This window comes from Pseudochaenichthys georgianus, chromosome 8, assembly GCF_902827115.2.
Source record: "Pseudochaenichthys georgianus chromosome 8, fPseGeo1.2, whole genome shotgun sequence".
NCBI lineage: Eukaryota > Metazoa > Chordata > Actinopteri > Perciformes > Channichthyidae > Pseudochaenichthys > Pseudochaenichthys georgianus.
Window position 1 is genome coordinate 20,496,884 of NC_047510.2, and position 121,896 is coordinate 20,618,779.

The following is a 121,896-nucleotide window of genomic DNA, read 5'->3' on the forward strand; positions in this document are numbered from 1 at the left end:
AGTTATTTAATCAGATAGTATACAAACAGTCAAATAACAAATCAGGGTAAAATGTGATTGCGTTTTGTGAGCCCCAAAAGTATTCACACAGCTAATTTAACCAACTTTTGCAAACTCCATAGAACAGTACAAATCATTAATTTCAAAAGGGTTTATTAAGAAGAATACTGACAAATGCAAACTGTTTGTTTGTACAAAGCAAATTAATCACAGCACAGGACACACTTGCAACACAAGGTAGGCTATACATTTCAAGAATAGTAGATACAAAAGCACCATTTTTTTAAACTACATAACAAAAAACATTTTTATATTTGGTATATCAAGTAAAATGATAATTCAGAAAAACTTCATAAGTTTAATTCTTAGTGTTATTTTTATTTATTTATGAGGAGTTTCTCATTTCCTTCAAGAACAGATATTCTAAGTAAGGCACGTGGTTCAAAGCATTTGACACTCAAAGACAAAACATTTGAAAAGCTTGATACTCTGGCGGTTTAAGCGACATCTCTTTGGCACAGCTGCATGATTTGTGAGAGACAAAAAAACTATCACATAAATGAGCATGACAATGTTAACTTGACAACACTATGTACAAAATGTATGTAAAAATGTTATAAATATGTCTAAAAACCACAGACACTATGTACATATTTGTACTGAAGGCAGGATTACTCTTCTTTGTTATCACACATGATGGATTTGTGGAAGTCAGGTGCCAGGATGCAACAAAAGTCAATATGTCTCCAACACATTTACAAACACGTTTTAAAGATAATCTGTCACCCCGGGAAACACGTGTAGTGACACTCAGCTTGTGGTAAGATTCACGATGAAAACAGATACTTTTCAACATGTGAAGGGAATGTAGTGGATACTGAAATACAGCAAAAAATAGATCCCCAGCCGTGTTGTCTAGATTTTTTGTTTGAAATGATTAGTGACACATCCACTTTTGTTGTAATGGTTGGATGTCAGTCTATGGTCTGTGGGCAGTAGGCACAGTGCGATGTTTCTTGTAAGGGGTATCCTAACAACCCCTCCTCCTTTCTCCTCTGCTCTCCTCATTCTTTCTTCCTCAGGACGATATAAATGAGACCGCTGATGAGAGTGAGAGGGAAAGACACCCAGGCCAGCACATAGGCGTAGCCAAATTTTACAGATCCATCATCTGGTCTCATCACGGTGTAGATGATCGCCGCACACATCACGAACACACCTAGGACAAATGAAGAAAGAGGTGAGGAGGATCTGAAAGCTGATGATCTCATGACTCCACCAGCATCTGCTCAGGGTGTGACCCGTCGGTGATGAAGTCATACTCACTTGCCAAGATCTGGAAGATGGCGGTGAAGAAGAAGCGTCCGCCCTTGACCAATTTGAACAGCTGAAACAGGAACGCAATGAGGGAGAAGAAGCAGAATAGCAGGGACAGGATCATGAGGGCTTGCACTGCCTGGAGCCAGTCTGGAAACAGATGAAGAGCATGGGTTGAGAAACACATTCAATTCTGCAATGAAGGCACAATACAAAATGTAGTTTGTTTTTTCCAGAAAGCTGACAAACCTTCACTGATGGCTGGCTTGCAGTGGTAGCCTCCATTAGAGTTTCTGCAGGTGTACCACAGATCTGTGGTTCCATCCCCACCTACAGACCAGGTCTGGTAAACACAACAACACAGAGACATTTGAACACACTGCAGCATCCACAGCACAGCCTAGAACTATTATAAACGGGACCAAAAAATGATCATTACATTGAAATGGTTGTCTAACCTACTCACATCATGAGCCTGTTCTATTCTGCTTGTTTTTTTTACAATTTAAAATTATTTGATAAACAGGAATACTTACACTTGCTGCCGTCGACACGATGAGAAGAATGAGAATAATGAGGTGCATAACAAGCACTCCGAGCAGGATGAGCAGCATGATTCAAGTAGATCTAGAGGGATACAGTACACAAAATAAATCAATCAACATGGGTTTACAATCCCTCCAAAAAAAGGCGTGCAGGTCAAACTCATCTCGACGTCAGGTGGCGCTGTTCCCTCACTTCTGCACTAACCGCAATGTTTACCTCAATGTGAAAGTATCACCTTACACTCAAACGTAGAAAGAACAGAAGGGGAGAACTTTAATTCCTTCCTGATGGCAATAACACAGTCAATGCTGAGTTTAAAGTGAGGCTGAAGTAATGCAACTAAATCGATTCTCAAGTTGATAACAAGATGTTGAACTTTTTATCCATTTTAGAGTTCCAAATGATTTAATTAAAAGTCATTTTGTTAAGGACTGCGCGTTTGCAAACTAAGTTAAAGACCTCCACTTTGGAACTGTGTGAAGAAAGGTCGATATGAGTGAGAAAGGGTTGATTCACGACTAATCAATGCATGCTGCTGGAAAACAAACGCAACCCATCTGCAGGAGAAACATTCCAGCGTAGTGGCGCCATGCGTGCGCCTCAACGTTAGGTGTAAGTATCTAACTTTAAAACATGGTGAATAACAAAAGAGTTAGTCGGGTAAAGCCGCAACATATGAGACATATATTGCATTTTCGTGCTGTGTAAGTACATCCAAAGTCGATTTAAAGTCCAGGGGTGACGTCTTGTTAAATGGTAAAAAATAAAAAGTCAATGAAAAAAGTTAAAACAAAAGGAACTCCGGCCCATTACTCCAACTTACAAGTGGCTAGGCAAAGCAAGAAGCTTGTTTCCGTGGAAAAGGGAGTGCTGAAGTGAAGAGTTGGGGAAAGTCTCAGCGAGGTTCTGCGTCTCTCGACTTCTTTTTCTGTAGCTACTATTCCAGATGTGGCTCACACACCCCAGTCAGTCTCTTTCTCCGCCTGAGAAACACCGCCCTGCAGGCCCTGCACGTCACCAGAGGCCCGTCCTTTTTTTCCTTTCCGTAGTAGCCTATCCCTTGGATTGCCCTTAAATCCACAGGATTGTTTGTAGAATCCTGTGCTATTATAGTGCAAAGCCCTGAAAAATGTAAGCAAGACTCCCTCTGCATGTAAGCCCTAAAGCATACATTATTTCACTCCTAGTAATGACATAATAAATAAAACACAATGATGGCATGTTGTGTTTTATGATTCACGTGTTAATTCTATTAGTATTATATTTGATTGTAAAGATGTGATGTTTCTCTATGTAAGGCCTTATCCTGCCTGATACTTCTCTATTAATTTTCTTTCCTTTTCTTTACCGGACATACGATGTTGGCGACCTAAATAACTACCAGCACAGTTAGGATGACTCCTGATGACCTTGTTCCAGATGGTTGGAGGTGGCTGGACAGCCCTCTGACCCCCCCCCCCCCCCCCCCCCCCTCACCCAGACTGGCTGAACTCCAACAGTGCACACAGAGCTTCGTAAACCACATGTCCAACAGTGTACTGTCCAGATGGTGTGTATGTGTGTGTGTGTGTGTGTGTGTGTGTGTGTGTGTGTGTGTGTGTGTGTGTGTGTGTGTGTGTGTGTGTGTGTGTGTGTGTGTGTGTGTGTGTGTGTGTGTGTGTGTGTGTGTGTGTGTGTGTGTGTGTGTGTGAACAGACCAGCTCTCTAGAGGCCCTGCGGTATGCCCAGAATGCCTCTGTGTGTGAAGCAGGCCTCCTGTTTACTCCTGCGCCTGCAGAGAGAAGGGAGAGTCTGTCCAGTGCCAAGGGGAGCTAACACGGTTCAATGTTTCGGTCATGCTAAATTGATGGAACTGCTTGGATCTCCACGCGCACATGATTCAAAGATGAGTGACAGAGATGACCTCGCCACAGCCCGACGTGCATCCATCATTACACTGTGGTCTCAGGCCATTTCCTTACAAGTCACAAAGATGTTAGCCGAACCAGAATGCAACTGACAAGAGTGACACACATTTCTGTTTTGAAAGCAGCCCATTCCAAACGTGATTGTAATCAGCTGCTGCAGTCGGAGAGCACAGCCCGTGCCGCTCTCTCCCTTCTCTCTTTTATTTTGGCACATCAGGTGGATTCCTGTGGTTTGTGTTAGTAAACACTCAAGGGGAGTAACTGTAGGCTGCTGCCCAGTCTCTCTGTGGGATGCTGGGTGAGGCAGTGATGTGAGCCCTGGCAGAGGTGAAGGGGACAGAGAGAGAGAGATATTTGACTATCTGCCGACCACTCAGCTGGAGGGGATTCTGTTATGAAGATGTAATTGGTGCAGTGGTCAGGTGGAAGGCAGCTCCAGCACCAGCAGCAGGGTGAGGAGTCAAACCTGGCTGCCCAGCTGGAGCAGGTGTGAGCGGAGACTATAATTGTCCATCACTCGTCTCTATTCAGAGGATTTCCACACTGTGTCTGCATTGTTTTCTGCATTGTTACACACAAAGTGGGCATTAACATGTTAAAGCTACTCTTTGTTTTTGATACGAGTTCTCATAATACAGCATCTGTGATACATTCCTCTGTTAATGAAGCTTCACTGCAGTGAGCAACAACGTGCCCCACCCTTTCTGTGCTGCAGATATTTGATACAACAAGCTGTGGGATCATACTATAATGAAGCAGTTGAATATTATATTGTTTTATTAAAAGTCGTGCACATATTCCCAATTAAATGAATCCTCCATACGGCTATTGTTTGAAGTGTTGTGGTAATTATTTCACCGTGAAAACCGTTTCCCAGTTTCTGTCAGAATATCAAAATATGGTTTTTCTTTACTCTGCATATGCCAATCCCTTTGACTGATTTCTTGGTGCCTCAGTGATTGATCAACCATAACACTGAGGAGTTATGATCTTTCTCACTGAAAGCACTGGAAGCCATCCAAAACCATTGACCCGTCCCCCTGTTCTTCTTTTGAAAGTGTGGGATTACAAAGCAAACAGGCAGAAGTAGCTCACCACCAGTTACTATAGTTACGGCCATTGTGGCGAAGCTGCAGTTGAAATTTAAAACCAACACACCCCGTTTCATTCAGGGATTCACCATGTGAGCTATATTTGAAAGGTAACTATTTAGAAAGTAAAAAGTGTGTCATTTTAAACCGGAGTATTTTACATTTCCCTAAAAGGCATCACAGGTTAGTGAGGAAGAGCTGCACTGCTTTTAAAAAGAACCTCAAGCAAAACAGCTGCCCCAAAACAAAACCACATAGTGATTTAACTGTTGTTGAGTAAAATACAAATTTAAATTCTATGAAACATTGGGTTGTGTATATTAGAAGACAATCTTTTTTTACTTAAAGTACAACAACCCCAAGGAGAGAAGGGATCCACAATGTTGTTGATTCTAGTTTGAACATAATCCTCTATTCTTACAATGATAATATGTTGTTTTGTTGGTGGCTTGATATGGCTGTTTCCTTATATGTGAATCTATAAAAACTTCTGGATTGGATTTCTGTGTTGAGGGCCACGATTCAAGGTGAGTATTAACTTTCGTTTTCTTTATGCCATCACTGGAAATGATCTCAGGTGTACGTTTGTTTATTCAAAACCACAGCAGCCCAGCCCCTCAGTGCTCATATCAAAAGTCAAGTCAAGACTTGTATTACAGTCGAGGTGTATTACAGGAATCATCCGCTGTTTTGTGAGAGACTGAGTCCGCCTCACTTTTAGCCCAGCCCTGGTATATAGCCCGGGCTGCAGGAGGGGCCACATTACCCGGCTTCTCCAGCTCCAATAGCAAACACAGGGCGGAGGCAAGAGTGAAACAATTAGGGATTAGGTTTGGACACAACCCTGTTTTGGCTGCTTGGAGGACGTCTTAGTGGGACAGCTGGACAGTCAATGTTACTTGTGGGAATATGAAGGAATGGTGAAACGCCTCAGTGCTCCTTCACCTTTGGAAGCCACTGCCAAAACAAGAGGAACCACTAAAGCTCTGAGGTCAGTCTGGTCAAATGTCATCAGGAATAGCTGAAAACGCCTCTCCGTAAAATATCTCATGGACATCTCTGAATCATCACAGCTGGAAAACGTTGGAATGTACAGCTGTTTACAGAACATCATGTATTTGTTGCAGCTTACAACTGCCCGAAATCGAAATACAGTATCAAACACATCACTAAGTTCCCTTTGCAACCATAGACAAGGACATTCCTCTTGACGCATTTGACTCTCCAGGATGTGTAGGTCTTTTTCCTTGTGCCTGTTCCTCAGGGCTGAACCGTCCCCCTCTGTCGCTCTTGGTGTTTGTGTTTCACCACTTAGTGACTATCAGATAACATCCCACAGACCACGCAGGAGAGGCGCCCTCCAGACACAGACCTGCGTTAAAAGATTGCACACTTAGCAAGGCCATGTCAAACTGTTCACACAGTGACACTGATACTAGATTGCATGTTTACACAGTCCATAAACATGAACAAAAATTGCCCTCAGAAAAAAGACAAGCTCACTGATTCTTCCACTGGAATCAGACCAGACCGCAGACTATAATATGCAATGTCTGCAGCTTATCTATGAGAGGCTGTACTATCAGAAATCTGTGCTGGGTGTGAAAGCAACATAATAGACCGGTCTGTGTGCAAGTGTGAAGCAGGATCACATTCGGAGCATCTGTGCCTTGCATGCCCCGTCTCACCTCTCCCATTTAAAACTCTGAAGCTCCAGAATGGACCGTGACTGAGCTGAAGATCTCCATTGGTTGAAAACTAAATCAGATTAAATAGGCCAAGATTTAGAGGGGAGAGGACTTTGTTTCTTTCACTTCAGAAATGTGCTTGTCCCTCCCAGTGAAGGAACAACAACCAAATAAATCAGAGACATACGGCATGACGATCTCCAGATTGTGGCACCCTAGTGATCTTAAACATGTGCTAATCATTAGCCCCTGGCTTCCTGTTGGAGTCGATGTCATCAACACATATATCCCAACAGGCAAAACCAGCATACAGACTGTTGTTTCGAATTGCAGCGATATAGGCCTCAGGGGTTTGGAATGAAGCTATAAAAGCTATGAAAGAATTAAATTTGAATCGCCTTTTTACACAGTTCTCCCTGCTCTGTTATCCACGGATGAATATCTCAGCTGCATCAGACACACTTCACTGATAGTTAATTCTAATTCCAATCAAATGTCTTTGAATTAACACTCCTGGTCATATGATTCATTTGGTGATCTGCAGCTAAAATCCCCTTCAACTGCCAGAGAAGAAAGTAGTTCTTGTCCTCTTGCTGTCAGTGGTTTGTTCATTCCTGCTGCTCTGCTATCTTTTCCAAGCAGTGTAGCTGTGCTCCTTTGACAGCTAACAGTGTCCAACAATTCCAACTGTATGTATAGAGAAAGGTGTGTGCCAGCAATAATTCTCTTTCCTAAAGTGTTGCCAGCACTTTGAAACTTGTGTAAATAGTGTATACATGGAGAATAAGAAGCTGAATCTGACAAATAAGTGCATTGTCTAAAGCAGTGGTTCTCAAAAAAATGTAAATAATGTACCCCCTTTGAAAAAAAAAATGCAGCCAAGTACCCCCTGATCAGCGCAAAAACAATTTGTTAGGGAAGAAATGCCTATATAAAGAGGTACAGTGCAGCGCTGCACCATCAGTGTCTGATTTATTAAAACAACAACCTTGTAACTGAGAAACACTTAAATGCTATATTTCAAATGTTTACAATCCATCACTAAATTCATGGCAAACCAATTTTAACATCATGCAATAACACTAAGACGACATTAGTTCCATTGAACTGATCTTTTTAATAAGTTGTACTTACATAGTGAGAAACATGGGCTTGTGCTTCACTGAGGATCTTTGTCATTCTGACAGGGAGGCAACTGCAGTTATTACACTTCGCATTTTGAAATATGTGTAACTCTGTTAATATAAAACCCACACTGCTCAAACTTCCTTACTTTTCCTAAAATTGGTATATTTGTATATTTCGGGGCGTGGGGAATGAAGAGAAAAAAATATATGAACATTTTATGAGCATGGGATTTTGACCCCTCATATAAACATATGCATAATGCTGCGCTTTACTTTGCGGCCACACGCCGTTGTCAAGCAACGCTTATTGTTTAGGTCCTTTGATAAGCAGGCAGTTAAATAAGTAGCTAGAACTAGCTAGATCTGATGGATTTGGACATAAACGCGAGTGAAGTATAACCGGACGCGAGAGAGAGATCGGAGAGCAGATCAGCTGCTGCTGACGGAGAACACGCAGCTCTGCATGATCACAGCTCCGCAGCTGTGACGGATCGTTGAGCCGAACAAAAATACACTAAGAGTTAGACCTAACACGCTTAGCTAGTTTATCTACTCTGGAACTAGCTAAACTAGTTATATATATATTTATTCTTTACTCTCGGGTCACTTATTACAGGTTCAGCGAGCTGCACGAGCCTGACGAGCTGTCAGGAGAGGGAGAGGAAAAGAGAGCACCCCGTTTATTTTTCCCATTTTATTATCCAGAATTTCTGTAAACTTTTGAAGAAGTTAATCTACTATTAGCAGTTTTTTTTAAATACACTACTTATGTTTTTTTTTCATTAACATAAAATAAATCTCACGTACCCCCTGCAGTGCCCCCAACGTACCCCTAGGGGTCCGCTTACCCCCATTTGAGAACCACTGGTCTAAAGCATGTATTTGTTGTAGCGTTGTCGAACTTATATTCAGAGCTGCTTCTAATGTCAAAGGTCACGATAGGCCAATGTAAACACCTAGCAATGATCTCATTTGCTCTGATGTAAGAGGACTAAAATGGGTGAGTGCAGCTCTGATATACTGGGGTCATTAGGAGGTTTTACACCTACTATTTTAAAGTCTGTATAAATCAGCGGAGTGGTGAGTCGGAAAGAGTATTAGCTGCAGGACAGATATAAAAATGCTAGCTGTTGTATCGTAAAAAAGAAAAGAGTCAAAGGAATAAACATGATAAGACAGTCGTAAAGCATGCAGCTGAACAAGCTTATGTTTTATCTCTACCTCGATCTATGAGTCACCTGCCTCCTGCGGACACATGAAACCAAACTTGATAGTGGAATCCATAATACCCATGGTGTTTTGATTTCCTGGCAGTGTGTTATGAACAAGATGACTGGTCAAACTTTGTTGCCATTGGGAAGTGGGGTGATAAAAATGAACAGCGATAAAGCCTGGCATGTAGCAGAGATTCTTTGTTATGTGTGGATTCTCAATGTCTCCAGGTTTTCAGAATCTGCACTCTTCATGTCTCTGCACCTACATTGCAGGAAGGCAATGACTGTAACGGCACTGGAGTGGCACTTTCTACCTTTGGTGTGTTGTGACATTCCTGTAGAAGAAACAGCAGGTTGACAATTTCGTTTTTCAGTTAGATGTTTAAGGAACTATTAAAGGCTTTTACAAGCTAAGTATGTCAGGCAAGATCAAATGTAGGAACAGTCAGAAATGGTCCAGAAAAATAATTGGATTTGAACAAATAGAAAACAGTTGGTTATTGCAAACAGTGATTAACCATCTCTGAGCACAGTAAGGAAAGTATTTTGCCACAGAAACTGATATCTCATAAAAGTTAAATTCCAGGAATTATACATGAGAGATTCTTTAATGAAACACTTTTCAATCATGAACAATGTTTCCAAAGTCTTCATAAAACAGATCTTGCCGATTAACACTTGAAACAAGACAAATGAAAAAGTGTCCTCCCTAAACGTGCACATTTGTCACATGTATGAAGGAGGGCACAGGAATAACAGCTTGATCTACGCAGACTATACTACTCCAGCAGGACTTAAGACATAGCGGATCCCACCCACTCATATCCCAGCCTAACCTCACTCCTTATCCAGAGCGATGAGACGTTGGGATGTATTGTTATGCTTTATGCATTCCAGATGAGACCTTAGCCTGTTCCCGTGAGTGTTTCAAAACATGTGTTCCGCTAAGTTTCTTTATGTAATGAATTTCACTCTTTCGTGACAAAGGAAAAGTTGGGTGTGGTCAAAAACAACAAGCAGACGGAAACAGACACAATATATATATATATATATATATATACATTTCTTAAAATTGTTGAGTTTTTTGTAGCATTTCATTCTATTTTTCTCTTGGTAAAACTAAATGTTTGGAGAAAAATACTTTAAAAAATATAAAAGTTGTTATCCAAGACCAACCTAAGGAATGTACATTACAGTACATCCTGTTGCTGGCCATATGGTGTGGGCCAGTGGTGAACTCAGAGAAGAAAATATAGCATGGCAGCTTGGATTGAACTCTCCACTTTTTCAGAGTTGTGGGGGATGGGATGGAAAGACTTAATTGAAAACAGCAGTTGTTTTTATATTTTCCATTAGAAAATTCCCGTTCAAAACAATTACCTGGGCTCCGTTTACAATGGGAATACAATTCGGATACATAATGGTTCAAATCTACTCCACTGCAGGATCTAAAGCCACTATTTTGGGCTTAATAACTAATGTTTAGTATAAATACTAGTACAAGTAGACAAACAAACGCAGGCATAAGTTGAAAATGCATGCTCATGGAAAACAGTGAAGCCACAAAAGTAAGCCCTCTCCTTGTTTCTCTCTTTTACACACACACAAACGACACACTCAATCACAATACAGCTGACAACCTAAAATGCCACTTTGGGGATGTGGGGGTTTTCCGTGGAGAATATTTAATTCTCTGAGGTCATGGTTGGGTTTGTAGATCTCCAGTCAGTAAGAACTACACACGTGGTTGTGGGAGGAGGGAGCAGGGCGCTGGCCAAGTCCTGAGAATCACCAGACTTAACTACAGTGCAACTGTTGCACAATGGATAACTGGATACTTTACAGAGAACTGGAAATTCTGTGGTTACGGTAAAACCTTTTCACCTCTCGCCATCGTATCCAAGGATCTGTGTGACTGAGATAGGATGGCTTTATGCCAACTCTTTCGGTTTCGTTATTGAATTTGACTTTCTGTGGTTCACCCACGTAGAAATTATTCTCGGTGCCACAGTCAAGCCCTGACAAATGACCAGCACCTTATTCCCAATGAAACTTGCTGGTGACCAGGAAATTCCAAATTCTATCAGCAGTACTTTCCATTGAGTAGCCTTTCCTCAGTGTGTGTCTGTGTGTGAACGTCCGTGTGTGTGTGTGTGTGTGTGTGTGTGTGTGTGTGTGTGTGTGTGCGCGTGCGTGCTTGAGTCACTGTCTGGCTGGCTATTTTCTTTAGTAAGAACGGAGGGACAGGCTGCAGACGACAGGCAGCTGGAGCAACCATAACACACCCACTCACACACACTCTCACACGTCACACACAGATTGCAGGCCACCCTGGTCACACCCAAGGCATTCCAAGCACGCGGTGGCCGGCACTCACACAGTGGTCTCTAAACATGCCTACAGCTCTGTGGGAAACTCGCTCTCACTATGCACGTCTGTGTGTGTATGGGCACACATGTGAAAGAGGGGGTCAGTGTTTGATAGTGTTCAAAATGGCAGCACTGTGCTGTTTTCCAGATGCAGTGCTGGGGTATACCATATGTTGCTGATGAAGGGCTCAGTTCACAATAAGAATAAGAATGAATAGATTGAGCAGGGACAGTGTGTTGAGTGTGTCTCCTCTCTCCTCCCATCCCAGGGGCCATCAGCACGGTGACCTCACCCTGCCTCCACCCCACACACTCCCCTTCCAACACTTCCTGACTGGCCCAAAGCAGCAGCACAGCTGGAGCATGCACCGGGAGAATTGAGAAGAAACAAAATCCTGATTTGCATGATTACTTATCCATTCCCTCTCTATTTGTTCCACCCAGCTCTGATTCACATTTTGTCCGACCTCACTCTTGCTTACCCAGTCAGTCAAATATCCACGTAATCACTCTTGCATTCCTCTACACTCACACACATTCACGCCCCCTCCCATAAAGCTTGAGGTTTTTGCTGTCAACATGACGTTTTTCAGGAGATTGTGGTGTGAATGAGGCAGTGCTTTGCTTGAAATGAATCTGCGACAACTTTCTATGACTCTTTCAGCATCACAGTGAGCTGCCACTCAAAGTAAACAGCTACAGATGGAAAGGGTGGAGGGGGCTTTAACCAGGCTTTACCTTGCTAGGTACACTGCCAAAAGGCAATTGCCTGATCCAGGAAAGCTAGGAGATGGCCTCATGCTCTTCCGAACTCAGAGCCAGACACGCCTAGACATCACATGCAAAGCATCACTTTGAGCGTTTCCTATTCAAAATAAACACTGCAGATAGATTTCGATTTCAAGCCTGAATCCACGCAGAAAGAAAAATGTCTCATGACAGATACGAGAATTTTAAGGTTGTTTAAGAGATAAAATAATTGTTCTGTGCTGTATTTGACACTGGTTATAATCAAGTATTTGAACATTTAGAATTAAAGCACACTTGCCTGCAGGACAGCGACTCTTTAAAAGATCACCAGTGCTGAACACTCCTATCTTCTACTTCTGTTATTCAGAATTGAGCAGCAACATGTAAAATGCTAATATGTGGCCTACTATTGCAGCTTGTATACAATGTCCATTCTGAATTTTCTTTCAGAACTCACTTTTTTATAAATCACTCTCACTCTTGTGTCAGTACATCATTGCTTGATTGTTTCACTGAAGCGAAATGTAAACCCAGCCTAATTCAATCTTTGAATAATCACAGAAAATAAAATAAACACAACTCAACCCAAGCCAACAGACATGCACACACAATACATCTGTTTATGGTCTGTGATTACAAAAGAGGGAGGAGGAGGAGGAGGAGGAGGAGGAGGAGGAGGAGGAGGAGGAGGAGGAGAGACAGAGCCTGGCCAGCAGGACGACGAAGAGCGCCAGCATCGGCCGGACGTTTCCCCCTCTCCTCTCCAGCTCAGTCCAGAGGGAGCCATGGCCAGAGGGAGGGGAGCATTAACTGAATGACGGAGTTGTTAAGCGGAGGACCAACACCCAGTACATTGTGTTTTAAAGTCATCTCTCCACAGCGTTGGGATTCCTTACCCTAGTGTTGTTTTCTATCTTCACACACACCCACACACCCTGATTTATGATGCTATTGAGATTTGAGGGCATATAATGTGCCTTTAAACTGCTGGAGTGCTTCCACCAGTGGAGGTTGCGTATGAAGTTGAAAACAGGAAGGTGATAGACTGTAATGGAAAGTCCGTCTGATTGGCTCTGCCAGAGCTGATATTAACGGGTGCACTATGAAATCACTGAGGTTAAGCTCATGTGAACAGGGGAGACTGTGTTTTATAAAACTAACAGAGGAATGCTCAGCGGCCTGAACACAGCCCCTCATCACACCCAACCAAGTATGAAGTCAGTGAAGGAGGAACAGTTTAAATACTTAATAGAGAAGTCAGAAGTATTTTGAGGTGATGTCATTGCTATCGGGTTGCATAACTTGGTGTCCTCTTTGTCACTTGCGTATAAGAGCAAGAAGCTTTCAACTCCCAATCTAATATCTGCCCACTAACACTTTCAATTAAAGTATTTTTTAACTATGTAAAATAACTTCAATGTGAAATTAGTTTAGTTTATGTACTTTCTACATGCAAGGCTAAAACATATTAAAAAATAACTTTGGATTGCAGAAGAAAAGAGATGCTAAATAGAGAAAGTAAGTTGGACAAAATTATCCACGTATTTCCTGTTTATCGTCAGGCAACAATCCGTTAGGTTGTCCTTCAGTTCTTTCTGCCTCTGCAGTGAATGAGTGGCACTGGTATCACTCATTATGTCACGGATAGACGGAGGATTAAGTTGTAGATGGACTGGAAGGTCAAAGTTTAAAGCGGGCCTATATGAACTGACCCTTTTTGATCCTCACTTCCTGGTCAGCTTCAGAGTATTTTGCTTCACAGTTGGCATGCCATGTCTGCTATTAAACAAGGAGGGCATTGTGTGGACATACAGCCTCTGTTGAGACAGCGCCAAATCTATGTTGGCAAGGATGTAGCCCCACTGTGTGATCAACATCTTAAACCTCTTTCAATCCTGGGTTCACTGGTACATTTCAGGGATGGACGGACACAAACTGTGTGACATTTTGAAATCCTTTAAAGGTCACCTATCATGCAACATCCACGAGCCAAACACTTTAGAGACATGTTTGTAGGCTATATATCTGAGACCTATAATATATTGATGAGAAACAGTATACTAAGGGACCTTTAACTCAAATGTTAAGGCGTTTGATGTTTGAAATTGTATTTAATCAACAATTGGATAAAAACGATGTGTGTGAAAGTATTGGTTTCACAGCGTATTATAGGTGTGGGTGTGTGGAGAAGTGTAACATGTGTGGGGGAATATAGAGTGCTCACCGTCCTTCAGTTTCAGCCAGCCGTGGACATGCCTTGGAAGGGAAGCGGCCCCTGGCAGACTTCAGGGAGTAGAGCGCAGCAGAGCCCCCAGCCCCATACGACGTGGTCATGGCTGAGTGCAGGCCAGGCCTCCTTGGGATCCACATGGCTGATGGAAGCGCTCTTCTTCTCAGCGGAGTGAGACCGGGTTAGCAGAGCACTGCACAGACGGAAGGGAAGAATGGAAAATGAAGGGATGAATCATTGTCTCTGCTTATGGTTAAAATGACTCCATGTTCAGATTTTAGTGCTACGTGCTCGATGCAGAATCAATGTGAAAGTTGATTTTGTAATCGCAGAGTACATTTTGAAATAAATCCTTTTAAGGAAAGAGGATGTTTGTTGGTTCATAGCAAAATGAACAAAACAACTTGAATGAAGACATGGTTTCAGCCTGCTGAGCTGAAGGCAGATTTAGCAATTGTGGTTCTAGGACAGAAATATTTAAACAAGTCGAGCCAAAGAGACTATGACACAATCTCTCTATTAAAAAAAGAACACTCAACAACTTAAGGGATATGAGATACAGGAGCTGTGTTTCCCTCAGATTAACTTCTCCATCTGAGTAAGCCATTCCCACTTTCTGACATACCTGCAACAATCTCTGTGTGGGGAAGACTGCCCTAATTTTAGGAGGATAGGCTAATTTTTTACAGTTCAGCACAGGCATCTGAAGCTCTTTAAGGAAAGGACACCGGAGACGTTTTGCATCCTTCCCGCTCCTCCTCCCACCATGTGTGTGTGGTCTCGTGCTGCCAGCCCTGCAGTTCCAGGGTTTAGAGGTCAAGAGGTCAACACTCGGTACTGGAATGTTTATGTTCGCCGCTCCTGTTAACACCAATAACCGTAGTGCTGCGTCCTGCACTGCTAGAGGAATACCTCTGCCTGTCTTTGACGAAACAAAAGGGAAAATCAAATGATAACATTTGTTTGGTTACTTGGCAGACTTAAGTTAAGGCAAATGTAGAGCATTTAAAAAAGGCAAATATGAATTACTCTGGCAATAAGTGCTGAGATTTAATCAATAAAAAGACAGCCAAGGAGAGAAGTCTTTACAGAGCAACTAGCAAAGATACACTATGGTCATCAATGTCAAACTTCTTTCCTTTTAACTATAATTTTAAATAAAAACATAAATGAAGGCACTGACAGGTCTTACTCCCTGCAAGATAAATTGTTTCCCATTCTTAAAAAGGTAACATGGCACAGTTCGGATTCTATACATCTTGTCATGGGCGGGTCTTCTCACTGGGGTACAGTTTGCTCTCCCAGATGTGTGCATACATTTGGTCAAAGATATGCGTATCAAAGCATGGGAAAGGATGTCTGGACGCCATCCAGTTTTTTTTCAATCTCACTTCCAACCACAAACACACAGTTGGGGCTATGGACCATGGCACTCGCTCTCCAGTTCTGTGTCAGCAAAACAACTGCTCACACGCACACACACAAACACACACTGCCCTCCTCTTCTTCTCATTGCAGAGCTCAACAGCAGAAACGCATGTTTGTTTATGACCCTTTAAAAAAAAAAGAGAGAGAGAAAAGCAAAATACTGCTGCAAACATTAAAGAAAAATGCTGGAACTGCTTGGGGAGTGGTCTGGATTTTTTGGGGGGAAGCGTGTGTGTGTGTGTGTGTGTGTGGGAGGGAGGGAGGGAGAGGAAAGGGCACAGAGCCAGGCAAAGGGCGGTGGGTGTATGAACAATTTTGTATTCTGTTCTTTTTCTCCCCCATCCCCCACTTTTTACTTCCCCTCTCTCCCTCCTTCATCCACACCCCCCCAACTACCCTTCCCCAATCCCCTATACCAGCAGGTTGTTTAATACTTTCCAGATTTCAGCATGCCGTCGGCCTCCTGGAGGAGCTGCAAGTCTGCTGATGGAATTTGGCGGAAAAGGTTGTGGGTCCAGGCAGGGGATTCTGACTAATAAACCTAAAGGCAATGAGCGCCTCCCATTGGCGGCTCGAGTTAGAAAATGTGATTTTCAAAGTGATTTGGAAACCAAAGGGAAATGACATTTGACAGCCTCTGAAGCAGATGAGAAACTACATCCAGCGTGTTTGAGAGGGAGAAACAGCTGCAAGGCAGGCTCCAGTTACAATGACTTTCTATAGGGGGAGGGGGGAGCTGAGCCTCCTGAACAAATCTGCTGTCTCCGGTATCAAGTTTAAATGTAGAGGGCAGTGTCAACAGTTGTGTTCACACCGTGCCTCTTGCCACAAATAATCAAATGTTTCAGTCTTAGTGATGAGTTTTTAATGTAGACACTGAAATGTGGGCATAGCACTGAAACATTTTTCAAATAAAATTCAAAAAATCTTTTTTTCTAATGATCTTTTGGAGTGCAAGATAATAGAAGATGAGAGAGGGAAGATTAATTTACAAATCCAGTCTAACAGCCATTTCAGTGACACACCCATCAGCAGATGTGAGTCTTGTACAACCACTAGGTGGCAGTAGATAACAAGATTTAGACAAAGTGAGTAACAGCCTGGATGTTGGATCATCAGCACAAGATGAATAATTCAGTTAAAGGGGTGATAAAAAAAACAAGAGTTTTCGAAACCAACAGAAAAGTGGTGACTAGTTAGAATTAAGTCTTTCCCTCTCAAAGACACAGGAAACAACTCTAAAAAGAATAATGACTTCATCCAGACAGAAAAGTAGGATCAATAGCCCCACTGGTTTGTATTGACCACAGCAATCAATATAAATGGCCTGTTTTTACCACAAGTGTAAGAATAATGTCTTTGTCTAGGCTCCTGGCAGATTGGACGATGGTGTAATGTGACTGTGAAAAACTGAAAGTGGAAGGAGATTAAAGATCCCCTGAAGTGGAGATGAAAGATTGAATTGAAAAAAAGAACACCAAAGAAGAATGAGGATGTGTTTGCAGCAATCAGTTTTAATGTGGAGGGATGGTGCAGGGGTGAGAGTTTGAACTGTCTGCAGCGTGTTAACAAAACAGAGCGCTTTGGTCTTTGACCTTACCGTGAGGGGTTTTACTAGCGTGTGAAAAACCAAAAGTAAAATCAAAAGTGACAGAACAGTTTTAAGTCTGGGATGATAAGTGGGATCTTACCTGACAGCCAGAATATCCCGTCCTCCAATCAGCATGGAGAGAAGGATCACTGTATATGAAAAATATTCTCCATTCTCAATTCACCTTTCCATTGTCTGCTTTGATGTAGCCATGCTCCATGAAGGTATCAGTCAGATGTGCTCTGAACTTAATTTCACACACACATTTACTCATGAGTCATCACAGCTTCTCAGCTTGTATAGCCGATACTTCAGAGACACTTCCAACTAGGCTTCAATTGCTTCCTTCCTTCCTCTGCTGGAGGAATCAACGAATAGTGGCAGGAAATGGCGAAGGCAGTCAAGGAATTCCTTTGTTAACGTTGCTGAATGAGTAGCACTTCAACTGTATTATGTTCTGATTCACGGAGACACATTGATTATAAAAGAAGTGGCAAGAAAAGAAAGACGTTCAGGATTTCTTTTATTGAAAAATATAGGTTATTTTCGACAACACAGAAGAAACAGGTAACAAACAAAGGAAGGCATAATACATATTACACAGAGGGCAACACAGACAACGCCCCATTCGCACAACCCTAGAAATGACCTGAATATATTATGTAGTGTTTGAGTGATTGGCAATATAAATATCCAGTTATACAAATTATTTATTTTACTCGTTCCCCTTCATGATTCGACACAACCAGGAACGCATCTTTATTTTTTCAATCTATGAGCTCTGCCTTCCACTTAAATGTCCACAGTGATTACCCACATAGAGAAGGAAAGACAGACACATTTGACAGGCTCTCCCAAAAGTGGGCTTCACAAGTAAAATTATGTTTGGCTAGAAAATTGGAATTTGGCACATCTGTCAGTTTCAGTTAAGGCAGTGAAATCAATCAGTGCAACTGAGCCTCGATACTTCTGGCCGTGGCTTTTAATGATGCAAGAGATACAGTCAAGCTGCAATGACTATGCAACTTGCATAAAAATAGAGTTTTGTTATGCCCTTGCATCTATTGCTAGCTGTGTCTTTCCTTTTCATCCACATATAAACGTAAATAACAAAGCACTTTTTCAAAGATAAAACAAACACCAAATACTAGTAGTGTCTGGTTAAATTGTGCCTGATGCACTGATTTTAAACAAACCTTAAATCCATCACCATTAGTGGAAACAGTAAGGCAGCCGCTGAACTAATCAAGATCATTTACACAATTCAGTTGAACCACTGTAGCTGCATGGACGCATGAAATCAAGGAAGGAAGTGGTTACCAAACTCTTTTCAGTTTCAACTTGAAAGGAAACATTAGTCAGAAGGAGGAAGCTAATTTGTGTCAGTTATCAGAAAACTATAAATTCATAATTATGATGTCTTCAGGATAGAATCTGCTCAGTGGACAGGGACAACAAAGTGTACAATCCCTCTTCACACCTTTGGCTTCCTGTAGTAACACAATTTTTTATAGTTAATACAGGCCAATGTATCTAAATTCATTTATAACCCTGCTTTTCTTTAATTACACAGAGGCTAAGCATGTGAATAAAAAACAGAAGATCATTTGGGGTCTGGGCTTTGTGGTCCAGCTTCACAGCAGCCTTTGAGCAGTGTCACAAGGACCCCGAGTTACATAAGGGAAAACAGCTCTGACAGATCTATGGCACTTTACTATCATATTTTCAGATGAAAGGGGCTCAAGGCAGGGCTTCACACTCCAGTGACAAACACAGCCCCCTTTATTGTGACAAGATCACCAGCAGTAATCCTGTGGTGAGAGAGTTCAGCTCAGGCCTCATGATGTCCCACAGTCAGTGAGAGAAAACACAACAACATGAAGAAGAAGAAGAGCGACAAACCACATTTGAAAAGCACATGAGAGGGAAGAGACAGAAGGCATGAGCTGAGCTGTAGTTATGGAAAGTGTTTTCCCCAAAAGTTTCTTTCCAACTCCTTTCACTCCCTGCTTACTTCTGGAATGTTCCATATTCAGAGTGGCTGTTCTTCCATGTCAGTTCCCTCAGTGTTCAAAAGGTAGAGACGGATTGACAGCGGAGGGTAAGGCACTCTGACAGGTGGGCTCTTTCAAAAGGAGCAGTCACTCTCTCCTTGCGGACCTACAAAGTAATAGTTCTCCCTCTTTTTCACAGTCCCATTCCCACAGTACCCTTCAGAATAAGTGTCTTATTTCTGTTCAAGTGCAAATCCACACCGTCAAAGGACTTGCTAGTTTCACATAAACCTCTTCCAGAGCCGTGTCCTTAATTTTTTTTCCAGTGGACTTCAGTCTCACAAGCGGATCTCATCGTCCTCATCCTCCATGAAAGATGAGAAGTTGCTCTCCTCCTCTGGCGGGGCACTGAAGGTGGCGCTGTCTGTATCTCCGGCGTACGTCTGGCTGTTTGGTTTCTCATCCAGGGCCGCAGAGCCAGAGCTGGACATGGAGCAGCTGTCCAGATGCTGCAAGTGTTTGGGGCGAGTTTCGGGGGTGTACTCGGGGGTGTAGGGACCTCCATGCTCGGGCCCTAGATCTACAGAGCTGGCTGGTTGCAGAGAGGCCTGCTGCTTCATTTCCTCTTCCTCCATCTCCTCCTCTGCTTCCCCATCCTTCTCTCCCACCGCGCTATCTTCCTCCTCACCGTGGATGCCGAGAGGCGGTGAGGCGCGGCCCTCGCTGCTCTTGCCTTCCTCGTAGCCTAGATCGTCATCCTCCTTCTCCATCACCCCGAGGATGTCCCCCAGCATGGAGGGTCCCAGGTCCAGATGGAAAGACATCACCGACTCTGCGTGCTTCATTCCACCGCTGTAGTGGTAGGGGCTCTCTGGTAGCTCAGTCAGCTCCCCGAAGCTTTTCTCTTCCAGCTCAAGAAAGTGAGAAGCTGCAGCTCCGCCCCTCTCGTCCCCGTAATGCTTTATAGGACTCGAGGACAAACTCTTTGCCACCAAACTGTCCCCTCTGTCCTCATCGTTGAGAAAGGGCAGAGACATGGCGTTCTTCACATAAGTGGGTGACCCTCCAGGAGTGTCCAGGATGTCCCTCTGCTGGTCGACCCTGTTTACAGATTGGGAGCGCTTGCTACTCCTGAAGGTGCGAGACAGGAGGCTGGGCCGGGGGGAGCGGGGCAGGGAACTGCTCTCAGGGGGGGGTTCTCCTGAGCGGGTGCTGAGGAACGAGGTGTCTCCGAACGCATCGCCACTGCGGCCCACATGCATGGTGTGGCGGAAGTCTCCCAGCGGGGCACTGATCATCTCCCGGGTCAGGTCCATGCGACGCTTGGTCTGGGAGGTGCCAGACACCAGCTGTTTGAGGATCGGCATGGTGACTGATTAGTTTTGTTTTTGGAGTCAGAAAAAACCTTCCAAGTCTTTGATATAGTCCTTATGAGAGACGTTGGGCTGATAGTTGACTCTCCTCAATTGCAGTCAGCGTGGGAACCTGAAAGATTAGAATATAATTAATTAAATGTGTTAATTGTATCAAAATAAACATGTCCTTAAATTCTAAACAAAAAAAAATACATTTGAAGTAAACACATCTGCCAAAATGTTATGCACAATTAAAAAAGGGGGACATGCTGTTCAGTAGCACCTCCATGACAAACATATTTACGAATATCAAGAAGAAACATATTAAAAAAATATATATGGGTTACCTTACATGTATAATAATAAAAAATCATCAACATAACATTGTATAGAATATTCACACTAAGCGTTTTAATCCCATCAAGTAAATATAAACATTTCTAAGAATCTCATGTTCCACTAATTACAAGAGCTGAAGCTACCAATTATGCAAGTCCATAATGATAAGCAGCACTCTTCCAACATCTCTGTGAGGTGACCTCTGAAATGCACTCGGAACAAGACATCAGGAGCACCACAGGATTCGGCTTTGACTGCATTATAATTGAGAGCAAAACACCAACCACAGACCAAGATGGATCAGAGAAGGATAGCGGGGGGCTGCCAGGGATTTCTCTGGTGCGAAGCTCAACTTTGGCAATAAAAGTATGACTAAAAGCTAATCTTGCATTCACAGATAAAGTAAATTATACAATAAGAAATATACCCCTCACAATCGAATATGTTATTCAACATTCGCCATTGTTTGACAAAAGGAAGATGAAATTGTGATCAGAGACATGAGTCCCTAGCCATTTTCTTCTTCCAAGACAATGGTGTATAAGCCTATGAAGCTAGCTTACTGACAGCTGATAGAAACCGTGTCCCTGCATTATTGAAACATGCATCGGAGACAGAGAAGCCTCGCCGCAGGCTGACAGCAGTCTGCCGTTTCTGCAGGTGCTGCACTGGAGGACAGGAGCAGGAAGTCTAATTAGCTAAAAATCCCCAGCTCATAAAACACACATACAAAGAGCACTGTCATGGTGGTCTGCACAAATGAAGTGCAAGCCGTTTCTACTGACAGACATCGGACACAGATGCATATGATTTGTGAGTGGAAAGTCTCTATGGTTACCGCAAGCAGGCCTGAAGAAAGCGCTTACCTTGCTATCGGTTTGCCCACCCTGACGCAAGAATATCATGAAAAGTCAGCACCTTAACCTTGGCTTTGGATTTCTCACAGACAAGCTTTCAAAATATATTTAAGTCAAGAGTTGTTTTTGGTAGTAGAGCCGTTGGGAGATTTAGGATGTTTAATGTGACAGGCTTTTAAGTGCGCCGACCTCATTCTTCAGTCTCCACCCCCCACCCAACCCCTGTCTTTGCCAGCTGAGCGTACTCTTCTTCCTGTTAATGCCCTCACCTGCTTTGGTTTCCATGGAAACACCCTCCTGCAAGCAGAGTGTTTCCTGTCAGGGGCTGCGGAAGGCTTGAGGCTTCATGCAAGCGTGCAACACATGGCCTCCTTCTGTGTCAACCCAGAGCTTGTACAATACACCCTTTGAATGGGATGTCTGCTATGTTTTCACTTATTCATCCATGTTGTATATATATTTGTATAAGTGAAAATGGGAATTCATACAAATATATAAACGTTAGACTACATTGGGCAAGGAAATAAATGTATCTATAGTTAGAGAAACATATACATTTGCGATAACAGCGTTTTTGACTCGCCATGTGACAACTTTCCATGAACTCAAACGGTTGTGCCAAAACACACAAACAAGATGAAGAAACATGTTTATTATTGAAGCTGCGTTTACGGATTTGTTTTAGGGAAATAATTCACACCCAGCCAACAAACAACCTTTTTTTCTGGCAAGTTAGCTTCTGGGTGGCATACACGGGCAAGCAAAAACAACCAGCAGATGAAACGAAGGATGACGGTGAAAGCCCGACTCCCACTCCTCCACCTCACTCCCCTGGGCCAGGATCAGGCTGGAAAGCTTTAACAGTGCCCAGTGCAGGGACATGGGTGCAGACATGTGTTACAGACCACCAGACAGAATGTTCCTCAGCTAAATCCAAACCAGGCAAAGGCCTTTAGCAGCAGCAGCATTTATCCATAGCTTTGTGCATCTTTGTGAAAGTGTGTGTGCATGCACGTGTGAGCGTACATGTGAACAAGGGCCTGAGAAGGCAGCAGTTAGCGTGGGAACTACGGGGTCACAGCGGGAGGATTGACTTTATAAACAGACTTTCACAACACTGAAGGTCTGGCTGCAGCAGAAGACCCAGTGGAGACAGAGAATGTGGGACAGAAACAGACACATCTGCATCTTTTCACTTTGACAGCAAAACGTTTACACACCCCACACTGACCTACAGACCTTGAGCCCTTTGGATAACAAATGAATCTGAGCAGTCTTGGTGTGTGGATGTGGTATTTCTCAACTTCGGAGTCAAAAGCAGCAGTGCATGCATGTCTACACACTGTGATACACTTGAGCACACTGGGAACGATTCCAAACCATCGCCAATGCTGCCTCACTTCGCTCATCTTTTCACATCTGTTCAAGTAAATGATATTCCAACCCATTTCCCCCAAATGTATTTATGTCATGGGAAATGTAATGTTAGCGCTGTTTATAGATCACATAACTCAATTATCAATATAAATACCTAGCCAGGGTCTAAGGAGGGTTCTAAACTGCGCATATATATATATATATATATATATATATCATACAGTTATAGCTGGTACTTTGTGGGAAGATAAAATACAATCACCCACTTCTTCAGAGGGAAAAGCACAGATATAACGCAAGAAGGAGTTACGCAGAAATGGGTTCTTTTACGGAGCGGGGTGAAAAGAGGCAGCACTAAATCAGACGGCAACCTGGGTTTTGGATCTCAAGGGAAATGCTGCAGTCATTTATAAACACTTCAGAGAAATGCTACATCACAGGAAGTGAAAATACCAAGCTTAAGCCATGACACAAAATCACTTATACCGTCTACATGCATCAATTAAAGTTGTACAACTTAGCTAACAGCACACCTCGTCAGAAGATTGAATTGATATGCGAGACACCAGACTCCTGTTCAACCTGGATACTTTGTGTTTAAGACAAATGTTAGTTTCCTGTCAATTCTCTCACACCCTCACAAGAGATCACTCGCAGACATACACTCCAACACCACTAATGGACCGTTTCCCTAATTGAGTATTGATTCATCTTCTTTGTGTTTAACTTGTTCAGTGTGTATTCTACAGTCTGGGGAGGGGTGCTGCTCCAGCGATGGGGGCTTTGTGTCTGCCTCATTTAAAGTCACTGACCTGGATGGACAACCACATGACCCGAGGGTGAAAAGACATTGGGGGGTTGGAGTGGAGTCCACATGCACCCAAATCGGTTGAAGAGGATCCGTCTCACTAACTTCTTAAACTGCTCTGCTTGTAAAACACTGATGGCCTTAGCATTTGTAAATGCCCCATTTGTTCATTAAACTCTCGTTCATTTCCATATAAGAGCAACACAAGCAAGAGTTACTGTTCAGTAATCGGCGAGCACACATACGCACACACATGTTCCAGTAATTAAGTTGACAAATGGCCTGTAGAAGATCTCTGCCATGCAACTCAGTTAGTGCGGCTGAATGTCTCATTTAGAAAAGGAGCAGCCCAAGGACAAAGGAAATCACATTATCTCTGAATCAGACAGACCGGGAACAAGAGACATAAAGCTGATGCTGCCCTCCGAGGTAAATAAAGCAATGAGAGTAAACATTACAAATAAAGCTGTATTGCTTGCATAAAAGCCAGATTTAGCAGTTGCTTAAACGGTGCACTTTAGGGAATTCTAGATGGCATACCATTTGCTTGCTATGTTTTGATTCATATCAAGTCGTTGACCTATAGGCTATCTGAAAAGTGGCATCGTGCCCCGCCAACACATTTCCCTGGCTCTCTCCACCATGGACTTCCAACACAGCAAGCCAGCCAAGGGCTCCGTGGTCTAAAGAGCAAGGCAAGTCTAATTCAGAGCACCCTTAGCCTGCGAGTGTTGGCTTTGGGTTTTTTGTGGTCAAATATTTTATACCAATCTTAATCCAGTTTCAAAATAAATTGATAAAATAAAAATATTTACAAAATTTGAAAGCAAAAATATCAATTTTTTTCCAGTTTGTATGAGAGGATAATTAATTATAAAACTGAATATTTGGGGAATCTTTTTTTTTTATCCAACAAAATAAGACATTTGAAGCCACCACAGAAGGCTCTGGAAAGAAGTTAATTATTTAAAAAAAAAAACTCATAAATGAATTGACTCGATAACTGACAGAGACATAAATAATGAATTTAAGTTTTAGTTGCAGCCCTGGATAGAAATATAATCAAATAATGAAGGAGAGATTCATCCTTAATTATAAGAAGATTAAATAAACACCAATATATTACTTGCAGATCGAATGAAGAAGCCCATGGGTGTATTTCTCAAACACAGACGGCAAAAAGCTCACATCTCAGTGTTTTTGCCCTCCCTAATAATACCAGGCAAGCTAGTGTGAAGCGGTCTGACATGCTAATGGCACACATCACCCAGCAGGAGACTCTGCTTTGCACAACAGATCAAAGCACAACAGATTTTTAGAGCTTCCCTGCTAATAAAAGTGGCCCCTAGGATTTTTGAATTGGCATTCATATCAATGAGAACTACATCTGTTGCTATCCTTAGATCAGTGAGTAAAGCATTTGAGGTAAGCAACTTGAGCTAGAAGATCAAACTCATATATACTCAGCAGTGTTTAAAAATAGAATTCTGAATATGGCCGATAAATGTACAACTAAACAGTTTTATATTAGCCGTGTTGGATCTGAAGCTAAATGATTAATAGGTCAACTATACAATTCTGTCTTTAAGAGCAGGTCAGAAGAGTTAAGAAAGAAAGAAAGAAAGAAGAAAAGTGACGTATGATGACACTTTCAAAAGAGCCCACAACTGATGAAAGGGTTCCTGGCAATGATCAAATGTCTGCTAGCTGTCCTGAGAAACTGAAGAGGAGAGGACTCGTCTCTTTTACAGTTTCAGCTGACACAGCCTCCAGACAAAACACTCCATCTCTTTCTGTCCATCCTTGGCTTTGGTGAAACTGACAGCTTTTATTACAGACACAAAGAGCGGGTGACAGACAAGAATGCCATACTCAATATCAGTGCCTTGACGAATGTAAAGTGTTCTGTTGTGGTGTAAAGAAAACTGCTACACATAATTTTCCTAAATCTACAATGCCTTTTTCTACACAAACACTATCGTCCATTCCCTGTGTGCTATCGTCTCTGATCAGAACTAAAGTCCCAAACATGGGACTGAAATGGCAGCCAGCATGGCTTGACATCAACGTCATCTGTGTACTGGGCATGGCATCTGAATACAAGTGGAGGCTCCAATCCAGAAGTTAATATCTCAACATAATCAGAGAGAATGAGCAGAGAGGAAGTTGACAAGAAAATAAACACTTAATATTATTATTAGTTTAGAGGAGGTTATGTTTCAGTTTGGTTTTCTTAGTCTGTTTGTCAGTAGGATGAAAAAAGCATTTAATCTGAATCTGGGTTTATGCATTATATTTTGTTTATTGGACGGCCCAGCAGGCAGCGTTGTTGTCCACCAATGGAACATCAGTGGTTTGACCCCTTGACCCCTTGACATGAGAGTGCTTGAAGATGGTAATCTTTCCTGATAATGAGCAAGTGGCACCTAGTACAAATGTGTGTGAATAGGTGAATTCTGCCTTTAGTTGTAAAAGCGCTTTGTAGTGGTCGGATAGACTACAAAAGCGTTTCATGTAAATGTAGTGAATTTACTATTTATGGGAACGGCCTTGGCTGTATCTATGCTCTCTGAGTGCCCTTCTAGTTTTTAATGTATTTGGTAATAACACATGGCTAAAAACCTTCCTAGCTTTATTATTCTCACCCAGCTGAGCCTGTAAGGTTAACATCTTGTTCCAGGTCATTAGTAATTGCCCGCCGTCACTACAAAACACGTCGGAGCACTTTTAAAATGGGTATTCACAGAATTGCACCAATCTGACAAAATTACCACTAAGATAAGTGGCTTAACACCACTAACCTCGACACAGCAGCATGCTTTTCAAAAGTACAGATTAGACCGGTACAACACAGCTTAATATGATAGAAAAATGTGTTAGCATGGGGTACGTCCACAGGAAGGAAAGGGAGAAAATGAGGCGGCAAACCCTCCGATCTCTCCGGAAATCTACTCAGCCTGCCCTTCCTGGCCACTCATAGCGTAAACAAGGCCTCCATGTCCTCCATCATACAGTATTACTGACGGGCTAACCAAACAAACACAGCTCATATCTCCATTAACACACCATTGTAATAACCTTCAGTGCTGTGGGCGAGTGCTGGGAATGTGTATGCATCATATCATGGAGCGCCTCAACTTTATTGACTTGACGCTGAACACACCGGAACTTAACTCTACAGCAGATATTGAAGCCGAGTCACAGATGATGACAGATTCGACCTCAGGCCCAGGTGTCCCTATCGTCACCCAGGACAGACTGTCACCGACCAACCAGGTGTCTCTTAAGAGCTGCAGAGAAGTAGTGAGGTTACAATTTGAAACGCTCGAGTGGAAACCTGTGCTTCTCTATGGAAAGAATGCAGAGCATCTTGCTTTAAAGTGCTATAACTATAGGTGTCACACAACAGAAAAGCAACAAAATGCACATACTGAAAGTGCGCCAAAGAAGCTGCTAACAAAAAGTGGAGGGCTCTTAGGTGTTTGTTTTTTAAGTTCAAGTTTCCACTTGACTTTTGCATTGTGGCTGTCTCGGAGTGGATAATAAGTGTACTGTGAAGTGGATACCTCTCAAGGTTTAATATAAAATTATTGGATTAACACAAATCAAAAGCAGTTCAGGTAGTGACAATAATCATCATTACATTTTGTGCAGTGACATTGTCTACCGCTATGCCAATATAAACTACATCCAACAACAATGAAACAGGATGGCAGAGAAGAATAAACATTTCCTCCGGGTCACAGTACCAACTGCAGCCAAGCAAACAAAGCAAAGCATGCTGGAACAGACCAGAAAACAATGGCACTAAACAAAAGACACAGGAACAAACGCAGCATTCAGACACTGAAATATGAGACGCCCATAGAATTTGATGTTTGAATACTAGGTTATAAAAAGGTAGGTGGCCGCAAACTAATGAACTGTTGCTTTTTGTCACAAGTCACACCATAAATGATGTATTGCGAGACTGTACATTTTCAACAACTGGTACATTTCCCACTAAGGATTTTCTGTAACATTTGCAGGCAGGTAGTAACTAAGAGAAAAGACAACCACCCAACATGATACACATCCTTCAAAAGCAACCGTCATGCCCTCTATAATAATCCTGTGGTTTACTATCACCATCCTCAGAGGCATTCCAGGGAAGAAAAAAAACAGTTTATATTGGCATTTCCTGGAATGTGAAGGGGCTGGACAGGACACACACATTGCCACAAATGAGCACACAAACTACGACGACATGTTCAAACATGGGTGCTGGACCATACACTCAGTGGCCACAAATAACACACTGAAGTTGCACTTCAGACCCACCGCAAGAGGATTTTGAGACAGTGATTATCTCAAAAAACAAGTTAGTAAACTGAATCCTGAGCCGATTGTGTTCTGGGCTGTAAGCCAGCAAAAGCCGTCGACACTGTGCTGTGGCCAATACCAGAGTTGTTGGCACCGTGTCCAACACCACACAGAGGAAGGATAACTTTCACCTTCGGGCACTAAACACATGTCTCCTGCAGGCAATTAGACACTTTGTAATTTAAGGAACAGAGGAAAGTTGTTGGAGCAGAACCTGTGCAGGCTGGCTGAGAAATGTGTCGCCTGTTCTGAAAAGGCATTTCAAAAGCACTTGGATCTGGGTAAAGCTAAACCTGCTGCTAACCCTGCTGCTAACCCTGTGACACATCAATCTAGCTGAGGAGGTTGGGTTGTTGCTGTGTCATCAACCTGAATCCATCATCGTCCAGGCAGAAATATTTGACATCTCACGAAAGCCCTCTGCATGTTTGGGATTAGACGGTTCAGTCACATTAACCCGTGAAAACAAAGAAAGCCACCCAGATGGCCTCACAAGAAGAGACATTCAGATAACATTATCTACTCAAACAATTGCTGAGTGAGGAGCTCTTGTATGTCGGTCAAGGCCTACAGACCTGAGGCCTATCACCTTATTATCCAGTCAATGTGCTCAAAAGATGCCATCCTGAAAACCCTGCTAAGCAAAGTGAAAGGCCCTGCCAACTAAAACAGGCTTTGGGTTATGTGTGTAATGAACTGGACAAACAGGACAGGCGTGCACTGCCTGACATGCCAAAGTGTGCAGTGGGACATTTTGTTTTTAGTCACCTGATCAAGTAAACTAACAACAAACATGAAGGCCAAATAAACTCATTCTCAGTTTACAAAAAACATATGTTTACAAGTAGTGTCAGTATTGGGAAGAAGACACGTTTAATACACTTAATATGAACTGAAAAGCAAAGTGTCACCAAATATATTTATGGCCTAGTTTCGAGTATTTAGAGGCTCACTTCTGTCTATATGAGGCCTTTGAGAGCGTTCTAGCTTAGTGAATTGTGAAAAGCTAACGTAAGAAACCAATGCTTTAATTAGCATTCTCAGGTAAGCTAATTTTATGGACATATTAATGTTACTGTTGAGGGGGTTTCAGACACAAAGGCCACGGTAGACTCTACCCACAAATAACTGCTACATGGCTAGAAATAAGTCTTCTTAAGTGTCCATTTGACAGCCCTCTTGCATTTATCAGTCTAGCCATTCACTCACATTACAATAAAGCTGTGATTCGGGGTGGGTCAATGGCAGGAGAACAATAAGTAGCTGACCACAAAAGCATCAGCTGCCTCGCGCACCGTGCGCTCTACTGAACCGATAAATAAAGCAGCGCTGTTAAATACATATTTTAGCTGTATAAACAAATACAAAGGTGCATTTTATGTGGTTAGTGAAAGTACAAACATAAAAGCGCATGCACTTACCGAGCATCCCCATTCATAAAGCCGGGTGCTGCTTCACTTTCAGGCCCCCAGCAGGTTGACAAAGGGGTTCAGCAACCGAAAGCAAACGTAAACCGCTCGGATCAAACTGGAGAAATCCACGGAACTGATCGACAGAAAGATCTATTTATTTTTTATTTTTAGAAACGTTACTGATGCACTCACTGCATCCTCAGAAGCGATGCTGCTGCTGCTGCTCTGAAGCCAATAACTCAGCACAATGCCTGCATCCTGCCTCGGTAGTGTGTTTGAACACGCCCTCTTTACAGGCTCCTTAAAGACACAGGCTGCCAGCATGGGGCCACAAGACAGCCTGTCTAATTTCCTCCCCCCTTAAAGGTGGGGTCGGTGTCATGAACACTAATGGCACATTATTATTATTAAACAGAAACCTGAGAAATACATCAGAATTAACTGTAATACAACCAATCGTGCTTTTAAATGGGCTCATATATTTTAAAATGCTAGAAACCATTTATGTAGAATGTATTGGTCTCAACCCACCTTTGACATCAGTCCAGAACATATTAATATTGTCAAGACTGTATGTATAATGCAATTAGCAGTATAACCCATAACACTTTTTTCTTTGTGGTATTAGAAGTGGCATGGCTGATGATAAAAAGCTGTGTGAGAGGCCTAAACCTTTGTGAAAAACCTAGACATACTGTATCAAAGGAAGTTGAATAAAATAAAATCCTCTTGCATCCTAAAATAAAGGTTCTAGAAGGTGCATACAGGGAGACACCTAGCTAATTGTACATGATGAACAGCATACACAAGCTAACACGGCTAAAATGTGGGACACAGAATCACTCTTTGTGCTGAGAATGACGCAAAATTAGAGACACCCACAGTTAGTAAAGGCAAATGGAGTTGTTGTATATGGCGATTAAATACAGATCTCAGATTTGAATCACTTGTTATGCAAACTATTTAGACATTGACGATAGATGTTAAAAAGTGCTGATTTATTTCTCACATACTGCAATCACTGAAGGCTGTTTTGAGTGATTGACCCATTTGTTTGACCTATAGTGTATTCCAGGTTGATCAGCTGCTCTCCGTCAGTGACCGCTAATTTGTATTTTTGCAATGGTAATGACTGGGAAGCAGCCGAGGAACACCCCAAGGATGTGCATACTCACCCTGAGCTCAAGAGAAAGGAATGTGTGCATGGTTGATAATTATCTAAGGGCAAAAGTCACACTTCTCCCATACACAGTTAGAAGGACTATATATTTTTTCTTCTAGTTTTACATAACAGTTCATGCTGTTCCCGAAAATATCTGCATGTAGAGTGTCAATAACCCACATTCAAAAGTTATTTCCTGCCTTTGGCTAAGTTCCCAGTGTGGTCTGTCCCACCAGCTGATGGGAGAACCGGACTCTTTAGGATGAGAGACTGCAATGGCCTTTTGTCCATGACAAGCTGCATTCAACTATTAGTTGACATAGCCACGACATAAAATGAATCACTTTAACTACTTTTTTGGCTGACATCCACTCAAATGATCATTAAACATTTATTTTATTTAATATGTTTCCCCATAAGAGGGCTCTGTCACTCGATCTCCAAATCTGGTTATTGAATCTGGCAAGAAAGGTAATCAGAAAAAAACAAAAGCCTACTTTTACTGCACATACAGCTGGTCTATATATGTATATATACAGTATATTATACAGTATATATATATATATATATATTCCCCCCCCCCCCAAAGCCTTGATACTGCTGTTATGGGTGAACACATTCATTTAGCACATGATCATTTATTTCTTCAATGCAAGAAAGTTGGAAATAAACACAGCATGGAAGGAATCTGAACTTCTGCAGAGGAAAAATCAAGTCTGCATGCAGGTGTTGCTGCATGAGCAATACGGCTACAGTTTTCTTTTGTTGCAGCTTTGTGTATTGCACTGTACGCTTTGACAGCTCGGTTCAGGAGAGGGTGTTTGCAATGGAGTAACAGCCGTTGCCTCATCCATTGATACGTATGTGTCTGATGCTGATGTTTAGTCTTTCCGAAAGTCTTTTCAAAGTTGAGGGACTTTGGACATTCAGGGTAATCTTTAGCTGTCTGGCCTATTGATGTTTACGTTCCTCCCAGATTGTACATGCCCTTTTAACTTTCCAGGACTATCAGTTTGGCAATCATTTCCAAAGCCAGCAGTCTGTGGATGTGGTCTGGCTGTTGATGCCAGAGGATTAGACAAGGAGCTGCTTGATTGAACAATTTCTTTCTGCAGTGTAGGGGATCCATCGTCTATCTTTTTAGTTTTGTTATTTCACAGCAGAGAGTGTAAAATGCTGCAGCGTTAAGACTATAAAGCATATCAGAGAGCAAAGACCAAGTCCTTTAACCTTTTTGCATTGTAACCCCGCCCATGACATTTTGGGTGGCGGTGGCAATTTATTATGGACAAATACCATGGCAAAGGTCCAGAGACGGCTGGTTAGTTAAACATGAACATCACAATTCTGCCAGTGCCTTGAAGAGGGCAGTGGGGACACCTATTGTCAACCCATGCTCACAAAATGGATTACGATGCATGATCTCCATTTCATTTACTGTCCCGACTTTCGTGAAGAAGCCTATACTGACTGCATACTAAGCGATATGTGACTTGTGCATGTAATGCCATAATATCAGAGCACTTCTTAAACTTTTTAGAAGCTATGACATCCCATTTCTTTTCCCATCATACATCATGATTTTGTCCTCATTTTGAAAACAGCAGTCAGGCTGAGTTAGCTGTGTCGCAATTGTGCTCTGATTAACTCCAACAAGCGTCGTCAGAATGAGGACGCACTGTGTAAATCGCTCCCATGAGGAGATACTGAACTGAAATGTAAAAATGTAACAGATTTGTTGATGTGACGCCTTGTCTGTGCATCTTTGTGTATGAACAGAAGATTATTCTGTGTGCCTCTTCACAGTGAATTGAGTAGCATTGAGTGTGAATAATTACCATCATTTAAAGTTACAAAACAGAATTATTCAAACTGGTACAAAGCAATGTTATATTTAGTTTTTAAAACTGAGCTTTAGTTTTATTGAAGAAACAAGTTGGGCTATAAAAAATACACGAGTTCCTGATTTCTTGCTGGGGAATACGTCTGAGAAAACCTAAGATTTACATCATTGTGATGCCACTCAATAATACAGAAGTTAAGCAATTTGCATACATTTTCCATACACTTTTGCACATTTAACAATCTAGTAATGGGATTTATGTTGTCATTCTTTGGCTCTTTTTTTTCGGTGAGGGTAAATAAAAAAATTCCCAACGCTATCAAACTGTATCCTTGACTTGACTTTCTATTTTCCCTTAAAACCCTCTGGTTAGGGAACCCTCTCCCTTAAAACCCTCTGTTCCAGCGTCCTTTGCTTTGCTTAAGATCAATGTTTTCCAGCCTGAAATAAGGAGATTACCCAGGCGCACACTCCAACCCTCCCCCAGCTTTTCAGCATGCTTGCACCGGATCAGGTTCTTCTTCAAATTCTTCCCTGTAAATCGTGCTCTTATGCATCCTAATTATGTCTCTGTTGTGGCTGAGAGAATCAGGTCATTTCAGCTCTGTAGGATCATGTGTCATCTTTAATCACTTTGACTTCCAGACCATGCAAACAGCTCTTAAATAGTTGTCAGCAGCAATGTCAGAAGTCACCTGCCTTATTTACCAGTACATATTATTCTCTATAACATGGCATTACATTATCAAATATTCAGATGAGCCATAAAGAAAAAGCCGTTACAAAATAGAATAATTTATTTAGAACTATCATGAATAGGTCCATAATGTCCCTTCATGATGCATACAGTGATGTTCACATTGGATATTTGACAGATGGTGTTTTGGAGCGACTTTCTAACTTTATACACTAAGGGTCCACCTCCGGCACAGCAATGTCCCATTCAACTTTTGTAAACCACCATATTCAAAAGAGTTGTAGAAAACATCCCATCATAACATATGTATACAGTCAGCATAAAACACATTTTCAGTCATCATAGTAATGGCATATTACACTGTAACATGTTGAGGACACATTATTTCACACCAGGATCCTTTGTGATACATTTCATGTACAATAGTTGCTGTCAATTATTAAATAAAGTTTCTTAAATAAACCAATATATCCTAAAGCTGCCCTCTTCTCCAGCCTTATTAACAAATACATCATTTCAGCTTTTTTACTTTGAATGTTTACTGTCTGTAAGTTTCATGTTGTCTTATTTTTTGTCATTTTGTCAAGAAAACACGTTAAAACAAAATCAGTGTTTTCAGTTTGGTCACAGTTCCATATGTGTCAGTAATCTGATGGTTATTCTTGCACTTCTATACCAAAATGTTTCATGGTGATACAATCTTTTGAACCAACAAGATTTGTGCTTTTGGTCCTCAGACATATTCTTTGATAACTTAAAAACAATCTGATGCACATTAAGAATGTTGTCTTAGCTTGTATATCTAATGACAAGAGTACTGGAACACAATCAACACATTCCCCAGACTACTATAAAGGTGCCACGATGCTTTAATGTGATTCATAACATTGTCACTAGTGGTGTTCGGAAAATGTTTAGCTTGAAGCTGAATGATATAAATATCTGGTAAACAATATAAGACATGTACACATAATAAACACATAATGCAGTTCCAACAATGATCAGGCAGTGAGGGTCAGAGGGCCACAGTGACCGCTAGTGCTTCTCTCCAAAGTCAGAGTCCATTTCTCACTATCAGCTCATTCTTTGTCCAAACATGATAATACTCCATCAGAGTCGGTGTTTCCACTGACCAGTCTCAGCAAACAAAGTGATCCATATTCTATATGGTGCTAAGGTGGTTCTTTTTCTATAAAGCTCTCATATTAAACATTAATACAGTGTTTTTAAAACAAGGTTTTTACTTTTTTCAGAACCTCGGGTTCTGTTCTCCCTTGTTTACATGGTTGACCCTTCACATGAATGTACTTAAGCAAGGCATAAACACTTTCAAATGATTGTCTTTCATAAAATACATATCACATGGACTTACCAATCACACGCGCTACACACAATCATACACACACTCTTCACAGAGGAGAAAACGCTATTCAAGATGCCTGCAATGCGTAATATTGAGCAACAACTCTGCCAAATAGACAGAAAAAAGAGAGAAAAAGAGCAAAATACAAACAAACCAACAACAACAAAATCAAAGACTCGTCCTCAAGGTCTTGTTGTTATTGGAGTGAGAGCTGTGTGTCAAACAAAAGAGGAGAAGCCCGCGGTAGGTGGCTGAGCGGCACAGCCCAGGCTGCTGGGGGGCCGGTAGAGGGTGCTGTGCTGGCTGGGGGGGTCGGAGGACAGCAGGGAGGGGGTGGGAGTCCGGCTACCATTAGACCTGAACAGAGTGCCCTGGCCCTGGCACTGGGGCTGTGGGGAGGGGGCGCTCGGGGGGAGGAGAGGTGGCAGCGGGGGCACGGGGGGTGGATGCTGTCGTGACTCATGCTCGACGAGGGGCTCGGGCTGGGAGTAGCCGTATGCTGGCGGACGAGAGACGCCCTTCGGCTGTCGTCGCCATGAGTTGTAGTAGGTGGGGTCGCTGATGTAGTGGTTGACAAAAGAGTGGGTCTTCTGCCGGCTTTGATCCATCTCATATTCGCTGTCACTGCCCTGTGAGCCAATCAGAGAAAACAGTATAAGACTGAAATTATTAAACTGTTTGCTCCGTTTACTACAAACACAGCTACATTTATATGCTCTCAAATCAAAGCTAATTCTAATACAGCAGCCAAACTCTCAGACTGCACACTACTGGGCCATGACAGAGCACAATATATCTACTGAGAGACAACTGGAAATCTATCAATGCATGTGTAACCCTAATGATCACCCACACCCCTGAGGAGCACAGAAGTGATAAGCGTACACAAGAGTGTCCTGGAATTGGACAGAGACAATGTTTACAGTGTTGTTAGTTACAAACTGTTTGTGTGGGAGAATTCTGTCACTGTTGCAGCACACTGACCTTGCAGAGAACACAAATGGTTAAACAGAAAAAAGAGCAACTTAATCTCACAGCAAACTTGTCAGACTTGGTAAATGTGTGTGCCTGACAAGTGCCTGCCCATCTACTGCTCGAGTGAGATACTGCAGCTTAACAGATGTTAAAGCACCATTTATTTGCACAAGTGGCAGGTAAACAGCGGGAGGCTTTGTGCAGGAAAAGAATAACAGTAGTTTGTGTCTCCCAGGAGAGCAGTGTTTGTTCAAACCGGGGTGAACAATGTTTTGACTGTGCAGGTACCAGATAAATTGGCTAGGGAGACACAGGGGTGTGGGCCGACAGATGTTCACAATCTGCTGCTATCGGCTTCTCTGGCTTAGCATCATCACTTCTAACCCCCCCCCCCCCCTGTCCTTTCACTGGACCTCCCTATTTCAACACACACACAAACACACTGAGCTTTTCGGATCATCACATGATAAGCTGAGAGCCAGAAGCCCAGATTAATACAGCATTTCCTGTTAGGGAAATTAATTAGTTGTGACGAGATGTCAAGACACATGAGAATTGGGCTTGTACTTCCTTCCCATGGCAGAAATAAGTATTAAAAGGCAGATCCAAATATCTCAGCCATGACTAACGGAGGATATTTAATTTTCGAGGTTATCAACCTGAGGCTAATGTGTTGCTGATGATTTGCAGAAATTATGCCTAATAATTAGTCATCTAGCATCTAGAAAAACAGTGATTATATCAAAAAAGATTGGAGGTTATAACTGAGGCTGCGGCCACACGAGGACGAATTCGGTCGTTTACGTTACTGTTTAGTGTCATATAGACCGTTCGGCCACACGAGGACGACCGAATACGGCACTAAACGACTGAGGAAACGATAACGGGTCCCAAGGTGGATAGAAAGGCATACGCCACTCACTGGGGGGTCAAACGGCTCCGTCTGTACGCCCTATCCGAACATTTTCAGATCACTGATAGTGATTGCGCAATAGCCCCACCTCTTCTGGTCCCCTCCGCTTACCCCGCACCATTGCTGAAGTGTTTCGCCACCAACAACAACAATGGCGGATCGTAGAGTTGCTATCGTGCTCCGGACGATATTGACCATGCTACAGTTGTTTGTGCAACATCTACAGCAATAATGATGAGGCAATAGCCCCGCCTCTCCCCATCTCTGCTGCTCACCCCCGCGTCAAAGTAAACTGCACCCTGAATTCAGATTGTTTATCTTTCTCTCGATATGGACCTAAACGCGAGTGAAGTCTAATCTGACAGGACGGAGACACGCAGCTCTGCTCACCTGCAGCTCCTCCCGCTGCAGCAAAACACACACTTCAAGTCAGATCATCACCCTTAGCTATTTTAATCACCTCTCAAACTCCCTAAACTAGTTATAAATATGTTTATTTTTTACTGTCGGCCGGGTCACTCATTACTGGATCAGCTGCTGCATGAGACAGACACTGACGCTGTCCGAAGAGAGGGAGGAAAAAGAGAGGCTCCGTGTATTTTATTATTATAATATATAGAGTCGTTATTCATTTGTTTTAAAGCTCAATAAATAACAAAGAAGACCTTTGACCGGCACTTTTATAATTTTGTCCGGAAGATTTAAACTTTCATACACGTTGACTGACGAAAAACGCTGCCCGGTTCCCTCGGCCCCCACCGCGGAGAATAAACAGAAGGGCAACCATGACAACCATGCTTCTTCGCTGCTTTTGTGGAGGAAGTTACAGCGCCACGTACAGGCTCCGGCATATGTACTGCAGCTTCTCCAGCGGTTGGAGCTAAACGGAGCGGTCTCGTGTGGACAGACACTATCCGGATAACTGTTGCGTGTGGACGGAAGCTTGTTTGTGATTGCGTTTGCGTTAATCCTATGCGTTTAGCCGTTTTCGTCCTCGTGTGGCCGCAGCCTAAGATGGAACTTGAATGGGACAAAAGTAGCACATTAAATAAGAAAAGTACTTTTTTGAGTTTGGAAAGGTTATGACCCTGGAGGGTTTGGTCACTTCGATTTAAAATTCAAACAGTTGAATTTAACTTTGTCATTTAAAAACATTTCCTATTCCAGACAAGAAGTGGACATGGGCTGTAATCCAGGGTCACAGTGCTTACCTGAGAGTCAGATATCTCAGAGGGCTTCTCGGTCAGACTGCTGCTCTCTGCAGGGATCAGGTCATTGTACTTAGTGCTGACATCCTCATCTGAGTAGTGCAGGCTTCCAGGGCTGGGTCTTGGTGGAGACCTGGACCAATAGAAAGAATGAGACAGAGAGTATCTGTGAGAGACAGAAAGCACAACTGAGAGAGAGAACTGAAGACAAATGTCCCTATGGGAAAGTCAAATGGCTTAACTTAAAACACATGTCATTCATTTAACTGGGATGATTTATGTTAGTCTGCAAAATAGTTTTAAAGAAGCTTCACATCCCCTGGGGAATTCAGTGGGACCAACATGCAGACATTCAGCACAGACTCATTGATTATGAAAATGATATCTTGGTTCAGACCAACACAGAATGGGTTACTTCTGCATTCCTGAAAGCCACTGTTACACAACGCGGGGTGGATATTATAATTGGTTCTATTCTATTCCATTTCCTTCTGGTCGTGGCAAAGTGTCAGAGAGGCATTTGGGCTGAGTTCTGCATGACTTCAGCTCACCACAACCATCATGAGATGCACAAACAGGATCCTTTATGAAAACATATGAGCATCTTCATGAAAGGATTCTTTGTGGTGATTATAGCTGAATTGCTGTACAGTCAGAGATTAAGACCTCTTGCAGAAAAGCTGCATTGCCCTGAGTTTTTTTATGAGGGCAGGTCAAGTAAAGGACTCCTCCTGGTTTCTTTTATCTCCAGTCATTAAGTCCATAAAGTGAAGCAGTAAGAAACATCTGTGCAGGCAATTATTTTTCTTCTTCTGCTGTAATGATTGTTGCTGGTCTGCTGGGATTGAATTGAATGATCAGAGGGCAGACACTGGACCCCTACATCACTGAGCCACATCAGTGGGCTCAGTATATATCTCAGGCTAACACAGCATTAGGGAAAGAGATTGCTCAGTTGGTTTTCTGAAATAGACTGAAGAATTATATAAAGTAGGAATGGCATGAAAGTACACGTTTAAATGATCTGAAATGGAAAGCCGTGTGTGTGGGAGCAGAAAAGACACACTCACTCCACTGTGATGTCAAGTGTTATGTTCCACTGAGCTTCTATTCGTGAAAGGGTAATGAAAACAGCAGACAACCTTGACGACCTCTCAAAAAAAATTAAATATGTTCTGAGATATAAGCGGGAGCTAAATCACTGGGAATGCCAACAACAGGAAGCTTAGGAAGACACAACATGACAACGGCCATGAAAGGGTTGACACAACAGAGACATCTCCTCTGGGTTAAAGAGGATGACATGAGGGGGCGGACTGTGAACAAACAAAAAAAACATCTACTTGGGAGTCAGACGAGTGAGACATCCGGCCATGTGAGTGTAAGGGAGGGGCCATGGATCTTGCCAGTGATCACACTCCAAAATGCTGCAAGTGAGCTATGAATTATTTAGGAGCACTGTATTTCTACCATTGCCTTATCTGTCTAATTCATCCGTCTTTCCCTCATCCTTTCAAATATCCCGCAGGGAGCCCTCCCACTCTTCCTCCTCAGTCCACAGATCATTAGCAGAGAGTACGGTAGCATATTGGAGCTCTTCAAAAGAGATGTAGAAACTCAAGACTCTTTGATCCCCTTCTTGGGCTTGTTGGTCAAGTAAAAAAAAAAGCACAGATTCCCCTGCCTTTAGAGCGCCCCTTCTTGCACATTCCATCATAATGTGAGAAAACCAACATATTTTTCTTTTTTGGCTTTGACAGGAAGCAGACTCTGGACTCCCACATCCCCCAACCCAACACGTGACCATCCACCCAGTCACCAATTATGTGCTACACATTCCCTTTGCCTCAATGCAGCAGAGTTTGTGAAATTCCTCTTATCTAATATTTACCTAAACATTACCAAAGAGACAGCCTGCCAAAGTCCTGCTGTCGGATAGAAGGACATGTTCTCATACCAACGTGTTGTACTTTGTGTTGTGTTCTCACAGCACTGCAAGAGAAACTCTGGGCTGGGGGCCAGAAGAAAATGGACGGCTTTGACCCATAAGGACTCTTTGTCTAAAGCTGTGATGGACAGACAAAGAGCAATGCAGAAGCTCATGAATGCTAATTAGCTGTTATTGTGCTGTCCCCTTATAAATGTGTGCTTCACACAACCACTGAATGTCAACTAGGGGATCAGAAGCCGGCTCAGCAGCTGGGCTCCTTGAGGCGCGGTTTGTTCTTTCTAGACAGGCAGATTATCGTGAGGTAACTCACTATATAACCACAATATCGATTGCTGCCTGTATCACAAATAACACTTATGTAAGACTGCATTGGCAGACAAAACTCCGGCGAAACTTAGCTAACAACATGTGAAAGTTGTGGAACATTGCACGCAGGAAACGGATGCAACCGCTGAGCATCACGGTTCATTTCCAGTGACTGACCGTGTGTAGATGCCGTTCTTGCGGCAAAAGGAGTTCTTCACAGAGAGGCGTCTGTTGTTGAGCTCCAGGGTGGGGAAGCGCCCCTCGTCCAGACGCACCATCTCTCCGTGGGTCAGAGGCAGAGCGGTGCAGTTGGAGTGGTTGCCTGGACAGGGGTATGAGGACGACACTGTGTGGGTTGTGGAGTTAAATGAGTGATTTGTGATCTTCAGTCAAAAATACAATCATTCTTCAAGATTATTTAAGTACAAAATTAAGCCAACTAAACTATTGGTAATGCTTCAACTACTGCACATCGTTTTTACATTGTATTCAACACATCCTCCTCGTTAACATGCACAACACAATTGACTTGTGCCTTTTGACAGTCGGTCAACCCAGTGTCAAGTCATGGCCTCTATTAAAACAAACAGATGAGCTTCATGGCTGAGAAAATTGGGGAGGGGTTTAGGGGTTAAGAAGCCCTCTTTGTGTCCCGCACAAACGTGGTGCTTGTCTGAACTGGTCTCGCCAAGCCCCGTTTACTGACCCTGGTAACCCTGGCCACCATGCTAAATGCTGACTGAGCTTAAACGTCTCTGGTACGAGGCTTTAGGAAGGCTTGACCGGACCCTTCTCTTTCCCCCCCAAATGTCTCGCCTTCCCATCTCTCCCCTCATCATTACGAGCAGCTTCATGCAGCATGTGACCGATTATCCCCGGGTGCCCTCACTGTGATTTGCCAACCATAATGTGAAGTGTTAACAATAAGTCTACTACCTGTATAATTGATTAACCTTCCCAATGTGTTTTTGTGTTTCAACTCTGATAAACAGTTTATAGGAGCAGCAATGTCGCCTGGGGTAATTCAAAATCATGAAAATGGGCTCCTTGATGCAGTGTTGGGAGAGCCTAGTGCTGTAGTTATGTAATTACTCTCAGTCTGACTAATGACCTGAGCATTAGCCCGCTGCCAAGCCATTTATCTCAATATTGATCCTTGTGCAGTTAAACATGAACAATAATGTTTATTCACCTGCCTATGTCAGCTGTTTTACCGGTAACCTTTACTCCCATCTTTCCCCTGTCAGACAAACAATGTTAAGAAAACCTTGGTAATTCATCTAATTGTCTGAGCCTTCAGTCCCATTCTCTATAATAGACTATGGATGTGCAATCGTTAAAATGTAATTCTCAGCTGAGCTGTCTAAGGGTTAGACACATTCCAGTCAATAGCTTAGGTTAAAGAAGCAGGCAGAACAACAAAGACGTGAACAGCACATTTCCTACCTGAATCCGTTTTTTTCGTGTATTTTTTACTCTGGCCTCGGATGACGAGGATGAAAACAAGGAGGAGGATGAAGATGAGGCCCACCAGGGCGATCACCACCAAGAACCACCACTCCTCATAGAACGGAGACACTTTCTGGGCTGAATACAGAATACGAATGATTAATAAGTATACAATCAATAAGTGTTGTTATGTTAACACGTTTTGGGATTATTGTTCTGATTTAAATACCTGATATAGAGGGGGAGGGGGCACTGGGTGATCCGTAGCCATAGTCGTTGACTGCAATTACTCGAAAGTCATAGGTGACCCCTTCTCGCAGCATATCCAGGTTAAGAGTGTAGGATGTCACTTCCTTAGGGATGTCTTTGATAAGGATATCCCACAATCCTTCATCTAAAAGCAAGATAAGAAATGATATGAAAAAGGAACTGGAGTTGAGCTGTTGGAACAGCAGACCGTTTTTAATGTATGTGGCTCACCGGAGGGTCTGGCCTCAATGACGTAACGTGTGATTGGTGCATGGCCCTGATCCCCACTGGTCCAATGCAAGGTGAGGGCGGTGCCATACCGAGAAATAAAGGGTTCTCCTGGAGGGCCTGGGGCTCCTTGGGAAGACAAAAGTGGTGGATTGTTAGAAAAAATGGGATACATGAGAGAGAAGCAAGCGCTCAAAACATATTATGGGCAGATATGTCTCATTTAGAGAGTCCCACCTTCTCCAGGTCCAGTCGTGATGTTGGCCTCCACCTCCGGGCCATAAGTGAGTGTTTTGGCCCGGATGCGATAGTTATACGTGACGCCATCGGCAAGGTCTTTGATCTTCATCCACAAGGGAGCGCTGCCCTTCACATCTACTGTCACAATCTTACTGACACCTGGAGTGCGAGGAGAGGAGTCTGTACAGGAAACACTAAGACTCTAGATACTGCGTTCTACAAGCGACAAATAGCATAGCATTTTGCAAACAAACAAGACACATTCACAACTGTACACCGGACTCACAGACTATCAGAGACATGCATATATTTGCATGAATATCAGAAAAAGGTTTATTATCCAGCAGCTTTCTAGATATCCTGATAGGAAGAGACACCGGGACCTTTTTTATAATAGACCAATTGATATTCCCTGTCTTAACTACAATGTTCGGTTTGCTCTGGGTCCATTAGCGGATAGCCGATGGACCGCAGCGGCCTCAGCTCAGCATTCCACCTCTGCTCCCAATTACTTGACAATCTGGTCCAGGCAACCACACATAGCCAGCTGTTAGCCATGTTTCTTTCAGCGAGAGAGGAAGCTGTGCATAGTCTCACCAGATAATTCCAACTTATTTTATCACCCATGCCATATATATATATACTATATGTTACTGCAGGGCCTGCACTCACCTGCAACAGATTAGAGCATGAGTTTAAGCAGCGTGAGTTAAAACGAATATGGTAACTAGGCAAGAGGCGGTAAATCACAGTCTGAGAAAGCCAGCAGAGGGATGTCGAGACGGGCAGAGTTATTAGGCTACAGGCAGAGTTTCTCACCATCCACTGGAGTGCAGGGTTCATAAACCAGCCGGTAGCCTTCGATGATGCCGTTGGCCTGTTTGGGCTCTCCCCAGGACACGTTGACCGAAGTGGTGGTCAACTCACTGAAGTGGATGAAGCTGGGAACACTCGGTGCTTTTGATGTCGAAAGGGAGGTGATGACAGTTGGATCAATTCACAGTGCAGAGACAAAACACTGCATACACAGCTCTCAAACTGCTGAATATGCCACTTTAGAGAATATATTAATGATAATATTTGTACATTTTCAGTGTTAAAATGATGTGAATGGCGCATAAACTGTCATAGATAAATAAGAATTTGGAATCTTTATGTCATTGAATCTTGACAGTCCTCCTTAGTGGATGTCAAGACGCATTTTGTTCATTTTCAATAGGAGTTACTTTCCTGTTTGCTTCAAACTGTCATGCCATTTGGGTAAATTACACTCGCGACAAAAGTAGATGTTGGCAAGTACAACAGGGAAATTCAACAGCAGAAAAAAGTCTGCAGCAGGAATCTGATACAGAAAACAAATCCTGTCGTGCTAGCTGACAATACACTGAAATACTATGAGATCAAAAATGGGGGGGATTTTATTGTCCATTGTTCTTTGTCAGATCAAGAATAACATTATGTTTGGTGTCTGTAAAAACAGGTACTGTGGCAACCAGTTCAGATAAATCCAAGAAAAGAAATAAAGCGTATTGCTATTTTAGCAAATGAGTAACTAAAAGTCAACAAGAGTGCACAATCATTCTGCGACCTTGAAAGGGAGCTGTGAGAATTGTGCCTGCTGAACCAACCCACATCAAGCTAAGAGGCAGGACTTCGGCACAATTCTGCATATAATTCACAAAAGCTTGTGTTGGCTCACTTCCCAGTACCCTGTGGCGCAGGGAGCCAAAATTCCTGCGTGTGTTTTTAAAGTTCTCAGCACTTTGTACCCCTCGCCAATGTCACAGCCTTCAAGGGGGCGGGAAAGACAAGAGAAATGTATACTGTGAACCATTTTTGTGCTGAAACCGCAGAGCAGGGACTCTCACTGGCTGGTAAACACAGACGTCTTTGTGCAGTTGCTGCCAAAAAACTAATCTACATGTGTCCCCCGCACTCTGTATTCATTGCTCCTCCGCTGTCATTAGGCTTCCACCCTCGTGGCTTGTCCTGGATAAAGGGGCCAAGAAGAAGCTGATCTCTTATGCTATATCTCACAGGAACAAACTAAACTCTTAGTTTTGGGTGAGTGGGTCTTGCTTTCTGTAACCTTATTCCAGTTTGCAGTTATGTGTAACACAGTGACTCAAAAATAAAGCACTCATTATCTTTCCTTTTGTAGGCACACTTTGTGACTAAAGAAGAAAACCGACCTTGAGATTCTACTCCACACAATTACTTGAGCAGCATATACAATACGGTTAAACGCTGAGAAGGAGTATGATTGTGCAGACGACAGAGTTAGACAGGCAGTGGAAAGGCAGACGCTTTGAACGATATAAAGAGCAGTGATATGACACTTGGTGTTGGCATCAGGTCTTAGCTGCATGAAAAATTGCATTTGCTTTTTGAACAATCAATGTAATCTCCTCAACCACATCTGGATTTATTGCGGCTCACCTGCTTGCTGAGTGCGCCCTCTGGTGGGCAGGGATCGGGGCCCATCCCCTGCAGCATTGAAGGCTGCCACACTGATCATGTAGGTGGTGTAACCTGTCAGGTTTTTAAGCTTCACCCCGAGCTCCGGCAGGAACAGCGTACGCAGGCGCTCCGTCTCATTCTGAAGCTGAAACTCCCAGAAATAGATCTACAAACAAAAAGAAGAATTCAGAATTTTTCGGGGGAAAATATAAAAAATGAAACGGGCATGATGTAACTTTGGCTGATTTTGCAGTAACACAGGAGAAAAAGACAAGTTATCGATACCTTGTAACCCTGTATGTCCCCATTCTGAGTATCCAGAGGAGGAGGGTCCCATGTGACATCCAGCTGTGTGGCTGTTGAGGACTGGATCACCACATTTTGTGAAGGGGATGTTGGGACTAGAATGGAGCAAAGTGTAAAACATATTTATTTGATATGTTCTATGACTTGGTTCAAGAAATACAGATTAAAAGTTAATTAGCACACACGGTGAGAGATGAAACATACCGGCTTCTCCAACAAACACTTCTTGCGGTGAACTGCTGGGACCCTCCCCCACAGCGTTATACACACTGAGACGGATCTCGTAGCGCTTGTGTTTACTCAGATCTGAAAGAAAAACGAACCCATTGCAGCTTTTTAATGTAAGAGTTAACATAAAATAATAAAAAAAGAAGTTACTCTAGAGAGAGACACAGTCTTAGTGAAGCCTGTGGCAAGACAACATCTCAAATTCCCCCCAAAGGGGGGAGGGGGGGGGGTTGTACGGCAAAGTGTTGAAAAGATGGGGTTGTTGTGAGGACAAATGGAAAATATGTCATTAAATTAAAAGAAAGAAAACACACTGATATAATGAGAGGGCAGCTTGGAGAGGATCAGCAGCCGCCCCTTAGCGGATACAGCTGAGTGGGAGTACGGGAAAAAAGGCAGTGATGACACACAAGCAGATGGAGAATGATGGAAGAAATACATAAAGACTTACTATCCAGTTCATATTGGGTGAGCGAGGATTCACTTAAGTTCCTGATGCTGTAAGGAGCTAGAGTTTGGATAGAGGATGGGAGTTTTTGAGAAAAACTAGGGTAGATCACAGGATTGGGTAGCAATATTAGATGACTTATACTGTACGTCTAAACACACCACAGGCCTGAATGATAACATTAAATCAATACTTGGATGTAATATTGAGTGCATTTGAGACTCCAGGTGGCACAACTTTTAGTATTTAAGCAGCGGTAATTGATGGATAAGCAGGGAAAAAGTGAACTCACCAGCGAGATCAGCCCATTTGGCAGAAGGACTGTTAACAGTGCGGACAGTGAAGCTGCGTATCCGGTCATAGTGTAACTCCCGGAACCTGACTCTGAAGCCCAACAGGACTCCGTTTATATGATCCTCAGTAGGAGGCTGCAAAGAGAAGAGGTCTGCTTGCTTAGTAACCAAAACGTTCAAACATTGATCCATTCTCAAAACACAGTGCCAATTCAACTGCATACCTGCCAACGAACAAGTACGGACGTGGTGGTGTGAGGTGTAACAGACAGGATCGTTGGGGGTTTATCTGGGGCTACAAAAAAAATAAGGGTGGAAAAAAAAGAGAATTTTGTGTTAGCAAATCAACACAGCTGAGCAGAGTGATATATAATTCAAACAGTCTGCTGGAGAACAGCTTGAGAGTAAACACACGCAGTGTTGACGTAAAGCATTTTCTGTGAAAATCCAAAGTCAAAACACTGATGTAAAGTCATGTTCATTCAAATATAAAAGTGTTTTTGCACAACCGAACAGAAAGTCGAAAACTAATGAATGTGCTGCATGATCGGGCCAGTCTTCAGATCTTACCATCCTGTAGTGTAGTGATGGCCTCACTCTCCTGGCTGTATTCACTGTCTCCAATGTCATTGGTGGCTTTCACACGGAACTGGTATGAAGTGAAAGGCTTTAACCTTAAGAGAAAGAAAAAGAGTGGTATGGTGGTATGGTCCTGCTAAATTATGAACCATCCAGATCTCTCAAGTCTTCAGGGACTGCTCAGCTTTCTGTCCCAGAGTCAGAACTAAACATGGTAAAGCAGCGTTCAGTTATTATGCTCCAAACATCTGGAACAAACTCCCAGAAACCTGCAGGTCCGCTGCAACTCTGACTACTTTTAAATCCAGGCTGAAGACTTTTATTTTGTCGCTGCTTTTAATTGAACTATTCATATCTTAGACTGCACTGTAACTTTTATCCATGTATTTTTTCTTTTAATATTTATTTTATTAGCTTTTCTTTTTAATGACTGATTTTAAATGCCATTTTCTTAATGTCTTTCATTTTTTGTAAAGCACTTTGAATTGCCTTGTGTTGAAAAGTGCTATATAAATAAACTTTCCTTGCCTTGCCTTGCCTGTGTGTGCATCATGTACAGCATGTTCTGCCTTTCTTTATTCTGACTGAGAAATACAAATGGCTGATGCTGAGGGGGAATATAAGTGGACTAACCTGTCGACTATGTATGAGTTTGTCTCGTGGCTGACTGATGCAGAGTGGACAGTCCAGTTGCTGTCGGGCAGCTCTCTGTACTGAACTGTGTAGTAGCGAACCGGGGAAAGTCCGTCGCTGCCAGGTTCCCATGACAACAGTACTCTGCGAGCCTGCACTTCCTCTTGAGGCACTACGGGACGGCTTGTGGGTTGGGGTCGTGCTGAAGGGCACACACATTCATGATCACTTTAAAACTTAAAGGGATAGTGAGTTACTTATTCATAGTCAATTTCTAAAACTGTCTGACTGCCATCTACTGTAGTAATACACCGACTCTAGATAAGTTATTTATACTACCCAAAGTCAAAAAATCCTTAATATTTCGAGGCGATTCATTCAAATAGCTTTAGTATTTTTCACATACCTCTCTTCTCTGTTGTGACCACCAGAGCTTCAGCGGCCTCACCCCAACCCTTTCGTGTCTGAGCGGTGAGACGGTATACATAAACGGCTTCTGGTTTCAGTCCGGACGCTGTGTACTGCCGCGCGCTGGGGCTCAGCACGTCTACTGTGGCAGCGCTACTACTCGAAGAGTTTCTTCTGTATGTGATCTGATAGGCTGAAGGACGAAATCATATCAATATAAAGTCATGCAGGAAGGACAATTGAGCAAATAAAATAAATTGGCTGCACAGAAATGGAATAGCAGACAAGCAATATAGCTTCCCTCTAAGCTCATATGTGAAAGTCTGTGTGCTGCAGACTCACCCAGGATAATGCCGTTGGGCTGTGCAGGAGGCTGCCAGATGAGCCTGACTGAGGAGGTTCTGACTTCTGGGAAGAGAATGCCAACTGGAGGGCCAGGGACTATCACACGCAACATTACCCAAGTGACAAATCAGGCAAGAGTATTAGATGTGACAATTCTACTGATTAAATAAGTAAGTTAAAGGAAAATCATCAAGTCCTATCACATTTGTGATTTAGGCTACATTTAAATACAATATTCATTATGTGATTAGCAAATAATGAAATTATAAGCAGAGTGATACATTAGTCTTTTTGTTTTTGTCACCAACAAGATCAAATAGGCTGGTAGGGTGGTTGTGTTTACCATCATCCAGGGTCCGTTCTAAGATGGACGGCGAGCTGCTCCTTCCGTCTCCTATCCGTGTGAAGGCTAGCACCTGGATCTCAAACAGGACGTATTTTCCCAGGGTGCTCAGCTGGACACTGTGAGTGGTGTTGCCCTCCACCTCCCAGAAATTGGGAGCTGTGTCTGAGTCCTTCTCCTTATACACCACCTGAAATACACAGGGAGTTTCAGACAGTTAGAGGATTTATTCAGGTGATGAGGAACAGGAAGATATTTGTTTTACTCTAGTTCCAACTTAACTTTGCTAAATATTGATGCTCTGATTACATATTGGTCTGAAATATAATTCAGATGAATGTTGTTGACTGCTGACCTTGTACCCCAGAATGAGTCCATTACGGTCTGTCTCTGGGACTTCCCCCCACCGCACCAGGATGCTGCTGGAGGTGGTGGCGAAAGCCGACACGTTGGTGGGGCCACTGGAGGGTACTACAGTCAAAGGTAAAGGACTAAGCTTAGCACAGATCAAGCACATGTGCTCGTATGTGTGTGTCATGTGTAAGCATATATTTCCTTCCTCACCAGATTCCCGCGTCCTGCCGTGGACTGGGTGGCTCCAGGGCCCAGAGCCGATGCCATTGATGGCCTGAACTCTGACCTCGTACTCCATCCACTCCTCCAGGTCCTCGATAGTGAACTCCCTCTCCAGCCGGTCCATGATGACGTGGGAGAGAACTCCCCCTTTAGACCCGGCTTTAGAGTACTGGACCCGGTAGCCAACGAGATCTGGATTCCCATTGTACTCCCACTCCGGAAGAGGCTAGGAGGATTTTTTTTGTGTCTTTATTCCCACAGTTCAAGCAAGACCGTTGTAAATTAAATTATAACTGACTGCATAATGAATCAGTAAGTCGTGAGAGGCCGTACTTCACACTTATTTTACAACAGCTAAGAGCCGTTGTCAGGAATGATGAGAAGTAATATAGAAAGAGAAGCTAAACCCTCTTGGCACTTACTGCACTTAGTGGTTTAAAAAATATAGTAATACTGCATTGTCTTAAAAAAAAGCACATTCACTAAACCGGTTGAATCAATAATAATGTAATTCTAATATAGAGCTGGCAATAAAGGCCTTGAAGTGAATAGGTACAGGTTTGAGTATATCATTAATATTGAATTTATATGTGATTTCAGGGTGTTCATAATCCTTTTAAAAGTCACTCAGCCAGCAGGAGTGTAAAACTAGACCTTCTTGTTTGTTATGCAGTATGTGTTGACACATGCACATGATTTAGCAGAAACCAACCTAAATATGCACTGGGGCTATTTATATAAAAGTGATGGTGTTCTTGGAAATAACATGGTCTTCTTTTTAAACTTCTAATAACATGATGTGGCATACACACTTTAACACACACACACTCTATAATATGCTTGCAATCATTAAGTTCTGTCATTCTTTTGAAGTGTCATATCACACAGCTGACACCCATCTGCTGTTAAATCCAGGTGACATGCTCTCTTTCTAATCCTTCATGAGCTGCTGGAGCATTTTGCATCCGTCTCTCACTGCCTGGCGCTGCTCAGGCTCTGGCACAGTGATGATAATGGACAGATGTAGCGAAGAATACATTGGCCAAATGCTGACGCAGGAAGCAGCAATAGTCAAGGACACAGTGCGTGCAGCTTTCCAAAAACATTATTAGTGCCTTTAAGTGTATTCATCAGATCACAACCCAGAGAGTACAAGAATAAATTGATAGAGTACACAATAGTGAAAACGTGCCAAAATTAAATCGAGATTCTCAGACGAGAGATGCTTGTCAGGCAGATGATGTAAAGCCAACTGTCAAAGGGAAAGTCTTCACCTAATGTCAAACTTTTTAATATATAAGAAAAACATGTTTTGGAATTTAAATGGGAAAAATGAAATTTCCAAAATCTGATTTGACAAAGCTTATCTTATCAATGTTGTATCCAATTAATATCCCAAGGGCATTTTGTCCATTCAGCCCAACATGATTTCCCAGCAACGAGAGAACAAAATATGATAGACATTTTTCAAATAGCTTTTGTGCATGCAAAGGCATACATAATTGAGCGTAGTCTGAACAGAAACAGTCAAGAAATTCATATCTAAATCTAATAATAATCTTATATAACTCCAGTAACTTCATACAAAGTGCATCAGGCCCACTGAACAATGACTTGTTACAACTTACCACCCAGCGAAGCCACAGGCTGGTCTCACTGGCTGTCCGCAGGGTGACATTAGCGGGGGCGATGTCGGGGGCGGCCTGCAGGGTCTCAATCTTCCTGGAGGGCTGACTGGGAGGACTGACGCCCACAATGTTTACCTGACGCATTCGGAACCTGGGGTAAGAGAAACCAGCTGACGGTGAATAAATAATCTAAAGATTGGTGTTTTATCAAGATTTGCTGGTGATATTGAAAAAACGATTAGATTTATTATTTAAAACTGGATTAGATGGAACTTTAAAAATGCCCAAAAGGAAACTTGTGTGTGTGCTCACCTGTAGAACGTATAGGGGTTCAAGTCCAGAACTTCCAGTGATCTAGCATCGGGTTCATTAGTCAGCTGATGAACCACCAGCCACTCTTCATTCTCTCCTATTATGCCAATCTGTAATGCACAGAGAGAAGAGGGTGATATCAGCAGCATAACTCATTAAAATAATGCAATGGCATCGTATAACATGCGTGGCAACATGAAGACATCAAACTGAAATAACAGACCGCTGTCATTGTGTTAAAATAGATACAGTACGAATCTCACCTGGGCTTCAACATGCCAACGGGAGATGGACGTCTTGCCATCATAACCAGGTTTGAACTGTATGGTGACGGAGCGAGGGCCGATGTTTGAGATGGCTAGGTTAGTTGGAGGACCGGGCAACTCTGTGGAAGAATAAAGAGGAAACACAGATTAAACTACATTTCAGAGTTTTTAGCCATCGGTGAGTAAAAATCAGTTGCCTCACAGTTAACTGGTTGAAGCCCTTTAATTGGATACTTGAAGTATAGATGCAATGTCAGCTGAAAGTCAAATAGTTTGTTTAGTTATTTGTCACCTGGTGGTACACCGGAGGAAATAGTGGAGGCGGAGAGCTGGCCCTGGCCCTTGGCGGTCATGGCTGCTACCTGGATGGTGTAAGTGGTGAGGGCAGTGAGCCCTGTCACCTTGTACTCCTGAGTTAGGTTGGGTAGATAATGGGTCACTCGAGTATTAGTCCTGTTGAACTCCTCCCAGGAGATACGGTAGCCTGGAAAAAGAGGCCAATCCCAAACAGTGTTACACAGTGTTCACAGCTCTGTGACATAAATAGGAAGAAGCCGAGAAGACACGTTTACGTTACATAGTTATCTTTAATGGATACCTGTGAGAACTCCATTTTTCTCCTGAGGCTCCTTCCAGCTGACTTTTAGTGAGGTGTCCAAGATATCAGTGAAACTAAGGTGTCCCACAGCGCCAGGGGCTGTAAAAGAGATAAAAACAGACGGTAAATGAACCAAACAACAGCCTGACATGCAATTATCTGCAGATACTATATAATGTCCTGAATGGGAGAACTTACTGTCCTCATGGGTGCGTGTGCGCTGAGGTGGGCTGCGCGGGCCGTCTCCAGGGGTAGTGAAGCACAATACCGAGGTGTAGTATTCTGTGTACTTTTTCAGGCCAGAGATGTGACCAACATGAACACTGTCCTGGAAGTTGGGCCGGGCCGTCATCACACTGACCTCATTTGAACGAGTGAGTTCCCACGCCAAAAGCTGGAAATGATACGGGACAGGGTGTTAATATTGTGGCACACGACTGGTGGCATCAACATGTATGAACCAACTTATAAAGTAAAAAGTCGAATAAATAATGTTGACATATTTGAAGCCTGTGATTCATGAACATATAGAGCTTTCAAACTAGCTCTGACCACTAGAGTGCACCAGTTGACAGAAAGGGGCTGCTCACCTTGTATCCCTGGTTGATTCCATTGATAAACTGTGGGCTTGGGGCACTCCAGGTAAAACGCACCGTGGTGGAGTTGACAGCCTCGACTTGTACATTTCCTGGTGGTACGGTGGGCACTGATCCAGAGTATGAAAGAAAACAGAAAGACATAGAGGGGAGAAATAGATGGGGAAGAAGAGAGAATAGTGATGAGATAGTGAAGGAAAACAATAGGGAAGGAAACCACTTTTTCCAAGAGGAACTGTCAGACTAGCCTGTTTTTTTTATTTTGGCCCTGTTGGGGGAAGGTAGAACATGCCAATCAAACAGGGTGTGAGAGCACTTGCCTCAGGCCGCTTCCAGGGGAACCCTGCAGCAGTCTGAAGTGAGCAAGTGATTCTGATGTAAGCCTCAGCGAGTCACTTATTAATGAAGCTGATTGGCCAGTATTGCTCCTCATATCTCCATGCCATAATTTGATTCCCTTCATGTGTATTTAAATGCACATCGTGATCCGCTCTCGAGCTTTTAATGGAGCGAATGATGGAAACAGCCAATTAATGAGAGCAGAGCAAAACAACATAAGTGCCTTGTTCACTGTCGTTTTTCACTGACGTTGACTTGGATGATGAAATTATTATTTATATATTTCAAAGGATAGTTTTTTCTGACTAATACAGTACATTTTGAATGCCGATTCACCAGACTCTAATTGGGAACAGCTCATTTATTCTACTTTTACTCCGATTGATCAGTCATCACTCAGAGTATGCAGAAGTTTCCAAAGTTTTAACAATAATGTGTGCCAGGTAAAATCCATAATTACTAAAGCAATTGAAGTATGCTCTAATCCAAGGCCGAATTTACCATATACATTAGGGACACACACATCCCCCCCAATATTCAGATACACTCAAAATGTCCCCCCCCCCAATATATAGCCTAACTGATATAACAAAATTAAAATTAAATGTTTGGTCCCCTCCAATGTTGACTCCATGGTTACGGCCTTGCTCTAATCATCCAGCGAGAACGAAACTAGCATACATTGAAGCCATATTTGAACGCCCACAAACAAACAAACAAACAAATATTCCCAGCACATAACATAAATTAACTAGAGTAAACAATTAATACTCTACTACAGCAGCATGTATAGGGATGAACAAATAAACCGTAAGAAAAGACCAGAGAAAGCAACTCAAAAGCAACGATTTTGCAACACAATTATACTAACAACCTAGATAGACAGAATATGTTTGTGTGTGTTTTAATGAGGGTTGTGGGTTGAGACCATAGACTGTATGGTTGAGACCTGCTGCGTTCAAGTAATAACGAGAAATAATTTATGCTTCTGCTTTTCTGTCTTTCTGTTGCTCATTGCTTTGCCTCTGTAAGGTATGTTAGACTTGCTCATGACAAACAGCTATCGACATACATTAACCTGGAAACCAGTGTTACAGACACAGCATCACAAACAGCTGTTAAACTAATGAAATACAAATATCTGCCGATTCACTCTCTGTAAGTGGAGTGGAACAGATTTCCCAATTTTCTTACGAGTGCTCTTGAGAATATCTAGTGAGTCTGGGGTAGAGGCTCTCTCTCTCTATGGAGTGGATTTAACATGACAGGAATGCAGAGATATGTGATTGTGTTAAGCCTTTCAAAGCTTTATATACAAGTTAAAGGAATTTAAAATCAAACTGAGAGCCAGCTCAGCTCAACCAAACCAAAAGTGATATCCTCTTCCTTGTGTTTGTTTAAGTCTAGCAGCAGGAATTTGAACTTGAAGTGTAATCTATGAATTGACTTTTCAGGAAAGACAGTAAAGAGAGCATTATTCAATCTTCTTGTAATGAATGGATTAACCTTCCAACACGCTGATGCATTAACTATAGCCTACTTTGGCTATATTTCTCAAAAAGCCTCAGTTTTACATGCCAAAGATAATCTTGGATTTGGCTTGATACACGTTACAGTGACAAATGTGACTTTCATCCTCTAAATATCTTGAACAGGCAGGGGGAGGCGAGGAACATAAGGTGCTAAAATCATTGGGCGCGACGGAGATCTCTAGCAGTATGACACCGGGGAAAGTTCACAATGTGTGTTCTAATTATACTACTCAACATGAAGAATGAGAAAATAACTCAACCGAGGCAGCTTACTTTGGAACATCGAAAGGTATGTCACAATCCGGATCATCACCTGGTAATGTCTGTGCAGAATGAATTAAATGACGACATCTCCAGGTGTTCAAAATGTCTCCAGGTGTTCAAAATGAATGATTTCTTTTCACACCACTCCAAAAAAGGTGATGCAATACAAAATATCTACAAGATGAAAGGGTTCTGAAAATAAAGACTAAAGTAAAAGCTTGGCTTAAATAAAAAAGGCTCTTTTGAAGCAGAAGTGAACATGATACAAACCAATAAGCAGTGCTGAGGTAAGTCTGTACTGCTGATTGAGTCTGTACTGCTGATTGAGACCGATTGAGGATTAGTTAAAACTGCTGTACTCTCCTTGACAATGTGTGAGAATCACCTTTTCAAGGTAACCAAAGGTGGTTTTTAAAGTGTGCTGCGGAGAAAATATGGCCATACTGGTCTTAATTTGATCGTTAAATTCACATGATTGGATTAACCATCAGTCGGAAGTTGTATGTCGCAGGCTTAAAGGTGGGGTAGGTAAGTTTCAGAAACCGGCTCGAGATACACTTTTTGTTATATTCCATGGGATGCTCTTAACATCCCGATAGCAATGAATATCTTAAGTGCTTTGACAAAAAATCCATAAAAAAATGTCATCTGTGGAAGCCGTAATACTGTAAAAAGCACGATCCGGCTAAACGGATTGGATTGCCGCCCTGTCTGTCAGCCTTCCATCTCGTGCACGCACAAATGTATCTCGTGCCGTCATTGGGCGTTCATGTGTGTTGGAGGAGGTGCTCTGTAAGGAAGTCTGAAGGAAGGGGCGGATTCTTTTCGGCTGTGTACTTTCAAATTTTAGTGCACTCGAGCCGGTTTATGAAACTTACCTTCCCCACCTTTAACATTAGCCAAGGGACTAATATGATGAGGCTGCCAAATGACATTTGTAGGACTAAATAAAGCCTGTGGTACTTATAGCAAATAAGCTGCAGGATTTTTATTTTTAAATGTGTAACCTAATGCTTTCTGCCAGGCCTCCTTTTATGCAGTGTGGTATTATGTGGTGCCCTCACCCCCTTGCAGTGTCCATTCAGTGACTCTGTGGCTGTAGGTGCCTCGGCCTGCTCCGTTATAGGCCGCCACCTCAATCTCATAGTTGGTCCAGATGATGAGTTCCTCCAGGAGCAGACTGGTCTGGTCTGAGTTGGTGATGTTTTTCATTTGACAATCAACTGGAAGCCCCGACAAACAATACCTGGTAGCACAAGGAGTAATTGTTAGACACAGCGAGGAAGGAAAAACAGAAGTATAAATCTATTAGAAAGCAGTTTCTTGGAAAAAGAGCGGGAGGGAGAGTAATGGAGGAGAAGCCAGGCAGAAAAGTTTTAAAATCATTACAAAATGAGAGGTGACAACGAATGAATGGAAGGGAAGGTATTTAATTGGCACCAATTACTCTACTGCAGCGGTGAGCATGAATAAAGTGAAATGGAGAGGAAGAAAAGGAGCTGACATAACAGTTATTATCACATCTGAATGGCACTGGCCCTGACGGGCACCTATCTCTGGGAAGAAATAATGCAGGCTGTCATGGTCGTCTTACCTGATGATGTAGCCCTGGAGTGGCCCATTCTGATGGCTCTCCGGGGGGGGCTGCCATTGGATCATGATGGACTGATTGGTGCGACCACTTGCGATGACTGTCTGAGGGGGGGCGCTGGGAGGCTCTTCGGGAAGAGTTAGTCTGCAGCAGCAAAAAGTGAAATAGTAAAAGGGAGGTGAAAGAAGAGACAGAGTGAAACCAAGCATTCATTATCATGAGTTTCTGCATATTTCCATCCCATTTCATCATAGGCATCAAATCATAGCAAAGCCCGCTTACTGTATTTTTTTAGGAAAACCTTAAAGGAAAGTTGGGATGAGTATGTCTATGTCTTTGTCCAACACATTCTCTAGAATACTGTCTGCAGAGGGACATCTTGCTACTGCATGACAAGGATCAAAGAGGCCTTGGTGAAAATGGAGCAGCACAAGAGAGAGACAGTGCGAGTGAAAGAAAGATATAAAAGAACAAGAAAGAGAGACTCAGGCAGACTTTTCCCCTAAGCCAATTTAAGATGACATCTTGATTTCTCCCCAGTACACCGGAGAGCTGCTCTGGAGGAGAGGAAGCAGAGTGTTTAGGATCAAAGAGGTGTGCCCAAAAGACGCCTTAGAAAAGCCCTCCACCCTCACTGATGCTCAGTCTACCTCCTGTGGTGCACATTTGTCTGGGTACATTCACACAGGACCTCAGCTGTGTGAATGAGGAGAGTGGAGGGGAGTGATGGTTATGAGGGAGAATGTAGTGATTGCTATGAGGGAGAGGGTAGTGATGGTTATGAGTAATGCAGATATAAAATCAGCAAATTGGTTGTGTTCATGCGTACAAGGTCAGACAGCGGTTTGTTTAGGTGAACCATTATGAGGTAGGAATGTGCGTGGGGTGTGCCAGTATGATGATGAACGGTACACTCGAGATTGGAGTCTGTGGGAAGCTCTGCCTCTTTCAAGCCTCTCTGCATTTTACAATGCAGTACAGCACCGACAGTTAATAGGAGGCAGAGCGATGAAGCTGGCTCAGCGCTCCCATCAAGTCTCCACAAAGCGCAATTTCAGCCCATTCACAGTTTTATCTTGAAAAGACACGTCCCCAAGCTGGCTAATCTCTCACTCACTCCCACAGGAGAGAAGACAGAAAATAGTGCACTTACAGGAAATAACTGTTCTATTGAAACGCCACGACGAAGGACGAGAACAAGTTGTTCCAGAACGGTGAAAGTCGTCGAAGTTTTACTCTCGCCAGTGTTCACATTACACAGCAACATCTTTAATATTCAGTAGATGCAGCTAACCCACCGGTCAGTCTCCTTGCTGAACTGGCCTCTGCCCACGTCGTTGACGGCACACAGGCGGAACTGGTACGAGCGCGCCGGGATGAGACCCCCAACAGTGACCCCGGTGGACTCTGGTTCAATATTAGCCAGCAGCACCGTCCAAGGGGCATCTGCGGTGGAGAAAACACACAAATAAACAGAGTGGTAAATGACCTTGCTTGGGAACATTCTTGAGAAAAATCTATTCAGCAAATATAAATCATTGTTATTCTTAGCTATTGCACACCATTGTTTCATTTCCAGTAATAATAATTTATTTTGTATACACTTCCACTAAATATCAGATTGAAATTAAATGATCCGCAAACCAGATCCCCATCTGCATCCTTGGATTTATTTTCCTCTTAATGAGTTGCCATTTAAGGGTAAGCCTGAGCTTCAATGAGAAATAGCTGAACTATTTACTCTCTATGGGTGAGAGCATTCAGACTCCTTTGATGTTATCAAGAGAGAGGAAGACAAGAGCATTAGGCATCAACATGATTTGGTTCCCCTGATCATTGAGAAGGAAGAGAACAGGTGAGGCAATTGAGTTATTCTGATTGCTCAGGGTAAGAGGATGCGACTGCCAATCTTAGGGACACAATGAAAGCGTAATATATATCAAGAGGGGAAGCAAATAAGTGCTTCAAGGCAGAACAAACACACAATAATGGCTTTAATAAGACAAACAAGACATTGTTGCCTTATTGAAGAGAATCTGAGCCGCTGTCGTGGATATTTTAAACTTGTCAATACTGTAAAGATGTACAATGAGAGTAATCGATAATAAACTGGTGAAAGCAAGCAGCGTTGTCTTTTGGTTATTTATTTGAAGCTTCAAAGGTACATGTCTCACAGAGTATAGAGTAGTCTGCAGGAGTGCACACAGGGTATACTGTGTGTGTGTGTTTTATAGAGGACTGTTGCTGTGCAGGAAGCAAAAGAGATAAGACTTTCTCTAGAAACTATTATCTTGCAATGCTCTCATAGGGAGAGCCGCATCCTCCAGGTACGACCTTGGCGGGAAGCTACCGTGTGGTACAACAGGTCGAGTTGACCAAACAGTTTCTAAGCATAATATTATCATTTGGTTTGACCATATAAAGTAATATAAGACATTGCCACTACACCACTCACTGTTCTCTGAGACCTCCAGGATGTAGCGGATCAGAGGGCTGTTGCCATCGAAGGCCTGGGCCCATGTGAGGTTTATGGCCCTTTTCTCTGTCGTACTCAGAACTGCTATTGGATTTTCTGGAGCATGGGGCAGTTGCCTGTGTGTGTGTGTGTGTGTGTGTGTGTGTGTGTGTGTGTGTGTGTGTGTGTGTGTGTGTGTGTGTGTGTGTGTGTGTGTGTGTGTGTGTGTGTGTGTGTGTGTGTGTGTGTGTGTGTGTGTGTGTGTGTGTGTGTGTGTGTGTGTGTGTGTGTGTGTGTGTGAGGAGAGAGAGAGAGAGAGAGAGTGGGACGAAGTGATAAATATAAATTGAATCAGACAAGAGAGGCAGCAAATAACAGCATTAAACAGCCAAACTGAGAGCATTGCATTGTAAATATTAGAGGGTTTGATGGATTAGAGAGGAGAGCAGCGATAAACCACAACAGTGGGGGAAACATCCATCCATCATGTCCCGGAAGGGCGTAAATAAGCCGGAAAAAATACAGACGGCAAGATAAGACAGGGCAGACATAAGGCAAATATGCAGACCTGACTCTGAGGTGGGCATTGCGGGAGTCATTGCCCCCCACTGAGGTCACCCTGCAGGTGTATGTTCCGATGTCACCCGACCACGTTTGGGAGATGTGCAGGGTCCCGTCGGGATCCTGCCTCAGGCGTGGGGACGTGTTCACGTCAATCACCGAGCCGCTCTTCTCCCACACGTACCTGGAGGTACATTCATATACAGATATAGGAGTAGTACAGACACACACACTCGCACTCTGCGTGTGGTGACAGCAAATCTGTTTGCTTTGCGGAAGTTCATACAGCACAACACAGAAGGCGCTGACACCGATGAAAAGCCTTGTGAGGCTGATGGGAAAGGGATTTCAATCTTAAAGCCATTTTTCTCTGTCACACATACAGTACAAAAACTCTCCTCCATGCATTTTTTCTCTTGTCATAATCCCAACCGCACATATGCCTCCCAGGCCCATCTTTACACTTTACACTTTACACATGCACAACCCGGGAGCGCCTGTGATTAATTGCGACTGTTCGGGCTTTCCAGCTAATCTCCTCTGCGTTGCGTTTAATTAAAGGGCGCTGTCTGAAGTTATTACTCTGTTTACATATTCATCTGTTTACCCCGAGATCTGATCAATGCCTCGGGCCCACAGGTGACAAGCACTCTAATCACTAGGCTTTACAGACTTCATCTCACTCCCTCTGAGACAGATGCATGTGCACACACTATCATGATCAAGAATGTCGGAAGAGTTAGGAGAAGCGATGGTCTAATTCCTCAAAATCTTCCCATAGGAGGGCGTATAAGGGTGGATAAACACGACAAGATCTCTTGCTGATTTTTATAAACTAATTAAGTGCAACGTTAAACACGAGCTTGTTTTCAAAACTTGGGTTGCATTAAGTATTAGCTGCTAAAAAAAGGTTAGGGTTAAATGTGAGGACATGATTTAAAAAAAAAAAGACAATACATTTGACAATATTCCCATAAATATTTCAATGTGTGTTATCGTTACCTCACAGTGACACTGGGGTCATGGGTCACACCGCAGGTCATAACAGCCTTGGTCCCTTTGATGACACTCTGGTCTTGTGGTGGTTTATTGATGCGGGTTCGTGCTGCAAACACACACCAAGGTTGTTATTCAGAGACTATGTTTGAACAGCAGATTGAACAGAGCACTGGACTTGGACTCATCTTTCAGTCAATGTCTTTCTGTAACAGAGTGAATCAAACTATTACCATTGGGCCAAGTATTTTGCGAGGCTTTGTAAGGACTGATAAAACTCATTTAAGCTCAGAGTCATTTAGCTATACACTCATAATAGCTTGACAATGACCTCCAGCAACCAGGTACTTACTGCATCTAAGTAAACAAGCAATGGATTAAAAAATAAATGTGCTTCTTGAGATTTAGTTTGTAGTCAGAGTTTGCAGTATTTCACATCTGTGCCGGATATGATATGAAACGAGGACACAGGGTTGGCAGAAGATGCAAGCAACGAGAATGATGTGCAGAGAAAGAGAGTATCTTCTTACCCCAGACCAGTAGGTCAGATGAAGCCTCATCTATTCCCCTGGAGTTACTGGCCATGCAGGTGTAGGTCCCGGCGTCAGACAGGTGAGAGGGACTGATTAGCAGGCTGCCTGACTCCAGCAGGGTGAACCGAGGCAGCTGGACAGAGCCACTCGCCAAGACACGTTCACCTGCAGGGAAGGGAGGAAGTGATTGATGGTATGGGATAGAAGACAGGGAAAAAAATGGGGGAACAGGGAGAAAGAGAGATTAGGGTATTGGAGAAATGTCAGGGAAAGCAAACAGGAGGGAAAGCAGTGCAGCAAGTGTGAGGCAATAAAGCTTGTTTGGAGAAATTGCATATTTTGAATCCTTTCCATGGCTCTCATCTGCTTTGACAAGGCCAAACGCGGCATAATAAACCCCCCACCGCAACACCTCATGCTGTTAGCCCACGCACCTTTCTGCCATGTGATGGCTGGCCGTGGGGCTCCTGACGTTTCACAATGCAGAATGACTGACATGCTGTCAATCACGGCGCTGTCAGAGGGGCCAGCGGTGATGTTGGGCGCAATACCTGGGACGGGAGGGGTCAGCCACGCACAGACACACAAGCACACGGAGGAACACAATCAGGTGAGACAGGGGTGATAATGAGAGACATAAACAGCTTTCTCCCTAATAAAGCAGGCTCCAGCTGTGAGCTTAATAGACTTGACAAAAGAAGCGGCTGTCAGGTCTCATTCTCAGGGACAGCACTGAGAATCTGACAAGGCCCCTTCATCTCTCTGCTTCTGCCGCACATTCTCTGATTAAAAAATAGCCAATAATTGCCCGAGCATCCAAGGTAACAAATGTGTCAATGTGAAGAGATATATAGATAGATGGGTGCAGGAGGCAAGACAGAGAGAGGGGAGAAAAGAGGATTAGAGATGAGAACAGAGGAGCGGATTTAAGAATAAAAAAGAGAAGGAACAGAGAGGGGAGGATGAGCAGAATTAGGAAGCAGACGTGCAGATAGCTTTGAAATATGTTCAAGGGGACCTACTAGTAACAGCGAGGTAGGTGTTTGTCTGGATCTCTCCTGCGTGATTGCGGGCAAAGCACTGAAACATCCCAGTGTCGTCGGGCAGGAGGCCGTTGATCTGGAGACTGCCTCCCACCAAGACCCTGTACCTGGGGATCTTCACCGGGCTGATGGGCACTGCATCTTTATACCACACTATGTCTGGCTGCGGCGTGCCTGCAGAGGAAGGAAAGGATTATTTTCCTTCTTTGTCCCTGTGACCTCTTTCTGCTCTTTCTTCTGTTTTTGTTTCATACTTTCTTGCATCTTCACACATGCACTAGCACACAGATAAACACACAGCACTGACCTCGTGCCTGGCAGGGGATATCCACCACCTTCTCCATCTCTGCGCTGATGTGAGTTGGAGGCTCTTTCACAAACAGAGGATATTCTGTTTCAAAGAAGGACAAAAGCATAAAACATTGCTGCATTAAAGCCTCTAAAAAAACAACTCAACATTTGTCTGGCGTTTTATCTCGACCCTTCTCTGGTGAACAAGCATTTGCAACACTCTGGATAACATCAACTGAATGATTGAAGTTTAAAATGGCAAGAAAATTTTCTCTCAACATGGGGGTTATCATGGTGATGTAATATTTGGATAATTCAAGCTGCTCTGAGCAAGGTTAACATGTAAGCTGTTGGTTGTTTACCTAGAACGTGCAGGAAGGCCCCGGCAGTGACTGAGGCGACGCTGCTACTTCGGAGTGACGCCTCACATTCATAGAAGCCGCTATCACTGACTGCGGGCAAACTGATGACCAATCTACGGCCAAAATCTCGGATCCCTGTACTGACCAACACCCCGTCTTTCCTCCAAGTAATACTCATTTTGACGAGCGGTCTGTAGGATAAAAAGATGAAAAGGAGAGAAAGAGAGCAAGCGATATAAAAGCGTAGTTTGGGTTTTTACAGATTTATATTCTTTTTCAAGGTTACGGAGCACCGGGGGAGCAATGGGATACATCTGTCATTCTGATTAAGTCTTTGAATTGGAGATAATAGTCAGAATTCAGGAGTGAGATTGTGCGAGATACGGAAAACAGAGCGAAGCCTTGAATCAAAGGGAAGAATGGACAGCCTCAAAATGAGTGACGTACAAAATACTTTTCTATCATGTTCAAACATAAGGTTTCAAGATTCATTTGAATGACAAAATATTGGATGTGGAGGTGAGAAATGGCGTTTTGATAATGTGCATCTGTCTGTCTGTGTGTATATTTTCCTCAGTACTCATGTTTGTCTGTGTTAGCACTTACCTTGCGTTAGCGACACACTCCATGATAGCCTCGTTTCTCCCCATGGTTACACTGGTGTTCTTGGGGGCGATGATGATAGCGGGGGCGATGGGGTCTGCAGGTCCTCCCACATCTATCACACAGAAGAAGATAGAAAAATGTGAAAAATCTATAAACCATAAGCAGACGTCAGATATGCATGTGCATCTGCTTGACACGGCCAACTGAGCATGACTACATCCTTATAGAGAAAAATCTGTCACTACCACCAGCAAGTAGCCGGCATGCCACCGCCTAGCTATTAACACCCCTGTCTTTACTTTTAAATCCTCTTTCTAGAGCACACAGCATTTCCTGAGCACAGTGTTAGCCCAGGTGTTAGAAGCCATTATGTAGCAAAATTGAGACAAACACAAAAGGCGATTAAATGCAGCACCATCACTCACAGGTTTCACAGAGCCTCCAGCCAACCATCGATTCACTGCCCTCAATCAGTGATCTCTCTCTGAATCTGATCTCATTTTCCCCCACCTCCCCAGAGTACGGTATGGGGCCTGTGTGCTCGTATGTGTTTGAGTGATTGTGCGTTTACAGCGGATTTATGGTGTGTGTGTGTGTACAGTACTCTCGCATGTTTGTGTTCTTTCTCCAGGTTAATAGGCCCCCTAATCAAGTTTTTATTATCATTATTGCTATTTTGAGCAGCCTCATTGTAAATTATACCCTTTCAAGTCCCACTTCTGTGGAATCTCAGCGGTGTAATGACAACGCTTCCTGTACAAACACTGCCTGGATGTAGGCGCAGCCCTCCTGATGCTTATTGCTGTTTGGGTCTGCTCTCCTTTTGATTGCTTCACTCTTGTCTCCATCTGTAGCGTGTACAATCACGATTCCAGTTGCAGCGCATTTTTTCAAAGCCAGTTAAATAAAGTGAATAGGTTGCTGTGAAAATACAATTTACAATGTGAAATTAGATAGTTGGTTGGGCTCCCATATATTCTTAAGTGAAATGCCAACATCTGTTAAGCTGAGGGTTGAATGAAGTTCTTGGGTGCAAATGTAGACCAAAGATGCCAATTGTATTTAAAGTAGTTATATAAGCTAACTTTTAACCAACCTACAGCTTAAAAGCAAGCAGCTACTGTAGGAAGGAAAAGAAGACAAAGTTAAACGAAGCCGCTGTTGCCATTTTAGTGACATAAATACAACAAAAAAAAGGATGAAAGTTTACAAAACTAACAACATACATCCATTTTTTATTTTAAAAATAGGGTTTTGAAATTATAAATATGGACTGCGTGAGTGTGTGTTATTCAAAAGAAAATATTTTGAGGCGGATGATTAACCCATTGATTGAGGAGTAAATAGATCAATTGTTGCTACGCTGCAGACGAATGAAAGGATTTAGAATTATAGCATTTCATCACGGCGGTGCAAACATCATCTTGAGGGCATTATTGACGTTATCATTTATTTGCGAAGTGAAGACGAATAAATCCATGTAAAACAGCTTGTTGTCAAGTCATCAGAAGAGTCAGGAATTGACAACAAATTAAAAAGGATGCAATGATTGACCAAGTCCAAAGGATTTATGAGGAAAAATCACTTGGGTTAGAAGTTATTGGCTAAAATGTAAGATTACTAGCAGTTGGCTGATTTATGTCGTTTTTAATTATTCTTAATTAAAGGACAAGATTATGTGGAAAGTTTGATTGGTGTGGGTTTTATGGTCTCTGAGCTCCTGACATATAGTGCTGTAGTGGAGAAGAAATAGACGAGAGAGGAGAAGGAGAAGAAGGATCGACTGATGGGGAGAAAAAGGGAAACATTGTGTCAGCGCTAAAGTTCATTTTCTACCAAGAAGAGCAAGAGAAGAAGAATAAGGCACAAGTTGGCATTCCTTTTGGGGCGCCACTGTGAAATAATCCCCTTCAAATAGAGTGCTGACATTAGACTTTAATATCTATTAAATGTGTTACAGATGTGTGTAAATGTACAAATTAAACCAGTTTAATTAAGTTAAATACCATAATATTTGGCTGAGAATATGGTCCATGTTTGCCAATCACACAATGAAAGCTGGAAATCCATTAGACAAGTCAAATAACGCATTTTATTTTCCGGAAGACGTGATTGGTTCCTTGGCAGATACTAATGAATGTATTGCAGTTCATAAACTCTCAGTGCTGAGAATACCTCAAGTGTGTAATCTTCTAATTAAAAGGGAAAAGTAAACAACGTGGTGACCCGCATAGCAAGTTCCTGATACTAATGTCCACACATTGTCAACATATGTCTGTGTCCTAAGACAATCTTAAACACCAGTCGACCGTAGAGAATTTCACAGTCTAAAGAAGAAATATGAAAGCAAGAAAGCAAAGCAAAATGTCTGCCCACTTTGAGTGTTAGCCAGTGTCAGTTTGCTTTTTGCTATAAGACTCGTCTCTGTGTCATTGGTATGCTCCCTTTGGAACAACTCGCTCCCTCCGCTGCATATTAGTTTCCTTCACAAATGCAAAATGAACAAATGCAACAGTAAACACCTTATTGACTTTCAAATGCAAAATACGGTTGTGTGATCCGCAAGGTCAGATTCAGTGATATTCAGTGATATCTAGTCCCCACAGATTGCTGTGTCATGCGGATTGAGCACTGAATTACAAACACTGTATTAACAATATGATGAGCAGATGCTGAAGCGAGCGAGAAGCTGTTATTAAAAATATGCAGCTCCACATGGGAGCCGGTTAAATTCTCATTTGATAGTCAAAACCACATTAAATAACTCATTCAAATCACATGGGATCCTCTGAGATCTTTTATCAAATATTTGCGTGTGGTTTGAAATATTACCACAAATATCTTCATAGACTGCTCGGAAATACATTTTGGTGGCTTCTTAAATTGTCTAGTTGTAGTCAGCAAGTCATTTTGTCTAGTTAAAAGTAAGAAACAGTGGGTGGTAGAATATGAATAACTTTGTTCAGATGAAAGAAGGTGATCGTAGGTGGGAGGATGGAGAAGCATCAGGTTCAGCTAAACACTAATGATGTAACTATACACATGCAGGAGCATTGCCAAACTTATTTTGAAGTTGTGTGAGCATGTTTAAGTGACATCGACCTTCTCATCTGAGAGAAATGTGTGTGTGTGTGTGTTTAATCATTCCCCGTGTGCTCAGTGTCATCTTCATAAATCTGCTTTTTGTGGGGTATGATTAAACTGAAGGTCCACTTTATAGGTCTGTACACCGAGACAGTCAGAGAGGTGCTGCAGGAGCTCCACCTCACACACCTCGTGACTGTATTTCACTTCTCAAGACAGAGGTCGGAGGAGGACGACTGTCGAATGAGAGGACGACCATTGAAGGAAATGGGTATGATTATATCTGTTTTTCGCAAGGGAGGGAAGAAGAAGCGGCAGAAAGGACTGATATGATGGGCGGCCAGTAGAGAGCGCTACCTCAGTTTTGATTGTCTTTGACTGATCACCTGTTGTGTAGCTGCTCTGTTCAACAGAGGTGGGAAGTAGTGGAGTACAAATTCGTTACTGCACTGATTCCTCCAAAATTACCTACCCCACCTTTAAGTACATTTTTCTGGTTTTCAGTAGTTTACTCCACTACTTCTGATGAATTTTTACTTCTTACATTTTTAACACAAATACCTGAGACTTTCTACTTCTAACAGTTTCAAAACAGGTTCCTTACTTTAGTTTTAATCTGTGTTTGGTGGCGTGATCATTATTATTTAGAGTCAGTGCGTATTGATTTTAAGACGATCCGTGTATCCATCATTTCCTGGTCTTCTCTAAAGAAGAGGGACCAAGGAAAACGTTGTCATGTTGCCGTTGTTCAGCATGGAAACATTCATTAGCCAACAATGACATTATTGTTACATTAATATAAAGGGAGGTCAGTTACTCTTAAAACAGTTTATGGGTACTTTTTTAAGTACATTTCAAAGCCCATACTTCTTTACTTTTACTTGAGCAAAGAAGTTTAGTCTATACTTTTACCAGAGTATTTTTAAACATGAGTATCTGTACTTCTATTAGAGTAAAGGATGTGTGTACTTTTGCCATCTCTGCTGTTCAATAAACAGATGTTGAGCTGAAAAATAATAAGAACAAAACTTTTTGGTAACACTTTATATTAAAGTACACAAATTAACCATCAACCAGTTGTTAATCAACATGCATATTAGCAGTATATTGGCTCTTTATTAGTCATTATAAAACACTTATTAATGGCTTATTCTACATGATCTAATGACCCGCTAGTGCGGCGTGTTTTGTTGGGTGGGAGAAAGCATTTTTATGACGCACATGGATCTGTATGTGTACTCACTCTCCACTGTCAGCATGATGGGCTGACTGGTTTTGTTCTCCCCATTCTTGTCATTGACCGCCTGGGCGTAGTAGCGTCCCGCATCAGGGGCCACAGTGGACAGGATGACCAGCGTGTTGTCCAGGGTGATGGCACTGTATGAGTAAATGTTCATGCACACACCAGTTCAAGATACCTTTTATAGACATTGCATTGCCTTACATGTATTCCCATGAAACTCACTTAAACTCAGCTTCACAGTAATAAAGACACAAACGACTTAAGGTAGCATTGAAAGTAGTTCAATCAAAATGGGGTCACCAATCCAGCTCCCTATTAATCAATCATCCCCAGACAACGGGTGTGCGTTACAGATGTGTCCTACTCAAAACAACACACACACACACACACACACACACACACACACACACACACACACACACACACACACACACACACACACACACACACACACACACACACACACACACACACACACACACACACACACACACACACACACACACACACACACACACACACCCACACACACACACACACACACACACACACACACACACACACACACACACACACACACACACACACACACACACACACACACACACACACACACACACACACACACACACACACACACACACACACACACACACATTATGTCTGCAAAGAAGCATACAAAAACTTTTATGAGCACTTTGATTTTCAAGGTACTGTCGTGTCTTAAATGAATCGTTCTGGATCTTTCTCCTTATTTGAAACTCACAGCTTTCGGGTATAAATACAACAAGTAAAAGACAGTAAAACTAATTGAGGTGAGTCTTGAAAATAAATGTATATATCTCGATAGAATAATAAGTCTTTCATGAGCTTTGAATTTAGATGTCTACATATTTGAAGTCTAAAAGCCACAGTCAAAGCCAATCTGTGTGCAACCTACCCCAGTGTACAATGAGATGAATAATTGCAACAGACAGATGCAAAAAGGGTAAGCACATACAGTCAATGATCTAGCAATAAACACAGCTATATCTTGTCAATTATGTAAAGTTGATATAATGTGTGAGCATCATTTTGGCTTGCCTGATCAGAGGAGTGTATTCTAGGCTCAAGATTGACTTGACATTTGTGATAATTGTAAAAACTGCACACCAGCAATTAGCTTGAAAAAATACCGAGCTATTCATTTAAGATCCTTCTGGAGTATGGCTAAATGTTGGTTAGGCTGATAGGCTCAAATGTTTGAGAGGGGCCCATTAAATGAGAGCTGACGGTAAGCACACGGTCAGATTAGGCTCTTCGTATCCGTCAGCATCTGCCTGATCGCTGCAGGATAAACAGACACACTCCTGGACAATTAAGAGCTGTGACACTCACAGAGTCAATAGACACTTGCACCGACACACAAACAACAACACACACACACACACGCCTGTGAATATCAATGTGGCCTGACACAAAGCAGGCACACCAGCGGTAAATGCAAAGTGTCCTGTCAGTGGCTCTCATTGTCACAGAGCAAAGATTCACCACTTCACTTGTGATAAGAGTCAGCTGCATAGTTACGGGCTGTGGAATGGGCAGAATCATTAACAGAAGGGGTTGGGGTTTTTACTCTGTGCTTGTGCTAACTTTTTTGTTGGCCTCGCAGGCAGAGGTAACACGCCCCGATCCGTTCTTGAAGCAGGAGCATAAAACTCATGTCAGCTATGGCATGGTAGAGTTAAGCTGCTGGATAATGCATGAGAAGATAATTTTTTGAGAAGTTGTGGAGACATTTATTTCAGGTTTCATGCTTCACAATGTCTCTTCAGGGGAAATGTCTTATTTGAACAGGCAAGAATCCAGTGAGCAGAAATAAATGCTACTACACACAATGAGACTCGCAGCAAAGCCCGTACAGATATACAGTCTCCCACTGTGCACATTTAGCCTCACACATTTTCTTCCCACAAACATGCACACACAAATCCACCCAGGGGTGAGAGCTGTCAGTCAAACATATCATCAATTGTGGCCTTTTGTCCAATTTAGTCTAATTGGTTCCCCTGCTGCCTTCTCTATCTCTTCCCTTCAATCATTCCGCCTGCAAAGTCAATAGGGGCGATATAATAACCCACTTTATCATTGAGAGGTGATTCAATGATGAACACTGGGCCCGCGCCAACATTTGTTCATCAACTTCTCTGCTAAACTTCACTCATGGAGCTGGTGGTATTGGAGGAAATCTGTGAGCGGTATTGAACTTCTTGGAATTCTCTGAAGTGAAAGATGTTCTGCTTCAACAGCAGCTCACGTTCATCGACAACTATATATATATATATATATATTTATATATATTTATATATATGCTATTGCTCAGACACAAGCAGAGACAAAAAGAGACACACAAAAGAGTCAATTGCACACACTCAGATCAAACCAAACTAACCAAAGTAGACTTACATTCGGCTGCTGGAGGGAATCTTACGCCCATCTCTGAACCAGGTGATCTGTGGCCTGGGGAAGCTGTGTATTTGCGGTGAGTGGATGAGAGCACCCTCACCCTGAGATACAGTTTGAGACTTCTCCACTTCCACAAAACCACCGATATCTAGCAGGCATACAGAATGCAGTGTAAGAAGTGGAGAATTAATACAAGAAGAGAACATTTTAGAAATGAATCCAGCAGAAGGGAAAACAAAGATTGTCATAATTATCAAATGATGTACCTTTCTCAAAAAATAAGCTTCTTTACTCAGTGACTCATCCACATACTGTGCTTGACAACCCTTTAATAAAAACGGTGTCCTCCTCTTGCACTATTGGATGTATGGAAATAAACCAACACTTACAGGCAACCTGCACTTCAGTACTGCACTGCATTATAGCTCCCACTCGATTCCTCACAATGCAGCGGTAGTGGCCAGCATGCGACCGGTCAAGCGAGGGCATCAGGTACCTAATGGGTATACAAAACACAAAGATCCATTAGTCATCATCAGAATGACAGACAGCAGCATTTTTCATCTTTTCGCTTTTATCCCTCACACTCAAGATGCTAAATTAATCGAGATGTTTCATTGGGCACCTGAAACACAGCATACATTGCATTTAAGGTCCCACTTATATATATGAGACATAAATGTTTCTAAATTCAAGAATATAACAGAGCAGAGATGAAGTGTGATTCAGTGACAATGTGGAGAAGGACAGTAGGTCCAAGGGAAAAACATTCTTCTTCTTAAGGCCAGCTGTGGAGAAAAACAGCACAGAGAGTTTCTTTGTTGTAGGACTAAAGAAAAACATTGCTATTTCCATCAATGAGGTTGTGGTTTGTTTTTCTGGCTGTCAGTGGGATTATAGAAAAAAACGACAGGCCAGATTATTTATGAAACTAGGTAGACGGGTTTAGCGTGGTTCAAGGATACCTACCTTTTGAAACCGGATTCCATTCAAGGGGCATTGACATTTACATTTGTTAGCATTTCAGTATTTGTGCTGCATTCATTTGGTGTTGGAATAATCAGAACAATGATTTCCCTAAAATTCCAGGAAACAGCTTTCAACTTGTTTTTAAAAAGGCACTGAGCAATACAATACAACACCTTTTATTTTGTCATAAACAAACCAAAGTCTGAAAAACGTCTTCTCAAGTGGGAAAATGCAGCCATCCGAGGAGCACGTGAAGGCAGCATTTCCTTGGTGGAGGTTTTTTCTGAGAGCCATTTTAGTTATTCTGTATCTTCCGTGGGTTTAATCAAATCACACAAGCAACTCTCACCTGTTAGTCCTGTGCGGCCATAACACTGTCTGTCCCCTGATGTGCATTCATGTTAAATGGTGTGTGTGAAATGCCAGGTAGATAACCCCAGAACTGAGTCCCCTTTAATTGGTTTGCTACAGCCACTTAGGAGTGAGGAATCCACCCTTGCCATGTTCCCCCTGCACTGCAATTCAGGGAAGGGGTGGATAGGGGGGGGTCTAGTCTGATTAAATGGATTCCAGTTCTCCTCTTTGATCAGGGCTGGTGAAGAATAACAAGCAGAGGGCTGGCCTGCAAAGCAGACCCTGAGACTAAGCCACGTGAGAGCACAGCCAAATACTGAAGAAAGTCAGGGAAAGAAGAGGAGGTGGAGAAGAGGGGAGAAAGGATGTGAGAGAGGGAGAGAGACATATGGGGGTGGGAAAGTGTGTGGTAGTGGTGGGGTTTGGGGAGTGGTGTAGCCAGTGATAGCAATCAGACAATGCCACCTGAGAGAGTATGTCCATGTCTAGGGGGCTAGACAGACTGTGAGTAGAGCGTGAAGGAAACAAGTCTAGAATTAGAAAGAAACTGACTTTCACCTCGGACTGCAACTGTGACTTCTGAACATGCATGCAGGCTGCCACACTGGCACACAGGCATACCGTAAATTGGACAAATGGGAACACTGATGTATTCCCACATACAGTATACACACACATTTTCCACCAAGGCGTTTCCAGGGTTGGTTTGTAGCCAGTGCCCGGCTGCGAAACAGTTGATCGTGTTTTCACTGCAGAGACACCTGCTCTTGGCCCTGAAAACGGGTTCAACTTGGGCACCATTGGGCATATTTGCTTGGCCAGCACTGAGAACTGAGAGCCACAAAGAGCCTGCCACACATCAGAGGCTTCAGTGGAGCAACAACGCTTTCTGGGAACAGTAGAGAATTGTTGCAGAAGCAGTAGTGCGGAGATCCCAAAGTGGCTAGAACGCAAACACACACACAAATGCCGAGGAACATTAACCAGGCATGCGTGAGACGTATTATTTATTACAGACCATACTTTGCAAAAAGCCATGCCTGCTATCATTGTGGTACCAACAAAGCACTCATTCAAAGTATTTATGATGCATAATTAACATGCTGTATGTCTGCCCGGTTGTTGTTCCACGACTTGGAGTTTTATATAATGTGTGCTTGCATTCCTCCATTCAACATAACAGAAATAAAACAAGTACTTATTAGTATGTTGGCTCTTAATCTTATAATGATTTGTCAAAATGGCTTCAGTGGCTAGGCTAACATAATCCATGTAATGAGTAAGAGAGATACTCCACATACACAATTCTTACTATCTCCTATTTCTTTTTTCTGCAGTATGTTGCCAAACATGGTCAAATATATATTTATAGGGAAATATGCATCAGGGGAAGGTACTTTCTGTGGCCGCAGTTGGCCAATGCTACTGAACCCTACTGGCACACTATTGGCCACGTCACTCTGGAGAAGAGTATACAGTCGAGGAGGTTGCGCTTGCAATCCATCTGGCTTTTGGAACTTTAATAGCAACGTAATTTGCGTCTGTTGTTGTTGTTGTTGTTGCGAGGGATCTTCACGCTGCCACGTAAGCAGTGAGGTCATGATGTGACTCCTCTGTGGCTCTGGTCTGTGGAAAAGCGCGCTGGTTCTTAAATGGTTGTACCAACTGCAAACCAAACTAGCCCCAGCACTGAACTTGAACGAAACTCATTTCAGTGGAAAAGGGTAAGGGCCTTGTTAGCTCAGGCTATAGCTTTGTCTGGACACTTTGTGCTGTTAGTAGAATTCTTAAGCCATGTGTTTAGAGGCTGAAGTATAAGGGTAATACAAAAGTGCCCAGAAGAACTCCACGGTCAGTGAAGCAGCATCGTTCTGCTGACGGAGCAAAGTAGCCCACCCACACTGCACAATCTGATGAAGAATATGCATTGTTAGATTTCGTTGCAGCAATGATAGTTTCAACAAGCAGCAAGAGAGAAAAGAAGAGTTATCTGCTCGCATCATCTCTGCATGTTGAATACACTCTGAGATACAAATCGGAATAAATCTGACAATCCCCTGAACATAATGTCATGTCCCAGGGGAGACATGCAGCCAAATCAGTCTTGCATAAATCCATAGAAATGAGTCTTCAATATGAATGAAAATGAGCAATCAAGCTATTAGTTACAATAAAATGCCCACTAAAATGTCCCATGTAGTATGCTAATTATAGTATGCTAAATAAATGATAGAATCAGCTCGGGCAAGCAAGTTTGCATTCCTCACCTGTATTCCAAGGAGAAACGTGTGAGCTCAGTCCCATTGTAGATCCATTTGAATTCCAGGGGCCAGCTGCCCTCTGCCATGCAGGTAAGGACCAGACGGTTCCCCTCCAGATGAACCTGGGTCTGAGGAGGCTCCATCTTAAAATAAGGTGGGACATCATCTACTGAAAAAAAGAAATAGAAGAAGGGAAGGAGAAAAGTGAGAGTGAGGTACAAATAAATATTGTAAAAGGAAGGAAAGGAAGGGTAGTTTGTAAGAAAGGCAGCAATTCTGTGATTCAGAAACCCCGTGAGCAGAAACAACACAATTACAGCAATTCACAGGACATAAGGACTCAGAACAAGCTATTTGTATGTTTCTCCTGCACTGATTGGGAACTTGAAGGTCGACGGGAAAGCCTGCCAAAAAGCACATGACATACGTTTTTACAGTGAAAGCAGGCTACTCTTTTATTTCAAACTGAAATGCTTTGGCAAAGAGGTAGAAGAGCACTTTTGTACAGCAGAGGAAGTGTAAATTAACTCTTCCATACCTCTTGATCAGTAAAAGAGGATGGGGAGAAAGGCGGGGGATGGAGAGAGGAGGGGAGGGGGAAAATACAGAAAGCAGAAGGAGAGAAATACAGCCGAGATTGTACACGAAAAAAGAGTAAGTAAGCAGAAGGAAGAGCAAGTGCAAAACTAGGGGAGCAAAGGAGGTGGGGTGGTAGGGGCTGCTTTAGAAAACACAAAGTTTCCCAGCCCTAAACCCCCTTCTGTGACAGGATGAGTTATGCTCTGTGCTTCCCTTCATTTATCTTTATAGTTCTCTAATGCAGCCAGATTATACAGGCCCCATCCGCAGCACTGCACACAGCCAGGGCAGCCACAGAAAGCCTTTAAGGTGATACGCAAGGTCCAGTGCTGGGTTTGGAGACAAAGTGCTTTCATTTGAGCTGATGAAAAAGGCATGATCAGACCTATTGATCTGTCTGCCTTGCAAGCCACAGGCGACACTGAGCCGATTGTGCCAGTGTTGGTGGCGGGCTAATTAAAGTCTGTATTAATAGTTGCAGTAAGCTGCCAAGGCCTGAAGCACGCCTGGTCGTAGGTCTAGCACACTAGCTGACTCACTCTCTCGGCAGATTGCTGGAGCCTTATTTTCCATTTTCCTCCACATCCAGGTTAACGCTCCAAGATTTATGGCGGTGAATGCAAGGGACAGCGTGGTTGAACCAGGTGAATGTGAGGGCAGCCTCACCAAGCAGGAAAGGGGATGTAGAAAATTGAACCTGATTGAAAGTGTAAATAAAAGAATGACTGTGCACCTCTGTGTCTCATATAGGTGGCCATGCGCACACTAACAAACTCAGATAAGACACACATATACTGTACACACCAGCACACACAATACCCCTGGAGGCTGCAGCTTACTCCCCCTTCTATTACCCTCAAAGACACCACTCATAAAAGGAGGCAAGCAAACAGCAGCCACGTCAACGCGTTCTGCTTCCAAAACCAGTCCTTACCTTTTTCCAGTTTTGTAAAAACAATTTCCCACTACCGGAATAATCTGTTCTTCCTACCCTTGCATGGACTTTCCCTACACAAACACTGTCACACCTAACAGGCCCTTGAAACTGATCTGTCCGAGCCCAAATGTAGAAGCCATTCCTTTTGTTCCCCAGGCAGTAGGCCTACCCGCTGGAGAGGTGGCTTGACTGTAATTCCATCCACCAGTAAATGCATTCTCTCCACACACACACACACACACACACACACACACACACACACACACACACACACACACACACACACACACACACACACACACACACACACACACACACACACACACACACACACACACACACACACACACACAGACAAACACACACACACACACACACACACACACACACACACACACACACACACACACACACACACACACACACACACACACACACACACACACACACACACACACACACACACACACACACACACACACACACACACACACACACACACACACACACACACACACACACACACACACACCCACACACACACACCCACACACACACACACACACACACACACACACACACACACACACACACACACACACACACACACACACACACACACACACACACACACACACAGAGGCTTTGAGGAGTGGTGAGAAGATACAGAGATTGCTAAGAGGCAAAGAAAGACATTGTGGCTACATGCACTTAGCAATGCTTCTCCATCAACAAGCCTCCATTAGAGACCTGAACACGCCAAACCCAGAATCACACATTGATCGTCTGAGGCGAGAAATATGCGTAAAAAGTTACTGATGTAAAATTGGGCAAAGGGGTACTGAGTGCACAGTTATTACCGTTGTAGTTACCTGTTTTAATGCCTTTCATGTGTTTATATTGCCACTGGCTATCCGTAGCGCCTATTACCAATTTTACATTTCGACCGAAGTCTATATTTTCAGGTAGAACCTCAGAGAAAAGGTCACTATTTAAGATCAAATACTGTTCAGGTCCGACGTCCAACAAAGATCGCTCACCATGCAAACGCATCTGAAGTGATCTTTAGGATCTTTAAGACGCAGTGAAAAGTTAAATGACTGCTGACTGTTAACATTTCTTACTGCTGAAGGAAGATGGGAACAATTCCCTCGCACACTGGGCTCTTGCAACTAATGAGTTTCCGACAGAGAACCTCTCCACTGACCCTCATTCTCCTCTTCCTCTTCATCACTGTGCTTTTGATCTCTGCAGTGAACCACAGAGGTCAACAAAGGCTGATACTTGTTGGTGCCTGTGCTGGACAATCCATTTGTTTTAAGAGTGTGTTTTCTTATTTTTATTGTTTCTTACGTCAGCCACTGCAGATAAATACTTGTGCATGTCAACGTGGGAACTTCTGTGTTTTTCTTTGCTCGTGCAGATGAAAGTTTTCCCATGTAATAACAGTACAAAGCTCTCATTCACTAGAGATGGCTCACTGAGTGTGCAGCTGTCAATAATGTGTCCGTTGTTTTTACCTCCACTGTTGTATCATCATCGCTTAGCGGATCCATCATTTCTCTCAGGTGTCATCTAGTCTTACAGCAGTGTGGCTTCATGCAACAAAAGCATGCTGTACATACCAAATACATACAGCAGCACATGTCTCGTGGTTACAGAAACACAATCCAGTATAGACCAACATGTGAATGTACATTCAACGTAATGATTGGAGGACAATGGTCCATCAGAGAGAGGCTGCACTGTGTCAAGGTAAAGCTGACATCCTTTCTTGAAGGTGGAGGGGGTGGAGGGATACAAAAATAAAGAATTTGCCATGAAGAACTGTCGCTCCCTCCATTCCAGCAAAGAATGAAGGGTTGGTTTAGCAGGTGCAGTGCGTGCGAGCTGCAGGCTACCAGATGCAAAGCTAGAGGGCAGTCCTTCTGGCCCGTGAATCCCTGCAGCACTATGAACAAAGATAAAAGCCGACCAAAATGGCTCAGCAGATCTAGGGTAGACCAAAGACCTGGGAGGACCAGGAGGGCTTTAATGTGGCTGATGTGCAGAGCAGCTCCCCGACGGTTAAAATGCACCACCATTCACCCATTCACCAAAGATATGAACACACCTTATTCTAACCTGACAGCTGAGGTTGAATGGTGGCATGGCTCCGACAGGGTCCCCTGCTGCATACACATCATTGTAATGGCTGTGAGACAAAGACCACAGACACAGGGGCAGCTTTATAAACCAAGGCCTATTGTGCTCCCCATTGCGCCATGCTGGCATCCAATCACACAGACGGTGTTCGCATTCGTCTTTTGTCTTGTATTATTTCTGTTGCTTATTTTGTGGCTCACCTCCTTACCCCTGCTCCCCTCCAGCAGCAGGGAGCTCTTCTGCCCTCTGTGTAATCCTCAGGTACGTTTGTACTGTATGTAACCACATCCTGGCTGGCACTCTTGAGATGCGGGGATACAGTGGAACACCCTGCCTGTAGAAAACATTTAGAGGTCTACTGTCTAGTTATCCTCTCACTTCTTCTATATGATTCATTCACTCCACCTTGCTGTCTCTTTCTCTCCACCTCTCCCTTGACACACTCTTGTACATACATATGCACATACTTCCCTGCTACATGGACCATCTCCAGTCCTCTTCATGGTGCATCTTGTCATCCAGGAAAATGTATTGCTGTCATTTAGCCTCTCCAATCGGACTTTAACCTGCGAGATGGGTCATGGTTAGCCTCTCTGATGGGGGTGATGCTACAGTCATGGCGCTGACCTTGGCCTAGTAATGGCTTGGTGAAAGGGTGTGGGTTGCGGGGTTGGTGGAGGGGGGGTTAAAAGCATCTTAAAAGCTGATGAAACATTTCCTTTATGGTTACACCACACACACACACACACACACACACACACACACACACACACACACACACACACACACACACACACACACACCCACACACACACACACACACCCTCACACACACACACACACACACACACACACACACACACACACACACACACACACACACACACACACACACACACACACACACACACACACACACACACACACACACACTTGGGATGTGTGGCTTCACAGGTTGAGATGAGAATGTGTTGGTTCTTTTCACAATGAAATAAACCCACACACACATATTCACACCTCCACCCCCAGCAAAAACACCATCTCCATCCTGGAGGTCAGGCTGATCGGTCACTCTGCCACCAGCTGCTGTCACCGTGACAACTGGCACCCCACTAGTTTACACTCCAACACTTAGGTGAGTCAGAAAAAAGGCGGACAAGGAGGGGTGGAATTAAGAAAGGCAGCCAACGAGAAAAGACAGAGAGGAGGAAGAGAGACCGGGAAACAGATGGTGGGAGAAATGCACAGCGTAATGATAGGAGAGAGATTGAGGAGTTATGTAGAGGCTGGAGGAGGTGAGGGACTGAGAGGGGTAACAGAAGAAATGGAAAGAGAGAGGGGGTGTCCTCCAACGCTAGGCAGCAAGGTGAAGCGACCCATTACAGCCGAAGCCAAACAAGCAGGCCAGGCCTGAAAGACAGGGAGAGGAGATGGAGAGCCTCCATCTTACCCTACACTCATTTAGAGAAATGGCCCATGTATCAGCAGCTGCCAGTCCATCACAGCTCCATGTTCCTTCCCCCTTTGTATTTATAGCCCCTAGAACATGTTAGTGCCCCATCCTGTTGGACTATACTGTATACAATCTCTTTGTTGTAGCAATAGGTTTTTTGATGGCCCAAGTGACATGCCTTTATAAGCTCATAGAGTCATGCTCACTGCTCAGAGGACAGAGATGAAGCTAGAATATGGATTTTCTGATGTTAAGCTGTCTGAAATGTTTTTCTTTTTGATGATGCATCTGCTTTGATGTTGCAGAGAAAGTCCTCAGGTCGCCGCAGATGAAAAATAGCCCGCATCCCAGCTGTGTTTAGTGGATCGCCACGGGTTAATTGATGCGTAATTGATGTGATTAATTGAGGTGTAATGTACCGCAGTGACGTGTCTGGGATCCCACTCGCCGCGGGCCTGTGTGGGTGCGTGTGCGTCTATCTGATGCTTCAGCAACACAATTAGAAGCACTAGCATCCAGCCAACGAGTGGAGATTTAATTATGAGCGAAGACGGAGCGTGAGGCCAGTCAATAGGCAGCAGATTGAATTATCTGGACGGACACACACACACACACACACACACACACACACACACACACACACACACACACACACACACACACACACACACACACACACACACACACACACACACACACACACACACACACACACACACACACACACACACACACACACACACACACACACACACACACACACACACACACACACACACACACACACACACACACACACACACACACACACACACACACACACACACACACACACACACACACACACACACACACACACACACACACACACACACGGTTTGCCTCACTCCACCTCTCTGCTCTGCTCTGCATATCTCGATATCTATTTTTCTTTTTTGATTCCCTCCTCTCTTTTCCTATCTTAAGTTCTCTTCTCAACAATGTCAGTGTCCTCCCTTTGTGTTGTGGCAGTTTCTCTTTTGTGGTGGCCTTGATCTCTCCCAATACAGTCGTTGTCATACTCGCTCTCCTTGCCCTCTTCATCAGTTGTCATCTGTCTTACTTTCTCTCCATGTCCCTTCCTTCTGAGCTGTCTGTTGAGATGTCTCTACAGTTTTTTCACGTCTCTCTGCATCGCTCCTTGGTCTCCTAGTTCCTCCATCCGCTCGCCCTGCTCTCTCCCTCTCTTCAGCACTTTCTGAGTTACGAGCAGTGTATTGTACGGCATACCGAGGGACGTGTCTGTGATATCCAGGAGCCTAATTAGCAAGTCCAGCTCCTGGCAGAGAACACGGCATGCAGAGGAGCACAGGCACAAGGCCTGGCGTCAATTAATGAGCCCTCACACACCCACAGCTACGATTACACGCCCTCTGCAGCATCAAGTCTCCAGTCAGCTCTGCCTTGTCCGATGAACAGTGGGGAAACCACATATGAACAACTGTAGTTGGATGTAGCAAAGTTATGTCTTCAATCACCACGGGATAGTCGTAGCTTTGTCAAAGATAAAGCAGGGATTGTTGTCTGACTGTGACACTTACATACGATGTATGTGTTATGGCAGCGAGCTGTGAACATATTCTTGGAACCAGTAGATAAATGTATCAACTTGTAAGCAGGCGGTATGGCAATTCTTTACTTTCTGAGGAAAAGATATATGAAATGGTTATTTTTTTTAAGGAAGTTAGGTTCGGAGAGCTTTATGGGTATAACACAATGGGAAATGATTCAGGCTTGCAAGTCGTTTTAGCTCGTGTGTGACTGACATCACAGTAATATTTCCCCGGGGAAGCAGACGGTTTCTATGATTTGGAAGAAGAAGTAAGGTTTTTGTTCGCCATAACTCATCACATTCTCTATCCAACTTTCCTCTTTTTTCTTTTCACTAGGGAGAAGGGGGATGGTAGCGGGTGGGGGAGAAAATAAGTACACATTTTCACATGATCTCTGTGAGAGCTAATTGACATTGTTTGAAGAACAAGAGAAAGTAACACAAAACAGATAAACGACAGTAAGTGGAAGAAACGGTGAATACAATGAACAACGAGTGCTGCATCGGGAATAGGAGGCGGGCAGCTTTTCTCAAGGCATGAGAAGGTTGGAAATAGGCCTAAGTGAATCTCGAAAGTAGGGCAAAGACTAATGGAGGAAAATAAACAAACGCGCTGAAATGTGAATTCCACAGGGCCTTGGGTCATTAGAGTTAATACTGCACGCTATGCCATCTGCTGTGATTGTTTACACTAGCCTGGATAATTAGATCCTAATTAGTCGACGGTATGGTGAGGGGAAACATTATTTCACACGCATTGCGATGGAGATGATCAGATGCACCTGCAATGCACGGGTCACACGGGTCTTGATTTAATTGCTTGATGCAACAGACAGACTATTTTCCTCCCACCATTAACATATAGATAGAGTTGTACTCTGAAAGAGAGTCAGCTGTGCTCTTGACATTATGAAAACCTGTCTGCTCCTTGTTCTCCTTTATCCCTCTCACTGCATGTGTGTGTGTGTGTGTGTGTGTGTGTGTGTGTGTGTGTGTGTGTGTGTGTGTGTGTGTGTGTGTGTGTGTGTGTGTGTGTGTGTGTGTGTGTGTGTGTGTGTGTGTGTGTGTGTGTGTGTGTGTGTGTGTGTGTGTGTGTGTGTGTGTGTGTGTGTGTGTGCAGGTGTGTGTGCAGGTGTGTGTGCAGGTGTGTGTGACTGTGCATGAAAAGGTATGTGCATGTTCTCATTATTGTGTGTCTGTGACTGTGTTTCTTTAAGATACAGGCACCAGAATATTATCAGGTAAAATGCATAGACTCAAACTGCCATGTCCCATGCAGGCTTTACTCCCCAGCAGACCCGCTTTGACATTCTGAATTAGATAGATACCACTGGCATGTTAATAATGTTTTTCTAGGTGCGAGGTATCAGGGCGCTTACATAATATATGCGTGAGGAATGGCTTGTGATTGTGATTCTTACCAGTGTGGCAGAGTGCATGGGCACCAAGCAGTGGCAGAGGCTGGCAGTAAATGCTAATAGGAGAGAGCAGCTGACAGAGACAATAATTATTATCTCCCTTCATTACATTTACAAAACCAGGCTGTCTGTATGACTTCCTTCCTGTGAGCCCAGACAGCAATCAGTGTTGGCAATGCTTTATACTTACACGGATTGCACAAGACAAACACCTTATTTTGTTCCATTATACACACAGATCGAAAAACATTGGGAAAGCATTCTGGGTTTTTTCCCCCACCTTTTTTATATTGGTGTTTTGGGTGGAGGTCTGGGGTCATGTGTAGCAGGACTAATACCTTTGTGAGCAGCTCAGCCTGCGGGAAGACAGAGTCCCTGTTTCTAATTGAGACCTCTGGAGTGTGAGAGCTGACAGAATGGAGCTCGTCACATCACCACCTCTCTGCACCACATTACTGTGGCCCTCTGTCTACTACTTTCTCCGACCATCAATGTGAGAGCATCAAGTCCTTCTTTGTGATGGTGTGAGAGCTACGCCATCACTACTTAAAACCACTCTTCAGGTGGAACCTCAAAGCTGCCCGCCTTCCATCCCACATCTCACCAGGCCACATCTGTGACCTCTGAGGCATCTTAGTCTCCTTTGATGATTCCTGTCTCTGAAGTGCACATGCCCCCAGAAGCAGGGAAGACAGAGTAGGAACACAGCTCTGTGGCATTGTGCGAAGACAGGCAGCAAGCACCACGCCAGCAGGCAGACAGCAGATCTGAACGCCCTGACATTACGCTAATGGAGGCGTTTGGCTGGTTCTTACACGACTTCACACCACATTGTTCATCTCAATTATCAGATACAGTAACGGGAGCTGAGTGAGAAGCATGTAAATTGAACAAAGCAGAAAAAGATTCTCAGTCAGAGATAGTAATTGTTGAGCTTTTCCTCTACATGATAAGAGGGTTTAGTGCAAGAAACACAACTTGTTAAAATCTAGTGCACTTGAAAATATCGTATGTGAATACTTATGCATGCATGAGAATAACATTTATGAATATGATTAGACGATAATTCTGAAATTAAAGATGTGTACTATGTTCCTTTTGATTATTTAAGTACACAACCTCGAATAACAAAGTTAACTATTTGTCCAATACATTTGACTATATAGCTGTTATAAACAAGCAATTCAACTCTAAATGTTCTTAATCACACTTCTCCTTCTAAAATGTCTGACATCTGTTCACCTAATGAAGATAAGTCTAACAAGCACACATCTCCATATGTAAAGATGTTGGCATGATGATTGTAGGCTGTCTAACAAGAAAACCAAACCATAGCCCTTGATAGTTATCATAACACCACCGCAAGCTGCAGCTTCGAGCTCTGTGCCAACAATGCTATCTAATATATGAGGTCGATGATGTTTTTCTAATTATATTCATAAGCTTGCACTCAAGCTAACATGGCTTTCAGTGTTGCTGCAGTGATGTTGGCAGGCTTGTTTTCTCCCATTTGGGTTTAGGATGAAGATTAAGCGCCTTGCTTAAAAGAAAATCCACCCTGTCCCATGGAATCAAACCTTCAACTTTCTACCACAACACATCCATTTGCAAGACAAGAATAGAAAGGTGTAAAGAAGATTTGAATGTGTGAAAGCAAAAACCCAGGTCAGCTCTATTGTGACACAGTCTTATACATATGCAAGAGCTCTTTATAAAATAGGAAATTACAACCACAGCAATTTTCACACACAATGTCACATATATCCTGGAGGTTATAGTTGGAAATAACACAATTTAAATAAAAACACCATCTCCAGGTTAATGTATTCAGAGAGCACCCCCCCCCACTGTGTTCCTGAATTGCACCCATCACTGCTTTTAACAAACCAGTGTGAAAAAAATATCAGTTTGGTAATTCTCTGAACTTTCTCCGCCTCTAAGGACTTACAACGCGAGGCATTGACTGGTGTTGGCTGCAATCACACATTGAAATATGCGAACGATCAAGCCGATATGGCATAATGTAACAGGCGCCCAGGCAACGGGATGAGTGATTTGAAGGCTTAATGTGGTCCTCCATACCACATAGAGTTATGGCCTGTGATTTGCATCATAAACGTCCGCTAAATTTCCACTTTTGGAAACGAATATCACTAAATGAACACTCTGACACGGAGCCAGATGGGGGACGTAGGAGTGACACTTTCTTCACGTTAGTATTTTCCACCCATGATGAGACCTAATTCCATATTACTACATCTATAAGCCATGCGTAAATAAATACACATCAAATAGCATTTTTTCAAGCCTCATAATCCCTGGATAATCTTCATCTACAATATGAGCAACACTAAATTGAAGGGAAGGCTCACAAATGAACATATTTACATCAGTCCCATTAGTGAGACACTGAGGAGATACTGCTCAGAGATCTGCAGCTGCTTTGAAATGCCTATAGGCACTTAAGCATTGTATTAGAAGCACTGTAACGCTTACCATGCCATGGCAAGTAATGTGCTTTAATACACATAATGCAGTGGATTACATCTCGGGATATTAATAAATCATCGGTTTTATTTATCACTTCTGTTTTACCATAGCGAGGAAAATGACATGTTTGATCTCATGGATTTACTGTAAGGGCTTGTCGTGCTTTTCTGCACGTGTTTTGATGTCCGTCTGTGAAAAATGCAAGTGGTTGCATACTATTCAGTATAAAGTATATATATTTATATACACTATATAGATTGTTCTGAATGTATTTACTTTAGTCTTCACATTTGAGTGTGCATGTATAACTATTCATGAGGGTACATGCAAGTGTGTGTGCGTCTCTCGTGGATCTGTGTATATTTGAATTCTTCATCAGATTAAAGAGACGTGCATGTACTCCACAGTCTCTAATGACAGACAGATCAAAGCCCATCATGTTCCTGCCTGAGTTGAGGGGGATCATTAGTGATGGGTCAACGGGGCATCATTAGCCAGCATGCTACCCCTGCAGCATGTTTACTCTTCCTGAGTCGCATTTTCTGAGTGCGCGCACCTGTGCATGTGTGTGGGTGTGCATGCCTGTGCGCTCATCAAATGCATCCGTATTGCTCTCTGATCTCTGTACAGTGTGTGGGAGGAACACAGCTCTCTCCTGCGGCCCATTTCCCCACAGACAAATGCCGCTCCAGTGGTGAGAGCTAGCCTCATCGATTGTACCTCCTGCCTCCATCAACTCACTTTCCATCTATTACGGCCCAACAGGCTGATCTTCCTGGCTGAAGCTCATCGTAAAACCCTGGCCTTGCTGATTCAATAGGTTCTGGAGGGTTCTGACAATGACCAATTCACTCATGACTATTATTCATCACAAAACCTTTCTGGCTCTCCAATAAAATCCACCTCCCACCTTTCCTACTCTGTTTGGTATGCTGTAACAATCCATCACTTACAAATGCATATACCATACACACACATAACTTCTCTCACAACACTGAACAAACTCTCTCCCACGTTAGAAATTGCTATTTTGGTGCAGGGGCTATTCCTTCTCTCAGCAGTTTCATATCAATTCTTTCTTCCTTTACAAACATTCCCTTCTGGCTGCCTTCACCCATACACCCTTCTCAACGACAAACTGCTCTTTTCCACTGCCAACTCTTTCCCTCTCTCACCTTCAGACGCCACCCATCCACTGCCTCCATGCCCGACTGCTTTGACAGGCCCGAGATTCAGGTGGGGGGGATGTGGTCCCCCCGTGGAGCGGAGCTCTGGCAGTGGGGTCCACTCTCCAACCGCTGGACGCAGAGCCCTGAGCCACCGATTAAAAAGTCATGAAGGCTTTTAGGGGCATGCAGGGCTGCAGTTTCCCACTCCTCTGTGGATTGGCTGCCTGAAAATAGTCTTTGTGTTCCTGAGACAACAGTAGAATATGCAGGAGGGGGGAGTTTAAAGAGATGCGGGTTAACAGAGCAGCCGTGCGTGGGCCACCTCGCTCTCCCCTGTGCTCTTAAGCAGCACTCTCCCGGCCCATCGCTTCCTCAGATTAGATGAAACACCCACAGTCCATATACACTGTACATCATCGGCCCCTATATGAGCATTGTTACCGGGCTTTACGAGTGTGGGGCTAGAGTTATTTTAAAGAAGTGGTCTCCTCCCCATCTTTCCATCATGCTGAAATTAGCTAGGGGAAGTGAAGGTCAGGCTCTTTACAACTTACAACAAAACACTTTAACATCACTCTGGCTTTATAGAAATAAATATCTGGCAGCAAAGATGTTCAATGCCTTACTTTGACGATGAATAAAATGACTAATCAGAATGACTGAGCTAGTATATCATCCGCCTGAATAGCTTGCTTTCAAAAGATGCCACACAAATCAAGAACGTGACCATTTGCCTCATAATGGCTGCAAGGACAGGTCGTATACAACAAAACATGTGTGAAACAAGATCTTAATGTGCAGTGAGAAAGGACTGGCCGCCCACCATTGGGTTACTCTTACCAACAGCAGCCATCCATACCATTGTCACAAATAGCAGCCAGCACTAATGGAATCAATAACGTCTTGCAAATATTTACAGGACAAGAGAGCCTCAAGGCAATCAATTTCAATCTATAGGACGATGGAAGGTTCTACTGTGGCTGTGTTTCAGGTTAGAAAAATCAATAATGTCAGCTTTGGAAATAAAAGGGAAAAATATAACAACAACCGCGGTTCAGTCTTTCTTTCCTCCTTCCATCATTCTGACCCTAGTTTAGGTTACTACTTTTTTTCTCGCAGTCAAAGTTTGACATCCCTGGCTGTGCCTCCCAGCAGGTATCGGCAACCGCAGGGAGTGCATCCAGCGAGGTAGTGGGAGACAGCTTTTGAAGAAGGCAGAAGCTAGTGGATGTGACAGGCTGTTGAAAGCTTGGGAGATAACGGCACCTGCTTCTGGAAGTCTTAACAGGTAGAAAGGTAAAGTAGAAGGGGAAATGGAGGGGTGAGAGGGCCAGGTAAATTCTCTGGATAATAGGATATAAAAACAATGTTTCTCATTTTTCGCATACAATCGCATGCAACAAGGAAGGAAGACTGAGTGATGGAAAAGCAAAGCGTGGAAGCAGTGCAGAGAATAAGAAGTAGAGTATATTAAAAACAGATTGCATCCAACTCTCTAGGGGCATATTCTTTTTTTATGTTGAAGGTTGTAATCCCTAGTTTATGTTCTGTAGTAACTAGCTCGATAAAATACATCAACCGGCACATAAAAAGTGAATAAAACAGAGTATATAAAAAGGGTGTCAGGGCGTCAGGAAGATTGAGAAGTTGAGACCGCCCAGAGTGATGGCTGATTTATTGATGCATTGATGCCTACTATAGTGCAATCACGAGTTCAGCAGTTTCGGATAAATAGGGGATAATATCAGGCTTTTCTCTGGTAGGCACACAGTTACCAGGCCTCATGCAGCTCAGCGGTCTCCAGCCTAATGAGCATAGTTGGAGGGAGAGAATGAATGAAGTAGAATCCGTCTCTCTCTCTGATGCCACTTGCTGTGTTTTCGCTCTCACATGCACAGCGCTCCCAGGGAGAACGATCAGACGGAGCTACAACTTCTGCCAGCGGCTATCAGTGTCTCTTTAACAACTCAACCTTCCCTCAGTGGGAACATACATGTGGGAAAATTGGTGTGTGTGTGTGTTAAATGGCCACACATTACCCTCTAGTGCAGGGGTGTCAAACTCAATTTCATCGCGGGCCACATTTGCATAAAGGTTGCACTCAAAGGGCCGGTTGTAACTGTATAAATATATATATGAAAATAATGTATTATATTACATTATTGCCTCTGAATTGGATTATTATCGGATAGGATAATAACTTAGTAATTAACTACATCTGAAAGCAGAAGTCTCTTCAGTGCACATGTCACAAAACGAGATGCATTGTGGGACATGTAGTTTATGGGCAACGTGCTCCTGTAAAGTGGCATGTAACCGTATAATAAACGTATTATATTCTTTGCAAGCTCTTGCGGGGCCACATAAAATGAAGTCGCGGGCCGGATTTGGCCCCCGGGCCTTGAGTTTGAGACCCCTGCTCTAGTGGGAAGCTTAAGCATAAATAGACCATTTTAAATGGCTTTTAGGCTATACAAACAGTGGCTTCACAAGGGCAAACAACACGTGTACGGTTACTAGCAGAGCCACATGTCACCATAACTGCACTGTATCAGAGTGTATTCCACTGCCCCATTGCGTGAAAACGCAAGTACCTGGTCAACTGCTTCATCGCCTAAAGTGCCTGTGTCAATGAGTGTGTGTTACAGTAGAGATAAATCAGACATATGTTCGTAAATCAACTGTTTCACCGTGGTTTATGTTTTGCACTCAATGCATCATGCAGATATGAATACTGCATGGTCCACACTCTGAAAAACGACTGTATCCTGATCTGATAGATATTTTACAGCACGCCTCAATTAATTGAATTTTTCAACTGAGAGAAATCCATGAAACAGATCAAACCGAAAGTGCACTGGACAGAAAGTGTGTGTGAGCCGGGTTATGCTTAAGAGAGAGAGGCAGGGAGACACAGAGAGACTGACCGCACAAACTTGGAAGGCCCACTTGGCATACTGTATCTGGTTTTGACTGCCAACTTGCGAAAAATGTCAATTACTCTCTACATTTAAAACTGTTATGAAGGCTTCTGGGCTGAATCAAAGACTTCAACCTCAACGGCTCCCGAGAAAATATTTTCACTCAGAGAAAATCAGCTTTAATTATTGAGAGCGTGGCTTCAAGTTTATTAGTGTTTTTCCAGGACTTCCTTCAAATAGCTGTCCAAGGCCCCTCTGTACATATCACATTGATCTTATTGATTCTAACCTTCTTTCCTTGTTGCAGACTGTCAAAAAACTCATTTCTGAAGCATCACAAAGAAAACTTTTTTGCAGGCAAAGAGGAAATATAATAACAGCTCTAAACACAGATATCGTGGAATGAATTGAGAAACAAACAGAAGCAAGAAAAAAGGAGGAGGCAAAACAAAGGGTGAACATAAATACTAAGGAGCAAGTGGTGATGCTGCGGATCAAACCATTGTTGGGCCGTTATGTTAGTTGACCATATAGTGAATCAGACGTCCTGGCCCCATCATGAACTGGTCCAGGTCCAGACTCCAAAGCACAATGCTGTATATCTTTCCCAGCAGTGCATCAGAGAGAGACTGAGAAACAGACTGTGCTGATCTTTCCACTTCCATAAGAAACAGTGTTTTAATCCCTTCTGGATCAAAGGAGGCAGCAAGCTTTGCCTCCCTTTCATTAGGGAGGGAGGGAAGACAGCATAGAAACCCTCCCTGATCTCCAGGAATGAACGGCCAGGTTTGATCAATCAATAGTCCACTAGCGCTGGCCTAAGTGCTCTTGCTGTAATCACTCTTTTCTAAAAAATGGAGTATGATGGGATGGGACCAAAACATACCCGCACAAACTTTCATCAAAAGAGCCTTTGGTCTGGGAATGAGTCAAATTACACTGTGCTTTGTTATGTTGTGTTCCTGCAGAAAATCTGCTGCCTGACATGCAGTGCCTCTGTACTTAAGTCCCATCGCTCAAAACATGAAAGTCTGAATGCTGGTGAAAGGACAGAATAGGGATCAGCCAGGCTGACGGAGTGGCTAAGAACAACTGGGCTGCTGTCTGACTTTACCATTGTTGTTCACTGGTGGAACGTAATCTTCTTAATCACAAGCTAAACCTGCAGAACAATTGACCCATTTTCATATGCGGCTTCTTATCTCTGAAAGCGTGCCCATATCTAATTTAGAAGTGTTAGAAATCCCTTCTTCAATCTAGGTGATCTGTTCTCACCAACCTGCCTCCACATCCCACTAATCCTCTCTGATCTAATCCCAATGCATATCAGCCAGAGAATGCCATGTTTATATCGAGTACTTTGGTTCTGCTGTGCTGTCTTACAGTATATGTACATTGTTAGAAATCCCTGCAGAAGTAATACTCATTACTATACTGTTGTATTTATTAATTATATCAATCCTTTCCTTGCTTGGTTCTTTTTGTGCATCAGCAAAACCACTGCTTGCATGACTGTTTCTTCTTAAAACGACATCCCTGTATTATAGGGCGGGCTGGACAAGTTGATAGCCAATCAAAGGACACATATTAATTGTATCATTGTTTCTATCGGTCTTTATTAATATGGCCCAACATCCTAACAGAGGTTATCTCAAGGCACTTGAGAGCAGGTCGAGCTCAATCTCTTGAAATTCTGACGTCCAACTCAATCTTTGGCATTTTTTATATTTAAAAAATGGCTTATAGTCAGGGTGAAAGTAATCATAGTTACTGGTATGGAAATCATTGATGTAAGCTCGCATTTAAAATTGGATTAACAGGTCCAACCACTAAAAAGAAAAGTCAAGTAATCACATTAGTCTCAAAGAGCCAGACATTTTAAAACAACTTATGACTGGTTGCTTTTCAGAGGAGAATAATATCACTCATGATTATGGCAGGTTTTAACTGGAGGGAGTAGACATATTTTCTGCACACATTGTCTAATGTCTAATGGTTTTACAATGTGGGAGAAAACAAGCATGTGCGCCAAGATGCTCAACACTGACCAATGTGAAGAGTTATGAAGACGGCTATGTTACTGACTGTGACATCATTATAGTCCATTTATACAAGCCAGTGTCCGGTGGAAAACTAACTGTATTTGCTGATGTAAATTGCTTCTAATAGTTATTATATTATCAAAGAGACTGCTGAGGAAAAGTTTGCAGAAGGGAATTAATACAAATTATTACTGTAGTTTTGCACTAGATTTAGTCATATTTTAGATCCCCCTTTCTATCAGTTGTCTCTATAGACATTTTTTAGTTGAGTGGCGGTTAACTTATATTGATATGTATTTTCTATTGCTGAAAGCGAGAAAAGTGATTTCTACATCTAAGGGGCAAACATTTTTCTTGCAAATGACCAGAACATATAATGATGTTTATGTGTGTGCATGTGTTTATCAGTTTGACAGTCTACCTACACAGCAGAAGAAATGTTACTGAAGGATTACCATCGCAGTGACAGACTGTCTGGAACTAAAAAAAACTGTCTTTTTTTCTTGACTGGATGCCAGTCATCCTCCCTCTTTTTTTCCCTCCTCTCTATTTCCCCCAATTGTCTCCGTCTCTCTCTCTCTGCTCCCTTTCTCAATGAAATGAGAAGGGATGGGTTCTTGTCAGCATGAGCAACGGTGGCATTATTGTCAGCGTGAGCTGTCTATCGTTACAGTGTGTCGGGCTGGTCCCCTCCTGTCGGGCTGTCACTGTGTTGCGGGGATGAGATGAGAAAACTTTGGCGGCTTTTGTCGAGGGGGAATAAAGCATGGCACCCGACTGATCCGACACCCTTATCTTCATGGTATCAGTTCCCTCAAACATAGACAAGTCAGCCAACTGGATCAAACAAACAAAAAATCAATATGAAGTACATCAGATGCAGCCCATCTACTAGTCCATATGAAATTAATCTGACATAAGCAGCTGAGGCCAAGCCCAGAGAGTATCAGTGAGAGAAAGCCTGATTCAAGAGCTCTGACCTGCAAGAAAAAGCTTTACTGAAATTAAACAGGAAACTGGACATTGTCAGAATTATCATCTCTCCTTTTTCCTATCTCTACTGCTCACTTTCACACTGCCAAGTTTCGAAATCCCTGCGAAAAAAAAGAGCTCTAGAAGCTATACTCTTATCTAAAAATATGTCTTCTCTGGGGCATACATGTTTGGCCTCCACATGAGGCCACCAAGTGAAAACAAGCTCTTTTTATTTGTTCCCGTTGCTCCCAGGGTGTCTGAGCTCTACCCAGGGAATAAGTGTTGTGTAGACCGGAGCGAAGCCACCAGCTGCTGACCTTTAGCAGCATCACACAGCAGCAGGGAAGGCCTTGGTTTACCCAGCTCACATCTTGAAAACAGCTAATCAAAAGGTCTCTAATGGCTTGCCACCTGTGAGGAGCTATGTGTGTGTTTGCCTGTTTAATTATGTATTTATGTAGTGGACCAGCATGTGGGGATGCATGCGCGCGCGTGTGTGTGTGTGTGTGTGTGTGTGTGTGTGTGTGTGTGTGTGTGTGTGTGTGTGTGTGTGTGTGTGTGTGTGTGTGTGTGTGTGTGTGTGTGTGTGTGTGTGTGTGTGTACATATGCTCATAATGTTTTGATTATATCATTACAAGTCAACAAGGAATATAAAATTACCTCTTTGACACCCTACACAGTGTTGGCTGTGCTGCAAAGGCCTTCAAAGTCGGTGGGATAATTGAATAAATCAAGTCGGAGTTTCATGCTCATCCTTTCATTTGTAGGAACCACACGGCCAATCAAACCACTGCAGCATTTCAGCACCACAACCACACCGTAACCAAAATGAGGTCATGGTCTGGCCACCACTGACTAATCTTCTTCTGTGAGATTAAAAGAAAATGCTATTTATGCATTTCTTTAAATATGGGAATGCAACTTACTATTCATAAGATTTAACTGGTTGTCAGCTTTTGAATTGAGTTAGAAAAACCTAGAAGCTAATTGTTTAACTGATAAATATGTATTGTTTTAACATTCCCTGCTGCATTTGTTTGGTGTGTTACTTTAGCGTGAATTCTCCGTATCTATGCTTGAGGCTGTGGTAATGTTAGAGAAGAAAGTGCAATTACACCAAATAAATCCTCTGTCTCAGAAGTTAACCCACTTTTGAGAACTATCTTGCCCTTTCCCCCAGCTAAGGAATAAAACCCACCATGTGACTGTTTCAGAAAACCTCCTCAAAATCCCTCATAATCAGCACTGCTCTTTGAGAGACTGTCTTCAGGGATACTGAGGTCATCCTAACAAAGAGGAACCTCACAAAGTAAGATGGGGTAACACTCAAAGTATCCACTCATTGATCGGATCAATATTACGTTACTCCTGTGCGAGACGAAATTTAGGAGATGGAGGGGGTATGAATATTGGATAAAGATATCTTACTTGTGAAAAAAATCCTAGCCGGAGGAGTCGGAGAAGGGCTGGTGAAGGCAGAGGAGGGAAGCGGGGTGAAATGGGTGAGGGTGGTGGGAGTGAATGTCCCGGCTGCTATTATAGCTCACGGAGAGTAAGAACTCAATCAGCGGTCAGGCGAGAGCCCCATTGTGCTGGGCTGTAATGGGAAATGTGAGATTTTATTAAGAGAGAGCAATTGCATGTGCTCCTCATCAGGGTTTCCATTGTGGAACTGGTGGTCACAATGACGTCTGGGGAAGATAGAAACAAGGTATTTACTGTCTCACATGCGGAAGAATAGACAGCTCCCAGAAATAGGGTTCCACTTTGACGTTAGGGGCTCTGTTGCCTATAATTGTCATGGCATCCTCTTGTTCGATCAGTTTCAGTTCCCATTCCTCTCAGTCTATTATTCCTTCAGCCCTTTGCCTTTCTTACTCGGTCTTCTCCTTCTCTAGTTATTTCAGTTCTTTGCCATTTCATTTGTCCATCCCCTCCCTAACTCCCTATGTCTGGTAGAACTACACTAGCAGAAAGTCCACCATAGAAAGTTTTTGTCTGATGGCATGCATAGCCAGCCTGTAGTGGGGCTATTTAGAGGAGACAAGTAGAGGGAGTGGAGAGAAAGGTGTGGGAGGACAGCACTGTGAGAAGGTGTGTCAGTTTGACTAGTGATGGATCTAGCCTTGTCTGTTCGATGCTGTCGGAGTTGGGGTTCTTAAGAACACAGACCGTAAACACAGCATGAAAGTGTATTCATTCCTCCCTTGGTCAGTAGAGATAACTATAGGTAGAGGGCATGCTGTTGATTGCTTTGTGTTTCATACAGCTTCATGGGAGGACACTAATAGATTTTCTGTCTGTATAGGTTAAATTACAATTCCCTTACTGCTGAGATTCAAAATGGCTCCCATTAACTATGTGCCAGGCATCACAGCAGAATAATGCCCGTTTTCTCTTAAAGGACCTTACTGGTTGTATGGGGCACTTTTAGAAAACTGTGCTTTACATTTAGTAACCTAGAGTTTTCAATACAGGACATTTTCTATTCAGTGTAAATACTGTGTGACAATCAGGTATACAACAAAAACAAAATGAAACCAACATCTACCTGGAAGATAAGAAATAAGGGCGAGAACCTAGTCTGGGCTCAAATCAGAGCTATGAGAAGAAAATGGTGAGAATATATTTTAGGTCTGGGTTAAAGTTATAACCTCATTAAAGTTGAGGATGTCATGTTTAACTGACTAGAAAACTGCTAGGAAACCACTAAAGAACAGTGGTGTCCCATTGCACAGTCCCATGTCTATTTATCTGTTAATTATTTCAAACGACTTCATCCTCTTATACCAACGGGCGAGTTTGATTACAATGGAAACTCAATGTTTTCTCTTTGTTCAGTAACAAGTGTAATTGTCTCTGAAAAACACTGATGGGACTTAATTATCGAAATGGATGAGTCACAAGAAACCTGAACAGTAGATTGTTGCAATTACCTTATCCAACTGGCAAATGTTTTCTCCCACTTTAGAAAAAGATGATTTTTACATGACTTGTGAAAATGGACTTTGCAGTGAGCCACATTATCTGACTGTGTGATGATTTTCTATTGAATTATGAGCTTCTATCATTACTCTCTGTCCCGATGTGGCCCTGTCCTAAAGAATCCAAACCTACTACTCTCTGGTAATAGCCACTACTGCCTCTCTATCACGTCCAATCTGATAAAGGGATGAGAGAGGATATCATGTGTTCCTCACACAAATCCTGCCTGTAATCCATACATTGTTGTTGTTCTACTTCCATCACTATAATCTCCTTGCAAGTCCATTCTGTACCCCCCAAATCCACCAAATATAGCATATCAAACATCACGGTCAACCACAATTCAGGGATACAGAGGAAGAGGAAAGAGACTGAAAACAACTTTATGTGGCATAATGCTGCTACACATGCTGGCCATCTGATAATAAGGCAGGGCAGAAGGGTGTGGGGTTGGGATTACATCCCCCGACAGGGATGGGGACCAGCACGGGCCATATGTGGTCCAGTCTCTCATAATCCCATTCGACCACAAAACACTTAAAGTCAAAGACATCTGAGGAGTCGAGGGCAGATTGAGGGATAGAAAGATGTGTTGGAAATAAACGGATGACATGGTGTCAAATGTTGCTCCGATCAACAGATTAATCATCTACCTTTAAATCCATCAACGCAATGATCAGTTCTGAACAAAGCCCTGCCAAATGTTGTTTTCTCCCACCCCCCCCTCAGAGCTGGCTTGACTCTCCCAGTGCTAGGTTCACAAGTGTGTTTATGTCACTGTATCACAAGCTCCATCTGCTCAGTTCTGTGGATGTAAAGTGATTGCTGTCGCACATAATTTCTCTGATGCGACTGGATATTTGTTTTCCGCCAGAATGAACCACATGAAGCCTAGGTAAAGTTGCATGCAGGTAATAGTTTGTCCCCAAATATACACACACACACACACACACACACACACACACACACACACACACACACACACACACACACACACACACACACACACACACACACACACACACACACACACACACACACATACACACACACACACACACACACACACACACACACACACACACACACCCACACACACACACACACACACACACACACACACACACACACACACACACACACACACACACACACACACACACACACACACACACACACACACACACACACACACACACACACACACACACACACACACCTTTAACTGCACGGCCTTTATTTTTATCCAGATGCTGACAGTTCCAATCATGAAAAGCATCTAAGCCCATCAGCGTCAATAATACGCTTTGACAAAGGGAACAAAAACCCGCAAATGGATGCAGACACTTTGAGAGGCACAGTGAATTAGACCAATCCTGAAATAGGTGCACTGCACAACAGCTGACATCAACTATAAACCCGTAGACTTGAAACAAAAGCATTGTTTTTAAAGTCTAAAAATACTACTATAAGCATGGTTCACATCCAACATCATTTCATTTCATTTCAAACCTTTATTTAACCAGATTGGTCCCATTGAGATCATAGATCTCTTTTTCAAGGGAGACCTGCAACATAACATAAAATGCAATAGGTACACAGACCCTTTTGTTTCGATTGGATCTTTGCCCATGATTAACAAGGGAAGAGCCAGGTGTTGTTGAGCTTCAGGGTCAGTTTGGGGCTCTGCTTGCTGGTTGATAGTGGCAAAGCTCCACTGAACACTGAGAACTTGACTGTATGCCACAGGATTCAATTTACAAGCTGTTGGTTTAAGCTGGCACATGAACAGCCCTGTTGTTTGCACCAGGACACTGTCTGTTGTGGAGGCTTTTTGTCCTGCAGTTAACGAGCACTCTGATGATAGAGAAACTGTAATGGTTGATTACAGCTGCGATAACGGTAGATTCTCTTGAGTACTCCTCACAATAGTTGAAAACCTGTCCTCAACGAGAGAAAGGTAAACACATGAGGAAAAAATTACCTCTGCGATTGCAATGCTGCAAAACCTGGTGCTTTTATGTGATGTGCTGACTGAGGGCTCAGTGCTCTCCACCTGTGGATCTGGATCCCAGTAAGGGGGATCACACATCCCACTATCCTTCTTTCATCCACTACGTCTTCCCTCACACACATTTAGTCACTTACAAAAGGTGTTCTTAGAGGTACACCAGGGCATTGCTCTGTATTCCTGTTGTATTCTATTATTTTAGGGGTTATTCAAATGCATAAACAATGCTGCAGGCATTTCGCTGTATTTCAGAAAATGCTGACTGAATATATTAAATAAATGTTCTGTCTTGTGCTTCTAATTCTGGATAAGAAACTTGCTTCAAAACCAACATATGGTAGGTAAGCGGATGAGTAAACAGGTTACAGACGGAATTTCTTTATGGTGGGTTTTAGGAATAAAGACAAATAACTGTGTTGATTGGGGGTTTTAATCAGGTTGGATATTTGCACATCATTTCTTTATAATACACCCATTTTACACGCTATTTTACATATTATTAATTTGGCACAAGGCATCAGAGGGCTGCAGTAAAAGCAACATCAAATTACATTTCATTTTGATCACTTTGAAGGAGCCAAACAAACCACGTCTTCACATACTCAATCCCAGAGAACAGAGAGCAGAAAAACACAGCGCACATAACAAACAAAGGCATTTATAGTCCGCCAAGCACAGGGTGCAGAGTAGCCAATCAATCTGAAATCTATTTCTCTAAGAGTTCAAATCTCTCAGAGATAAAATGGTTTGGAGAGATTGTTCTCAATCACGTCAGGTCCACAGGTGTCTGGGGTGAAGAATCACTGCTTTCGTTGACATCACTGAGATGACAGTTAGCGGGGAACGGCATTTAGAGTGCAATACAATTAATCTCTGACTAGAGGCCCTTCAGCCACAGCTACAGTGTCTGGGTCAGGCTTGTGATGTGGTTGTGCTGAGTGACCAGGCTCGGTCTTCAACTGATTAGTCAAGAGAGTTTACAAAGCCGCCACAAATGTGAGCAGCAATTAGTCAGGCGCCCTGTAATTAATCTATTTCCATGGGAGCCTGGTGGGACTCTGTGGGATCACTAAGGAGGCCCTTGGAAGGCAATCATTAGACACACAAAAACCGAACTGTGTGACACACTAAAACAAAGACACATAGACCTGTTTTGAGTGACACCGAGCTATCGGATGTGTTCCCAGCCGTTTTCCTCTCACTAAGAGGGTTGATTAGAGAAAGGCCATAGATCAGAGCCTGACGCAGCCCCCGGAGACACAGGTGGAAAGGAAATAAAGAGGACCAAAAAAAGATTGCTCTATCTCAGAGGACTCATTCATCCCGGCCCTTTTAAGGTCAACACTCGTCTATCTGCCATGGCAGGCGGTATTTTAGCGTTGTAAATGGATGACATTTCCAGGAGGATGTCTTGAAGATGTCTTGCACAGCTCAGCAATGATGAGAAAGGTAATTCACATACAGTATCTACGCGAGACGAGGAGGACTGGTATGGTAATAGCTACATTCTTTGTTGATATCATTCCGCACGCCACAAGAGGCGATTCATGCTCAGTGACGGAGCAAATGTTATTTCAGTCACACAGGTGTTTGACACCATGGCTGAGCGCACAATGTTATCTCCAGCGCGACCAGAAAAAAACAGATGTCCAGTTTCTTCCTTTACTGCAGCATCCCGCTCCCACCGGGTATTCACAAAGTCACACAGTCACCCATGCATTAAAGACAGGCAGCTGCCTGAGCATTAGTGTCCAGAAATTCAGTAGAGAGACCTACATAAACAAGCATGACAGTTGGTTTTGGGGATGCGGGAAACGCTGATTGACAGTGCTCTGTCGGCCGGATTAGAGACGTTCATTTCGTCCTGAACTCAATTATATTTTACAAAGGCTGACATCCCCAGTTAATTGCAGCCTTTCCACATGAGGGAATTATTTTCAGTTCTCAATTCCCTGGCCATGTGTACTCTGTTCCGCATGTGCAGGCTTCATCTAATATGTGGAAATGTTGCAAATTAGATCAGTAAAAAAAGTAAGAACAAAATCTGGGAAAATAAAACTTAAGGAAGAGTGGAGAGGCAGAAAGAAGTGAAATGCTGGGACAACTTCAAGAGAGAAGCGTCTGGGCCGAGTTGTCTGCCACCGTCTCTCAAGTGTGTCTGGATCTTATCTCAGAGACAGCTTAGTTCAGAGACAGATCCAGAGTGACAGCATTGTGATGATTGACACGGTGAGGAAGAGGAGAAGAGGAGAGGAAGAAAGGAGAAAAAGGTTGTGCAGCGCCACTGGCTCCACCGTAATGAAAATGTGAGTCTTGCCCATGGAAGGATGTGACAGGGATCCCAGGCCGGGCTTGTGCTGAGGAGGTAATGTCAGGGAGGTAATGTCAACGAAGCCCACAGGCCCATGTACATGAACGTCTGCGTGTGTGTGCAGTAAGTGCCTAACACGTGTGTGCGTGTGAACTGTACATGTATGTGTTTCTGTAAGGGGGAGTCTATGGATGAAGGGGAAAAACCTTGAAGCCGTCTAGCCTGGATTACCTAGCCTTTTTTCTAATTCCCCACGACTCCTCTCTCTAGACATCGCATGGTTGACATGTGTCACCACACAGTCAGATTACCAGGCCTCCTAATCCACCTCTAAGGCTGACGGGGTGGGTGAGAGGGCTGAGGATGATCTGCCACACCAGGAATAATCCAGCACCTAGTATTTCCACGGTAAAAAGGGAAGGGGCTCATGTTGTTGCTCTCCTTACTGTCACTGTTGCTGTGTGTCGAAGGTGCCACGCAGCCTCGGATTAGGTGTGTTGTTTATGGTTGACATGTGGACAGACAGCTGTCAGCAAGATGTGCTAAACCAAAGCGCTGTGCAGGCCCGTATCCCTCGGTTACCCTTGGGCCGTCCCTGATCGGCGGGCAGCTAATCCCGTATCATTGTTTAGTGGTTTTGTTTGTTACAATGGGTATCGGTGACATCACTGGTGTTGACACCGGCTCACCAGCAAACAACACCACTGTTTATCTTTGTCTGTGAGATACCGGGTGAAAAACATTCCCAGATGGGTACAGACAGCTGCCAATGAGATACCAAAGCAAAAAAGGACGAAAATATACAGGAAATATTTACTGATAATAATCTCACCAATCAAATGAATAAATGTTCTTTTTTCTCAGCAACAAAAAAAATCGTCTTTGTTGTGTTAAACCGGTAGTAATATAATGTGATAAAATATATTATACATCTATTCAGGTAAATACAGCTTGATAAACAGGCATGGACACGAGATAGTGATTTACATAGTGCTATATATAAAACAATGAATCATATATTTCTATTGCAATGACTCACCCACTGTGTGTGCTCGGGCCGACATGATAGTTTCAGGGACAATTAATTGCCACTGATCTTTCATGGTCATGGTCATTGTGATCCTGAAAAGCAAGTCCTGGAAAACTATCGCTTTTCAGATTTTCAGAAGTCTTTAACGGCTAAAGAACATCAAATAAATAAAGAAGTCTCTCAGGGAAATTAAGCTATATCTAGCTATGTCCAGTCTGAAGTCTGAACAATTTCTCTTGATTGTGTTTTATTAGATTAGTCCGTTTAGGTATTTCCTGTGGTTACATGTTTATTGAAAAAGACCTTGGTGAGAAAAACATCTTCCTTATCCAACTTGATAGAGTCAGAAGGAGGTCTGGATAGCAGGGCAGTAGGTGAGGTCAAGTCCTTACAAAGCATAGTGACTCCCTGCTACTGCGGGGCACTTCACTGATTAAGACAGGCCAATCACTCTCAGTGTCAATGTCAGGTCTGCTAAGGACATACAGTGCAGCTCCTCTCTCACCTTAGAGGAGAAGAGGAGCTGGGTAGCAGGGCAAAAGGGCCAACACAGGTTCAGCCAACCCCCCATTAGCAGGAGTGAACCAGTGCAACCCAACCCCAAGAGGCCCCTGACTCACTACAGGGCAGAACCGGATGCTTATTAAACTTGAACAGCTCCAGGTTAGCCTACAGTGCTGTTGCCATAATGATGTAAACAATTCATACTGGTATAATTCTGCAGAGACAGAATTATTATAGCAAGTCATTGTTCTGTCATTGTTTTGAGTGTGGGTGTTGCTCTCCATCTGGGAGATAGGGAAGTCATTAACTGAGCACAGCCAGTTTCCAATCATTGTAAACGTAACGGTGAAATTGCTAGAAATTACATAAAACTACTGTCTATAAAATGCGTGGAGAAGCACTTATAACCCCCTCTCCAGATGTTGGTTAGGGTCAGAGCTCACACTGTTGCCAGACATTGAACAGTGACTAAACTCTAGATGATGATGAGAGAAAAAAAAGAAACAACCACCTGATAACTACTCAGGCTGCCCCCAACACCGTAGTGTGGCCTCAGCGGTTTTTCGCAATATATGAATGATGTAGACAATCATCATGATGGAGTGGTTGAGCTTGGCGTGTAGGGAATATGTAATGCATACTCTATATGTCCAGGCCGAGCTGTTCAAACTGTATCTTGATGGTTGGATGTGTCCCCGGGGAAAGCAATACAGAGGTTAGACACAGAGACACAGATTGAAGACTGGCCACCTCTCTGCTACAGGGCCTGGCCACCAACCTCAGAGCATTTTTAATGGCACACTAAAATGCTGCGTAAAGACTAAATTGCTGCCCTCAATGGGCAACAGATTTAACAGAATTAAAGAGATTTAGAGCTATGGGGGAAATGGGCTGTGCATGTTTGATGTGGGCCTGGGAATGAGGGAAGAGAGGGGAAGAGAGGAAAGAGGGCAGCAGAGCAAACCAAGACAGCATCTGGCCCTTGTAGGGACAACACAGCCCTCTGGGAAGTCTCTACGGAGCGAGAAAGGGGCTGACTGATAGCTCTTTCTAACACCCACTATGCACACAGACTGGCACTCAGCTACTAGTAACACCTGCTGCACCCATATGGCACTACAATATCACCCATCACCTAAACAAAACTGGAACATGTGAGGCATAAAAAAAAGTCCTAACTGTGAAATTGCAAGGCCACACAAACACTTATCCAAACCCTACTCCAGGTAACCATAGCAACCCCTCACCTGTCGCCTCCTGGAAAAGAATAGGCATGCAGCCAGGTCAGGGTGACACATTTCCTCTAACTCACAAACACACATGTGCTGCGCGGTACTCTCATATATTTCCAACAGAGCATAAGCAGACACACATAGTAATACTGCGTATACATATAGGATTTATGATCCCTCGCAGAGGCACACAGACACATAAGCACAATAACAGATTTAATCTTCACTACTCTGGCCGCAGGAAGCCGGCAAAATGGCTTCAGCCGTCCACCAAAATGGCAACAGTTATCCTGACCTGGCATATTCTGAGCCTAAGTGAAAACGTGGCCCAGTATAAAGGGCCAGTGGGCTGCAGCAGCCTCTCTATTCATTAGAGACAAAACCTGGATCTGTGGCATGATCTGGCCGGCTGGACTTATGAATAGAGCCAGCAATCCAGCAACGGCAGACCCTGTTAACCCTTTAACTATCTCGCTGTATACAACATAGAGGGAGAGGGAGGTTTTGGTGTGTGGTTCTAGAGGGGATAAACGTAAAAAGTAAAAAACTGGCACTGATGATGACAGCTCTGCGTAGCGTTTGCACTCATGATCGAGCCATGAGCCACACAAAGAGACTAGGGATTCCAGACACACGGCTGCCATATACAGGGCGACAAGGAGTAAAATAACTCCAGCAAAAATGTACAAACCACAGCCTCATCCCCTCACGACTCTCCCACACAAACTTGTGCTTTTATCTCATCCCAAGTGTGGAGGGATGTTAAAAATAATTCAGAGAAAAAAGGGGGGCTAGCAGACTGATAGATTCAAACAAGCTCTGGTGTAAGTGATGAAGCTTAATAAGTTGGATGGGACAGGCTTTATACTAGGTGATAAGAGGGGGATGGGCCCCACCACCTTGGCTCTCATTTTCCCTCGCTCCCCTCGGCTTTCATCTCACTGCACACCGCAGACCCAGTGACTCACCCAGCGAGAAAAACACAACCAAAACCAATAGCCGGCAGATAACATCTCTTACGCTAACAAGCTTTTCACTTGGGGATACCATCAACTCCCTGGTTTTTTATCATACAGCTAATTAAGGACAGACTGAGAAGCAGACCTGCAGCTATCTATCCACACTTTTTGTATCCTCCTTCCTCTCACTCTGTCAAATCAGCTGCTTTTCACTGTCTCTATCACTCTTTCTGTCATTCTCTCTGGCTCTTTCTTTCACTCATACACACACACACCCGCACGCGTACACACACACACACTCTTTGTCTCGTTTCAATCCACACTCCATTCACTTGCTTCTTTCTGCCTCTCTTTCCAATTCACTACCACTGCTGCCATCCCCAACACTGTGTCCAGCCCAAGGCCACTACTGCCTCTTAATCCCATGAGACCAAACACAATCAATTATCCAGCCAGCCATAAGGATCTGAGAGCATTAAAAGGTTAGCTGAGGAGATTTAGAGCCATTGATGTCTATGACAGGACTGAACTCCTCGTCCCCCTCCTGTGAGCACTCCCTGCTTATCAGAGCGTTAGAGTCTGCGTAGACCTGTGTGTATGTGTGTCGGCGTGTGTTCATCAACATGACACCCCGGCACCGACTTGAGCCACCATGCATTGCTTGCGGATCTTTAATCATGTCCCTGCAAGTCCCGGCAAATTACTGCCTTGTGATGGTAATCAATAAAAGCGATAAACACAGCCAGGGACTGCAGCTGCTGGGGTGAAGAAATACCGCTGGTTGAGTTCTCATAATCTGAACCCTCTTCTTGCCAAGAATAAAGGGGGGGGGGGAGAAAAACTCTCTTCTTCCAACTAGGAGAGGCACAACATGTGGGGAGAGAACAATGCGCCCTCATACACTGGACTGCCATAGACAAATGAAAGAGATGTGGAGTCACAGGTGCAGGTCAATCAATGCTATCAGCAGGTAGACTTATATAATCATATTGTAATCTGGACGATCCCCACCACCTCCCCTCCACAAACTCCATGCCCTTCTGCCGCTCCATTCATCGCTTCATCTATTTTTCTCACTCCCTCCCCTTTATCTTTCCCATACAAGCCTTTCTTTCACCCTCTCTTCACTGACTTGTTCCTTTTCAGGAAAGAAAATTAAATATGATCATTCCTCTTCAAAGGCACTACTATTAGCTGCATAATGAATATTCAGTTAATGTAGCAGAGAGACTGTGAGTAACAGTAATAAGCGACAGGGAGGAATAAAATGTGAACCTCTCAGACCAGTTTTCAACGGCCTTACTGCACACCTACAACAAAAATGAATGAATGTGCACTGGCATATCATTTTCCATATACTTCACAGCCAAATAACACGAAACATTAATTATTACAAATACCTTATTACCATGAATGAGCAGTCCTGTGACATTTAACAATGTGATTGTAGATCTACCTCATCAGAGTCCAATACATCATTTATGGCTCATTAATATTTCCAATGATGAATCATTGATTATATGGCTATTATGAAATACTTCCTCAAATCTCATGTCCCTAATACGACCTCGGCTGGAAAATCATTTGGCTAAGGCTTGAAAGGCACCGGAGCACTTGTGGCTCTAACTTTAACTCCACTCCTAAGGACTTGTCGGTCTGCACTCCAGATGCAGCTGCCAAGCACCTTCTCCACCGGGATTCAAATGTGTTTCCTCATGCAGACACGATAGCCACTTTCCAATTTCAACTTCATCTTAAACCACCAATTTCTGCTGCCGTGGCGGTGATTGAAATATGAAACCTGCATATATACAGGCCATTACAGCGAATACAAGGCCCCAGCTGATGTATGTCTGCCCGGGAAAGTAAGAGCAGAAGAAACAACAGGGATCAGCTACAGTCAGAACACATTTCTATTTATTTATTATTCAATAACGTTGAATTGGCCCCTGACCCCCTGCAGCAACTCACGCCAAACTACCCTCAGAAGAAAATCGCAGCCTAGCTGAATCAGGAGGAAATCAAACACGATTCCTGCGGCTCGGTGGTAAGAGAGTTCAAGTCTGACAGAATTTGATGAGTCTCCCCTTTGAGTAAATCCTTTTTGATTCATTTCATTTCAAACCTTTATTTAACCATATTGGTCCCATTGAAATCATAGATCTCTTTTTCAAGGGAGACCTGCAGCAAATAGGTTCCACATGAAACATAAAACAATAAAGGACATCATATATATACATTATATTTACAGGTTACATAGTTATCCACATTTACAAGTGCCCATAGTAAAAACATGCAAAGGAATGAGATTGCTCAGTTTCAATTCTTGCTGAAGATTCTTGCTGAAGATTGTTCCAAGCAAGTGGAGCTGCGCACATTCATGCGAAACAGAAGTCGAAAGCAGAGACATTACATTCCTACAGCAACACCACGAACAGACATGCCAACATAGAAATAACAAGTAAATAAATGAGTCATCCCATTAAGCAGAATCGTTATGAGCATCCTAGAAAGTGATGAGCATTTTTCTGAGCCTGCGTTTGCTCTCTCTCCCTCTCTCTCTCTCTGTCTCCTACCCCTCATAACGACATGTTTTTTTCAGGGGCAACATGTAGTGCTTTTATCTGTCCTTTATGCCTTTCCAATTTTCAACAGAACCGTTTGATGGGTAGGTACTTCTAAACTAATTTCAGCTGGAGAGAAAAAAATTATAAAGTAACAGTTGTTCAAGTGCAAAATAAATGAATTAAGTAGCATAGCACATAGCAAATACACCAGGAAATAGAGGGGGATTAGAGAGGTAAGGGGCAAATGCTGCTAACACACTGTTGTCTGCAGCTTTCAAGGTTGTTTCAACTGTTAACTAGAGAATGCAATTCCTGAAGAAATTGCTAGTGGGAATGCTTTATGCTGAAAAGCTGACGCTAAACTGCTATGCTGAAATGTAATGTGTAAGAAGAAAGGGAAGAATTTAGATTGAAATGATACATGAACACGGGGGGATTGAATGTGTGATGAGAGAAGAAAAGAAAGTAAAAAGGCTTGGAAAAGCAGCAGAATATTTGAACTGCAAACTTTTGAACTAACTTGATGGTGAATGATCTGTCATTCACCATCCCATAATACGCTTAGATGCGTTGATGGCTGCATTGTTACCAAACCTGTGAAGTCTTGGGCCATTAGGAGCATTTTCACTGAAGTTATGAGAAAACCGTGTTTCATGGCGAGCATTGTGTTGCCATCAAATCAAATCAAGTTTTATTTATATAGCACATTTATAAACGATTTTTGGTCGAGCCAAAGTGCTGTACATAAAATAAAAATAGCCTACAGTAGAGACACTTTACAGCAAATACAACAGCACAGATTGTTCAGAATATCAGTATGAGAAAAACGACACCCTCTATCCATGGCAACGACATTTGAAGAACTCTCAAAACTGTCCCGTAGATATCTTCACGGCTGGACTGTTAGCACACATGTGAAGTTTGAGCACTTTTTGAAAATGTTCATAGGAGTTATAGCGACATCGTCTTTTATGGCGAGGGAAACGGAAACGGCATATGATTAAACCCCATAATTGACGTAGGGCTGGACCCTTAACCATTATCTGAAGTGTGGTGCTGTTTTGACCCTTTTCATAGGCGTTACGACAACATCGTGTTTTATGGCGAGGGATGCGTTTCCATGGAAACGGCATATGGTGAGATGTCAGATTTGACAGAGCTGTTGAGGTATGGAGAGGTGATATACAGGTGAAGATTGTGGGACGACCGGACCGTGTCCATTGGAGCTACAGCGACATCGTGTTTTATGGTGAGGGATGCGTTTCCATGGCAACAGCCTATGGTGAGATCTCAGATTTGGCGTAAAGCTGTTGAGGCATGGACCGGTGATATACAAGTGAAGTTTGGGGGACGATTGGACCGTGTCCATTGGAGTTACAGCGACATCGTGTTTTATGGCGAGGGATGCGTTTCCATGGAAACAGCATATCATGACACCCCATAATTGATGTAGAGCTGTTGAGGGCAGGACCATAACCATTATCTGAAGTCTGCTGCTCTGAGCATGTCAGTTGGAGTTATTACCTATTAAACAATGAAGTATACCTATATTATTAAGCAAATCATGTATAAATACAACGCCATATATATACATCAAATGCAACTGACACTGTAATCCCCCTGCCCCCACCCTTCATGTTATGTCCTGTCCTACTTGTGATGTGAGTGAGCCATGTCCTTGTCCGTGTGTTTTTGTCTTTTGAAAATGTTTAATAAAATATTATGTTAAAAAAATTATTCTAGCGCACTCGAGCTGGTTTCTCCAAAATTACCTACCCCACCTTTAATTAATTTAGAAAGATGTGAACATTGAAGTTTCTATTTTAGAAAAGCTGACAGTGTAGTGCATCGCTGGTTTTAAAAGTGATTTATAAGAGTCATGTTTAAAGATGTACAATACTTAAAACGTTTATAAAGATCCTCCGAGTGTATGTCATTTGTTAGCTGATAAAATGTTAGGGATAAACACCTTGACATATTGACTACAAGAGCTTGAATCAAACAAGCAACCTTGTATTTGAAAGATTAACGGACATAGCAACAGTCGCACGTGGTATATAACCCTGAGTACTTTAAAGGGTTCATGAGTAGAGGGTACTTGAATGTGAAATAAGAACAAGAAAATAAAAGTCTAAATGCATGAAAAAGCAGCAGAATATTTGAACTGAAAACTTTAGAACTAAAAGCATACGTCACCAATAATGTCTAAAATATGTGGAACATGTTGAAGTCAGTATGAAGTCTCCATCAGATGGAAAATAATAGGCTGAGACAGTCTGTTAAACTCCAGTGACCACGTCATTAGTCTGCTGCTCTAATTATGTCAATTGGAGTTATGACATCATCGTGTTCCATGACACAGGTGTTTATATTTGAGCTAACGACTAGAGATCAAAGGTTTCCATGGTGATTAGTGAGAGGAAAGCATTTTCATTGTTCTGAATGAGAGATAAACCTGTTACATGTGAACGCTTTGTTGAAGAAACGTAACAGATATCGGTGAAATTTCAAAACGTGAAGCATGTCAAGGAAGTTGAGCATCTGAAGTGTACTTTTTGTGCACTTTCAGGTTAATAATGTGGTCTTTTTGGCAGATTAACTAAAGGTGCGGCTGCTGTGGTGGGGAAAGGTGAGGCTGAATTTACAATGGGTTTTAATGGAGACATGTTGAAAGTGTTTGTCACTTCATGCCCTCAAGAGGCATTTTGTTTAATTATTTTGCTTAATTTTTTTTATCTTTCAAGCTACGAGATGTTTTCCTACATTTGTCATGAAAAATTATGTCTCAGGAATGTAGGGTTTGGGAATTATGGCTGGTTTAAAAGAAATATGAAGGCAAAATTAAATCTGTCCTCCACTCTAGCTGTGACATCACGCACTCTAAAATCTGAAGAAGGCCTCTTTACCAAGGTCTGAACAATGTTTAATATCTGTAAAAGTAAGAATCAGATTTAAAAGTTGTGTTGCACAAATAATGTCAGAAGAGTGTGACATTTTAAAGTTGGAATGAGGTTTCTGAGTTAAAGTATGAAGGAGCAGTTAGCAGTTGAAGAAGGAGCAGTTGGCAGTTGAAGTTGCATGAAGATTGTTGAAGTCTGAAGAGTTCTCCATTGACTTCCATGTTAAAAATGTTATGGGATGTATCTCTGGAATTATGAAAGTTATGAATGATAAAAGTAATATCCATTGATTCCCGACCGAGCTGAACGTTTTGATGTTTGAACGGAGTTTCTGCGATGTTCAATGTGGGGGAAGAAGCAGCGCAAAATAACCCGGTGGAATAATAAAGAATTTGGTGCGTAGCATAACAGATAGTTGGAATGCTGTGTCAGCATTCCCACTAAATGAGTTCAGTTTGATGGCTTGAATCCACTGGTGCAGTCTAACCCGGTTAAGTCAGATGCTCAATTAGTTTTCTCTGGGCCTTATATACTGGGCTGCTGCTCTACAGGAACCTGGCTCAAGGTTAGCTCCATGGTGTCAGTCATGCCCAATGTCCGGCACTCACAGTCTGCCATCCTCCTTAAGTGGCTGCCAGAGAACACTCACCAAGGTTACGTCTGTCAGCGCCAATGAGTATTCCACTTATCTCAATCAAAGTCCTTCACAAATCTTTGAGGGATTGGTCCTGCCTGTGCTTCAAACTCTGGAAAAATACGTGCATTAACTTAAGGAGGGGAAATGGAAGGGAAACAGTCACGCTGTTGCGCCTAAACTGAACAGCTTGAAAAATAACATCTTGGATTATTAAGCAGCAACCAATCAAATAAACAGATTCAATTAATCAATTAAAATTGTTTCCTACCGAGGGAAACGGATGAACACATTTGCATATTCTTGTTTGCCATAAATCTGGTCTGTGTTAAAGAAAGAACACAAGGAGTGATACTTAATTTTTCTGTGGGCCACGCTGGGATGACTGGAGATTTTTTTTCTTTTGATGTTGATAAATAGAAAAATAAAAATACAACTTTAGAAAAAAGAGCCTGCGTGTGATGGACTGCACAAAGATTACTAGCTGATTTCAAGAAAAAACATGTACATACTGCATATCTTTGCTACGGATTTCAAACAGCAAATGTAGAAATAAAAACATTTCTCATGTACACACTTTGTACAAATGCCTTGCAATTAACATCCATTTGTTATAAATAGCCATGTAAGGTAATGACCGTGTTTAAATGGCAAAATACAAACCCAGAGAGATGAATTGACACATCTTTATGTCCCCAAAGCGAGTCTGATAATAATGAATTGTGCTTTTATGACAAATTACTGCACTTTGTTTCCACGGGAAACAGTCTATAAATTGGTCGGCGGGCAATGTAAATGTGTTATTTGTGCGGCATAAATCCCCAGCTAACAATATGACACCTGTGGATTTTCAAAATTACAAAAAAAATCCTCTTTCAGCCCACCCACCTGCTTGGTAATTCATGTGTAATATCAAATGATCCACTTGCTGTGACATCATACACAAATGGAGCAATTAGTCACAATGAATACTAGAGTAATTATTATTGTAGAGACATGACAGTGAGGTAGACACAGGCTTTGATGTATCAGATTGTTTGTGTCCAGTGGGTAAATACACTGAACAAAAATATAAATGCAACACTTTTGTTTTTGCTCCCATTTTTCATGAGATGAACTCAAAGATCTAAAACATTTTCTATATACACAAAATAACCATTTCTCTCAAATATTGTTCACAAATCTGAAAAAATCTGTGATAGTGAGCACTTCTCCTTTGCCGAGATAATCCATCCCACCTCACAGGTGTGGCATATCAAGATGCTGATTAGACAGTATGATTATTGCACAGGTGTGCCTTAGGCTGGCAACAATAAAAGGCCACTCTGAAACGTACAGTTTCGCTTTATTGGGGGGGTCTGGGGGGGTCCAGTCAGTATCCAGTCAGTATCTGGTGTGACCACCATTTGCCTCACGCAGTGCAACACATCTCCTTCGCATACAGTTGATCAGGTTGTTGATTGTGGCCTGTGGAATGTTGGTCCACTCCTCTTCAATGGCTGTGCGAAGTTGCTGGATATTGGCAGGAACTGGAACACGCTGTCGTATACGCCGATCCAGAGCATCCCAAACATGCTCAATGGGTGAAATGTCCGGTGAGTATGCTGGCCATGCAAGAACTGGGATGTTTTCAGCCTTCAGGAATTGTGTACAGATCCTTGCAACATGGGGCCGTGCATTATCATGCTGCAACATGAGGTGATGGTCGTGGATGAATGGCACAACAATGGGCCTCAGGATCTCGTCACTGTATCTCTGTGCATTCACAATGCCATCAATAAAATGCACCTGTGTTCGTCATCCATAACATACGCCTGCCCATACCATAACCCCACCACCATCATGGGCCACTCGATTCACAACATTGACATCAGAAAACCACTCACCCACACACGCCATCTGCCCTGAACAGTGAAAACCGAGATTCATCCGTGAAGAGAACACCTCTCCAACGTGCCAGACGCCATCGAATGTGAGAATTTGCCCACTCAAGTCGGTTACGACAACGAACCGGAGTCAGGTCGAGACCCCGATGAGGACGACGAGCATGCAGATGAACTTCCCTGAGACGGTTTCTGACAGTTTGTGCAGAAATTCTTTGGTTATGCAAACCGATTGTTGCAGCAGCTGTCCGAGTGGCTGGTCTCAGACGATCTTGGAGGTGAACATGCTGGATGTGGAGGTCCTGGGCTGGTGTGGTTACACGTGGTCTGCGGTTGTGAGGCCGGTTGGATGGTTATACTGTCAAATTCTCTGAAACGCCCTTGGAGACGGCTTATGGTAGAGAAATGAACATTCAATTCACGGGCAACAGCTCTGGTGGACATTCCTGCTGTCAGCATGCCAATTGCACGCTCCCTTAAAACTTGCGACATCTGTGGCATTGTGCTGTGTGATAAAACTGAACGTTTCAGAGTGGCCTTTTATTGTGGCCAGCCTAAGGCACACCTGTGCAATAATCATGCCGTCTAATCAGTATCTTGATATGCCACACCTGTGAGGTGGGATGGATTATCTCGGCAAAGGAGAAGTGCTCACCATCACAGATTTTTTCAGATTTGTGAACAATATTTGAGAGAAATGGTTATTTTGTGTATATAGAAAATGTTTTAGATCTTTGAGTTCATCTCATGAAAAATGGGAGCAAAAACAAAAGTGTTGCATTTATATTTGTGTTCAGTGTAGTATCACTAGATAACAAGATTGTCATTCTTAAATACTGGAGCCTTTTTGAATGTCATCATGATGGGGCATTTATTTGTGTATGTGTATCTGTGTGGGGGGGGGGGTTGTTTGTCTGATCCCTCCATCTCCAGGGGCAGCGGTTCCCTCTTTCATCAACCATGCCAAACCAATGTGACTGTCACTCCCAATCTGCATAGAGAGGGGAGGCCGTGCCTATTTTTATAAATGTATTCATATTCATTAGCCCCGAGTGTCATTCATAGCAGCAGTTCTTTAATGCAGCGCATAATCATCAGAGGCTGGAGGAGCCTGCCTCCTCTCATCCCACAAATTAATAACACAGGCAATCACTGCAAAGGTGTCCACTGTCAAACAACAATGGCTCCTGATTTTCATCAACTGTGCGCACCTCCTCATTTCCACATGACACACAAAAAGCACTCATCAGAGGTACCCCTTGGGGAATCTAAAAAAAATGCCATTGTACCAGCCTTTGAAATATGAAATCATTCATTTCAGTGAAAATTAATTACAACTGCTTTTTTTTTTCCTTGACCCACCGCAGTATTCTGCCTCATAACATCTTGATGGCAACCGGTTAATTGTGCATAATAACTGGTGTGAACGTCGGCTGCTAATGAGAGCAATTAGGCATCAGATTCGCAGGATTTTACTTCAGTCGCACGCTCAAAGACAGCACACTTTGCCTCAATGGGCTCGTATGTGTCACATAAAGCACATGATAAACTACTTCACATCAACAACCAGAGCACATTTTCAATGACTGATAACTGGGAAAGATCCCACTCTAAGCCTGACTTTACTCTACATTTTAAGAAAAAAATATGGTTTTTATATAATCATTTTCACCCATTGTGTTTGTCTTTATACTGTACATCCACTTTCTGATACACCATTTTGGGCACTGTCCCTCCTGAAGTAATGGATGTGGGCTGCTTCTCACAGCCTTGCCATGTTTTTTTCATGGCCATTGTTTCTGCTCCACCCCACTTTAAAATCAAGAACACAATGCATCCCTCCCCAGCCCCACAACCCCACCATACTTCACTCTGGACAACATTAATAAAACAAGCTTTCAATGATGCAGAGTGCAACGCCACATTGGGCAGTGAGCAATGGTGTGATTAAAGCTTTTAAACACCGCCTCCCTTTGAGTTTGCATATGTCAGCTCTGCAGTATGTGTTTGTAACAACGCTGGTGGGGAACATGCTCTCTCTGTCGTTCACCCTGTCTCTTTTTCACTTCTTGACTATTCCTCACTAATGCAGTGGGGGCAGGAAAAGTGCTGGGTCCACTTTAACATATAAAGCAACAACAGAAGCTTCAACAATAAAATTGGACTGAGGTCCACGGAGGAAGATAAAAGTGAGAAGGTAGCTGCTGTGCTACAGTGATTGTGTCTATTGTCCAGGTCTAACAGCTGCACTGTCTTCCAATCTTTGCATACTGCACACACCCAGTCAACCCACTTATTCCACTCTGTTACTTCAGACAATTCAGTTTTCTGTTGCAGCTTTTTTTTTTAGAGTCACTGTGAAGCATTTGAAAGACACGAGCGGATGAGCAAAACACAAAGTAATTTCTTCTCACAATTCCTTCTCTATAATCTAATGACGGCGACCCCTTGAGTGATTACAAAAATGTAAATAAAGCTTTTTAATTGAATTTCATGAAATTAAACATCTGCCAGAGCAACTTCATTAAACTGATATAATCCCTCTGACTCTCCATTTCTGCTGTGCCCACTGGCATAGAACATGTCCAGCATTGCTACAATAAGATATGTGCTCAAACATTTCCTTTCACAGAACAAGAAAATTACTCTTTGAAAGCCCTCCTCTTGCAAATGAAAACAGCTTGACCAGTAATTTGTGAAAGCTTTGACGACAATGACACAGAAAATTGCCAAAGGCCTGTGAAGGAGCAACACAAGCAGCTGCAGCCATCGACTGGAATCTGCTCACAAACTACATGAGGCGACCCTGCTTTGGTTTCTGCCGCAATTCTCTTGCTTAAGTCAGGCATCACAAATCAGTTTTGAGCCATCATATGTGTGTCACATGTGATGTAGATCGGATTTGGCTTTACTCTCTGGGGTAAAGCTCTGTGTGAGCCTAGAGTGTGTTCACATGTCGGCTGCATCTCCAGCAAAGAGACAGGGGGCCAACATTGTCAAAAGGCTTGTGGTTGTGGTACAGTACATGTCCCCAACAGGGGACGCTCAGGCGCGTTTGTTTAGGTACGTCTTTCTGGTTCTGAGACAAGAGGAGACAGTGACCGGAGCATTTGGGACATGGCAGTCCCCTGCAGAATTAAACAGGCTGTGTTTCAGGCCCCAGTGACAGGACATCTCACTCAGATCACAAAAGGCAGCACTGATTGTGTCTGACATGTGCATCTTCCCTCAGATGTATTGTCTTTGTTTTGTCTGGATTACTTGTGTGTAGTTATTTTGTATTTTTGTGCACTAGAGTGGGACTGTTTTTTTTTCACCAACTGCCTACTTCACACAAATTGATAATATGACCTTTCTTATACACATTGCCTGTCTGCATGAGTTTATTAGAGTCTACAAAAAGCTTATTTCGATTAAACAATTATTCTAAGGGATAACCAGATTGTGTTGTGTCTAACAGGCCGAGCACACCATAGACATGCGGTCGTGAATGTATAAAAAGGGTGGCAGGGGGAGAAGGGGACGGGTTACTGTTTGGGATCAAACTGGGCACACTAATCCCTTTGATCCCCCCATTTTACTGTCAGCTGTTTCCTAGCTACCGTCGGATCTGCACAGAATTTAGGATTTGTGCTACTGTACACCACAGCAATCTCTACCCCACTGATGCAGCGCGCTCTCCTTTCTTTCCTCCATCAATACCCACCGTACCCCCACACCTATTGCCTCCACACAATGTCTATAGCAATATTTATTTCTCTTTCTGTTCCCCTTTCACCATCACTTTATTGCCGTTGGCCTCAGCTGCAATATGGCATGGAGACAGGTTGAATTGGAAAGTATTTTGCACAGAAGACCATCAGAGCATGACTCTTCACATTGAAAAACCTGATTCTGATTTGTCTATTCACACGGGACACCAAGGCTGCGCCCCACTTTCATTAGTTGTGCTGAAAAACAGCATTCTAATACTAGTTTGGTTTGAGAAAGCTTCATTTGCCTATAACGAAACAATAAGAGCACATGTGCAGATGCATGTGTTAGAGGAAGACGAATGTTTCTGTGAATCAGTGTACATACAAACATTTGTGCATCTGCTTACATGTATTAAAGCAAAAATGATTTGTTTATTGGAAGCCACCTATCAAAGGAAAATAAGTGGATCTGCACAGGTTTTCCTTCGTCCTTGTCAGTATTGCTTGCTTTCAGAGGTGCAACGCCCTGCAGACTCCCCACTTAGCCACTGATGAGCTCTCCCAAACTGATCTTAAACCTTTCCAGGCAGTAACACACAACAGACTCGATTTGCATATTGGCAGATTCATGCTTCTTTGTCAAACACTGGCTCTGCATGGCCCTGCATCAATTAATTCTGTAAGCATCTAGGGGAAGAGTGAATACAACAAGTTTCTCAATTTGCTGATTTCAATGGGAGTTGCTGTATTGATTTTCGAATACGCTGCACACCTACATAATTTGTATCATTCAACCAGTCATGCTCTCAGACTAGCCCTATTTTTCTGTGGCTTTTTTTCATTTTGTTAGTTTTCGATTAAGTGCTTTGAATCTCACTAGTCAATTATTTCCCTGGCACATAAATGAAAATGTATTAGAGGAAATTAATGGTAAAGAAAATACCTTTTTCCAAGGTAGACATTTTGACAAGTTATAGGAAAAACACAGGTGTATTTACTAAGCTGCATTCCACTTAGGGGAGGCCCTGCTATTGTGCTCACTGGAATAGCTTACTGGGTCAATTAATGGAAGTGAGCCATTGTTAAAGTTAATGTAATGTTAAACTATACTTGTCCTACTATGACAAGGCAAAATGTCTGCTGTGAAAAGAGATCAATTAAAGTCAAATATGTCATCACTCATAGCTTTCACGGAAATGTAGGTGCATGAATACCATGAATATTTTTGAATTACCCTACACACCATCCGGCTGATGCTTGTTTTCTAGATGTGTAAATATCTCTCTTCATGCAAACTGCTTTAGGATAAAAATGCAGACTCCCATACAGTGCTGTACAAAGGCTCTGTCTGGGCTTTGATTCCTGGTTGAATCCTGCATATGGTTTCAGTCTGTCACCTGAAGCGCTTTGATGGCTTGCGCTGAGAGGCCAAGGAAAGGGAATCCAGATGTGACATGAGCCAATAGAGCAAGAAACCAGCAGTATTGCTGTCAGCTCCGATCACTATTACACTTCGTAACTGACAATCTGCTGATGTAAGAGGCAAGGACAGTGATCAAAGATATGTGTATTATAAAGTGCTGCCATACAGCAATGACAAGCAGCTGTAGAACTACTCTATGCCATATACCAGAGAGGAATCCCTTATCAGCATACACATACCATAAGATGTATCTCACTTGATGCCTTTGGATTTTCCTTGCTTTAACATCAACCTTGACATCCCTTGGTATCTCTAATGCAAGATATTTGTTTAGAGTGAAGGTGAAGTACTGTCAAAATGGGGTAGGAGTGGGGTAGGAGTGGGAAGAGGGAAGAGGAGGAAGTCAGGTGTTGAGTCACAAAAGAGATATCGAACATGATATGGAATCCCATGTGGCAACAACCAGGACGATGGGGAATGTAAGATAGCTCCGATGGTTATCAGGACTGAGCATGCGGCTTTCAGAAGATGCAGCTTGAGGCATTTCGCCAGGACCCATAGAAGGACTGGTAGGCCTGCTGCCAAGCACAGCCTGAGTAGCAAGCTCGGCCCGGCTGATGGAAGGCATGGAGGCTCTTTTTTTTCCAGACGAGACCCTGCTCCAGTACTGGAAGTATGACCGTGAACTGATATTGTTTCTCTGCTCAAACAGCTCCGCCAAACTGCTAACCCATGACCCCACCCCAACGGCACACAGAAAATGCTTTCTTCAAACAGCAAGGTAAAAGTGCGTAGAATCAGCTGAACAACGCTAGTCTGATATCAAACAAGCAGGCAGCGAAGAAGAAATAAAAGCAAGAAAGAAAACATTCTATCCAGTTCCATATGTGTCAGGGTTTGTTCTTCATCTGATTTGCTTGTATTCCCTTTTACATGTTTCTGTATTGAGTTGTAAAGCAATCTATCCACATACTGTAAACACATATTGCAGGGAATCATGCTGCTGGTTGTTGGGAAACATAGCCAAGTGTTGTGAATAACTAGGTTAAGGGTCGGCAGGACTATAGATCAGAATGTGAAGATGTGAATCCATTTATGTGAATGGATAAAGAACTATGGATTGGTACCACCAGTAGTTTTTCTAGGAAAATGGACAAAATATGCCCGCCTCCCAACTCCCACCTCAGTTTCTCCTCCATTACTGTATTTCTTTGCCTCTTTTGCCATTTTATTCACAACACAAGAATACACTCACCAGTCCCCAGGAGGGGCAAGCTGAATGAAAGCAGAGATCCGCAGTGAACATTATGCTGTAAAAAGCATTGTTCCTCACCACCAGTTTTCCTTGAGTTGCCTTTGTGTTGTTCAAATGTTTACATGGAAGAGCTTGGGGGCTTCAAGACAGATGTATGGTCCAAGAAACCTGCCTCAAAATACCTATGTTCCCTGGATGGAAGTAATGACACCATTTGTGGGCTTTTCAGATAAACTATGATGTTTCAATGGAGCAGCATGCACAACATCGTTGCTCGCTTGTCACAATAATATCAGAAAAATTAAACAAATGGTGCCAATTATAATTCCCCTCCCTATCCAAGGTCATTTCCTTTCAATTTCTGTCCCAGCTCAGGGCCTGTTCTGAGGCTTTTCTTTTTTTCTTAATTGTTGAAAAGGGGCCTCCTGGTCTCGTGTCAGATTGATTAGACTTTTAGCTGGGAGAACTAATACGTGAAGAATGTGTCTCTTCCCCCTTGCAGTGATTCTCCCGTCAGTCTCATTAGTAAACAGGAGGAGAAGGAAACAAAACCGCACTCAGCTATGTGATTAAAATTGGCCCCAAAAGAAGGACTTGCTTCTTCAGTCGATGCCGTTATTATTGAGGAATCTAATTTAAGAAGCCTATACCTTTCCTCAACTGTATTTTCACCCAGTAGGAAAAAAACAAATATGCTTTCAGTGGGTAAAGAACGTCAGTCTGCATGAAATGATTGTGTGGGGTGAAGATTTTTCCCTTCCCATTTTTCTCCATACTGTAAGGGTACTGTGTGCCTTCTTTAATCTTTGGCCATTACCATTGTCAACAAAAGCTCACATCATAGAGTAGGTACTGATTGCACAGCAAAGCTAAACTCCAGCATAGTAAGTAATCATTTCAGTCAGCTTCCCTAATATGGCACATGACAGACTCCTGGTGGGAGATAGGACTCTTTTCCCCATGTAAATACCCATTAGCATAGCCCTTTGGGCAAATGGCAATTACCGGACAAGGGGTGAATGCCAAAACCCAGCGGTACTAGTTAATTTGATTAAATTTCCATTATGAACTATAAACACAGTTTTGCTGCTCGACTGAGCCCGTTAAAGGCCTCCTGAAGCTAAAAAACGTTGACAGCTCAGCGGCCCTATTGTTCTCCGACAATAAAGTAGATTGTTATGATTTGTCACCCTTAAACAGGATAAGGCACTTATATCTTTTTTTGGGAAACATTAGCGTGATAGTTATTATTATTTAAAAAGACAAAAAGGTATCAGGCTCTTTCATTAATTTATTTGAAATGTTGCTGCCAGTGAGCACATATTTCTCCTTTTCTAATTAATCTGTGATATGTTCCATCTTGGTGAATAAAGTGTCCTTTGGCAACATGAATAAACATGTGTAGACAGCATTTGGAAGCCAGAGAAAAAACTGCCAACCTGCCAGACATGGGAGGGATGCGCTGAAGACACACAAGGAGCCTGATTCGGAAGCCATGCTGCCACCACGTTTCACCTGAGGCTGTGCAAGCCACTAACTGGTCTTTCTGGGCATGAGCCATGTTGCGAAGAAAACATGCATTTAGTCCAAATTACATCTGCTAGCTCTCTGGAGAAGTAAACATGTTTAATTAACTACATTTCACCAAACAGGGAGATACATATGTCATAAATATGCACTGTGTGTAATTATGGTATGGTGGCTGAGAAGTTACAGCACTTCCACTCCCACGTCAATGTGCCCCATATGGGACTTGTGACGTGGTTAAAGTGTTTTAAGTTGGGGAAGATGCAATTATTTCATCACATATAGCTCAAGATTCAGTATCATGTCTAAAATCAGATGCAGAGGGCCAATGTGACATCAATGTGAGTATGTAGGTCTACTTTTGTGGAGCTACATGCAAAACAGATTAAGCTTTCTATTATTTGTGATGGAGTGTTGTATGCGTGGGCGCAGACAGTCAGGTTTGTCATCAGTCTTTGTTGGAGCAAAGAGATGCCTTTGATTCTATTAGAACTGTATTATATTTCTCTTGATGGAGTTGTGTAATCTTGTACACATTGATTTTTCTATCTTTCAGTGGATGTGTTTGCATGCGTGTGTGTATTGGTGTGTCACTGGTGAATTATGATCCTGTGCCCGCATTAGAGCAGAGAGTTTTAATCACACAAGGATTCAGAGTGTTTTAAACAAATGCTTTTTTTGTAAGCATGGTGGATTATCATAAGATTTAAAGATTTGGAAATGGCTGACAGCTGTCAGGCTGCATAATAACGTACGTCCAGAAAATTATAGCAGCTGCCGTTTGGCAGAATATCAATGCTGGTATCTAGATTAAAGCTCAATAGCCAGAAATATACAGTAAGTGCCAGCAAGCAAGCCACACACACACACACACACACACACACACACACACACACACACACACACACACACACACACACACACACACACACACACACACACACACACACACACACACACACACACACACACACACACACACACACACACACACACACACACACACACACACACACACACACACACACACACACACACACACACACACACACACACACACACACACACACACACACACACACACACACACACACACACACACACACACACACACACACACACACACACACACACACACACACACACACACACACACACACACACACACACACACACACACACACACACACACACACACACACACACACACACACGGCTTTGAGGAGTGGTGAGAAGATACAGAGATTGCTAAGAGGCAAAGAAAGACAAAATCTCATATCTATTTACTTGCTGCTTCGATGAGGGGGCCGAATGTGTTTTAAAATGGCGTGCTGGGAGCAGCCTGTGGCAGGAGAACGGTTCCCCCGTGGACTCTATCAGGTATCCTCTTGTGCACTGGAGCAGCCAGCAGTATTAAACACAGCAGGAGCCTCAGTAGGAACCTGTTGAAAAACAAGTACACACCACCTCCGGTTCCCCAGGGCCTTGTGTGCCTGTATGTCGCGTAATTTATGACATCCTCAGAGGTCCTCCCCTCTCAGAGACTACAACATCTATAACTTTATGCACAAGCACAGCCGCACTGCCAGTGATTTGTAAACACGGATGCCCCGCCGTGAGGATGAGATAGGCTTCCTCCTTCAGAAGAATAAGACCTCTCTGGCTTGTAAGAGAACCCCTGCAAACACTGCAACAGCGTCTTCACTGAAGAACCTAAAGCAGCGGCTGTCTGCCATAGAAGAGGTCCTTCTCAATTGAAAGAGCGGGCAGACAGAGTGAATCTATCACCAATGCTAATGCTCAGCCGGGAACATTCAAGGGGCCTGAATACCAACCGCAAGATGAGAAAGAGGTCTGTTGGGGGAGAAAAGGTAAAACCCTGTGAAGTAGCCTTGAAGCGCTCAGCAGATCCTCACAGACTCCAGGCATGTTAGCTTGAGAAAGGGATGGTAATAACAGCTAGAGGAACTGTGCCCTGCATAATAAGAGACGCCTGAGACTCCTTTTAGATAAGGCTGGAAGCACTTTAGAGCAATGCGACCTGTTCAAAGACAAACAAGCAAAGGGATTATGCTGCTTTTAGCACTTACTGAGCATTGTGATTATAAGATCAACAGTGCAGAGAGAATACACTTCTCATACGAGTCAACTTTCAATATAATACTTTTTTTCTCCTTTGGGACCTATGAAGTTATAATGGCTTAAGGATTGTCAAATATGCGTCTTCATTTTGTGGTTCTGCATGACTACTGTATGTATAAGGAATCATAACCCTGCAGTTGGAACCTGAAGCATAAAGTTAAACGCCATTTAATGTTAATATGCACCAAGACTGCAGATGAAATTCATAGGCCAGTAAGCCGCACACAATTTGAACTTACCTTGTGAAAACTGGCACTTGTGCTTTTTCAATTCTGCAATAGAGGCATGAAGGATTTGCTCTAGCTGGCCTACTCCCCCAATATACCATGTAGTGTGTATACCTCACTGGTCAGGAAGTACACGTCATCCACTGTGCCAAGTGACAAGTGATACCATTTTCATAGTCATTGTTTGATTAGCGAAGATAATTTCTATGCCTTTATCCACATTTTTCTGATTGTGGTGGATATGAATGAGCCTTACATGTAGTGATTTATTCATTCTGTTCTATTACTTTCGCACTTCAAGTGAGAGAGCATACATGGACATAAGGCAAATGTAACAACCTTCAAATAACGGCTTTGCTCCATTGTTCCAGTCACGTTAATGGTCAAGGTAATGTGTGGCTCTGCTGCACTGTTGAGGTGGCAAGTAGTGTAACTATTTGTATTGAGGTTCCTCAGTTGGGGCCACTGTTCTTTTTTACAGTTTTTAAATGATGTAAAACAGTAAAGCTAATAACATGCATGTGAATTATAACATCTAGACGACTTAACATAGCAGAAGAAAGCACATTTTAGAGCAATATAGTGTGTTATAAAGATATTTAGGTGTAATACAAATGTATCATAATGACAAATGATAATGGACTGATTAAAACCCAACCTACATTTGCCACTAAATATTAGTGTCCTGCTTTTCAGAAGCAGGCATTAAGCTTTGGGAGCATGCATGTGGTTACAATAGGGAATGTTGTGGAGGCTAAACCGACAGTTTATATACCTTGTTGTCTGTGAAACTTAAAAGGAAAATAAAACTCTGTTTCTGTGTGTCAGACATTGGGCTACAATTTGGTTTAAGTTTGGCAATGTAACCAGATCAGTAAAAGCAAACAATTCAAATTTTTGACACCATTTTTTTTTTTTTTTATCAGATCATTTTGCCTGACCTCAATCGAAACAAAATAAATCAACATACTTTCTTGTCCGCTTGTGTGCCAGCAACAACAAAGGTGGGGGGCTGGAAATCAGAGTTGTGAAAATTACCTTGAGCCTGAGCGCTGTGGATAAAAGTCGCCGACAACAGAATCCAACAGGAGACCCACACCTGTCCGACCTGTCCAGCCCGCCCAGCTGTAACCATGGTCCGCGGCACCACCGTCGAGACCCCGGTGCGCCTTCCCCGTCTCCACGCTGGGGACATGTTGCTCGGTGCCCACACACTCCCGGGAAGTCCTGGCTGCTGCCGGTCCTGTGCTCCTCACTGGCGATGAGGGTGAGTGATTGGGGGATTGTGGGGAGAGCTCACTCCGTCAGAGAGCACCGCGCAGGCAGACAGGCACGCGGTAGTATGAAAAGCCTGTGGACAAGTCCCGCATGAGCAAGGCGGAGTCAGTCCAATTGCATTTTCTCGGCTGTCAAGTGTGCGAGCCGGAATATTGACATCATCTACTAACTGCTCCGAATAACCTCTCCATGTGTAGCAGAGAGATTGGTTAAATAAAAAAATATAGAGTATAAAACGAGTCAACACAGAGTGTAAGTTTATATGATTAGATGACAGCTTTTGCGCAATCCAAAATTGTAATGGACACTAATTATAAA

The 121,896-nt window shown here is 43.0% G+C and overlaps 3 protein-coding genes across 11 annotated transcripts; all 3 read right to left on the minus strand.

The window, feature by feature from the left end:
• Positions 1 to 136: 136 nt before the first annotated feature.
• On the minus strand, positions 137 to 2,828 carry pmp22a (peripheral myelin protein 22a). Its single transcript, XM_034089861.2, has 5 exons — positions 2,687 to 2,828; positions 1,854 to 1,944; positions 1,567 to 1,660; positions 1,327 to 1,467; positions 137 to 1,219 (listed from the first exon to the last, which is right to left on the minus strand). Exons 2-5 carry the CDS (start codon positions 1,929 to 1,931, stop codon positions 1,065 to 1,067), a joined length of 468 nt encoding a protein of 155 aa, XP_033945752.1. The 5' UTR covers positions 1,932 to 1,944; positions 2,687 to 2,828; the 3' UTR covers positions 137 to 1,064.
• A 14,936-nt stretch (positions 2,829 to 17,764) lies between these two features.
• Positions 17,765 to 30,018, minus strand: cdc42ep4a (CDC42 effector protein (Rho GTPase binding) 4a). The gene is made up of 2 exons (XM_034089549.1): positions 29,772 to 30,018; positions 17,765 to 20,737 (listed from the first exon to the last, which is right to left on the minus strand). Exon 2 carries the CDS (start codon positions 20,617 to 20,619, stop codon positions 19,591 to 19,593), a length of 1,029 nt encoding a protein of 342 aa, XP_033945440.1. The 5' UTR covers positions 20,620 to 20,737; positions 29,772 to 30,018; the 3' UTR covers positions 17,765 to 19,590.
• Positions 30,019 to 33,549: 3,531 nt separating this feature from the next.
• sdk2a (sidekick cell adhesion molecule 2a) lies at positions 33,550 to 121,629 on the minus strand. 9 transcript variants are annotated; one of them, XM_034089162.1, is made up of 45 exons: positions 121,339 to 121,629; positions 73,301 to 73,460; positions 70,100 to 70,206; positions 69,711 to 69,858; positions 67,266 to 67,399; positions 62,939 to 63,050; positions 62,333 to 62,523; positions 61,987 to 62,070; positions 61,659 to 61,853; positions 61,071 to 61,187; positions 60,634 to 60,801; positions 60,110 to 60,212; positions 59,115 to 59,291; positions 58,547 to 58,683; positions 57,390 to 57,537; positions 56,095 to 56,235; positions 55,565 to 55,746; positions 52,360 to 52,475; positions 51,968 to 52,163; positions 51,770 to 51,868; positions 51,464 to 51,655; positions 51,169 to 51,290; positions 50,906 to 51,015; positions 50,594 to 50,744; positions 48,954 to 49,191; positions 48,745 to 48,860; positions 48,390 to 48,579; positions 48,044 to 48,142; positions 47,700 to 47,894; positions 47,294 to 47,495; positions 46,652 to 46,755; positions 46,306 to 46,376; positions 46,081 to 46,216; positions 45,792 to 45,848; positions 45,317 to 45,418; positions 45,092 to 45,207; positions 44,786 to 44,972; positions 43,166 to 43,303; positions 42,344 to 42,526; positions 42,110 to 42,235; positions 41,859 to 42,023; positions 41,627 to 41,767; positions 40,358 to 40,526; positions 37,927 to 38,056; positions 33,550 to 35,456 (listed from the first exon to the last, which is right to left on the minus strand). In XM_034089162.1, exons 1-45 carry the CDS (start codon positions 121,493 to 121,495, stop codon positions 35,046 to 35,048), a joined length of 6,723 nt encoding a protein of 2,240 aa, XP_033945053.1. In that variant the 5' UTR covers positions 121,496 to 121,629; the 3' UTR covers positions 33,550 to 35,045. The 9 variants fall into 9 exon arrangements, with proteins under 9 accessions (XP_033945053.1, XP_033945049.1, XP_033945055.1 ...); XM_034089158.1 differs by having other exon boundaries at positions 37,927 to 38,089; XM_034089164.1 differs by having other exon boundaries at positions 40,358 to 40,502; positions 42,344 to 42,505; positions 73,301 to 73,463.
• Positions 121,630 to 121,896: the final 267 nt, after the last annotated feature.

Coding starts and splice junctions, on each gene's coding strand:
- pmp22a (XM_034089861.2), bottom strand. CDS start 1,931: ATGCTGCTCATCCTGCTCGGAGTGCTTGTTATGCACCTCATTATTCTC. Junction 1,661..1,853: donor TCGTGTCGACGGCAGCAAGT/GTAAGTATTCCT, acceptor TGTGTTTACCAG/ACCTGGTCTGTAGGTGGGGA. Junction 1,468..1,566: donor CAAGCCAGCCATCAGTGAAG/GTTTGTCAGCTT, acceptor ATCTGTTTCCAG/ACTGGCTCCAGGCAGTGCAA.
- sdk2a (XM_034089157.1), bottom strand. CDS start 121,495: ATGTCCCCAGCGTGGAGACGGGGAAGGCGCACCGGGGTCTCGACGGTG. Junction 60,802..61,070: donor AGCCATCACATGGCAGAAAG/GTGCGTGGGCTA, acceptor CCTTCCCTGCAG/GTGAACGTGTCTTGGCGAGT. Junction 45,849..46,080: donor CAAATGGGCTGATCTCGCTG/GTGAGTTCACTT, acceptor TCCAAACTCTAG/CTCCTTACAGCATCAGGAAC.
- cdc42ep4a (XM_034089549.1), bottom strand. CDS start 20,619: ATGCCGATCCTCAAACAGCTGGTGTCTGGCACCTCCCAGACCAAGCGT.